This window comes from Panthera leo, chromosome C2 (assembly GCF_018350215.1).
Source record: "Panthera leo isolate Ple1 chromosome C2, P.leo_Ple1_pat1.1, whole genome shotgun sequence".
Taxonomy (NCBI): Eukaryota; Metazoa; Chordata; class Mammalia; order Carnivora; family Felidae; genus Panthera; species Panthera leo.
In genome coordinates, this window is record NC_056687.1 from 147,854,186 (window position 1) to 147,957,117 (window position 102,932).

A 102,932-nucleotide genomic window follows, 5' to 3' on the forward strand; every position below is an offset into this window, starting at 1 on the left:
TTTGTCCCCCACCTCTCTGCACCTACTCCGCTTACACTCTCTCTCAAAAATAAACGTTAAAAAAAAGTAAGGTTCAAGGTATGTCTTAATCTAAATTTCATTCCATCATGGTTAGTTCCTGTGACAGGTGGTATTTTTTTGTTCACAATTCTTTGTTCCTTTTCCACCTTTGCCATGGTATACTATAGATAAAGTACAGTTCTCTATGTCACTCACTTTGGACTCGGTCTATAGAGTGTGTGTGGATGTAACATATGCCATACCTCACCAGAGGCTGTATGTGAATTTATGAAATTTGGCTTAACCTAGTGCATTTCTGCCAGGTAGCCATTGTGCCATCAGCCGGGCTCCTGGAAGGGAATCAAGTGGAGCAGACCAGAATCTAAGACCAACGCAAGCCTGGCCAACCCACGTGCAGCACACAGACCAGTGAGAGAAAAAAAAGTATCTGTCATTGTAAATCACTGATGGTTGGGGCTTGTTTGTTATAGAACATTTTTGCAGCAAAACCTGACCAATAGAATCATTGAGAAACTAACTGTTCCTATTCATGCCTACCATGAGCAATCATACAGACTTGACAATTTGCACTCTAGGTGCCAGGTAGGTGGGCCCCATCTTTCCAGTCACCAATCAGATGGAGCAAAGTCTGTTTAAGAGAACAACTAGTTAAGGGTCACCTGGGTGGTTCAGTTAGTTAAGTGTCCGACTCTTTACCTCTGCTCAGGTCTTGATCTCAAGGTCATGAGTTCAAGCCCTGTGTCATTGGGCTCGTTGCTGGGTGTGAAGCCTACTTAAAGAGAGAGAGAGAGAGAGAGAGACCAATTAGCTTATCTTGAGGTTGCTAAGGATGTTCTGGAAGGTGAGATATGTATTTTTAAAAATCTGTATTTATAAACTAGGGACAGATATTCTAGGAATACTATTAGTGGAAAAAACAGTTTACAGAACAACTTGGATGTTCTCCTTTAGGAAAATTTCAAACAAATTTTGAACTGTGGCAGCTCCAGAATTTTCATATAGAATTTCTACCTACGTGAGTGAGCTGAATAACAGTCTGATTGGAAGGGAGTTGGGGTGAACAAACAGGCTTAACGCTGCATTTGCATGGCACTTTAATATGATTGAAGAAACTCCCAATTGGCCGCATCATAGAATCGGTTGGAGGGAAACTGATGAAGGATTAAAGCCCCACTGATGAATGCGAAAGCCCCACACTCCCAGGCCTTCCTTGGCCCATCCAGTGCCTATGTTAAGTAGATCTATAAATACACAGGGAGAGGGCTGAAAGGATACCTACCAAAATGTAAATGGAAGTTATAAATGAAAGTGGAATTTGGGGGAATCTTTTTCCTCTTCTGTGTATTTGTCTGTATTGTTTGAATCTTTTGCACTGAACATATATTTTTCCCCCCAGATACAATGAGGTCATCTTTCACAAAGAAAAGAAAAAGAATCCAATGACCTCTACTTGTTCCCACACCTCATTTTAATCATCTCAGCAGTGCCCCCAAGTCTCCAAATTTCAGTTCTCCCAGTATGGCTTACATGTTTTTAGCTCCAGTCCTTCTCCAAACACAACCAAATGTAAAAGAAACAACACAAGGTATAAAAAAAAAAAGCGTCCTGGCCTGAGAGTAGGGATTCCAGTACCAAGCCTCGACTTCTCCCTAGGACTTCAGCCTCCACATCTGAAAAGGGAAGGATTGGACTAGTCAGAGGCTACAAACTCAGATGCCTGGAGGAACTAAGGGGAGACAGAGGAGAGAAGCAGGTGGGCTGGGAGGGTGCGGGGGTGGGGTCTGCGCCCGACTGGCAGATAACCGCCCAGCCCGAAGGAGACACCACCACAGGCCTGGACTTCCCAGATCTTCCAATTTACTGAGAGGCCGGGAATCAGTTTTTTATAGGAAATCTGATTTTTGAATATTGGCAAACACATTTTGAAACATTCTGTGAATTCCTGAGAGGACACATTAACCTTCCGTGGGAAGCCATGTGACAGCTGCTCTGGAAGCGTCCTTGGTCCGCTGTCCTGGAGCCACTCAGGTGCCACCTAGTGACGGGGACTGTCATAGTCCCCAAGAAGGCCTTTGTGGAAAAGCAGTTTTTATTTTTTTTTTAATTTTATTATTTATTTATTTTTTAACGTTTTATTTATTTTTGAGACAGGGAGAGACAGAGCATGAACAGGGGAGGGAGACACAGAATCTGAAACAGGCTCCAGGCTCCGAGCTGTCAGCACAGAGCCCGACGCGGGGCTCGATCTCACGGACCGCGAGATCGTGACCTGAGCCAAAGTCGACCGCTTAACCGACTGAGCCACCCAGGCGCCCCGGAAAAGCACAGTTTTTAAACATTAAGCCGATCGACTAAGAGGTCATTTATTTGTATGCCAAAATTTTATCTTACTAAATGTCCTCTCCAGTGTAACTAAAATACACCAAAACATGATTTACTCACCGCTCATTGGGAATACAGGATTACGAGGAGTGAAGAAATTTTATTATTGACCACATCCAGGCACTGTTCTGTTTTAAAGTATTATTTTCTTTAATCCTCATTATAATCCTATGGATGAAGTATGATTACTAACTTTTTTATCAATGGGGAAACTGAAGCCCAGAGAGATTGTGTAACTGACACAAAATGACACAGCTAATTCATGGGGGAGCTGGGACTCCAGCCCTGCCAACCTTAATCAACAAGGTATGCTTTCACATTTTTTTAAATGTTTATTTATTTTTGAGAGACAGAGAGTGAGCGGGGAAGGGGCAGAAAGAGAGGGAGACATAGAATCTGAAGAAGCAGGCTTCAGGTTCTGAACTGTCAGCACAGAGCCCGACGTGGGGCTGGAACTCACGGACAAAGAGATTATGGCCTGAGCCAAAGTCGGATGCTTAACACCAGGTGTCCCAAGAAGGTATGCTTTTAAAATAATTACTTTAAACTGAAATTAGTCTTTCCCCATGAATCCTCAGAAAAATGCAGAACTGGTCTTAATTTTGAAGCAAGGACTCATGGTTAGAGTTTTATAGGATTTGGCTTTTTGCCAAAAAAAAAAAAAAAAAAAAAAAAAAAATCCCCCCAAACCCAATCTGGCTATCTGTACAAACTTGAAATTTGAAATACATAAGATTTCCTGGATTCTGACTTAGAATATCAAGGATATCTAAAATTTGTGGAGTTTCCCTAAGTATTTCATCTTTACTGTAATATAAGTTCATACAATGCCTTCAGGGCAGGGAGGGATAGAGCCCAGGTGCCCAATGGATGTGCTGTTATTTCTCCCATCTTGAAAATCCCTCTCAGGGACTCTTCCCCTTCACTGTTGTCCCAACTCACTGCTCCACTTTACAGAAGGGCATGGTATCAGTTCCTTTCCCCTCATTCTCTCTTAAACCCTCTTTAGATAGATTCTTGTTCCAATCACTGTCCAGAAATTGCCTTTGTCAAGGTCAACAATGATCTCCACATTGTCAGGTCAATGGCTATTGGACTCTATCTTTCTTGAACTATTGGCAAAATAGGACTTGCTCCTACCTCCTGGAAACACTTGTTTCACTTGGCTTCTGTGACTCCACAGTGCCCGGATTTGCCTCCTGTGTCCAGGGGTTCTCTCCCCGGTCCTTTTAGCTTGTAAATAATAGAGGCCTCCAGGGCCTGGACCTTGACCTGCTCCTCTTTTCTACACTCACTCTCTCATGGCAATCTCATCCACTCTCATAGCTTTCAATACCACTGCATGCTACTAACTCTCCAAGTATCTCTAGCTGAGACCTCTTCCCTGAGCTCCAGAACTTTGTGCCCAACCACCCACAGGACATCTGTATTTAAAACTGATATACATTTCAGTCTTGTCAAATTCAAACTTAGCTCCTTACCTTCTATTCCAAACCTACCCAGCCTTCCATCTTTCACCTCTTAGTCTTTGGTTTGGCATCTTCCTTGACCCTTGTCTTTCTCTCATACAGCCTCCACCCCTATCCATTCTGTCACCAAATCCTGCTGGCTCTGCATTCAGAGTATGTTCAAGTACAACCATTTCTTACCACTTATGCTATCATCCTGACCTAAACCCCCATAAACTCTCACATGGATTATTTAATTAGGCTCTTTTCCGGTCTCACTACTTTCATTCTTGCCTCTTAAGGTCAGTTCTCATCATGGCAGCCAGAGGGATCATGTTAAAGTCATGTTAAAGTCCAATCCCTCCAATGACTTCCGATTTCTCTGAATGAAAGCTAATGGTGCCCAAGAGGCTTTGTATCATTTGGGCCCCCCTGTACTTCTTTACTTCATCTCCTAATACTCTCCCTTGCACACATGTCTCTCTAGACATTTGTCTTTGCTATTCCTAAAACATGCCAGTGTGGTTACATGTTAGGGCCTTTGCAACATCTGTGCCCTCCACCTGAAGTGATTTCCCCCCAGATATCCGTATGGCTCAGTCCTTTTCTTCTTCAAGATTTCACCCAACTGTCACCTTCCCAAGGAGGCCTAACCTGCCCACCCCATTAAAATTATAGTTCCACCCCACCCTTCCCCAAATATTTTTATCTCACTCTACGTTTTTGCTCATGGAAACTTTTCACCTCTACCATACTGTAGAATTAGCTGTTTATTATATTTATTGTTTATTGTCTATCTCCTCCCACCTAGAAGCAAGCTCTATGAGGGCAGAGATTTTTGTCTGTTCTGTTCTCTAATGTGTCTCTAATGTGCCCAGAATAGTACCTTCATCATTGGAAAAACCTACGTTAGGACTTGTTACATTATCTATAGTGAATTGCACCATTACATTGTTTGGGATTATTTTGTGTTAGAATTATTAAATTGGTTAAGTGCAAAAACATAAAATACATTATAAAACATATCGTACAATATTTGTTACCCTGTTTGAGCATTTAAAAAAATATATATGTGTATATCTCCTCAAAAAAATGGTAGCCTGGGCCTTTCTTAATCTCTAAAGGACTCTTAAGAATTCTTGTGAGAAAGCGTTATTTTCTTGTGAGCCAAGTTTATGCCCATTGTAGTACTTGTAGTTTCCTAGACTTCACCTCAACCAGAATGGTTGTTATTGCTAGAGAACCCAGGATACTTTTAAAGTTATTTAACGCCCTTTTGACCATTTGAATTGGGTACCATGTGTCTGAATTATCTGATCAAAAAATAAATAGTAATTGTAAAAGTTTTACTTACCCCTTTAAATTCTTAGTAATCTTCAAAGTCAACAAAGTAAGCATAGTTAATGCCAATAAATATTTGTCACTTGATTCCTGGTAGACTTATTAACAATCCTGATGGCTTCTTTGGAAAAAAAAAAAAAACACAACAGTCTTAGTGTAGAAATTAAATCTAGATATATTAGAGAAACCTCATGTCATAACCATGACTTAAAAAAATCTTTTAATCCAAAGTATAACAGACATAGGAGGGCATGTATTATAAGTGTAGAGTCTAGTGAATTTTCACAAACTAAACTCACCCACATAACCAACAACCAGATCAAGAACCAAGATTTCCAGCACCCCAGAAAACCTTCCTCACATTCCCTTCCAGTCACTAACTCCCCCATGTGTACCCATTCTCCTAACTTCTCACTGAATAGTTTTGCCTGGTGTTGTGTTTTATACAAATAGAATCATACAGTATATACTGTTTGTCTTTCATTTATTTTCCTCAGCATCATGCTTGTGAAATTCACCCATTTTGTTGTCTGTAGTCGTAGGCTGTGGATTTTCATTACTTTATGGTATTCCATTGCATGGATATACCATGATTTATTTACCTGTTTGACTATTGATGAACAGTTGAATAGTTTTTAGTTCTACACTTTTACAAATAATACTTCTATGAATATTCTAGCTCACATATATTATGGATTGAATTGTGTCCTCCAAAAAGATATGTGAAATACTAACCCCATTCACGTTCCTGTGAATGTGACCCTATTTGGAAATAAAGTCTTTGTAGATGTAATCTGCAAAGTTAAGATGAGGCCATACTTGATTAGGGTGTAAGAAGAGTAGGAAAGATGCAGAGATGGAGAGCACAGGGAGAAGATGGCCATGTGAAGACAAAGGCAGAGATTGGAGTAATGCATCTGCAAGTCAAGGAAAGCTAAGGATTGCAGGCCATGCCCAGCAACTAGGAGAAAGACAGGGGACAGATTCTCCCTCACAGCCCTGAGAAGGAACCAACCTGCCTGTACCTTGATTTCAGACTTCTAGCTTCCAGAACTCTGAGAGAATGGGTTTCTGTTCTTTTTAAAAAAATTTTTTTAATGTTTATTTATTTTTGAGACAGAGAGACAGAACACAAGCAGGGGAGTGGCAGACAGAGGGGGAAACACAGAATCTGAAGCAGGCTCCAGGCTCCGAACTGTCAGCACAGAGCCTGACACAGGGCTCAAACTCACACGCGGTGAGATCATGACCTGAGCTGAAGTCCGACGCTTAACCGACTGAGCCACCCAGGCGCCCTGAGTGTTTTCTTATTATTAAGTTTTGAAAGTTCTTTATGTATTGGCTACAAGTCCTTTATCAAATAAGTGTTTTGCAAATATTTTCTTCTAGGCTATTGCTTGTGTTTTCTTTCTCTCAGTAGTGTCTTTCAAAGAGAGAAAAGTTTTAATTTTGAGATACTCTCACTTACCTATTTCTTGTTATGGATTAAGCTTTGCGGTTTGTATGTAAGAAATCTTTGCCTAGCCCAAAGATTTTTCCCCACTCTGTTTTCCCTGTGAACTTTTTCACTCTCAGTTTCTCAAAATCTTTTCCAATTATGTCAGAATGAAAACACATTTTTGACTGTATAATATTCTTCTACCCCAGGTTCAAAGAGAACAAAAGAATCCCAACTAAATGAACCACAGATTCAATTAATTGATACAAGTAAGAATAAATTATGTTGACTGGAATTATTATCATTTGAATCTTAGCAATATATGAAATTAACTTCCAGATAGCAACTATATTAGGGCATCATGGTTGTACTAGACATTTCAGTTGCAATTGACAAAAACCCAAGCAAAAACAAAAATAGGAGATTTCTGGCTTTAAAAATATCTGGAGCTCAAACTGTAGCATCTCTCCCTCTCTCCAATCTCAGTTGGGCTTTCTTCTGGCTTATCCGTAGTCTCAAGAAGGCTCAGCCAAGTCATGACAAATATGGCATCTTTAGGCACCACACAGCAGTGGAGAAAGAGTGGTCTTAGAAAAACTGGCTTGCATTTTGGAGAGAAATAAAACCGGATCCCTACAGGGGCACCTGGGTGGCTCAGTCAGTTAAGCGGACTACTCTTGATTTCAGCTCAGATCAGTGACCTCAGGGTTCGTGCGTTCCAGCCCCACATCAGGCTCTGTGCAGACAGTGCAGAGCCTGCTTGGGTTTCTCTCTCTCTCCCTCCCTCTGCTTGTGTTAGCGCGCTTTCTCTCTCAATCTAAAGATGAATAAATAAACTTGAGAAAAAAAAGACTGGATCCCTACATAATACTGAGAAAGGGAAAGTGAAGGAACTCCATGAAGAAAAAAAAAGCTGTTTTTTTCTTTGCTCCTTTTCCTGCCTCTATTCCTGCTAGGACCTGCCTTACATATGTCTTCATGTATGTCCTCCTTGTAAAGGTCAAGGAGTTAATGATTTCTTTGGAGCCTTCCAGAGCAATAGATACAGGACTGGGTGGAGTCCTCATGAACGTTGTCCGAGACCTCTGACTGCAAACACCTTGAACACCAAGACCCCCGGGCTCTAGGCATAAGTGACTTATGGAGGACACCTGAGCACTGGTCCTTGTTCGACCAGTTCCTGGATGCCAGAGAGGATACGTGCACCAGACCACCATCTTCAGGGAACACTCTAGACCCCCAAGCAAAGATGAGACTCTCCTGCATTTGCTTTCTGAGTCTCTCAGGTGCTCCATCTGTATCTGCCCTCTCTGTGTCATCAATAAACTCTCACTTCCTGCTGGCTCGCATTGGATTTCCATCCTCAGGGACCCTCTTGGCTGGTTCTGCAGGATCCCCTCTGGGTCCTCGGACCTGGCCTGCCACATCAATGCCACATACACATGTGAGCTCCAGATGGATTAAAGACCTAAACATGAAAATGATATATAAAGTTAAAATAAATGTAGGAAACAGTCTGTATCATGAAGGACTTCAATGAAACTCAGAAGTACAAGCCATAGGAAAAAAAATGGATGAAACTAGGGGCGCCTGGGTGGCTCAGTCAGTTGGGCATCTGACTCTTGATTTCAGCTCAGGTCATAATCTCACCATTTGTGAGTTCAAGCCCCAAGTCAGGCTCTGTGCTGACAGCTCAGAACCTACTTGGGATTCTTTGTCTCTCTCTCTCTCTGCTCCTCCCCTGCTCATGCAGGCTCTCTCTCTGTCTCTCTCCCTCTTAAAAATAAATAAATAGGGGCATCTGGGTGGCTCAGTCAGTTAAGTGTCCGACTCTTGATTTCAGCTCAGATCATGATCTCATAGTTTGTGAGTTTGAGCCCCACTCTGCATTGATGGAACAAAGCCTTCTGGGATTCTCTCTCTCCCTCTGTCTCTACCTACCACCCACCACTTGTGTACTCTCTCTCTCTCTCAAAAGTAAATAAACATTTTAAATAAATAAATAAACTTAAAAAACTGATTATGTTCAATGAAGAACAGTATGGAAAAAATTAACAGAAAAATAAAATGGGAGAATATAGTTGTAGTGTCTAAAACTGATAGTTGAATAATATCTAAAATGTACAATAGACTCTTTCAAATCAACAAGAAAAAGAGGAACCCCAGCAGGAAAATAAACAATTTCTAAGAGACAAAACCAAGCAGGCTAACAGACATATGCTGGGATGCTCAAATTCAGTAGGAATTAGAGAAATATAAAGTAAAACAGCACTGAGATTTCACTCTACACCTTTTAGGCAAAAATTAGAAAGATGCATAATGCCAAGTGTTGGTGGGAATTGGGGTATAGGATCTCACAGGCCCCGCTGGCAGGAGTGATACAGAAATTCTGGAGAGCGATCAGGCATTTCTTAGTAAAACTAAGAATATGCATACCCTGTACCACAACATTTATCCCTGGTTATGTGTCCCAAAGGAATCTTCCTACTGGCCCATATGGGAACGTGGATGACAGTGTTGATTATCATCTGATTTGTGTTGCCGGGTAACTAGAGACGGTCTGAGTGTGCACACTGTGGGAGTGTGCAGGTGAAATGGCAGAGGACCAGGCACCTGCCCTGGGGCAGAAAGCGAGAGGGACCCGGTGGTAGTGTCAGGTTACACTTAACTGACAGCAGGTTTCTGCAGCAACTGCCGGAAGAAAAGAGAGGACATGGGGCGGAAGAGCTGGACGGCCACTGCCTATGGTCGTCAGATTTAGCAAATTGTGGTGAATTTGTTTTCATCTGTGAGAATGTACTCAGAGCTGTGAACTTAAAAAAAAAAAAAAAAAAAAAAAAAAAAAAAAGCACCAGGAGCTTGTTCTCCCGCTGCTTGCACAAGCCTTCACAGAAAGAGCAGCGATGGGTGATGCCTGCACAGAGGCTACAGCTTCCTCAAGCTCCATAAGCAGCCAGTGAATTCCCAGGATGCCAAGACCCTGTAGGAAGTTTCTGCTTCCATAAACCAAGACAGAAGTGCCTGCTGACTGTTGCCAAACAATGAAATTTCGAGTAAATTAAAAAAAAAATTTTAATGTTTATTTTTGAGACAGAGAATGAGAGAGAGAGAGAGAAAGAGAGAGAGAGAGAGAGAGAGAGAGAGAGAGAGCTCGAGTGGGGGAGGGGCAGAGAGAGAGGGAGACACAGAGTCTGAAGCAGGCTCCAGGCTCTGAGCTGTCAGCACAGAGCCTGACAAGGGGCTCAAACCCACAAACTGTGAGATCATGACCTGAGCAGAAGTCAGATGCTTAACAGACTGAACTGCCCAGGCGCCCCTCCACTGAGTACATTTTAAAGATCTAATAGGCTTTATTCAGTGATTCATGCATCAGGCAGCATCCCATCTAGAGAACAGGAGCTCCAACGAGCTGAACGAAATGAAAAACTTTCATAGGCAGAAGGGGGTGAGACGAGGAAGTTACTAGTGAAGAGTGGATTGTTTGCTGCAAGGTCACCTTCCCTTGGGGGATCCTTGGGGGTGCATCAGGCTGATTGCCTCTCTAGTGCCGACCAGGTAATTCCAGATTGTCCGATTTAAGATTCTACTCCTGGAAGAGGCTGAAACTGTAACTAATTTGGGTAATAGGTCTCAGTTTGGTGACATGGGCTTAGCACAAGTGACGCCATATGGGGCCTGTTGTCTCTCTCTCTTTTTTTTAAACACCATCTATGATGCTCTAACTAGTGATGTTGGGGTCTACCCTCCTTGTATTTCTGGATATTAAAAGCCAACCTGTTGATGAAAAGGGCGAACTTGCCTGAGTTTGAATCCACTCCACCTCTTACCAGCTGTGGCCTCTCTGTGCCTGAGACATCTCATCTGTAAAACAAAGATTAGAACACAACCTGCGTCAGAAGGCTTTTAATGGAGAGTCACGAGTTAATTGTGTAAAGTATTTAACCCGTGTCTGGCACTTAATAAGGGAGAGAAAAAATACCGGCCATTATTATCAAGGCCACTTGGGATTTCTCCCTCTTGGTCCAGGTGAACCCAGATCTATTTTATATCTACTAACACCACCTACCTTTGGTAAGAGTCCCGTTTCATGCGTGCATGTGGAGTCAAGTCCGGCTGCCATCCTTGGATGGGAGGAAAAATGAGTCCACTTCTAGCTCTTGAGGATTTAACAAAGCTAGAAGCTGTTGTCTTTCAAAAATTCCCCCAGGGCAACATATAAAAATGCTGTAATTAATATTGCTTTCAACAGCAACAACAATAACAACAACAAATGGAGAAGCTGAAGCACCAGAGTAATAAAAATAATGAAACTGACACCACTGGCTCCTGGGAGGTGAGATTTATTTCATTTTTTCTTTTATTATTATTATTATTATTTATAAATGCTTATTCATTTTTGAGAGAGAGAGAGAAAGACAGAGAGAGAGAGAGAGGACAGGGGATCCCAAGAGGACTCTGTACTGACAGTAGAAAGCCCGATGTGGGGCTCCTGACTCACCAACCAAGAGAGAATGACCTGAGCTGAAATCTCAAGACCTGACGTTCAACCGACTGAGCCACCCAGGCACCCCAAGGGAGGTGAGACTTCAACCCAGGCATTTTGGTGCCACTGTTTCTAGAACTGACGTTCTGCTGCCTCTGCCTCTGTCCTTCCCAGGGCCCTGCTGTCTAAGGCAGGGCAGGAGGGTGAACGTATCCTCAGGCTTTTGCCTTTTAATTGGCAACATGTGGAGCTATGAAGGCCCCCAAAGCCCAAAGGAATGAAGCTATATGGATATAAATCGTGGGCAGTGGTATTAAGATTTTAGGCTTAAGCGCTCAGCCTGGCAACATCTTCCTCCTAAAAACATTGTCCCAGCAAGCATCCCCCTCCCTCCCAGTTAAGACTGCTCAATAATAATAAGACCAAACATGACAGAGTGCTTACGAGATGCCAATCCTGTACTAAGTGCTTCACATGTGTTATCTCATTTAATCGGCTAAACAATCAGCAGGGTCCTGTTATTACCCACACTCCCATTTTTCAGATGAGGAAACTGAGGCTTGGAGAACAGACGTTAAGGTGGCTAGGAAGCTGCTGAGAGATCAGAGGAGCCCCATCACTAGCTCCTGTAACATTTTATTTTCCAGAATGCCTCCTGAGGCACTAGCTTCACCATAAATCTGCACCCAACTATCACCAAGACTGTAATAGTAGGAAGTCAAATGACGGCCTTAATAAAGACATCGAACACATAATTTTATGTTTCCAAAGCTGTATTTGCTCTAATCTGCACCAGAGTGGGAAGGAAGAAATAGTGTTAACCTTCATTAGTCAGTCCTCCCCCACCAGCCTGATTCAGCCCCACAAACAATAGATATAATTACACTGAACAATCGTGTGTTTATTTCCACGTCTAGACACAGAGCTCACATTTGAAAACAAAAGAGAACCGAAAAGAGAAAGCATCCTGCTGCTTTTTAATTCTCTGTGTCAAACTTTTTCTCAGCCTGGATGCTTCTCTTGTGATCAGGAGATATATATAGTTAGAGAATCAGGACTTTCTGAGAAAGTCTTTTTGGAGAGGAATTGGTGTTAGGAGTCAGACTATAATATATTTAAACAGCCTCTAGTCTGAGTAGAAACAAATCATTTTAAAGACCGTGAATGGATGCTAAAACTAGTGAGTGAAAGTTTGATGAAGAATAGGTTATTTACATAGTATCAGAGTTCTCCTCACAAATTATATAGTGATTATAAATGGAGAAGAGCAAAGTGACCATGGCAAAGCGTGGCAGACACCAACTCTATCAAGTGACCCAAGTTAATGTCACCAGTGTCGGGACAAACCGACATCGGGAAAACACATCAGGTGCCTCCCTGAGACAGAGACACCATTTCCTCCCAAATGCATAATCTAAATCTAATCCTGAAGAAACTTCAGATAAACTCAGATTGAGGGACATTTTACAAAATAACTGGCCCGTATTCTTGAAAAGTGTCACTGTCATGAAAGACAAAGACTGAAGAACTGTTTTCAGACTAAAGATGTATGAACTACAACCGTGGTTTTTACTATATTCACAGAGGGTGCAACCATCACCACTCTCTGATTTCAGAACATCATTACCACCCTAGAAAGAAACTCCCAAACCCCTTGGCAATCACTCCGCATCTCCCCTCCCTCCCTCCCTGCCAGTGCCTGGCAACCACTGATCTACTTTCTGTATCTGTGGATTTGCTATTCTGGACATTTATGAACAGAATTCTACAACATGTGGTCTTTTATGCCTGGCTTCTTTCACTTCGCCTGTGCCCAAGGCTCATCCATGGTGTCACAATTATCAGGACTTTCTTCCTTTTTATGATCAAATGACGTTATGTTGTGTGGAGAAGCCATATTTGGTTCATCCGCTCATCACTTGACAGACGTTTATGTTTCCATTTTTTGGCCGTTATGAATAATGCTGCTATGAACATTTATGTATAAGTATTTGCCGGAACATAGGTTTTCAGTTCTGTTGAGTATATATCTAGGAATGCAACTGTTAGGTCTTATGGTAACTCAGGTTTTGAGGAACTGCCAGGCTGCTTTTGAAAGTGGCTACACCATTTTACATTTCCTCCCCAAATGTACATTCCAGTTTCCCCACATTCTCACCAACATTTGCCTTGTCTGTCTTTTTATCACAGCCATCCTAGTGGGTGAGAAGCGGTATCTCTTTATGGTTTTGATTCGCCTCTCTCTAATGACTCATGTGCTTATTGGAGATTTGGATATCTTTGGAGAAGTTTCTGTTCATATCCTCTGTCCATTTAAAAATTTTTTAATGTTTATTCATTTTTGAGAGACAGAGCCCGAGCACAGGAGGGGCAGAGAGAGAGGGAGACACAGAATCCGAAGCAGTCTCCAGGTTCTGAGCTGTCAGCACAGAGCCTGACGCAGGGCCCGAACCCACAAACTGCGAGATTGTGACCTGAAGTCAGACGCTCAACTCGACTGAGCCATTCAGGCTCCCCTCCTCTGTCCATTTTTAAATTGTCTTTTTATTGTTCTTTTATTGTTGAATTGTAATAGTTCTTTTTATATTCTGAATACTAGACCTTTCCCAGATAAATGATTGCAAATATTTTCTCCCATTCTGTGCGTGGTCTTTTCGTTTTCTTGATAGTGTCTTTCCATGTACAACAGTTTTTAGTTTTGATGAAGTCACATTTATCATCCCCCCCCCCCTTTTGCTGCTGTGCTTTAAGCGTCATATCTAAGAAATCATTGCCTAATCCAAGGCCCAGAAGATGTGTGTCTACGGTTTCTCTTAAGAGTTTTATAGTTTTAGCTTCTTTGGATTTTGAAGGCAAAACTATACCATATCTGAGTGTGCTACTCCAACCCACTGGCTGTAAAGAAGTCAGTTTTGAGTGGGCTCTCCCAGCAATAAAACACTATGCAGCAAACCCAGGCTGTGGCATAAGGCATCCTGCCACTTGGTCCTTTTGTCATAACACTTGAATATTCTTTGCTAAGTAAAAGTACCAGACGGAGCCTCCAGGGTGGCCACAGTAGGAACATCATAGCATGGATGGTTACGGTTTTGGAGCAAAGCCATGCCCTCTTATGCTCTTAATTGTTCTTCTTTCCAGGAAAGGTTTCTCGTTTGCTACTAAGTCCTGATAGAAGCTGAATGTTTGACTATGGGAAATCAAGTAAGCCTACGAACTGGATGCTCTGATCAGCCAAGGCATGAGGTCAGTCACATGCAGCATCAGTCCATGGTCAGAGGGTGGTGGTCTACGTGAGGTCAGACTGAAGCGGGTCTAGAAGGCATAAACAAGATGTGTAAGCAGGTGGCTCACACCTGGTCGACACCTGCTCCTCCTTCGACACCTGCTCCTGCTGCATTGCTGCCCCTGCGTCAGTCCACACCCATTGCCTCATGGAGAGTTTCCTAGGAGCAGCTTTGGAGCAAGAAAAAGCTCATTCCTGGTTTACAGATTGGTCTGCACAAAATGTTGACTAACAGCTGCTGTACTGGACATTGCAAATATATCTGTCATTGCAGAAAGTGTATTAGTGCTGGCTAGATCTGGCTGATTGCATTCTTCATGGTGTATTTAACATTTTCCTTTGCCAACTCCTATAGTTGGGTCTAGAGGTTCAATTTGCTTTGTGTTTGGTTTAGTTTGTTTGTTTGGCCAGACTACTTCATGAATCGTATTGTCTTCTTCAACTAGCAGGCTCGTAATGACTGGTTGCCCCTCTTGTCATCAGCTGCTGTTAATCAATAATAGATCCATTATTCCATTAGGCTCTGAAAATCAGTGATATTCTAAATTTGTCATTTCTTCTTGATGTATCGGCTGGAATACCTCTATACAGAACACTTCCTCTCATATACCTCACTTCCCCAAGTAGAGGTACTGGAAAGACAACATACATAGCTGATTCTTTACTTTTATTTTCAAGGTTTCCAAATGAATTTGTTTCCTAATGCTTTGCAACAGTCACCAAATAATATTTTGAGTGCCACTGTGGACTTGGGCATTTAATTTATTTTATGTGTTTTGATCCGTTGAATTTTTAGAGGCTCAGATTGTCTTCTGTTTGACCCGTGCCTCCTCTTTACTTTGGCTCCTGAACACTTTTGACATCAATCTCTTTGATAACTTCCTTACTAGCTCATCTGACAAGATGTTCCAGGCTTATTTTATACCTTGTATTTTTTATCCCAGAGTTGGAAGCAGCCATTTCCTTCAAAGAGCCTTTATTTCCCAGTGGGAAATGGTCTTTGAAAGCCACGCTCTGGGTCTGGGGGGTGCTCATTTGTTTCTAGACCCTTTGAATGGGCAGACCTAGAAAATACAGAATAGAAATACCAACAACCTCAGAAAAATGCACTAGAACTTTGGGAAGATGGTTGACGAGAAAAGGAAATCCAGGTGTCTTGTAATCATATGAAAAGAGGCTCAATCTCATTTGTAATAATAGATTATTAAACTGATCCTGACATACAATTTCTCATCTCCCATATTAACAAAATTCAAAGGTTTGACAACACACTCTTGGCAAGGCTGTGCTGAAACAGGCACTCAGATCTTGCTCATGGAAATGCAAACTGGTAAAGTCCATATGGAGGGAAATTTGTTCAGTAAAATTACATAGGAGTTTACTTTGTGCCCCAGTAATCCAACTTGTGCGACTCTTTCTCAGAATACTCTGGAAAAAATATGAGCAGACATAGGCATGAAGCCACTCACTGCACACAAAAGATGAGAAACCACCCAATGTCTATAAGAGAAGGCAGGATACATCTATATGATGGAGTGCTATGTGGCTATAAAAAGGAATGAGAAAGATTTCTGTAGGCGCTATGAAATGATATCTAAAACATATGATTCCACACAAAAAAGAGAAGGAAAGAAATGTGTAGAGTATGCAACATCATATCTATGTGGAGGGAGAGCCTCAAATATACATGTACAAAAATATACATATGTGTGACACACACAAAAATATTTGGTCTCTGCCTTCGGGTCCTGACACAGAGCTCTCTTAAAACTCCTGTAATTTTCTGAGTGATGGGGGTGACTGGAGTGTCTTTTACAGAGCTCCTAAATATCCTGGCATTTCCTGGTAGGAGAGCCTTTTGTTTTAATGAGGCAACTCTTGGTGGGCTCCTAGTCAGCTTTAGGATGGGGGCTGGTCAGACCAAGCCATGCCAGATCAAGACCAAGCCATGATCGGAAGCTTGGAACTTTCAGCCCCACCCCCTCCTATCCCCTCTGGAGGGTAGAGGGGCTGGAGACTGAGTTAATCAGGCCTCAGTGATAAGGCCTCCATAAAAATCCCTGAACTATGGGGTTTGAGAGCTTCTGGATTGCCGAATACATTCACCTGGGAGGAGGGTGGTATATCCCAAACTCCATGAGGACAGAAGTTCCTGCACTCAGGACCCTTCCAGATCTCATCCTTTGTATGTCTTCTTCTGGCTGTTCACCTATATACTTTGTAATATCTCTTACAATGAGCTGGTAAACATACAAAATGTTTCCTTGTGTTTTGTGACCCATTGCAGCAAATTACCTAACCGGAGGGGTTGGGATCTGCAAACCCCTGACTTTGTAACCAAGTCAGACAGAAGGTGAATAGCCTGGGAACCCATTACTTGTGACCAATATTTGAAGAGAGTCTAACACTCTGGGTAGTAAGTGATAGGATAGAATGAAATTCTAAAACACCATGTTGGAGTCTGGAGACTTGGAAAATTTGTTGGCGTGGGGGGAAAACACTCACACGTTTAGTGTCAGAAATGTAGCCGGTAGAGACACATTTTTTAAAATTTAAATTATTTTTTTAAATGTTTATTTTTGAGAGAGAGTGTGCGTGGGGGAGGGGCAAAGAGAGAAGGGGACAGAGGATCTGAAGTGATCTGCATCCACAGCATCAAGTCCCATGCATAGAGCTGAAGTCGAACTCTTAACGTGAGCTGAAGTCGGAGTCTTAACGACTGAGCCTCCCAGGGGCCCCCAGTGTTTGTTTGTTTATTAATATGTCAGTACATACTCAAATATGTATGTCAGTATATAGTCAAATCTAGAAAAAACACACGGCTCCCTCATTTCTGACTGCTGAAATTACTGAGAAATAGCGCCTCTCTGCTGGGGATACCTTGCTGATAGCAAAGAAACGTGAAGTAGATGTGGTCCATTTGGAGACAGTGGAGGAACAGACCGTATAGGAATGAAGCCATTTGGGAAGAAAAAGCGATCAAACGGAGAGATCATAACCCACATCTTCTGGAAAACTAAATCTGGTCAGTTCAACCTCTACACCTTTCTCGATCAAGTGAACCAATATCCCACAGCAAAATAAAGGTAAGTGCGACACAACAAACCACGCACGAATTCCCCTATGCAGGTAAAGGTGGAGGAGTGTGGACTGGGTTTGGCAGGACCTGCGTGGGGGGGCGGCTGGGGTGGCCTCCAGTAAGAGACACCTGGGAGCCTGGCTGACCAGTCAGCCTGGGAACCTATTCTGCAGTCAGTCCAAATGAGGACTGCCAGTCTCCAAGTTCAAGCTGCCGTCTCAGGAAAAGTTTCCCGACGTGGGCTTCGTCTTCCATGGCCGGGACATGCTGGGGGTTCTGGACCCACCGGAGCTCCGACGGCCGGAGGGGACTGGCTGTCCTCGGCAGGCTGAAGGGATGCCTACTGATTATGTGCCAGCCCCAGGGTTCAGGGGGGCCGGGGACCTGGAACAAGGCAAGGGTCTGGAAAGACCGGGTCACAGGGAGTCGTTGGGTGTACAGGGCACCCGTGTGATGCAGAGTGCCACTCGACACCAATGGGCATGCCCCGCCCAGGGCAGAGGTGGAGAAATCGGAACTCTGGACTTCCCTGGCAGGGTGGGGCCGCACACAATGATATTGGGGTTCCCTGGGATGCGAGACGCCCCGGAGGGCCTTGAGGGCTGGAGGAAACCTGGAGGCAATCGAACAGCTAGTCCAAATGGGGACTGAAAGTCCCCAAAGGTCTGGAATATAAGCCCTGAGGTGTGTGGGCTCTGGATGCCCCGAGGCCATTTAGGCGTTTGGGGTCCTGCAAGTTCCACAGGGTGTCTGGGTTGGCCTTCCCTGAGACACGGGGAGCCTTGATGGCTGGGGGGAGCCCGGGACCCCATGAGGCAGACACTTGCTGGCTTGAGCTCCCTGCACCCTGAGACCACACGAAACAGGCGGTGGGTCAGTCCAGGAGTTTCCTGGGCCTGGGGCTCCCCCACCTCCCCCGGGGTAGCCCAAGGCCGGTCCCAAGGGCAGGTGAGTGGACTGCGCACGCGCCGCTGGCCGCCTGGGTCGCGTGAGCCCCGGGACCTGCAACAGGGCTGGTGGAGGCAGAGGCAGGGGCACAGGAGACGGCTATCTGGATACCCGGTGTCTGCCTGGTGCCATGCCTCCTTTGACAGCAAAGCCCACATTCGCCCCTGAAGGCAAGGCCGGAGGAAAGTGGGTCGCCTTGCCGGGGAGGGGGCCTGGACCACTGGCCAGGACTTCCAGCAATGGGAGACACCTGGAGCCTTGGTTGCTGAGAAGCCAGGCCCTATCACGTAGCTAGCCCGAGTGGAGCCTGAGTGTGGCCGGTTGAAGGCTGCCCGTGGCAGAAGGAACTTTAGAGTTGAGGTTTCTTCGCTGGGAGGCCATGTAGGTGTTTTGGGGCTCGCCCCAGCTCCGTGGGCCTGCAGGACCCAGGTTGCCCTGGTGGGGTCCTGGGGCCTTTACTGCGCAGGCGCAAGCGGCCTGCTTAAAGGGCATTGCGAGCGAGACCCGGGTCAGGACAAGGGTGTGGAGAGGCCTTGGCCCATTTGGGGGGCTGTCCGGGCCTCAGCGCATTTGCCTACTTCCGCGTCCTCCATTACGCATGCGCCTCCCCCCTACACAGAGAGCTGGAGGAGGGTGCGTGCGTGGGTTGCCTTTGGCAGGACCTGCCTGAAGGGCCGCTTGGCTGGCCTCCATCCAGAGACTACACCTGGGCCCTGGGCGACTGGTCAGCGTGGGACGCGGTCAGACAGCCTAGGAGGATGGGGTGTGCCCGCGGCCCATGTGAAGCTGCCACCCCCGCAAGACTTGGGGGCAGGGAGGCTGCCACGTCTCTGAAGGCGATGAGGCCGGTTGTGGACCCAGCCGAGCTCCGATGGCCCGGACGTTCCCCGCTGGCCCGAGCAGGCTGATGGGGTGAGTGCTGCCTACCGACGGGCCCGCGGGCACGGTTCAGGGGAGCCAGAGACCTGGAGCCAGAGGGCAGGAATGCGGGCAGACCCGGTCACGGGAGCGGGCTGTTGCTGGAACCAGTCACGTGCCTGAGTCCAAGCGCGACAGTTCAGCGGGGCCCACGTCGTCCCCGTCCCCAACGCCCCCCGCCCCCAACTCGCGCCCAGGGCGGAGCCGAGAGAGCCCGGGCTCCCTTCCCGCTGGGGGCTGGGGGCTGGGGGCTGGGGGCTGGGGGCTGGGGGCTGGGGGCGGGGCGGAAGGGGCCCTGGAATAGCACACACCTGGGACCCCAGCGGTCGGCCAAGCCAAATGGAAACTGCCTGTTGTCCATGTCATCGTGCCGCCTCGGCCGCGCAAAGCGTTGGCCGCCGTGGGCTCCCTGCACCCCGAGTCCAAGCGAGCTGGTTGGAGCCCTGCGCCCCCTGCCGCGCCACACGCGTCCTGTCTGGCCCCTTGTTCGGAGGCCTGGCGCGCCCCCTGCCGCCCGAGGCCGGCGCGCCAGGTGTGGCCGAGGCACTGCCCTGGCGCTGGGAGGCAGGTCAGGGGGGCCAGGCAGCCCTGGACCCGGAACAGGGCCGCCGTAGGGCGAGGCCAGGGTGCCAGGAGCCAGGCCTCCGCGGGGAAGAGGGATTCTGCCCGGTTCCAAACCGTGTTTGACCCCAGGGCGCCTGTACTGCCCCTGAAGGCCAGGCTGGAGGAAAGACGACTACCTTGGGAGAGCAGGGGGCCTGGGTGAGTGGCCTGGGCTTCCCGCAGCAGAGGAGCCCCCGGGGGCCTCGGTTGCTCTGGGCGCCGGGGCCCCTATGGGGGAGGGAGCCAGTTCCCATGGAGGCCGACCGGGGCCCGCTGAGAGCTGTGGCCATGGCGGTGGCAAGAACTTGAGGGGCAGCTTTTGTCTGGCAAGAGGCTATGCAGGTGCTCTGGGAGCTGCCCCGGGGGTCCAGGTGCCCGAAGGGGGCTGCCGCGGTGCGGTGCGTGCAGCACTTGCTCAGGCCAGGCAGGTTCAGGGGAGTCGGGGACCTGGACCCTGGCGGGTGTGTGGAGAAGCCCTGGGGTGGCATCTGCCGTGGGTGGGTGGCAAAAGACACCTGCTGGCTTCCAAGGGCTGAGGGGCACAGCCGCCCTTCCCCCTCTAGGTAGAGCTGGAGTTAGTGTGGACTGCCCACGGCCCTACCTTCTCGGAGGGCTGCCAGGGTAGCCTCCAGAAAGAGCCTGGCTGACCAGTCAGCCTGGGAACCTATTCTGCAGTCAGTCCAAATGAGGACTGCCGGTCGCCAAGTTCAAGCTGCCGTCTCAGGAAAAGTTTCCCGACGTGGGCTTCGTCTTCCATGGCCGGGACATGCTGGGGGTTCTGGACCCACCGGAGCTCCGACGGCCGGAGGGGACTGGCTGTCCTCAGCAGGCTGAAGGGATGCCTACTGATTATGTGCCAGCCCCAGGGTTCAGGGGGGCCGGGGACCCGGAACAAGGCAAGGGTCTGGAAAGACCGGGTCACAGGGGGTCGTTGGGTGTACAGGGCACCCGTGTGATTCAGAGTGCCACTCGACACCAATGGGCACGGCCCCACCCAGGGCAGAAGTGGAGAAATCTGAGCTCTGGACTGCCCCTGGCAGGATGGGGCCGCACACGATGATGTTGGGTTCTCTGGGATAAGAGACACCCTGGAAGGCCTTGAGGGCTGGAGGAAACCCGGACACCATCAGGCCAAATGGGGACTGAAAGTCTGTGTCCTTGTTATCTGATTCGCAGTTAATGTTAGGGATTAATGTGTTTGAGGAGCAATATTGGTATACCTTGTGAACGGCCCTAAACCAGATTTATCGGCTTCCTTTGTTATGTTCTTAACGGGATTGAAGGTGCAATTTGGACACCTGTTAGTGGGTTTGGGACTCTGGATTTCATTGATGAACTTCACTCCTGAAGGACTCATCCAGAGGAGCAGGTGTTCCTATGAGGGAAGTATAAGCCCTAAGCCTCATCTCAGACTGCTCTGGGAAATCCCAATAATTAGTAAAATTCCATAGTTTTTGTATGTCTTCAGTAATACCACAAAAAAAGTTAGGCTGCAATGGTGTTGTTAGTGGGGGCAGAGGAAAGAAGACTAGAAAACTATCTCTATCAGCTGTTTTCCTACGTAGGAACAATGAGCTGGAGTGTTTATGGTGAATAACAGCAGAGGAAATGATTTCATCCACTCGAGGGGCTTTTGAAAGGACAATAGGATTGAAGAAATAGAACAGCAGAGCTAGTGCAGAGTAAAATGGTTCCAGGACAGACGTGAGGACCCCTATTCGTCCCATGGGTGCCGCTGGGACAGAAGTGCCAGGTCAGCAAATGGCGCCTGGGTGTGTTTGTATTTGTCATCTGGTGCTGGTGGCATCTCCTCCCGAGCCGCTGGTGCGGGTGCCATTTTTGCTCTGGAGTGGTGCATCCAAGGCACGACCTCTTCTAGTTTTAGAGAAGAAAGTGTGGTTGTTAGTACCAAGCGGAGCCCTGTCCATACTGGGTGTCGTTGGTCCTGTGGTGACCCACTCTTCCAAGTGTTGAGGTACACCCAATCCCCAGGTTGCTAGGAGAGAGGTTAATTTTAGTAGGTAGAGGAAGGCAAAAGTTTCCCTACGCGTTGAGCACCTCCACCATGCGTTGGGGATTAGTTACATGTTTCATGGCCAGAGAAACCTGGGGGTCTGATGGTGAGGAAGAGACGGAGCTCTCAGGAAAGGGCCTCCCGTAAGTCATCTCGAACAGGCTATGTTTTACTTTACCCTTTCGGGTGGCTCTTATCCTGGTGAGAGCTATCGGTAATGATTTTAACCATTTTTCCTGTTTCTTGGCATAACTTTGCCAGGGTCTTTTTTTGAGGGTTCTGTTAGCCCGTTCTGTGTTTCTAGAGGACTGAAGTCTCTAGGTGGAGTGTAAACTTCATTGAATGTGCATATCTTTTGCTGCCTTAGAAGTGAGTTTAGAACCCCAACCTGGGTAACGCAAGTCAGGAAATTCTCTTTTCTAAAGGCCGTGGTGATTTATTTGTCCTCTCTGTCTTGCAGGGAAAAGTTTCAACCCATCCAGTGAAGGTATCTACAAATACCAAGATGTATTTGAAACCCCAGGGACTGGGGACATGACAGCAAAAGGTATTTGCCAGTCTTCCCCAGGTAGTGTCCCACAAATCTGAGCTGCCCTGACTAGAGGGGCCTGGTTTGTCCTGCAGTAGATGCACTGGTTGCTATTTTCTCAGTAGTCTCTTTTATCCCTGGAGTGTTTATAACCTTTGCCAACCATGAGCGTAAAGCTTCTTTGCCATAACAAATTGAGTCACTTGCACTCTGAAGAAACCCGTAAGCAGTTTGCTTAGGTATCCAGATTTGTCATTTACCATCCGTCCTCTGATTATTAGGGACTGCTGATAGCTCTTTATCTCCCTGCAAGAACGTATGGGAGTGAATTTATATAAAGGCACAGAGTGGGTAGTGCCTGCATCAACTGATTTATTTCCCTTTATTCCCTCTGAATTCCCTTTCCTGTGGCCCCTAAAGTGAACTCCTGCCACCTTTTTTTGGCTTGTGCACTGCTTCTAGTGGGGTGTGGATTTCTTTGCTGTGTTTGATTTCTTTCTTTCCACTGTGCATAATCCTTCCTTTCCATATGGCTCCATGGGCCCAGATTGTGGAGAAGGCATAGGTAGAATCAGTGTAGATAGTTAGCGTTTGGTCTTCACCCAACTCCAAGGCTCTGGTTAGTGCAATCCTGCCTTTTGGGCCGAGGTGCCTGGGAGCAGGCTCTTTGCCTCTACGAAGGTGTTCAGGGACACCATTGCATAACCTGTCTTTCTTTGCCTGTTCTCTATAAAAGTATTGCCATCTATAAACCAGACTTCTGCACTGGACAGGTGTTCACTTTGGAGATCTATGCAACTAGAGTAAACTTGATCAGTTACTTCTGGGCAACTATGGGTGGCTGGTTGATCAAGGTCAGGAAGTAGGGTGGGCTGGTGTCAAAGTATGACCCGGCTTCGGCTGCATCTGAGGGGTATCTATCAGCATGGCTTGATATTGCAATATTCTGTGTTGGGACAGCCACCGATGCCCCTTGGTTACCAGTAAACCAGAGATCTGATATGGGGTCCAAACTGTCATAGGCTGAGCCATGGTTAGCTTTTTCACCTTTCATCAGGAGGCATGTGGCTGTTATGGCTCTCAGGCAGGGAGGCCAACCCCTTGCCACTGTGTCCATCTGTTAAGAGAAATAAACTATCATTCTTTTTGAGGGCCCAACTTTGGGTTAACACCCCTGTAGCTATTCCTTGTCTTTCATGCACATTCAAATCAAACAGCTTGTCATAGTCTGGTAATGCTACGGCCGGGGCTTTCGTAAGTATGGCTTTCACTGTATCAAAGGCTTGATCACATGATTTATCCCACTCAGGTCTGTCTCAGCTTCCTGGAGTTTATCATCAAGGGATTTTGCAGTTAGCCCCAAATTAGGAATCCAGATACAGCAAAACCCAGCCATTCCCCAAAACCCATGCAGTTGTTGGAGGGTTTTTGGTGGGGCTAGCTGGCATATTGCCACTTTTCTTTCTTGGGGAAGGCCTCCTTGTCCCTTGGAAATAATAAACCCCAAGTCGTTTACAGCTTAGAAATGTGGGCCTTTTCTTTTGATACCTTCTATCCCTTTCTGGCTGGGAACTTTAACATAAACACAGTATTTTTGTCAGGAATGTGAGTGGGGCTGGCTGTTAAGATGTCATCCACATACACTAGCATGCTCTTTTCCAGAGTTAACTCTTTTGGATCTTGTCCTAAAGAGAGTGGGGAGATTTTGAATTCCTGGGGTAAAACAGTCCAGCAGTGTTGTCGTTTATGATGGGAGCCAAGGTCTTCCCACTCAAAGGCAAATAATTCCTGAGATGCAGATTTCATGGTATACGGAAAAAGACATCTTTTAAGTCCAGCATAGTGTAATATTTATTATTAATTGGCAAATTGGCCAATAGGATATACAGATTGGGTACTATAGGATGTATGTCTTGAACACCCTCATTAATAGCTCAGAGGGCTTGAACAAATCTGTATTCCTCACTCCCTGGCTTTTTAACAGGCAAAATTGGGGTGTTGCATGGAGACCTACATGGCCTGACCAGCCCTTGCCCTAAGGTCCTATTTAATACCAGGAGGATGCCTTTTATCGTTCTGGTTTTAGGGGGTATTGCTTTCCCTGGGGCCAACGATCTATCTGCTTTAATTCTACCTTCACAAGCAAAGTGCTGATGGCCCCTCCCACTCGTCCTGGCACCCAGTCCTCTAGATTAACTTGGCTTAAAATATTGTGTGGAATCTCATTTCCGTTAGATGTTGACAGATCTTGTCGTGGAGCCATGAGGTCAGTTCCCCGATACCTGGGGACTTGGGTTTCTATAGTGTCCTGTTCCCAACTGATTGAGGTCCCTAATTTGGATAAAATGTCTCATCCTAAAAGAGGAACAGGGTACTCTAGTACCTAAAGAAAAGAGAGCTTTAGTAACTTTGACCCTCTTCCACAGGTCAAGGGCTCCAGAAATCTTTTGGTCTCTCCTTTTCCTGAGACTCCTTTTATGTTACATTATCCGTAGAAAGACTACCCTTTTGAGTGTTCAACACAGAGAAAGTGCCTCCAGGATCAAGCAAAAATTCAAGCTGATTTCCTCCCACTGCTAAGGTTACCCAAGGCTCCACGTCGGAAATGAGGATCTGATTGTCCAAGACAAGTGAGGAGCCCCATGGCCCCGTCACATCTCATCTTAAGTGAGGGGCAACTGGAATGACTTGCTTGTGTTAGCCCCTTCCCCTTTGGGGGACAATTTGGACAACCCTATTTCCAATGCCCCACTAGCTTACAGTATGCACATTGATTAGACCCTAACCTCGTTGACGGTCTCTTGGTACCATGGGGGGGGGGGGGGGCAGGGGCACTCATGGTGCCTTCTTTCCCTCCCCTGGGCTACCTCATGTGGATTGGAAAGCTATCACATCCCTGTTACTGAACACGCTGAAGGCCACCTCTGTAAGCTGAGTGGAGTTATTGTCAGGACCTACGGCCAATTTTTGAAGTTTCAGATGGATAGCTGGAGTACTTTGAGATAGGAGTTAGGTGTTGAGGACCACTTGCCTACCTTGGGCCTTGGGATCCCAACTTGTGTTCCATTTCAGGCAATCCTACAGCCTTTCTGAGAAAGCTGATAGGTTTTTATCTATCCTCTGCTAAATCTCCCTTAGTTTGGACCAGTTTATAGGACGTCTACTTACTTCTTGCATAGCTTTCAAAAGAAGGCTCTGGAAATGCCCTTAGTTCTCCTTCCCTTCTACACAGTTAGGATCCCATTCAGGGTCAGCCCCTGGTACTGTCTCCTCACTTGGTTTTCTGGAACCCGGCCTGGGCTGATACTCCTAATCAGCCTCTTCTCTGGCTTTTGTTAATATGGCAGACTTTTCTTCTATCATTAGGAGGGTGGTTAGCAAAGCCTGGATGTCTGTCCAAGTTGGATCATGCGTAGAAAAGGTGTTCTGCTTTAGAGTCACAACCTCAACTGGGTCAGAACACAGCCCTTCGGTGTGTGTCTTCCAAGTGTATGAGTCTGAGGTTGTAAACTGGACATGCACATTAATGAAATGTCCATCACCATCAGTACTTGCCTTAATGGAAACATTCGAGTCCTAGGCTTAAAACTGGTCCCTAATCTAGTGGTGCTATCTAGAGGATATACCAGATGCTATCTGGAGGTGCTATAAGGAGGATAATAGGATATAGGAAAAATCAGAGGCTGTTAAGGGTGGTGTTAATAAAGGATTAGGAGCTAGTGCAGATGGGGCCAGAGGAGTTGGGTCTGGATATCAGGGGAGTAAGGCAGGGGCCCCTGAGGACTTGTGGCTGATTTAGAGGTGGGGAAAGGGGTTTAGGCTTTTTTCTAGCTTAAAGAAGTTTTCTTCATCAGATGGATCCTTTAATAGGGGAAGCATTTTGGGGGTTTTGGGTTCAACCTTCATTTTATATATGTTACACTTCTGCAGTTGACCCTTATTCTGATATAGTGTCATAAAGCACTGAACATAAGAGATCACTTCCCATTTCCTTGCTCTTTTACAAAACAAGTCCAATTGCAATATGGTATTAAAATTTAAAGTTTCGTTCTCCAGCCATTTCTCTTTATCTTCTAAGGTATACCATGGCCAGGCTACATTGCAAAAGATTCTCTGCTTTCAAGTTAAGGGGAAAAGCCTTCCGGTTATGGAGGATACAGCCCAAAAGGGTCTCCTTTGGTATGGAACTTGTCCTTACCCCCATATTCTGGATTCTTCCTTAATATCTCCTTCCAACTGCCCCTCAACCCACCCCAAAATGGTTTGCAGAAGTTCATTCCGTTCACTTCCAAAGCCAGGTTTGATTCCCAGTCAGGGAACAAGGCAGCTAGGATGGGGATTCAGACGGAGCAAAAATTCACACAGTCTAATGAACAAAAACATAGCACACAGTTAGATCAACTGGGTCGATGTCTTGCAATCTCCTAGGCCATAACTACCAGATGCCAGAACTCGTGTCTGGCCTCTCTGACAAATAGAACAATTCATCCTCTGATCAGTCTCAGATGGATGGCTCCCGTTTTGCTGGGCTGGAACATCCAAGCCCCTGAATGGCCAGGCATGCAATCTTTTGCTGCCTCCTTCACCCCGGGATTTCTTTGTTGGCTTGCCCACTTTGTGAGACAACTCTAATTAACCTCTACAGGCTGTGCCTCAGACCTGGTGCTACTCACCTCAGCGGAGATCCTCACTTCCAAGAAAAACTCAGAGTGTAGCCACTGGATTCTGAGGTGAGGTCGGGACGCCAGGCAGGAGGTCTCAAGCACCAAGAAGGGAGAGTTCCCAGAGGAATCCGTCCCAACCCTAGTAGCCTGAACAGGTAGCCTGGGATGGCTTACTACTGCCCACTGCTCTGTTCTTTGGAAACCAGGTAACCAGAGGATGGAACCTCAGAAGGACTGGTGTCCCATCCTGTGACTGAATTAATGATGTACATTTGCTTCTTGGTAAGTTGCAGATATGGACTACACCAGATGGAGTTGTCACACAAAGGAAACTTTATTTGCAGCAACTAAGGAGATCAAGGGGAATAACTTCCAAAGCCATGACTCTCCAAGAAGGGTTGAACCAATTCTTTTAACTTGGGGGTTTGAGATGAATATTCAGAGGGGGAGTTTCATCACTGCATATAAAAGGCGAACATAGGTTTGTGCATGTGCACTTAGAAAACATACCTGTATACGCACCACAGGTTATGTTAACGAAGCTTATGTTCCTGCCCCAGGGCAGAGATCCTAACGTTACAATGAAGTTGAGGTAACTGTCCAGCACTTTATGGCTCAGCTGTGCAGGCGTCCCCCTGGTGGTTGAGCTCGAATTTGTCTAGGCCAGTTGGAGTTTTATTTCTTTTCCTGTTCCAGAAATTTGTTAGTTTCAAAAAGATGAAATCGATAGTTCGGCCTAAGTGCAGGGGATCTTACCAGTGACATTATCTGCCTCAATTTAAGCCCTAAATTATAAAAATGTGCTTATTCTCTTCAAAGACAGGGCTGGTGGAGGCTGACCTGCTTTGCCTGGGCAGGGCTGGGTGGGTTGGCTGGTGTATAATCCAGTAAGAGAAACCTGGGAGTCCTGGTAACTGGTGAAGCCCAGGACCCCTTGAGCCAGCAAGTCTAAATGGGGATGAGATTGGCCAATTTTCAGCTGCCGCCTCAAGGTGGTTTTTAGGGGTGGACCCCCTCCACACCGTAGCCTATGCAGGAATTGGTGCCCGGCTCCGGTGCCAGCCCACTGGACCGCCTGGCCCGCCTCCGGTCAGGTGAAGGGCATGAAGTGTATATGCACGTGTAGAGAAGCTCAGGGATCCAGGGACCTAGAGCAGGGCTGTCGTCCTGGGAGGCTGGGTCTGAGAGGCTCTCAGGGATGTCAACCTTAAGAATAAAATGGCCAGTTATTTTACCAGCAGAATAAGTTTATTTGAGAATTGCAGAGAAATTGCAATATGGGAAAAACTATGGCAAACCACTGGCAAGTCTGAAAAGACAAAGGGGAGGTCAGCTTTTATTAGGTTTCAGGAAGAAATTAAGGAGGGTAATTTTGATTAGAAGTTCACTGCAGAAGAACAAGGGCTCCAGGTTTCGATGGTCTCTCATTGGCTGCAAGTGGTGATTAGCATGTTGCTGCTGGGGCCGGGAGAGATCTTCTTTTTCTTTTTCTTTTTTCTTTTTCCTTTTTTAATGTTTATTTATTTTGAGACAGAGAGACAGAGTGTGGGCAGGAGAGGGGCAGAGAGAGAGGGAGACACAGAATCTGAAGCAGGCTCCAGGCTCTGAGCTGTCAGCACAGAGCCTGACACGGGGCTCAAACTCAGGAACCGTGAGATCATGACCTGAGCCAAAGTCAGACGCTTAACTGACTGAACCACCAGGCGCCCCTCTGTCTTTGTCTTAAAGGCAGGAGGTGGGGGAACCTTGGTATCAGGTCAGGCCATGACCTCAGGGTTTCAGGAGTTCAAGCTTAGATAGGTGGGCTCTGTGCTGACAGTGTAGAGACTGCTTGGGATTCTCTCTCCCTTTCTCCCTGCCCCTCACCCACTGCGCTGTCTCTGTCTCTCTCTAAATAAATATATAAACTTAAAGAAGTTTTTTTCAAGGCAGGAGGTAAAATTCCTATGGGAAAAGGGTCCTTCCTTGTTCTTCCTGTAGGACACGCAGGCTGTAGTGAGGGCTACGTGCACCAGAGCTCCCCCCCACCTTCAGGGCTTCCCGACTCCATTTCTATGAGTGTTCCTTTACCCATTTTCACACTTCCCCCACTTGATCAAGAGCTTTCCTCAGAAGCATCTCTGATTAACAGTAAGGTTTTCTGCCTTTAGTGGTGTTGTCCCCCGGTGCCAGGAAGGACCCTTCCTGATTGTCATGTCCCGCAGTGGAAGGGAAGTGCTCTGACTGGAAACCACCGAGGCCACATTGAGTAATGAGGAAGGGAAGGAAGGAGAACTCTCTCCGGCACCTTCCACCTAAAGCCTGTGTCTTACGGAGGTCATAAGTGGTGGAGATCATCTCGGAGCACTGAGCGAGCATCACCCTATTTGGTGCATCAGCTACACAGAGATTTGACAGGCAGCAGGTACAAAGGTTAAACTTGATTGAACAAAATAAGACAAAAAGCAGAATGATGACCCAGTTTGCGTAATAGTCCTAAACCGAGAGCTCACACCTGAAGGTAGCCAGCTAGATAGATCTAAGGCTCATAGGTCATTAGGCAGAATTCTTTGCAGCCAAAGTGCTTATTCTCTGATTTTATGCAGGTAGGTATTTACTTCCCCAGAGGAATTTATCCACGTGTAGCAGGCGGTATTCACTCTTGTCCAGACTCCTCCTTGTGCAGCCAGTAGATAATCAAGGGCTGTGCCATTATCCAAAATTACTGTAGCCAAAGAGTCCAGTGATCATTGTTGGGCTGTTAGTGCTTTGGTTGTGGGGCCAGCTAGCTCTCCTAATGTTTGGGAAAGATTCCCGATCTTGCATTGGTTGGCATTTCCTCCAATGTATGGGAGAAAGTCTCTGCCCAGGGAGGAAAACCAGAGTCATATATGTGTCCTGGAAGTTCCCATGTAGCAGCCATGGAGGCTCAATGGAATGGACAGGACGGGAGGCTTCTCATTTGGTATGCATATTAACAGGGACAGTGAAATGTTCCAGTGAGCATTGACCTCCAAGTGGCCAGCTGCCAACATTCATATGCCCTTGAGAAGTGCTGTCCAGAACAAACACAAATGGAACCAGGTGGAGCCTCGGGGACGCCAGCTCAGGTCTGGTTATTGATAGATTCACTAGCCGAATGTCCTGACTGACCCTTTCAAGTTATAGCTCAGAAAGTTTGAGGTGACATTCTGTGAGAGATTATTCCCTCCTAAAGGGATTTTTTTTCTAAAAACCTCACAGAGGAGTCTAGACCTGGTTTTTTCCCCCTGGGTGCAGGGAAACAGATTGTATTTAGGTAAGGAAAAGATGCGGGGAGTGAGGGAAGGGGGGCTGACAGAGGCTGAGGTGTTTAGCTGAGCTGGCACGGTTACAACTGGGGAAAGGCTGAAACAAGCATGGGAACACCTGGCCGTAACAACCTAACCCGACAGGTAACCTCCATGGGCTTATAGGTAAGTTAGCAGTGGGTCTGGGGACTGAAGAGAAAATAATTACGGGTAAGGCCAAGGGGCCTCTGACATCATAAACAGATTGGAATTTCTGGCAACCGATCCAACATTCAGAGGTTTCTGCCTTTTGCACTAGACAGAGAAATGTGGAGAAGAGCATTGTGTTTTCAAGAGTAAGGGGGGTGGGGGAGGGAAATAACAAAGTAAGAAGCAGTGGGGAGAAAAAGGTATACTGGCTTGGCCTGGCCATCTTGGGAAAGCTGTCTCCTTCAGCTGTCATTGGCTTTAATTCCTAGAAATCTTTACGTTCAGGTCACCAGTTGGGGTACAGGTCCAGCCAGGGTTTGGTGCTGTCTTTAGATGTGAAACATGAATCCAAGAGTCTGAAGTTTGGTGGCACAGCATTGGTTGACAGTAGCTGCTATGGGTCTTCCCAGTAGAGTTGAAGAGTGTCTTTGCGGAGATGTCTTTTCCAGTAGATGAAGTCCCCAGGTTGCAAGGTGCAATGTTTAAGGTCCCCATCTCCTGGGAGCAGCAGTGTGATGACGACCAAAGTGCTGTCCTTTTAGTAGAAGCAATTAGGCCTTTCCAGTGTCGAAGTGTATCTCCTTTTATCGACTGCAGGTCAAAGAGCAGGGGCCTGGTGGGGGTGGGAGCTCTGTTACAAGGAGAAAAGATTCTTACTAAGTCTCTGCAAATACACGCATGGTCGTGAAACATGAGAACACTGGAGAAGAGTTTCAGAATCCGGAGGGATTGGGTAGGAAGAAAAAGATCCATGTTTCAACCTTTGTTGTAAAGGTACACTTTACCAAATTACCCTACGTTATAGAGAGCTTTAAAGGAGAGGAGAAAAGGGGACCTTTAGATCTGGAAAGCAGAATATGAGAGCAGTCAGTTTCCCATGACAGTTTTAGAAATTCTTATCAGTGCAGTGCTGTGATCTTCAGTTGATCAAAACCTGTGTTCCAGAGCATTTGTCAAAGTCTTCGTCATGAGTCGCTTTCAGGAGGAAGCTCTTGAAACAATCATCTGTAGCTGACAAAACACGTACAAATAGCAACGGTTAGAGATCTGAGGAGAGTTCGTTAGATCACTGACAAAGCAATTTGGTTATTTCCGTGACAAACATCTCAAGAGAACCAGAATTATGATTGATAACATTGTAGCAGGACATTAGAAATTTCAGGATTTTATAGAATTTCTAGAACACTTACAACGTATGCATATACAAATACCACAAAAAGGAGGCTTAGTATTCTTATTTCACATTGCTGCCCATGTAATATAACATATCAAATAATGCTGATTAGCGTAACATCTCCCTTTTCATATTCTCCAAGTCACTTTTAGGTCAAAAGAACTTAATTTTAGAATTTGATTTGGGGAAGTTTGTCAAAAAGTATCAAAAGGTTTTGGACACTTGACCGGGTAGGATCACAGACCATTTTGAAACAATATTTACTTGCCTATTGGATCAAAGTGACAAATAAAGATTTCAGAGGCAAATACAATGGGTTGTTACATCATTGTTGCTAAAACTTAGCTCTCTTAATATCCAGAAGACTTAGTTTACTTGAGTAATCAAACACCTGATGGTAAAGATTAACATGAAGTACAAGAAATTATTTTGATAAAACACAAAATCTTTGCTTTCTAATTAGATTTCTTTAAAAGGTAAAACCTTTCACAATATTTTATCAAAAGCAGACCAATAGTCCAAGAAAACTTTGTCCTTTTAACAGATAAGAGATCATTTTTGTTTTACATAAGTATGTTATTGGTAGTAAGGCTTAATTTTAAAACCCTTATAATAACAATTTAACTTTTAGCCAACTTGACCAGATATAAAAGTCCTTTCTCAAGATTCTTTTTCCACAAACCTTCTACACCTTTTTTCTTTTTCATTTTCTTTTTTTTTTTTTTTTTTTTGAGACCGAGAAAGAGAGCATGAGTGCACATGAGCAGAGGAGAAGGGCAGAGGGGAGACAGAGACCTGAGCTGAAATCAAGAGTCAGACGCTCAACTGACTGGGGCACCCAGGTGCCCCTACAACTTTCTATATCTATTTAGATCTGTCCTATCTTTTTTCTCATTCTGGAACAATGTATTTACTTGAGGAAAAAATTACTTTTTTTTCTACCCCCACTCCCACCCCAAAATGCACACACACAAGGATGTCCTTCATACCATTCCTTATCTAAAAAAAAAAAAAAAATCCTGTTTTCCTTTTCATATATGCCCATTTTCTTTCATGCTTATTATTTCTAGTGGTTTTGTTTAAAAACTTTTTTTTTTTTGCTGACAATTTCAACTTTATTAGTTCCAAATTTCAAAAACTTATATAGCTTATCTAGATATGATGTGCGATGGTTGTTACAGATTTACTCTCAGAGGATAGCTTAATTGCTTATGCATTACCCGAGGTTAATAGAAATTTCTATATAGTTTAAAAAACACACACCAAAACACACACAGGCTTTTCTTTGGAAATGGTAGTATGAGATTCATTGGCATCTGTGGGCTCATGCTGACAGTGCTCCGTTAGAGTGGGAGTGATAGGACAGGCCAGGGCAACAGGATCCCCACGTTACTGTGGAAGAGGCTTCTCTTAAGTCACGTGGGCAGAGTAAAGATTTGAAAAATGGAACCACTTCTAAACTGGTGACGGAGCTATAAGTAGCCGGGAAGCTATCAACAGAATTCCCGGCTCTGCAAACTGCTGTAAGAAAGGGGGGAAGTAAGGTCCTTTAAACAAAGATTGCTGCCTGGCTGCCAATCTGAAAAGACCAGGCAATAAAGTCTGAGCCTATCCCAGAGCGATGACAGCCTGGCCGTGAGGAGTTCCCACCGTGGGCAGACAGGACAGGTGGGTGGTGGTGTTCACTCTGGCCTCTTCAGCTGGCGCTCAGACACTTTTGTTCCTCAGCCAACTGTGATATAAGAGTGGGGGCTTTCAAACATGTTGGATCATTCCAAAGTAAGAAATTAGTCTACTTTATGGTCCAGCATGTACCTGTATATAGAAAACCATCTAAATAACTGAAATAGAAGTTTAATAAACTGATGTGTATTTCCTATATTCAGTATATGCCATGAATATACTGTTCTGCATTTTATGAAATTATTTTTAATTTATAGATACATTAAAACCTTGGGTTGCGAGTAACTTGTTCTGTGAGTGTTCTGTAAGACAAGCAAACATTTCTAATAAATTTTAATTTGATAAACAAGCGATGTCTTTCCATACGAGTAGTAAGTGATGCTGAATGTCACATGATCACAACTGAGCCAATGGATCTTCTCTCTCCCTCTCACTCTCTCTTTCTCTCTGCAGGATTGTGGGTGATCATCTCCCATGCTTGGATCCTCGGTCTCAGGCCACAGTGTTTGGCAGAAATCAGTAATTTTTCAGAACATTGGAAGGTGCCCACCACTGGCACTAGTGTATTTTTGTCACTTCAAAGCACCTGTGGGCAGTCCTTTGCTTTCCTTAGGGTCTGCTTTTCCACAGACGCTTTCCTCTGCTGCTTTATTGCCACTTACATTAAATACAGTATATGACAATAGTTTATTAATGCTGTACTGTAGTCAACATCCGTGTGAGCGTATACAATGGCCCCCATGCAGAAAAAGGTTGAAAAGAAAGGCAGTAAGAAGGAGATGATTACGGTGCAAGTTAAGAAGGAAATCATGGAGAAGTACGAACGAGGTATGCGCGTGGCCGAAATTGCGGGATTTTATAAGTCCACGTCTGCATTTCGTCTGCAGAGGGAGAGGAGAAAAAGATGGAGGAACCCCTCACTTCAGAGGAGATTAGGGAGATGTGTAAAATGTGGGGAACAGTGCAAAATTTTGTAGAAAGGCACCACCACATAAGGCTGTCGCAGTGCGAGCGATGAATCTGTTTAACGCCAATGTCACATTTCCGCGAACTCCTCCAAAGGCAAAAGCAGGCATCGTTGGATAGGTTCCTTGTTAAAGCTGCATCAAGAAAAGAGCTGAAATCAAGAAAAGAAAAGGATTCCACTGAGCCAACAGAGAGCAGCGATTCTCTTAGTGACAGTGAAAGTCCTGCATAACAACCCTCCTCTCTCTTGTCTCCCTCACACCAGCCACAAAGGTTTTCAAAGGCACGTTCAGGTTAATTTATTTTTCTTTATATTTTTTATTTTCTTTATTATTTTGTATTATATTACGGTATAGTAACCATTTTTATATGAGTATTTTTGGGTTGTGGAAGGAGTCATCTGAGTTTTGATTATTTTTTATGGGGAAATTTGCTTTGATATACAAGTACTTTGGATTACAAGCATGTTTCTGGAATGAATTATGCTTGCAAATCAAGGTTTTACTGTAATCTACAATATTATAAAGTGTAGGTAAAACCGAAAGTATATTATCCATTATTTATGTGGATATACATAATACAGGTATTTTCTACATAGCTGTTAATCATAATTCATCAATGCTCTGTTTGAAAAACAGGAAGTTGTAGTCGACCCTTCCAGAGGAGGAGAAAGGTCTCATGGGAGCACGTGGTTTCTCATCTTCCAAGGGACGCCTGCTGCATTGCCTGAATTCAGCAGTAAATGTGCAGTTTGTGCAGAGTTTATAATTTATGCTAATTATTCTGTGTTCTTTTTGTCGTTGTTCATTATGTGTTCTCAGCTCTTCTTCCAGTATTTTACAGTATTTGTAATCTTGGGGGTTTTTCCGTGAAAACTAGGAAGCAGGCAATCATATGCCATCATAAGTTAGCACCCTGCAGTAGGATTAGCAAACTTGTAAATGTATTTCAGTCTTTTCAAGGTTAAACATGTTTATTGATAGATCCAAATATTTTCTGTGTCTCTGTGAAAATTAAAAAGCCAAGAGTATAGGCACTTATGTTTAGCATTTAATGTTTATGTTATTTGGAAATGGTTTGGGTATGCAATAAATATCCATCATTTAGTTTAACTTAGTATAAAATTTGGTCTTATTAACATTTATTAACATTATTTGCTTTCAGCAAATATACTCGGGATTAGGCACTAAACAGCTAACCATCATCTTACTTCTCTTGTTGACAAATTTTGTATTACAAAGATAGTATGGATTTATTTGATTAGTAACCCAGGTAGAAAAAGCTGTTTCTCTGCATTATATTTAATGTTGAACTCTAAAGACAGGCCTATTTTTCTTAAACCAACAAGTTTAAATTAGTGTTTATCAGAGATTCAGATCCTATGAACTGAAAAAACCATTTAGGTTCACTGCTATTTTTTTTGGGACTATATTTGACTTATATAAACACTTAATTTTCTTTAAGACCATTAAATAGAGGTCCTGACAACTTAATTTTGGCAATACCAATTCCAAGGTCGACTAGAAAGTAGTGAGCTAGCCCAGTGGGCTCTGTGGGTACCCACTCCTGTTTGCTCACAGGCCTTTGAGTTGCTGGGGATCTTCTCTGGATCCACTTCTCCGACATCATTTAATATCAACCTTGAAGATACAACAGCCAATTATTTTACTAGCAAAATGAATTTACTTGGGAATAACAGAGGAACTGTAATTTGGGACAGGCAAATTATGGCAAGCCACAGGCAAGTCTGAAGAGACAAAGGGAAGGTCAGATTTCATTAGGTTTTTATATTATTATTATTTTTTAATTTTTTTCTTTTTAAACGTTTATTTATTTTTGAGACAGGGAGAGACACAGCATGAACAGGGGAGGGTCAGAGAGCGGGAGACACAGAATCCGAAGCAGGCTCCAGGCTCTGAGCGGTCAGCACAGAGCCTGACGCAGGGCTCGAACTCACAGACCGCGAGATCATGACCTGAGCTGAGGTCGGCCACTTAACCGACTGAGCCACCCAGGCACCCCGTTTTTATATTATTTTTAATGTTTATTTTATTTTTGAGAGAGAGAGACAGAGTGTGAGGGGGCAGGGGCAGAGAGAGGAGACAGAATCGTAGGCAGGCTCCAGGCTCTGAGCTGTCAGCACAAAGCCTCATGTGCGGCTCTGCCTCACGAACCATGAGATCATGACCTGAGCTGAAATCAAGAGTTAGACGATTAACCGACTGAGCCACCCAGGCGCCCCAGGCTTGATTAGGTTTTAGGAGGAAACTGGGGAGGATTGCTTGAACACAAGTTCACTGAAGAAGCTTAGATCGCGACAGTTTTTCATTGGCTGCAAATGGTGGATAGTGCATTATTGCTGGGGCTCTGAGAGATTTTCCTTTTTCTTAAAATCCTATGATAAAAGTGCCCTCCCTTTTCAAGAATTGGCTGCCTGCGTGGCTAGGTCAGTTGAGCATCTGACTCTTGATTTCGCCTCAGGTCATGATCTCACGGTTGGTGAGCTCCAGTTCAGGGTTGTCCCCTCCACACTAAACCTGTGGTCGTCCCCGGTTACCTCAGGCTGGCTCAAGTGTTTTGAACTGGACGTGCCTCGGCAGCACAGTTTAGGGTAGCCAGGAAATGAAATAAGCAAGAGTCGGGAAAGGCTAGGTCTCAGAAGCAGAATGATGGGGGTCCATAGCATTTGCCTAATTCCAACACTTAACCTACACAAATGTGTTTATTCCCTCTGAAGGCAAAGCTGGAGGAATCTGCATTTTGTTGCCTGGGACTGGGCTGGGTAGGCCGACTGACCAGGGTATATTCCAACAAAAGATACCCGGGAGCTTTAATTACTGGTTAAGTCTGGGACCCCAGCAGGCAGCCAGTCTAAATGGAGACTGACTGTGGCCAGTTGAAAGCTGACCCCTCAGAAAGATATTCAGGGTGGGCTTTCTACCCCCTGGAGATATTAATGGTGGTTGGGAATGGCCTGAGTTTCACAGACCTGCAGGGTCCTCGTAGCCAAGGGCTGGCTGAAAAATTGCAGTCTGTACATGGGTGAATCCACAGGTTAGGATAGCCAGAGACCTGGAACAGGGCAAGTGTCAGGACAGGCTGGGTCATGGGTGGGACTACTGTAGGTCCAAAGGTATCTGCCTACTCCCAAGCCCAAATCTCCGCAAATGAACATGGAGGGGCCAAGGGTAGGTGACTGTAAATGGACCACATTGGCAAGTTGATTGTTTTGAATTAAAAGTACTTAAGAAACAGCCCAGGCAAGACAACTCCCTGACCTGCCTTCTTTGTCTCCAGAAAGCAGGAAATAAATCTCCCATGTGAAATGCACCCTCCCTGTACCAAGAAGTAAGGAGTCATCCTTGTCACCAGAGATAACAGAATTCAGAGCCAAGAAAGCTATAGAAACCCATCTTGTTACTTTTACTAATTTACTTCCCCAGCCCAAATTCTGTTAGATTTCCTTACTAACTGAAGCTCCCAAACATTCATTTTCTTTGTTATGTCTATGTTATGTTAATTCCTCACAGATTGTTCCTTTGTCTAAAAAGTGGAAAAGCTGGGGCACCTGGGTGGTTTAGTCAACTGGGCGATTGGGCGTCTGACTTTGGCTCAGGTCATGAGCTCCCAGTCGGTGAGTTCGAGCCCCACGTTGGGCTCTGTGCTGACAGCTCAGAGCCTGGAGCCTGCTTCAGATTCTGGGTCTCCCTCTGTCTCTGCCCCTCCACCCACCCCTCTTTCTCTTTCTTTCTCAAAAATAAACATAAAAACATTTTTTAATAAAAAATAATAATGATAAGTGAAAAAGCTGCTTGCCTTTTGTTCTCAAACTTAGCATTCGGCCTCCATTCACACATAGTTAAATTTTGTGGTTTTGTCTTCTATTAATCTGTTTCATATCACTTAAATTCTCAAACCAGCTAAGGGAACCTTGTTAAGTAGAGGTAAATTTTTCCTCCCCAGCAGTTGGAATAGACAATAGGACAAACTTTACTGGCTGGATGCTGCTACACCTGAGAAATCTTACAATCTCAGACAAAAGCTGGCAGAAGGTAATAATCCCCACCCTGTTAGCACCCCGTCTACTCCCAGCTCTCTACCTGTAGGTCTAATGGAAGCAAGAATGGTGAGAGGTGTTTTCACACTAAATTTATACTAGTAAAAGAAAATAACTGTGGAGCCAGTTCCTTGGGCTTAGCGACACTGGTAAATTCCACAGAGTACTCTTGGCTTGACTGTTCTACCTAGAGATGGTCACATTTTCTTTGCCATTGTCTTCAGTGTCATTTCTCATGAAAAGGAATTAACCACACGGGAAGAACGCAGGCATGGGCCCTACTGACCTGAATATGGAGCTCGCCTCACAAACTGGTAAGTTCACAGTTCACATCAGGCTGGACTCCATATAGCATTTTACCACATGTCCTTTATGTGAGGTTTTTCCTTTTATCTATTTACATGTCCTGTGAGCTTGGCTTTGCAAACAATAAAATATTCTCTCTGGGGTCTACCATCTGGAGAATACACTGGCTCGAGTGCACCCTGGTGGCCAGGAAAGTACACGGACTATGGGTCAAGTACATGTAGTTGCAAGCAACACACTCTATCCAGCAGTGCCAGCTCTTAGGGATTTGTCATAAAAGATCCTAGACCAAAAGATAAGTAATCTCTTAACTGTGATTATTAGTGCTGGAAAAGTCTTATCTCATGAGCTGGTGTTGGTGTTGCAGGAGTCACAGATTAAAACTGGATGCACCTCACACTTTCTTGGGAGAACACAGACACTGTTCTCTAGAAGCCAACCTGACCACATGTTCACTGAAGACTGAAAAGGCTAAACTTTTCATACTACTTTGGTAAGAAATTTTGGAAAATGAGGGCTACAAAGCATACCTCCAAGATGCCATCTTCTGATCATTGTCTAGGCCAAAAAATGGCCGGGGTGGAAGCATGAAGTCTACCATGGGGACGCCCCATCTGCCTAGTCGGTCACTATGACAGAATCACACCCTGAGGAGTGGCCAAGGGTCCCAGATGTTGTCCCCTATTGGAGGCTAGTCCCACCAGGCATCCAGGCTATCCTGTCAAGGCAATCCACACTAGTGCCCCTCTGCCTAGCTGCTGAGGGAAGGGTGGCTGCGCCCCTCAGCCCTTGGAAGCCGGCAGGTGTCTTTCGCCACCCACCCACGGCAGATGCCACCCCAGGGCTTCTCCACACACCCGCCAGGGTCCGGGTCCCGGGCTCCCCTGAACCTGCCTGGCCTGAGCAAGTGCTCCACGCACCGCACCGCGGCAGCCCCCTTCGGGCACCTGGACCCCCGGGGCAGCTCCCAGAGCACCTGCATAGCCTCTTGCCAGACAAAAGCTGCCCCTCAAGTTCTTGCCACCGCCATGGCCACAGCTCTCAGCGGGCCCCGGTCGGCCTCCATGGGAACTGGCTCCCTCCCCCATAGGGGTCCTGGCGCCCAGAGCAACCGAGGCCCCCGGGGGCTCCTCTGCTGCGGGAAGCCCGGGCCACTCACCCAGGCCCCCCCCACCCCCCCAACCCCGGCTCTCCCAAGGTAGTCGTCTTTCCTCCAGCCTGGCCTTCAGAGGCAGTACAGGCGCCCTGGGGTCAAACACGGTTTGGAACCGGGCAGAATCCCTCTTCCCCGCGGAGGCCTGGCTCCTGGCACCCTGGCCTCGCCCTACGGCGGCCCTGTTCCGGGTCCAGGGCTGCCTGGCCCCCCTGACCTGCCTCCCAGCGCCAGGGCAGTGCCTCGGCCACACCTGGCGCGCCGGCCTCGGGCGGCAGGGGGCGCGCCAGGCCTCCGAACAAGGGGCCAGACAGGACGCGTGTGGCGCGGCAGGGGGCGCAGGGCTCCAACCAGCTCGCTTGGACTCGGGGTGCAGGGAGCCCACGGCGGCCAACGCTTTGCGCGGCCGAGGCGGCACGATGACATGGACAACAGGCAGTTTCCATTTGGCTTGGCCGACCGCTGGGGTCCCAGGTGTGTGCTATTCCAGGGCCCCTTCCGCCCCGCCCCCAGCCCCCAGCCCCCAGCGGGAAGGGAGCCCGGGCTCTCTCGGCTCCGCCCTGGGCGCGAGTTGGGGGCGGGGGGGCGTTGGGGACGGGGACGACGTGGGCCCCGCTGAACTGTCGCGCTTGGACTCAGGCACGTGACTGGTTCCAGCAACAGCCCGCTCCCGTGACCGGGTCTGCCCGCATTCCTGCCCTCTGGCTCCAGGTCTCTGGCTCCCCTGAACCGTGCCCGCGGGCCCGTCGGTAGGCAGCACTCACCCCATCAGCCTGCTCGGGCCAGCGGGGAACGTCCGGGCCATCGGAGCTCGGCTGGGTCCACAACCGGCCTCTTCGCCTTCAGAGACGTGGCAGCCTCCCTGCCCCCAAGTCTTGCGGGGGTGGCAGCTTCACATGGGCCGCGGGCACACCCCATCCTCCTAGGCTGTCTGACCGCGTCCCACGCTGACCAGTCGCCCAGGGCCCAGGTGTCGTCTCTGGACGGAGGCTTGTCCTGCCATCCACCCAAGCCTCCTGCCATCCACCCATTTTTATCTTGGCAAGGCATTCCATACTCCTCCATCTGTCGACTGCAGGGTGAAAGGGTGTTTGTGTGGTTAGTATTTGTAATTAGTAAGTTGTTTAATTTCCTGGTTGTTTTCTGGTTATCCTCTCCAAACTTTGGTAGGTTGTCTCATGGCTTTGGTGTCCTCATATTTCAAGCTCATCCTTGGCAATAAATGCATTCCTTTTCTTTAGGGTTCTTCGATTCTGGGTTAACTTGTGACGTTAATGCAAAAGGCATATGTGAGGTCGAGTGAAGTTCATACCTGGCAATATACCTCCTTCCTGATATTTTGAATTGCTTTAATTAATTAATTAATTAATTAATTTATTAATGTTTACTTTTGAGAGAGAAGAGAGACAAGTAGGGGAGGGGTAGAGAGTGAGGGAGACAGAATCTGAAGCAGGCTCCAGGCTCTGAGCTGTCAGCACAGAGTCCAACGAGGGACTTGAACTCACGAACCATGAGACACGACCTGAGCTGAAGTCCCACACTTAACTGAGCCACCCAGGCGCCCCTTGAGTTGCTTTATATTGATCACAGCCAGTATGGTGTGAGGAAGCCCATGCCCATGTACATGTCATTTCTGTAAGCCCTGGTTCAGTGCCCGTTTAATAGCCGACATCAATCATCAGACTCGAAGTACCCAGTTCAACTGTTTTCTAAACCCGGACTTCTTGTTACCCTCAGTTTTCAAGACTTCCCATCTCAGGTGCTAGATATCATGAAGAGAGAAGCTGTTTTTGGTTTGTTGTTTCTGGTTTTCTGACACACTGATCCATGGTCATAGGAAAATGAACATTTTTTATGTCACTATGTTTGAGGTGGGTCATAAAGCAATGTAGCAGTTGGAGGCAATATTGACTGGCTGATTTGCTCATTTGATGCCTATTTGACCCTGGCCTTGCTCAGATTGTTTTTGTGGCCTGGTCCCTCTTTAGACAGCTATTTTGACACCTGTATGAACAGGAATTTTCCTCAGGGGAGGAAATTCCTCTCTTATTCCCCCTGCTCCTAGACTTTGATAAAGCATATTTAATTTTAGTTTTTGAGTCTAATAAGCTTCTACTTATACTGTAGATTAATAATCCATTCCTCTGGTTGAGAAATGACCAAAGCACACAGGAAACCAGGAATGGCAATGGAAGAAAAGGTAGCAACGTCGTATTTATATTAAGTCTTGCAAACAAACTGCCACCTGGACATCTTCCCTGACATTTGTACATATCTCGGGACTGAAACCTAGAGAGTGGTTATGCTTCTACTTCACTGAGTCACAATTTGTCAGAGAATCTGTGTCATGTTGGATTCTCCCAAACAGACTCCGAGACTAGGATTTGGGTATAAATAGTTTATTTGGAAAGCGATTCTAAAAAAAGCATTGCAAGAGAGTCCAAGAAAGGAGGAAAGCCTACAGAGAATATGAAGATGATCAGATTTGCAGGGGGTACTGGTGCTGTGCACAACGGAGGTCTGTCTTGCTGGGGACCCACCTCAGAAGTGTCCCATCAAGAGTCTGGGAAGCTCAGATATTTATGCACTAACTCCTTCTCCTTAGTAGTTGAAGTTTGCCTGGGGTCACGGGCTCCCTGGAACTTCTGGCCTGCCCCCAACACAGGCCCACACACAGTCTAGCAATCAGAGAATGCCCGGGCAGCAAGTCCCAGGTGCTGTGGTGGGACCCTCTCAGTTTATCTTTGACTTTCAATTCTGTCAAGTCCAGTTGCAGCCCATTGCATTACTATTTTATATCTAACTGTTCCATTTTTAGCCAGCGGGAGACCCTCAAGTTGACCTCTGGGTGTGTTTGATGAGATTCCATTAACATTTGATATCTTCCTCCTTTTTTAGCAAATCTACCAGTCTCGGGGTCATCTGGTACCCTTTCTGCCTCGGGTGTGGAATCAGCCATTTGTCAAGAAGCCCTGATACCTTTGAGTGGGAAATGGCATTTAGAGACTAAAATTCAGACATGAAGGCCACTGCTACTAGACCTTTTCAGCAAATAGAGCTTGAAAAAACTGCTTTTTAGAAAGAAACAAAAGAAATAATGAGTTACTGACATTTCCTATTTAAATGTAAGATTACGGGGCTGCCTGGGTGGCTCAGTTGCTTGCGCGTAGGACTCTTGATTTTGGCTTAACTCATGATCCCAGGGTCATGGCTTGGAACCCTGCATCAAGCCCCACGTCACTGGGCTCCCCGATGAGAAGTGACCCTGCTTAAGATCCTCTCTCTCCTGTTCTCTCTCTGCCCCTCCCCCACTCACACAAGTGCACATGCATGTGCTCCCTCTAAAAAAAATTTGTTTAAATGTAAGATTATAGGGTTTTTCCATTATTTCTTTGATTTTATCTCCTTCTCATGCCCTCCTAGTTTTGTCTGCCCCCACCCTAATTTTGGTTGTATACACCCAAGACCTAAACCCCTTGTAGGTTCCGATCTCTTCTTTACCTCCCTCATCTTACTTTCCCATCCAAGCACCTTCCAGCTCTGAAATGAGGAGTCTGATATTTCCCCCATTTGAACTAACAGTGGAAATGAGATGGACTTGTGGGGACATGGTGAAAATCTTCCACCTAAGAACAGCTCAAGGTCATGTGAGCCATTAGATTCCTTAACACCAACTGTTTCCAGGCAAACACTCCCCCGTCTTCTTAGGAAGTTACTCCTGACAGAAATACCTCCCCAAGGAAATCACAAAGTAATTAAATGAATATGGTAGTTAAGAGCATATCACCAGAGATTCCATCTCCAGATAGTCTCCTGAGACAAAGCTGAGTGTTTTTCCATTCTTTCTTTTTTTAAAAACAAATCGGATCCAGATTAAATTATGTTCCGTGGCAACTTGCGTCAATAGAGTTGCCATGGTTACAGGTGAACTTGAAAGTGGGCTGTGACAGCCTGGGCTCTGAGTTCCCTGAGACGCATGTCTTAAAGGTGCATCCATTTGTCTTCTTGTCTTGGCGAGAAACACAAGGAGAATTGATGAAATTTCCTAGCAAGGTGTAGCCTATGGACAGATGCAGGTCAAGGAAAGGTGGAGCCATGGGCCTCTTCAAATGAATGTTTCCCTCCATCAGCCAGAGTAGTGTCCCAGGACACATCACACCATTTCCCCATGATGCCTTCATCTGCCTATGAATGAGGGATGAGGAATCGGGGAGAATCACCATGTGCTTACAACTCTCCAAATGGAGAAACCAAGAGCTACTCCCAGGAATTCTCCTTAGAAGAAAGGTAAGAAATAATATCTCCCTTCATTGGCAGTGCTGCCCAACAGAAATAGAACGCAAGCCACCAATGGGAGCCATACATGTAATTTTACATTTTCTAGAAGCTGCATTTTAAAGGGGTGAAAGGAAAAAAAACGAAAAATAAAAGGTTAAAAGAAACAGGTGAACTTAATTTTAGTAATTTATATCTAAACACAATATATCCAACATACCATTTCAACATGTAACTAATGTAAGTATTAATGAGACATGGGGCACCTGGGTGGCTCTGTCGGTTAAGCGTCCGACTTCGGCTCAGGTCACGATCTCACGGTCCGTGAGTTCGAGCCCCGCGTCGGGCTCTGTGCTGACAGCTCAGAGCCTGGAGCCTGTTTCAGATTCTATGTCTCCCTCTCTCTGCCCCTCCCCCGTTCATGCTCTGTCTCTCTCTGTCTCAAAAATAAATAAATGTTAAAAAAAAATTTAATGAGACATTTTACATTCTTTTTCATGCTAAATCTTTGAATTCTGGTGTGTACTTTGTACTTCAAGCCCTTCAAATTCAGATGCTACATGCTTATCAGACATACTTGATCTGTATTGAGATGTCATAAAATTTACAGTTGAGATTGTTGAGTCACATGCTCAAGTGAATCCAAACACGCTTAAAAGTTTTTCAATAACAAATTGGGTATGTTTAGATCTTAAATTTAAGTGAAGTAAAATTAAATAACATAAAAAATCTGGCTCCTCAGACTCACTAGACACGTTTCACATGCTCAGTAGCCACATGAGGCTGGTGACTGCAGGGACCTAAGACTGCAACTCAAAGTGTGCCCCTCAGACCACAGCATCATATCATGTGGGAGTTTGTTAGAAACGTAGGTTCTTGGGCTCTGCTCACAGAGCCGCTGATTCAAAATCTGCATACTAAGAAGATCCCAGGTGATTCCTGCTAGAGGAATGAAGCCTGAAACTCTTTGTTTAAATGTTTATTTATTATTTTTAGAGGGAGAAAGAGAGAGAGCAGGAAAGGGGCAGAGAGAGAGGGAGACAGAGGCTCTGAAGCAGGCTCTGTGCTGTCAGTGCAGAACCTGACGTGGGGCTCGAACTCACGAACTGTGAGATCATGGCCTGAGCTGAAGTCGGATGCTTAACTGACTGAACCACCCAGGCGCCCCTTGTTTATTTTTTTTGAATGTTTATTTATTTTGGGGGGGGAGGGGCAGAAAGAGATGGAAAGAGAGAATCCCAAGCAGGCTCCATGCTGTCAGCATAGAGACGGACACGGGGCTCGATTTCATAAGTCATGAGATCATGACCTGAGCCGAAATCAAGAGTTGGGCACTTTACTGACTGAGCCACCAGGTGCTCCTCTTTGTTTGGTTTTTAAGGCTCTTTAAGAACTGACCCCTGCTGCCCCAGACCTCAGGGATCCCATTCTGTCATCAGCTCCCATGACCAGAGTTTCCACTGGGGTTGTATGGCTTCCTGCAAAGGGAAGGTGACAGCTGGGGTGTCCTTTAATTGGCTGTTCACATCAGGGGTGCTTATCTTTTCACAATGTCACAACGCCCTCAGATCTTTGTGGTTATACCATTCCCACAAGACGAAAGCATTTGAAAAATGTGCTAACCATGTCTGGGGTCTTAAGATGTGTCATTTTCCAGGCCTTATTAGCCAAATCCAATTCCATCTAGCTTGAACCTCAGTTTTCTGACCCATAAAATAAGGGGGTTAGACTACATCACTGCTAAAGTTTCTTTAACCTCTATAAAATAAACAATTTCTCTATGACCTGGGAATGACCAATGAGCTCCCTTTACTGGCATAATTAGAGTCACCCCAGTGGAATCCAATACATTAAGTAAAAACATGTACCCATGGAAACAAAGAAAATCACGGGCTTATTAAAAATAGAACATTTCAATTTAAAACTGTCTGCATTCATCTTTAAGGCACTTAAAGGAAAATGGTTTGGGCCAAGGCTCATGAGCCAGCAACCTCAGTGATTCCTGTGAGAATTGCTGTCATTTCCCGAAGACTCTTCTTACCAAGACACTCGTGACACTGTTGGCGAGGGAAAAGGCGGTTACAAAACAGTGTGTACAGCGTGACTTCACTTTGCACGCTGGTGTACCCACACCGGGAAAGCAGTTTGGAAAGTGATACAGCAAAAGGCCAACGCTGGTGCCCTCTGGCTGGTGAAATTAAGGGTAATTTAAGTTGCGTTGTTGTAGCTTATAGTGGTTTTCAGTCTGCCCGCAGTGAACATGTTATTGCTTCAGTAAATATGAAAAGTTTCTCAAAGAAACTTTTATTTCCAGACTTGCACATCCCAAGGAGTATAAGCCGTGTGGACAGATGGTGTCACAGGCACCACTTGTCACAGTAGAGCTCCAGCGTAAGCAGACTGGGTTTCCCGGGGACCCGTGTCCAAGGTATTGTTGACCGCCCACCCCTCCACCAACTGCATCCGAAGTCATCAGTTTGAAGCCTTTCTTTTTTTTTTAAATCTAGGCCTTTAGTGCTATAAATTTCCCTCTGAGTATTATGGTAGTGGCATCTACGAAATTTGGTATATTGAGATTTTGTTTTCATTCAGTTCATATTTTCTGTTTTCCTTTGTGATCCTTGGAGTTATTTGGAAGTATGTTAGTTTCCAAAAATTTGGGGACTTTCTAAGTATGTTTCCATCACTGATTTCTGGTTTAATTCCAGTGTGGTCAGAGAACCCACTTTTAATTCGAATCCTCTTAAGTTTACTGAGTCTTGTGTTATGGACCAGAACATTGTCTGGGTAAATGTTCCATGTGCACTTGGGAAAGTGAATATGCTGCTATAGTTGGGTAGTATATTCGATAAATATCAATTAGGTCAGGTTGGTAGGGTTATTCAAGTCTTCTGTATCTTTACTGATTTTCTGTCCGCTTGTCTTATTAATTATTCAGACAGAGGTTTTAGATCTCTCAGCCCTGTGTGAGCTCTGGGCACTCTCCCCTCAATCCTCTCAGGTGGTTCTTCCTTTGGTCTTTGAGAGATTCCTCATACACGGATCAATACTCAACTGAAAACTCCAGGGGGCCCCTAGGCAGAGCTCTAGAACCCTCTCTCTGTGTGTTTGAGATCCTTCCTTTCTAGTACTCTGTCCTTGGAACTCTAGATGCTCTGGCTTCCCAAGACTCCTGGCCCTGTCTTCTTGACTCTGCTCTCTGCCCGATTTCCCTCTCCTTGCACCATGGGCTAGAAACTCTTCTCTCTGCAGTAAGCTGGGATCATTGTAAACTCTGTGGCGTTTGTTGACTCTCTCTCAGGGATCACTATGCTTTACTGACTTATGTTCAATGTCTTAAAAACCCTTATTCCGTATGCTCTGGCTGATTGTATTTCAGGCTGGAGAATAAACCAGGTTCCTGTTACTCTATTTTGGCTGGAGCAGAAGTGCCACCATCAACCCTTCTTCTACTCTTTCCCACTCTGACCCGTTCTCTGCCTAACAGCTATCTTTTCTTCTTAAAAAAAAAAAAATCTATCTTTTAAAACTTTTAATTATATCACTTCCTAGCATAACAATCTTCAATGGCTTCCATTGCTCTTAGAAACCAAAACCTTGAGCACAGCTTACACAGAACTGCACACCGCTTCATGCTTACCTCTTTAATCCTATTTAGCCCCAAATCACCCTCTTGCTCTCTGATCTCCAACTGCACGACTAAGGTCCCTGGTGTCCCAGGGCATTTGCACACGCTGTTTCTTCTGCCTGAAATCCTCTTCCCATATCTTCCCCACCCCTACTTAGGTAACTTTCACATCTACCTCAAAGAAAGCCCTCCATGATTCCTCAAACTAGAGTATGTTTTCCTGCCATCATCTCCCAGAGCTCTCAGTTCTTTTTCTTCACCTCACCTGTTCAATGATTTTTATTATATACTGGCATGCTTCTTTAATTAACATTGGACTTCTCTGCTAGATCTTAAGCTCCAGAAGCTCACAAATAGTATCTGTTATTCTCTATTGAAGTTACAGTATCTGGCACAGGGCTCCACACAGAGTGATGAACTGATGGTGGATAAAGGAGGGAAAATACAGCAGATGCTGTGATGCCTAACCACGTCCCCCTAGCCTTCCCTAATTCCTTTGTACAATGAAGGCTTCCTAGGGAAAGTACCTGAGATTCTCCATCTGAGAGCCTGCCCACATGTGTGGGGCAGAAGATGAGACTCTTAGAAACAGCTCCTGCCAAAATGGATAAGAGCTGGAGGGTGAAATCCTCCCTTCCTCCCCAACTTGTGGAAGATAACTCTGCTGAGTGTTCTATATAGTCCCCAGAGTTCTCCAGTGGGACTGAGCCACTGTTTCCCAGTTCACCCTATATTAGCTTCCTTCCCTTCCCTGTTTTACTTTTCCACTCCTTGGTGGGAGCTTCCTGGGACCACCTCTGAAATAATCTGTTTGCTCTCACATTCTTGTTTTGGGGAAACCCAACTTAAGAGAATGATACAATAAATGGAAGTCACAGATGGGTGAGAGGTCCCTGTAGGTGTGGATAATCTGAACAGTGTTTATGCGCCATCTAGTGTGTTAATCAGGCTTTGGAGGCCTGGAATCGGGGAAGGAATGTGGAAGAAGCTCTACGTGCAAACCTTCACAGGGCAGATGTGGAAAATGAGCAGCCTGTATTGGACTTCCTTCCCTGCCCTGGGGAAGGAATGACTTTTCTGCTCTAACAAGCTATTTTTGGTTTAAGAATCTCCTCCCTCAGAAAGAGAGAGAGAAAGAGAGAGAGAGAGAGAGAGAGAGAGAGAGAGAGAGAGAGAGAGAGAATAAGAGTTTTAATGATAAAGAACAAACTGAGGGTTGATGGAGGGAGGTGGGTGGGGGATGGGCTCGATGGGGGATGGGTATTAGGAGGGCACTTGTGATGAATCACTGCATTCTACTCCAGAAACCAATATTGCACTGTATGTTAACTAACTAGAAATTAAATAAAAATAATTGGAAAAAGAAACTTCTCCCTCGTCTTCAGGAATAATCTTCCTCTTCTGAACTGGTGAATCTTAATGTGCCAGTGACATCATCTGCTCTTTAGGTCACATCGCCCAAATCAGCCTTATTACTATTTCTGCTTTTACAAAATATCTCTTTCACAAGTCAGGATCAAAGAACCAAATATAGGCCACAGCAAGTTCCAGAGCATAGCTTCCTCCCACACCCCTCAAAGTCAGGCCAAGGGCTGGCAATTTTTCCTGTGAATTAGGGAAGGGGTGATGACAATATGATGAGAGCAGGACAAACAGGGGATGTCTCTTTCCTCTAGAATCATCTAGAATGTCTGTCAGATGATGGCCTCCATCCAGCTTGGCTATGAACCAGGTAGATTCAATCAGACAGGAAGAGCTTTTCCAAAATAAAGGAAGCAAAGCCAGCAGGCTTTCAGTCTTGTCTTTGATGATGTAATTTGGCCCAAATGCCTTCTCTGAGGTTATGTAGTCTGAAAATATACGTTGAAGATCTCCCAAGATACTGATAAATACCTGCAATGATATACTGCACAGTGTCTGCTGATGCAAGGAAGCTATTGAAAAGCAGCGTCTCCCGTGTGAAGTGGAAGCCCAGAGCTTCCCCTTGACTTGAGTGGGGAGATTTCTAGCAGTGGGCACTGCTCTTCTACACAGCATCTGGGGGAAAGTCAACGGGCCCACAGCCGGGCCTCTGCAAACTAATGCCCCAACCATCAGCTTTTTCTCTTGCTAGACTTCCCATGTGGTACATAGCAGATTGTTCAGGCTATTAGAAAAAAACAGAGTCTCATTGGGCAACTAGACCACTAGGCATTCACTAGTATCTTCCAAGCTCATCCAGGCATCGTGCAAGGCAGGGGCATCACCCATCTCGCTGACTCTCAGAGGGCCACCTGGATGTGGGGCATTCTCCAGCCGTGCCACCTCTGGCCAAGAGACTAAACATTGGTGAAGGCTCATGGAGATACGCAGCAGAAACCAAGTCAGGGGTGACAGACAACCCTGGCGTCCTGTGAAGGGCTGGCTTGTTCAGAGGTTTCAACAGGTATAGCTGTACTAAGTGAAGACACTCTGGGAGGAGTGGGATGGACCACAGGGGGAAAATAAATGTAAAGGTCAACACTTTCATTAATGGATTCTACCCCCGTCCCGCCTTTTCACCTGCTCTCCTTAATTGCCTTGAGTTGCAACTTCTCCCTAATCTTGAGGGGTCAACTGGAAGGTGGCGCCTTACTGGTTAGTAGTTAACATGTATTAAACACTTACTCCATGACACATATTGTGCTGATAGCTTCACAGCCTTATTCTGCTTCATTTTCATACTGCCATGTAATAGGATAGGAAAAACGGTCTTAAAAATCTGGCAGTAGAATTCTTCTCATGAAAGGGACTGTCTTTTGAAAAACAACTACGAGAGGTGCTTGGGGGAGGGGGTGGCAGATACCAAGGACCGCACTCGCCAACATCTCATTCAGTATCACTCTAACCCCTTCCTCCTATGTTGTCCGCAGGAGATGGAGAACTACAAATTCCATATCCCACACTCTTTGCAGCTAGGGATCCACGTGGGACCTGGGCTCCACCAAGTAGGTACACCCTATAGACCTTGCAAGAAGGAAGAGAACTCCGTCAGGTAGCACCCCTGCATGGGGCAATGGTGGCAGAGGAGTGGTTCTCTATGGCTGGCAGGGGCAGTGGTAGCTTCTGTGTCACGGCAGGGCAGCATGGTCCTGGAGGCGGGGAGGCAGCAGTCCCCCTGGCAGTTCAGTGCTCAGACACCGCGGTGTGGGCATTGTTCCTAGGATCCCAGTTCAGAGTCTGCTCCTTCATCATCCCGGTGAATCTGTGAGTCACCTAATATCCCTTAATAAATCCCATTCTGCCTAAGCCAACCGGAGGGATTTCATAGTCTGCAACTAAGAATCTTTCTTTCTTAAGGTTTTTGTTTTTTTTTTTTAAATTTTTTTTAACGTTTTATTTATTTTTGAGACAGAGAGAGACAGAGCATGAACGGGGGAGGGGCAGAGAGAGAGGGAGACACAGAATCGGAAGCAGGCTCCAGGCTCTGAGCCACCAGCCCAGAGCCCGATGCGGGGCTCGAACCCACAGACCGTGAGATCATGACCTGAGCTGAAGTCGGACGCTTAACCGACTGAGCCACCCAGGCGCCCCCCTTTCTTAAGGTTTTTATTTTAATTTCAGTTAACATACAGTGTTGTATTAGCTTCAGGTGTACACACAGTGATTCGACAATTCCATACATCACCTGGTGCTCATCACAAGTGCCTTCCTTAATCCCTGACCTATTTCGCCCATATTCTGTTCAAGGCATTGTTCCTGCATTCTGTTGGAGTCTTTCTAAATGTTCCCAGCCTTTCTCGGCAGAACTTTCCAGGTCGTGACTCTGCTAGGGACAAGCCGGGACTCGCTGGCCATACCTACTCAGTCCTGCCTCATTTTTTTTTTTTAAATTTTTTTTTTCAACGTTTTTTATTTATTTTTGGGACAGAGAGAGACAGAGCATGAACGGGGGAGGGGCAGAGAGAGAGGGAGACACAGAATCGGAAACAGGCTCCAGGCTCCGAGCCATCAGCCCAGAGCCTGACGCGGGGCTCGAACTCACGGACCGCGAGATCGTGACCTGGCTGAAGTCGGACGCTTAACCAACTGCGCCACCCAGGCACCCCAGTGCTGCCTCATTTTTATCCCCTGTGCTCAGCACAGTGCCTGGCACAGATACAGCATTTGGACAGTGTCTGTGGTACGAACGTGCTAGGGAAGTGGAGAGGGCAGCAAGTTCTTTTGCGTAGATGGAGTGGACCCAGAACAACCTCAAAGTGTTGTCCCGAGACCGCCAGGGGAAAGGCCCCCAGATTCCAGTCTGACAGAACCATCTGTGTTGGAATTTCACTCGGCTCTGCTTCTTTCAAGTTGTTGAAATTCCTCACCATAACACATGCCAAAAGATTTCCAAAGCATCCCTGCTTCTACCCTCAGCTGAAAAAGACCCCAGAGCCAGGATCTAGGAAAGGTGGGGAGAGAAGTCAGAGTGGGTTCTGTTTGAGAGTCAGATAGAAAGGAAAGGTGGAAAGATGTCCCAGGTGATGGTTCCCTCCCCCTACCTGCTGAGGCCTTCCGTGTTTTCACGGGGGAGAGGAGGGCGAGGGAGGCGCCAATCATTTTCAGTATATATGTTCCCTGCCACTAATGCATAGCACAGTATAAACGTAATCTTCACCAGGATGACTCTCAAATGAAAGTCTCCATCCTAAAGTGGCTATTTGAACAGGCGGGGCTATAAAAATGACCATTCCTGTCCTTCTGTCCTTCCTTCCCACTCTATCTATAATATCACACTTTGAACCCCTCTTATCCAAATGCCTTATTAATTTAGAGAAGATACAAAGCTGTAGTTAGATGATAACTCAGGCCGTCTTCCTCCTTATAGATGGAGCCGTTCCCATACAGATCTCCAACAATCCTTTCCAGGGGTCTCTTCAGGTTTTCACTTAGAAGGAGTCTTTGGTAAATGGAGCCACCAGGGAAGCCCTTTGCTTTGAGCTATTAGTTCTGTGACTTTATAGTAGGGCAGGGGCCCTTCAAGACTCAGCCCAAGTTTCTGGAGGGCTGGGCAGCCCCCATTCATGAAATGCCAATTTACTGCCACTGGCTGCCCTTCTGAATCAGGAGCATGACACTAAGGGACCTCAAAGTGTCTGAGAATCTATCATAAAGCAGACAATTCCCAATTCCCAACAGGCAGACCCAGAAAACTTCCATCACTGCTGCCCCTACACCTCTCTGGGTCTCAGCTTTTTCCTCTGAAGATGAAGAGTGGATTCGGCTGTCTTTCAAAGTCTTGGGTGTTAACAGCCATATGCTGAGCCTTGCCTCCCCTGCAACCTCTACCTGGGAAAGTACAAAAGGAACATAGTTATTTAGAGACTGAAGCAACCCTCTTTGGTCTCAGAGATGATCTGTCTACCTCTCACTCTACTGAGTGGTTATTTTGGGGCACTGCAGGGAAACACCTTTTCTCCCTATGCTTTTCTCCCTACTTTTGTTCTCTGGCTTTAAAGATCCCACCCACACCCACCTACTCCTTGGGAATCTGATGGGTCACAGTCTGACATTGACTGAGACACTGCACTCAGACACTGCATTTCCATGAATTCTCTCCTGCTACAAGTAACAGCTTGTAGTGTGTAAGCATATGCACGGATGTGAGAACACATCTCCAGGGTTAATTCCTAGCAGGGGGATTTCTGAGTCAAGAGGTAAATTGCATTTAAATTGTTAAACTTTGAGGGGCACCTGAGTGGCTCAGTGGGTTAAGCATCTGACTCTTCATCTTGATCTCATGGTTGTAAGATCTTGTGCTCAGGTCTTGATCTCATGGTTGTGAGTTCGAGCCCTGGTTTGGGCTGCATGCTGGGTGTGAAGCCTACTTAAAAAAAAAAAAAACAGTTTAAATTTTGATAGCTATATCTGAATTGTCCTTCAAAAAGGCTGCACTTCATGGCAGAGGGTGACAGTAATGTACCCAATATTCAGGATTCCCTTCCTCCCTTAATAATAAAAAAGCTTCATTTCTGCAACTGCCTTGCAGATAGGGATGGCCAATAAGATGCAAGCAGAAGTTTTGAAATTTCCTTTTCCTCCACTTCCTACATGGGTCTCTGTTGTGTGGCAAGAGCTGTGGCAGCCTTCTTGTGATCTTGAGGATGAAAGCCATGCACTAAAGATAGGGGGAAGCAAGAAGGCCAGCTAAGTCTGGGTCCTTGAAAGCCCTCTTAGAGGGCTCTGGGCTATTTCTCAGACACAAGCACACAAAGTCCTAACTGATCTAAGCTGCCTCAGGCAGCCCTCTGACGCCAACAGCTCCACACAGTTCTTTTTTTTTTTTTTTTTTTTTAATTTTTTTTAACGTTTATTTATTTTTGAGACAGAGAGAGACAGAGCATGAATGGGGGAGGGTCAGAGAGAGGGAGACACAGAATCTGAAACAGGCTCCAGGCTCTGAGCTGTCAGCACAGAGCCCGACGTGGGGCTCGAACTCACGGACCGCGAGATCATGACCTGAGCCGAAGTCGGACGCTTAACCGACTGAGCCATCCAGGCGCCCCTCCACACAGTTCTTGATTCACACTGGTTCACATTCTCACCTAAGGTGTATGACGCACCTTTTCCCTCATATCCTCACAAGCATTAGGTGTTATGATGTACCCTATGTTTTTTAGCAATTATTTTTCACTGAGGTATAATTGACATACAGCATTTCATGGGTACAACATGATTTGTATGTGTTTCATGTACCAGTGATACAAACATGATTTGATGTTTGTATATATTGTGAAATAATCACCACAATAATTCTAGTTAATGCCCATCACTATGCATAGCTACAGAATTTTTTTCCTGTGATGAGAACTTTTAAGATCTGCTCTCTTAGCAACTTCCAATATGTGATACAGTATTATTAACTGTAGCTGTCATGCTGTACATTACATCCCCGTGACTTATTTATTTTATAACTGGAAGTTTGCACCTTTTGACTCCCTTCACCCATTTTGCCCACTCCCTACTTCCAGCCTCTGGCAACCACCAATCCATTCTCTTTATTTATGATTTTTTTTTTTTAAGAGTCCACATATATGTAAGCTCATACAGTATTTGTCTTTCTCTGGCTTATTTTACTTAGCCAATGTATTCTATTTTTGACCATCAAAGTTTCCAGTGAAATTATCCTCCAAGAAATTCAAGATGTGAGGCTGGAGAGAGTAACTTACTGAGTTGAGATTTTTAGAAGCGGCTGTATTCAAGGGGTGGCTGCCTCTGTTTGAGCAAGTGAACCACCAGAGAGAGACAGGAAACTGACTCAGGACAGCCCTGTAGGGTGTGGGGAGGCCAGTTAATGGCATCCTCAGTCATGTATTTCCCATTTATGTAGACTAAATAGGCTATTTTTTCAATATAACTTGAGCATTTGCCACTAAGGCAAAAAGGATGTGTCTTGCTTTCTTCTCACATTTAGAATAAAATCTTCTTCCACAAACCTGCGCAGGCAGGACAAGTCAAATAACAGTCACTGGCAGGAGCAAATGGAATAGAAGAGTGTTGGGGAAGAGGGAAAAGAGTATGGAGGTTCCTCAAAAAACGAAAAATAGAAGTATCCTATGACCCAGCAATTGCACTACTAGGTATTTATCCAAGGGATACGTGTGTGCTGTTTTGAAGGGGCACATGCACCCCCATGTTTATAGCAGCACTATCCACAATAGCCAAAGTATGGAAAGAGCCCAAGTGTCCATCGATGGATGAATGGATAAAGAAGGTGTGGTATATACACACAACATATTACTCCATTACGGCAATCAAAAAGAATGAAATCTTGCTATTTGCAACTACGTGGATGGAACTGGAGGGTATTATGCTAAGTGAAATTAGTCAGAGAAAGACAAAAATCCTATGACTTCACTCATATGAGGACTTTCAGAGACAAAACAGATGAACACAAGGGAAGGGAAGCAAAAATAATGCAAAAACAGGGAGGTGACAAAACATAAGAGACTCGTAAATATGGAGGACAAACTGAGGGCTACTGGAGGGGTTGTGGGAGGGGGGATGGGCTAAATGGGTCAGGGGCACTAAGAAACCTACTCCTGGAATCACTGTTGCACTATATGCTAACTAATTTGGATGTAATTTTTAAAAAATAAAAAATAAAATTAAAAAAATGTAAAATAGTAAATGATAAAAATGTAAAATAGTAAAAAAAATATTTTTTAATAAAAAAGAAAGAACAGTGTTGGGGAAGAGGAGATCAGGAACGGGGTGATTTTGAATGATGCACATTTTACACCCTTCCTCCACAACTTAAAGTTTGTTAAAGGCAATGCGATTATTTCAGCTTTAGTTTCAGGAAATGAATGTGTCTTTTATAATTATGCTCTTCCCTAGGTAGCACTTAATTATCTACACAAGCCAATGTACAGCAGGGAGCCTTCGGAAAGCCCTATTTACACCTCCTGCTCCAGCTGGCTGGGAGTGCTCACCATGGGAGGCGAGCGGACTTGGTAAGCTCGAATGCTAGCATAATTGCCCATCATGCCAACAGTGAGATGGGCATATATAACCTAGAATTAAAAACATATAATAAATCTTACAGAAATTAAGTTTTTTTTAAGTAATTATTAAACTTTAGAAAGCATACTTTAAAGCCCTTCAAAACCTCTTTCTATTGGCCTATCCAGAGAAAGCAGCCCTGGATTAATGGCTGGCTGGAAGGACTTTTGTTCTCTGCCTCTTCTCTCAATTCAGCTCTCCCGGGTCCTGCCTCATTTTCTGGTCTGGCCACAGATTCCATTGAGATGATCTGGCTTCCTTTTTCTCCATTTGCTTTGAGTGTAAAGACTCCTTTTAAAGATGCTAACAGACGCATAGCTTTCAAACAGAGTAGAATTATAACACGTTTCTGGAGGACCACCCGGAATGAGGACAGCAGAAGCAAGGTTAGAAGAGGGTAGGGGGAGAGGGGATAAACATTGCAGGAATTTGTACAACTTGATGGTGAGGAAGGAGAGGGAGCAGAAGGGGTGAAAGTGGCCTGGGAGAGAATGGAGAGGCTGGGATGGAGTCACCTCAAGCTAGGTCTCATCTCCCTCCTCCATTTGCTACCTACATGGCCTTGGGCAAGATATTTAAGGACCCTCAGCCTCAATTTTCTCATCTATAAACTAGGGACAAACATAACCTACCGTATAAGGCTGTAGTGAGGATGAAGTGAGATCATTCCCATCTAAAGCCAAGCACATAATAGGTACTGAATAGACGACACATCATTATTGCGGTGGGTAGCCGGCCTCCAAGAAGATCTTCCAAGAGCCTTGTCTGTTCGTATTCACACCCTTGCACGGTCCCCTCCCGCACGGATTCAGTTCTGACCTATGTGAACAACAGACTACTTCAGAAGACACAGTGTGTGAGGCTTCTGCAGCCAGGTCACAAAAGGCATTCTTCTGCATTGGTCGCTCAGATCACTTGCTCTGGGGAAGTAACCACTTCACCATGAGGCTGCTGAAGAGGTTGCATAGAGAAGCCCACAGGTAGAGAAACTAACTTCCCAGCCATGTGAGCTAGCCCCCTGGGAGGCAGATCCTCCTGTCTCAGTCAGCTTTCAGCAACTTTAGAGACCCCGAGGCAGAACCAAACAGCTAAGTCACTTCCAAATTCTGGACCCAAAGAAACTGTGAGATACAATACACAATTGCTGTTGTTTTAAACCACTAAATTTGGGGGCAGTTTGTTAGGCAGCAGTAGATAACTATTATAAAAAGTTATTAATTGGGGCGCCTGGGTGGCTCAGTTGGTTGAGCGTCCAACTTCGGCTCAGGTCATGATCTCACGGTTCGTGGGTTCAAGCCCCGCATCAGGCTCTGTGCTGACAGCTCAGAGCCTGGAGCCTGCTTCAGATTCTGTGTCTCCCTCTCTCTCTGCCCCTGCCCCACTCACGCTCTGTCTCCCTCTGTCTCAAAAATAAATAAACATTAAAAAAATTTAAAAAAAGTTATTAATTATCTGATGCTACTATATAACCACATTCTAGAACTTAGTGGCTTAAAAATAACAAAAAATCATTTATTACTTATTGTGGTTTCCGTAGGTCAAAAATTTAAATGAGGGTATTATGCTAAGTGATAAATCAGGACGAGAAAGACAGACAGATACCATGTGTTTTCACTCACATGTGGATCCTGAGGGGAAGGGGAAAAAGAAGTTATGATATGTGAAAGCGGGAGATGACTAACGGACCCATTACGGTGGAGTGAATAAATTGTGATACAGTCATACAACTGAATACCCTACAGAAATGAAAATAGACCCTTAGCAACATGAGGGAATCTCACAAAATATTGTTGAGTGACAGAAGCAAGTAAAAACAAAATACACAAGACTATGGTTCCATACAGTATGTCATTAGAGATGCATATATAGGTTGTAAAACTATAAAACAAAGCAAGAGAACATTGATAAAAGTAAATATGGAGGTTACGTCTGGGGAGAGGGAAAAGGATATTTTCAGGCAAAAAGCACTAGGAGCCTCCAAGTATTGACAAAAGTGTTTTTTTTTTTGTAACCTGAATAGTAGATACTCAATGTTTACTTTATTGTTTTTCTTTGAATTTTGTGTATACATTTTATACACTCTTATGTATACGTATTTAGCAATTAGTAGAAAAACATACTTTAAAATTTTTTTAAATAAAAAAACATACTTTAAAAAAATTTATTTATTTATTTTTTTTAATTTTTTTTCAACGTTTTTTATTTATTTTTGGGACAGAGAGAGACAGAGCATGAACGGGGGAGGGGCAGAGAGAGAGAGAGGGAGACACAGAATCGGAAACAGGCTCCAGGCTCCGAGCCATCAGCCCAGAGCCTGACGCGGGGCTCGAACTCACGGAGCGCGAGATCGTGACCTGGCTGAAGTCGGACGCTTAACCGACTGCGCCACCCAGGCGCCCCAATTTTCAGATATATTTAAAATCATTACCATCATCATGATGTTCATCACACAGATTTTAAGATAAGCTCCAGCCAGGTAGAGCTATGCCTGGAATGTGGGTCTGGAACTCAGGGCTACAGATACGGATCTGGGAGTCATCTAGAGCAAAAGAAAGGGACTGTGACCCCCATAAAACGGGAGAGGTTTCAGCCTTGGGGGCAAACCCAGCTTAGTGCTGCATAAATGCTTGATTTATTGGAAGTATTGGGCCGGACCTCAAAAAGCCAGCTACCCGGTTCACCTTGAGAGTTTACTGCAAAGGAAAGTACTTTTTTTCCAGTCTATTAAAGCTTCGTATCAGCAAATAAAACACTACCTAACGCTCCACAGCCAGAATAGTTTTTAAAACCAGGATGGGCTCATAAAATGAGACATCACTGTCTGAACACCGGGTCCTAGGGGACCCATAGGCCATGTCCTTTGGGATCCTAACCGTAAGACTCTGCTTTGACCAGAACCCCCCCCCGCCCCCTTCCCCTGTCTAGTAAACGGGTTGCTCTCAGGCTACTTGGTGCTTCTCTCCATCAGCTGACCATCGCTAGCTCTCTTGTAGAAAACACATTATAACAACTTAAATTAAAAATCGCAAAACAAGACATGTTCATTGCAGGGAAGAAGTATATCCCCAGGGGATAGGAGGTGGCAGAGAGGCCGGGCCCCCAGGGTGCACCGGGGCAGGCCGGTGGGGTCGTGGCCGCAGGGTACTCACGTGACGCCGACAGGTGCCTCCAACCTGGGGGATGTCACGCCCGTGCCGGTGGCTGCATAGGCCCTGGAGGCGGCGGGCGGAAATTCACCGCAGGTGCCGCAGGCCGTTGGAGGCCCCACCGCAGGCGGAAGGCGGAAGGCGGAAGGCGGGCGGTATGCACCCTCCTCAGCGGGGGCAGAGCCCCCCTCAGACCCGAGAAGGAGCGCTTCCGAGACCCAGCAGAGGTTCCAGGCACGGGGCAAGGCGGGTTCTGTCAGTATGGGCCTTCCTTGTTTAAGGAGTTGGCCCTTATACCTCAAATCTGACAGCCCTCGGACACGAACGAGGTGACGGAGGCCAGCGGGGCACAGGGCGCGCATGCGCCCTCCACCAGCGGCCCACTTGAGCGGAAGTTCGTGGTAGTTGACTTTCTGGGAGCTCCCGGGGCTTCCCCCTGCTGGGTCGGCCTCGGTGTGTTCTCACCACGCCGTAGGTTCCTGCTGCTCCCCATGCGGCCCATCGTGGACGTGCCGCAGTACAGGCAGAATGATCTGGACGCGGCCGTGGAAGCCACACCAAGGGAGAACCTGTTGCTGGGGAGCAGGTTTGAGGCGCTCCACTTGAAACACCTGGAGACGGGGAAGATCATGGTCAGGTTTGAGGGGATCGTATAGCAGGCGATGGAGGAGGCTCAGAAACAGAAGGAACTTGGCCACGCCGAGATCCAGAAGGTTCTGAAAGAAAAAGACCAACTGACTGCAAACCAGAACACCACCTCGTCAAGCAGTTTTGATGTGGGAAACAAAGGCAAATGAAAAATTAAATTTCCGTACTGTCTGCAGCCCATTGAGAAGTCCTTGAGACAGGCAGAGTGACATTCCTTTAGGAGCTCAGCTGCCCGGATGATGACACTTTGCTAAGGGCAAAAGGCAACCTTAGCCCGATCCCCCAGGATACGGTAAGTCTACTTTAATTTTTCTGTTTCAACATTACTTTGGCTATTAGGGGTCTTTTGTGGTTCCATATAAATTTTAGGATTGTTTCACAATAGACTCTTAAATACAGAGAACAAACTGGTGTGGCCAGAGAGGAGGGGGGGCAGGCAAAATAAAGGGGATTAAGAGGTTCAAACTTCCAGTTATAAAGTAAGTCATGGGGATGAAACGTGTAGCATAGGGAATATAGTAACAACATTGTATGGTGACGGATACTGACTATACTTATGGTGAAAATAAAAATCACCTGTAATCTTACCATTCTCTGTGCTGATATCTTTTCTATGCACAAATACACTCTTTTAAAAAAGAGATTATAGGGGCGCCTGGGTGGCTCAGTCGGTTAAGCGTCCGACTTCGGCTCAGGTCATGATCTCGCGGTCCGTGAGTTCGAGCCCCGCATCGGGCTCTGGGCTGACAGCTCAGAGCCTGGAGCCTGTTTCAGATTCTGTGTCTCCCTCTCTCTCTGATCCTCCCCCGTTCATGCTCTGTCTCTCTCTCTCTCTCTCAAAAATAAATAAACGTTAAAAAAAATTTTTTTTAAAAAGAGATTATATTGAATGCTTTGGTACTTTTTTCATTAAATATGATACAGTGTGAAATATCTTTCACAGCATTAAGTAAATATTTTACAACATCCTTCTAACGACTTTTTAGATGGTTCATGGCTTTATTTAAGCCATCCTGTATGGCTGAGGAATTAAGCAATTTCCATGCTTTTGTTTCTTCTTTTGAACATTTTTATTTTGAAATAATTATAGATTCACAAGAAGTTGCGAAGATAGTACAGAGAGTTTCTTTCCATGGAACGTCTCCATCCAGTTTCCCCTTGTGGTACATCTTGTATGATTATAGCACAATAGCAAAACCCAGTATTTGACATTGGTGTAAAGTTGTTCGTAGTTCTATGTCATTTTAACACATGTAGGTTCACGTAACCACCACCACCAAGAGATACAGAACTATTCCATCCTCTCAAAGACCTTCCTCTTGCTGTCCCTGTACCGTCATAGGCCACTTTCCCCTCTACCCCATCCCTAACTCCTGATAGTCGCTAATCTGTTCTCCATCTCCATAGTTTTGTCATTTCAAGAATGTTATATAACTGGAATTATACATAGAATCTTTTGTGACTTTTTTCATTTCTCAGAATGCCTTTGATATCGACACAAGTTGTTGAATGTATCATTCCTTTTTATTGCTGAATAGTATTCTATGGTATGGATACACTATTCATTCATTTATCTCGTTTAACCATTTATCTATTGAGTTTAACCATTTATCTATCTTTCAAGTTTTGGGGTATTACAAACACAACATCTGCGAACCATTGATACAAGGGTTTGTGTGGACGCGAGTTTTCATTTCTCTGGAATAAATGCCCAGGAGTGCAATTGAGTCATATGGCAAGCGCATGTTTAGTTTTTGAGAAACTACCGAACTATTTCCACCAGCGGTGTGGAACTGAGACCCAGTTCTTTGAATGCTCACCATGGTATTGCCACTATGTTTTAATTTAGCTGTTCTTCTCATAGGAGTGTAGTGATATCTCATTAAGTTGCACTTCCCTAATGGCTAGTGATGTTGAACGTCTCTTCATATGGTTATTTGCTATATGTATATGTTTTCAGTAAAATCTTTGTTTATGTGTTTTGCTAATTTTTAAATTTATGGCCTGGGATACCGTTTATTTTAACATATGTGCTGTGGGTGCTTAAAAAGAATGTGTGTTTTGTTGTTGTTTAGTGGAGTGTTATGTAAACGTCCATTAGTTTCCTTCTGGTTTTGGTGGGGTTGAGCTTTTTTCTATATCCTTGCTGACTTTCTGTCTTATTGTTCTGTCAGTTGTTGAGAGAGGGATGCTGAGGTCTCCGCCTATCATTGCAGACTTGTCTGTTTCTACTTTTCGTTCCATCAGTACTTGATTCATTTTCTCTAAGGATCTGTTGCTAGGTGCATTCACATTTAGGGTTATCATGTCTTGTTGGTGAGTTGATTCTTTTGTCATTACATAGTATCCCTTTTTATTCCTAGTAATTTTCCTTGTTCTTGATGCTACTTTATCTGAAATTAATATAGCCAGCCCGGCTGTTTATTACTATTACAAACAACACTGTTTTTAGCTTTTGTACTCATCCACAATCATGAGAATTTCTTGGTTGAAAGTCCGCATGTTTTTAAAGGATTTTGACTCTAGTGTCAAATTGCCCTGCATAAATCTATTAACTTTTACTGCCTCAGCACTTAAGCATTATCACTTAAAATAATTATAAATGACAGGGTTTAACCAGTTTGGTGGAAATGCTGTCTCATAAACTATAAATCACTGATGAAAGAAATTGATGATGATGCAAAGAAATGGAAAAGCATTCCACGCTCATGGAATAGAAGAACAAATATTGTTAAAATGTCGATACTACCCAAAGCAATCTACACAGTTAATGCAATCCCTAGCAAAATACTACCTGCATTTTTCATAGAGCCAGAACCCTAAAATTTGTATGGAACCACAAAAGACCCCAAATAGGCAAAGCAATCTTGAAAATGAAAAGCGGGGCTGGAAGTATCACAATTGCAGACTTCAAGCTGTATTGCAAAGCTGTAGTGATCAAGACAGTATGATACTGACACAAAAACAGACACATAGATCAATGGAACAGAATAGAAAACCCAGAAATGAACCCACAATTCTATGGTCAGTTCATCTTTGGGGTGCCTGGGTGGCTCAGTTAAGTGTCTGACTCTTGGTTTTGGCTCAGGTCATGATCTCACGGTTCGTGAGTTCAAGCCCTGCATCGGGCTCTGCACTGGCAGTGCAGGGCCTGCTTGGGATTCTTTCTCTCTCCCTCTCTCTCTGCCTCTCCCATTCACGTTCTCTCTCTCTCTCTCTTAAAATAAAGAAATAAACGTAAAAAGAATTAATCTTTGACAAAGCAGGAAAGGATAGCCAATGGTAAAAAGACAGTCTTTTCAACAAATGGTGTTGGGAAAACTGGACAGCAACATGTAAAAGAATGAAACTGGACCACTTTCATTAAAAAAAATTTTTTTTAGGGGCGCCTGGGTGGCTCAGTCGGCTAGGCGGCCGACTTCGGCTCAGGTCATGATCTCACGGTCCGTGAGTTTGAGCCCCGCGTCAGGCTCTGTGCTGACAGCTCAGAGCCTGGAGCCTGTTTCAGATTCTGTGTCTCCCTCTCTCTCTTTGACCCTCCCCCATTCATCCTCTGTCTCTCTCTGTCTCAAAAATAAATAAACGTTAAAAAAAAATTAAAAAAATTTTTTTTTAATGTTTATTCTTTTTTTTTTTGAGAAAGAGAGACACAGAGCGTGAGTGGGGGAGGGGCAGAGAGAAAGGGAGAGACAGAATCTGAAGCAGGCTCCAGGCTCTGAGCTGTCCACACAGAGCCCAGGGAGGGTCTCAAACTCAGGAACTGCAAGATCATGACCTGAGCCCAAGTCCGACGTTCAACTGACTGAGCCACCCAGGTGCCGCAAACTGGACCGCTTTCTTACAACATACACAAAAATAAATTCAAAATGGATGAAAGACCTAACTGTGAGATAGGAGACCATCAAAATCCTAGAGGAGAACACAGATGGTAAGCTCTTTGACATTGGGTGTAGCAACTTCTTACTAGACATGTCTTCTTAGACAAGGGAAACAAAAGCAAAAATAAACTGTTGGGATTTCATCGAGATAAAAAAAGCTTCTGCACAGTGAAGGAAACAATCAACAAACCTAAAAGGCAACCTATGGAAAGGGAAAAGATATTTTCAAATGACTTATCTGATAAAGGGCTAGTATCCGAAATATATAAAGAACTTATAAAAAGCAATATCCAAAAAACAAATAATCCAGTTAAAAAATGGACAGGAGACATGAGTAGACATTTTTCCAAAGAAGGCATCCAGATGGCTAACAGACACATGAAAAGATGCTCAACATCACACATCCTCAGCAAAATACAAGTCAAAACCACACTGAGATATCACCTCATACCTATCAGAATGGCTAACATTAACAACACAGGAAACAACAGATGTTGGCGAGGATGCAGAGAAAGGGGAACCCTCTTACGTTATTGGTGGGAATGGAAACTGGTGCAGCTATTCTGGAAGACAGTGTGGAGGTTCCTCAAAAAGTTCAAAAATAAAACTACCAGGATCCAGCAAATGCACTATTAGGTATTTACCCAAAGTATACAAAAATACTGATTCGAAGGCATACATGCACCCTGATGTTTATTTATAGCAGCATTTTGAACAATAGGAAAATTATGGAAAGAGCCCAAATGTCCATCAACTGATGAATGGATAAAGAAGATGTGATATATATACGCAATGGAATATTACTCAGCCATAGCAAAAAATGAAATCTTGCCATTTGCAGTGATGTGAATGGAACTAGAAAGTATTCTAAGTGAAATAGGTCAGTTGGAGAAAGACAAATATATGATGTCATTCATATGCAGAATTTAAGAAACAAAACAATTGAACATGGGGGAAAAAGAGAGGCAAACCAAGAAACAGACTTAACTATAAAGAGCAAACTGATAGTTACCAGGGGGGAGGTGGATGGAGGAATGGGTTAAATAGGTGATGGGTATCAAAAAGTACATTTGTGATGAGCACGGGGTGTTGTATGTAGGTGATGAATCACTGAATTCTACTCTTGAGACTAATATTGCACTGTATGTTAACTAACTGGAATTTAAATAAAAATGTGGAGAAAGAAAAAAATGTCTCATAACTCAGTGAAGGTAGTCATCGTTGGTGCACATATTTAAATGAATGAAATTCTCATCTATCCTAGTAAAAAGCCAAGAGATCTAAAATTAATAAATCAAGAAATAGGGCATATGTATATTTCGAGAGTGGGCAGTAAATGCCGGATGCAGCAGCCATGAGTTGGGAATGTTTGCCCTTGAGGAAGGTCCAATGGAATGGGCGTGGGGAATTGGAGTGGCGCCCCAGAGGAATAGTGCTTTTGTATTTATTTGTACTTGTAGTAATAGATATATTTTAAAATATGCGGAAGTTTTGATTACTTTGATTTTATATGTGACATCTAATTGTTGATTTAACTTGCATTTACATTTATTACCAGGACTTCCATAATCGTACAAATCTAACACGAAGTAAAACTGCGCCTCTCCGGGGAGAAACTACAACTTCCAGGGTTCCGCGGATTGAAGGCTTGGGCTGTTCTCGGAGGCAAACTACAATTCCCAGAATTCCGTTAACCAAGGGGTGGTTCTGGCCTAGGGTCCGAGCAGCTGAGCTCGCCAAGCAGGCGCAAGGCGGGCACCCACGAGCCTCGGCGGCGGCGGCGGCGGCGGTAGGGTGGGTGCCGCGGGACCTGCCCTCCATGCCTGGTCGTCCCGGGCTCGGGGCGGGGTCAGGAGGCGGCAGCGGCGGCTGATTCAGCCAAAGCCGACTACGCGGAGGGCCCACCGGGACGCTTCAACGCCACGGAGCCCCGCCTGCGGGCTGCAGGTGAGACGCGCGCTCTGGGGGCTGGCGAGGGCTTCGCGATCCGGCTGGGCTTGGAGTTGAGGGATCGGCCCCGGACTTCCCTCGGGAGGGATCGACGAGAGCGTCGGGCCCTGGGGTGAAGGGAAGCCCGGAGAAGTTTGCAGAACCGAGTAGTGAGCGTGATGCGCACTGAAGGAGGCGCGCGATGGGGGCGGAGGTGAGGGGCGATGGACCCTTGGGGTCCAGACGCCGCCCGGGCCGGGGCGGCGCCCCCAGGCACACCGGTTGAAGCCCTTAGCTCGCAGCTGGCGCTGGCAGCGGGCCCTCACGCCCCTTTGCTTGCGCGACGGTGAGGCGCGTTTGGCGGGGAGCCAGCGAGGTGCGCGGAGGGGACCTGGGCCTCCTGGGCTCCTTTGGAAGGCAGTACCTGGGCAGGCCTGCAGCTGATCCCCGGGCTCTTTGGGGCTTGGTAGGGTATCTTTTGTGTGCCTGGTGATAAGAGCCCACCACGGCCTGCTTCACAGTACCCGGGTAGCTTCTGGAGGGACCCGGTGAATTTCTGACCCATTCCATGTGTGTAGAACCCTGTCTCCTGGGCACTGACGAAAACCTGCTGAGATCTAGGGGTCCTTAGGCCAGAGCCCTGCACTTGGTATTGGGAGGCTAGGGTCTGCTTACTTTATGCCAACCAACTCTCAGAGCCTACTCTTGGAGGAAGCAAGGCCTGGAATGGGAAAGGTTATGGAGTGAGTTTGATAGGACTTAGAGGCTTGGAGCACCAAATGTTCACTCACCAAATGTTTACTGTTACACGCGCTGGGCATTCAAATCCTGGCTCTCATTTACTAACTGTGTGCCCTTGAGCAAGTCATTTATCCTCTCTGAGCCTCTGTTTCTCTGCAAAGTGGAGATAAAAGTACCTTCATCACAGTGTTGCTGGGGAAGGTTAAATGAGAAGATGCCGTGCAAGTCTTCAGTCAGGATTGGTACACAGTGAATGTGCAGCAAATCTTAGCACTTGTGGTTGCTAAGATAAAACATGGTAGAGGTGAGATTGGAACCCAGTTCGTCCTTTCCCATTACAGATGAGGAATCGGGAGTCCCAGTTAGTGGCAGAGCCAGAAAAGAATACAGGTCCCATTTTCCCCAGGGATGGCCAGCACATCAATTCCTGAGCCTTGGGCCTCAGGAGGGTGGGGAGAAGCAGAGAGTGGAGATCCTCAGCCAAGGGGCGGATGGGGTGCTGGTTACTGAGTTCCCTCACATGACACCGTGGCCATGTGAGCGTCCTGGTGGCCTTGGTGTGTCAGAGTGCTAGAGCAGCTACACCAGGTTTTGAACTTTCCTTCTGATTGGTAGGTTCTCGCTCTGGGCCTGGCTTTAGAAAATATTTAGCAATGAAGAGAGGCTTCTAGTGAATATTGAGCTAACTGGAAAATTAAATTACCAAATGCGCCATTCCCCAAGGGTCCGCGTCACTCTCGGGTTGGTTGTCAGTGGATACTCTCCCCCAGGACCTGCCTAACACCTGACGGGTTTTTTAAATTGGATAAAATAATGAACATGAAAGGCGTAAGCAACAAATGTCATCATAGACTTTGGAGTTAGACTTGGGTTTGAATCCCAGCCCCACCACTTAATAGCTGTGTGCCACTGGGCAGTTCACTTAACAACTCTGCGCATACTTCTTCAAACGTGGGATGAAATCGATAGCACCTATTTTATATTTGTAGGAGGGAATAAATGAGATCGTTCCTCTAAAGCACTTAGCACTGTTTCGGGCATATGTCAGAGCCACTGAATGGGAGGTAAAGCATTATTGCGATAATAATAATACTATAAAAATAATTGTCAGGCATTGTGTTTTGCCCCTGTTGTCTCTTTGAATTTGCAAAACCACTTTGTGAAGTAGGTGTAATTGTGTCTGTTTTTCAGACCAGGACATGAAGGCTTAAGAATTGGCCCAGGCAGATGCAGAAGGACAAATACTACATGATACCACATGTAGGTTGAATCTAAAATAGACTCACAGAAGCAGAGAGTGGAATGATGTCCAGGGGTTGGGATGAGGGGTTACGGGGAGGCATTAGTCAAAGAGTATCAAGTTTCAGGTATACAAGATGACCAAGTCCTAGAGCTCTACTGTACAGCTTAATGCCTATAGTTAACAATATACTTTAAAATTTGCCAGGGAGGTAGATCTTATATTAAGTGTGTCTGTCACAAGAGGGTGGGAGGAAACTTTTGGAGGTGATGTATGGGTTTATGGCATAGATTATGGTGATGGTTTCACAAGTACGTACCTATCTCTAAATATCAACTGATATATGTTAATTATGCACAACTTTTTGTCTGTTAAAAAAAAAAACCAGAAGAATTGGTCTAGCATCATGCAGCTGCTAAATGACAGGACAGGAGCTCACTGTGGCATCTCAGCTCCAGAACCCGTGCCATTTACTTCTACTCTGCTGCCCGTGGTTCTTGCGGTTCTTGAAGCCCCGTTGTGACCCAGGGCACAGCAGGGGTCTTCTCCGACCACGTGGAGAGGTGGTGGGACCCCGCAGCCTGGCTGCTTGTGCTTTCTCTCCATGTGTGATGTTGGATGAGGCTGGAGGAGGCATCCGCTGGGTGAGCCTGGGGGATGAGGAAGAGGCAGCCCCGTGGCCCCTAGTGGCTCTCATCCCCGGACCACACGGCTGGGGAAGGGTGCAATCAGGGTGAGGCCTCGAGAGCTTGATGAGGAGAAGAAGTGATCCTGTTTAGGGGCTGGGAAGAGTTCCAGAGCTCAACCTCTTCTCTGGGCCTGATCTCTGCTTTTGGGAGGAGGGCCACCCGAGAGCCCTGGGTTGCGAGGAGAGGAGCTCTGGACTGAGAACAACCACCGTTTTAATCTTGGCTGCCTGTGAGAGCTCACGCCGCCTCTCTTGACCTCTTTTATAAAGAGTTAGAGCAAATCATTTCTAAGGGCTCTTTTAGCTCTAAAATGCGGTGGTTTTGTAATTTTAAATTGGTGGATTAACCTTCTCAGCACAGCACCAGGGCAGGTGGGATAATTGTCACCGCCATGTGCAACACAGACTTTCATTGGGGCAAGAGAATGACCACAGCTCCCTTGAGCCACCTGCCGCTGCTGGGTGTCTCTGTTGGTGGGCACGGGGTGGGGGGTTGGAGGGGGGGGAGGAGAGTAATCTTACAAGGAGAGCCTTGGGTTGCTAAGCTACAGTTGAGGGCCTGTGGGTCTGCATTTCTGCAGCCATTCACACCTGCTCTGCCCTTGAGTGATAAAAACTCCTTGCTCTGACGTCTCCCCTGCTTCTGTGTCACTGATTGTACCTCCGAGTCTGAAGCACTGTAAGATCTGGAGTCAGTCATTGGTTTGTATCCTGGTGCCCCCGTTTGAGCTGTTAAGACCTACAGCAAGCTTCTTAATGTCACTAAAGTTGGATTTTTTTCGTATTAAAAGAAAGTGGAGATAATAGTATCTGCATTAGAGGGCTTTGTGCAGCTTAAGGGAAAAGGTGTAGGAAAGGGGCTTAGGGACAGTGCCTGGCACACGGTAGGTACTCAGTAAAGCAAGGTGGTGGTAGAATTAACCTCCACCCTCTGCCCAGAAGCCAGCGTCCTCTTTTCCTGAGGTAGCCAGGACAGCGAGTGATCCTTCCATTTTTTTTGGCTTCCCATGTCCTCATTGCTGCATACCCAGGCCCTGGCATCTGTCAGAGAATCAGACTTTTCACTCCGTCATTGGTAGACTATCATCGGTACAGTCTTAAGAGTTATCTCTTTTCTCCATTTTGAAAGCATAACAGAGGGGCCCTTCCTGGCTGGATACCGGGTACTCAACCATGAACCAAGCTGGAGACTCTGATCTGCTAAATTGCCCCTCTTTCTACTATTACCAGTACAGGCCGTGTCAGGCAAAAAAAAAAAAAAAAAAAAAGGGGGGGGGGGCGAGAAATAAACGAGATTAAAAAAATGCCTAAGAAAGCACTTCAGAAACTGAGGCAGATAGAAGGATGCTTCAATTTGCCCCCCACAACTGCTTCACTCAGCTCCTAGAGCACAGACTTAGTGCACCCTCCTTTCCAGGATCCCCTCTGTTCCAAGAAGCACTGGAGGAAGGTGTCAAAGATGCCACCACGCCTGCAGACACAGAGCTGGGCAGCTGGGTGAGAGGCTGCCTGCCGTGGGGGCTCATCTTCTGGGCTGGTCACCCAGCATGGGTGCAGGCTTCACTTCTGGGGGGGCCCTGGCCAGCTTCGGACATAGGCACAGAAAAGCCACTCACAGGGGCCTTGTGGTCTAGTAAGGAGTAAGAGTTCCGGTTATTCTAGGCCTGGGGCAAGAGGTGCAAACTCACATGCTCACTAGAGCCAGGGGCCAATGGGGAGGGTGAAGCCGGGGGGTGGGCCATGTGACCTGGAGACCTAATGCCCAGTTTAAAGGTCAAGCTGATGAAGTCGTGTCGGGAAAGTGGCCTGGTGGTACCTATGTGTGTCAGCTTGGGCCCCCCATAACGAAGTGCCACCGACTGGGTGATGAACAACAGAAATTTATTTCTCACGCTTCTGGAGGCTAGAAATCCAAGATCGAGGTGTTGGCGGCTTTGGTTTCTCCTGAGGCCCCTGTCCTTGGCTCGCAGACGCTTGCTTCCTCACTGTGCTCTGTCGCACTTTTCCTGGCTGAATCACTAAGTGCTTTGTGCCCCATACCAGTTGGGTCCCCAAATCTGGTGCCCGAGGTAGAAAAGGCAGAGAAGAGTTAAGTGTGATGACAGTTGCATCCCCTGGAAATCCATGCCCTGGAAGGCCGAGAAGATGAGGGCCAGATGGTACCTGGGCTGTTACTAACATACGTCATGTTGACAGGCTCCACGTTCAAATCCTCCTTGTATGGACTTCACTCCGTACAAGCTGAGGCGCTTGGGACACATTTACTTAGCTTTTCCTAGCCTCTGTGTCCTGATCTGCAGATGGGGAACATGTTAATAGTGCTATGCTAGCCCCTTATTGTTGGCTTGAGGATGAAATGAGGAAATGTACAACAGTTTCTAGTACGCTGCCGACATACGAGGTTGGAGGTGGTGATGGTTGAAATTGTAATTTCATGCTGAGACCTGGCTGCTCGGGGGCCCTCTTCACAGGAGAAGGGAAACAAGTCATTAGGAAGACGGGGGGGGGGGGGACCTGGGAGGGACTGTGAATGTGCCACCAAAGCCACTGGGGGTTCAGTCCCTTTAGGAGTGGTGTGGGGTTGTATGGCTGGTTTAGTACCTGTGTTTCATTCATTGTTAATTTGAGGAACCCTAATGAATTACAGTTCTGACAGCTAATGTGTTTTGAGGCCTATGTAGGTACTTTATGTGCATTAGCTCGTTTAGTTCTCCCAGCACCCTAAGGAGGTTATTATTCCCATTTTACAGTTGAGGAAATTGAGGCTTGAGGCGTTAGTCTGCCAAGATCATAAAACCAGCTCACACCTAGGATCTAAAGGAAGGTAAGTATGAGCTGTGTGGCCCGTGAAGAATTCGTGGCCACCACCGCTAGGGAGGGGAATTTAAATCTCCACTGCAGTCTTGTGTGTCCCGATGCCTGCACTTAGCCCAGATTGGATGCACTTACGTGATGTGGGAGATCTGCCAGGGTTTTGCACCTTCCTAAGCAGATTCTTTTGTTACCCACCTGACGGTGCTCTTCCTCTCGGGAGCCCTTTGGGCAAGACTGGTGAACGGCAGGGATTTTTAAGCAAGGCTAGTTGACCACTATCAGGATGACCCAGGGGGTGATCACATGAGGAGTTGGGTCGGTCCCACTGAACCGGGAAAGCCTGTGGTGTGTACAGAACGCTTCCCTGACATTCCTGGGACAGGAGGACAGCATCCTGTGGTGATGGTCCCTCCTCTCCCCGGGTGGTGAAGGTGCCCCCTCCAGTAGTGTTCCAAAGCACACATTCCCTTCCTCTGTGACAGCTGCATCACGTCAGGTTTTAACAGCCTCTTGTCCCCTCTGCCACAGAGAGAACCTTGAGGATAGAGGTGTTTTTGTTTTTGTTTTTTCCATTTTTGTATCTCTTGCACATTCTTTACTCTCTTTTGGGTTGATGCAAAGCCTCACTCTCCCATGCTCTTCATGTCGTCTTAAGTCTTTGGACTCAGGCTCATGAATAGATATTCATAAGGACTGAATAGATAAACATAGGTCATCTCCCACCCACCTTCCTGATACTTAGGTAGAGTCAGCCAGAAGCTAAGAAGGGCTTGCTGTGGCACCTGTACCAGGGAGGTGCCATGGTGGGCGTCCATTTTGCTTGGTCGGTGACTGTGCCATATTGGTCATTAAATAAGTTCCACGTCATGCCTGTCTATATCTAACCAAAGCCTTTTTTTTTTTTTTTTTGAGAGAGAGAGAGAGCGAGAGCACAGGCATGAGAGCCGGGGAGGGACAGAGGAAGAGGGAGAGAGAGAATCCTAAATAGGCTCCAATCCTGACTTGGGGCTCAGTCATAACAACCGTGAGATCATGACCTGAGCCAAAATCAAGAGTCAGACACTCAACCAACGGAGCCATCCAGGTGCCCCCAAAGCCTATTAAAAAAAATCTTTTTTTTAATGTTTATTTATTTTTGAGAGAGACAGTGAGGGAGGGAAGAAGGGGCAGAGAGACAGGAAGACACAGAATCCGAAGCAGGCTCCAGGCTCTGAGCTGTCAGCACAGAGCTCGATGCAGGGCTCAAACCCACGAACTGTGAGATCATGACCTACCAGCCAGGTGCCCCCCAAGCCTATTTTTCAGAGAGTGAAGGGTCATTCTAAGACCCTTTGTCAGGAATGACTCCAGGGCACAGCTCTCCACCATGGGCCAGAGATCCAGGCCTCGGCAGATGTTTTCAGCAGGCGTTCCCTTCGGGGGTGTGTCCCCAGCTTGCCTCCTTGCTGGAAGATGGAAGCTGTGGGCGAGGGCTCTTTCCGTGTGCTGCAAGCCCCAGAGCCTTGTGCTGTGTGAGCATCTGTATCCTTCCCTGCTTTCTGCTCCTGCCCCTCACCTCTGGGGTCCACGGCACCAGAACAGGCTTTGTCTGGGACAAAGTGATTGACAGGTAACTTGAGACTAGTGTGGTCTGGTCCATTCAAGTTAACAGACCCCTCCCCTCCTTGAGGCCTTCATGCCCGGAGCAGGCAGGCTGAAAACCTGATCCAAGCTGTTGGTGCAACACCTTAAGAGTCCAATCAGGACTGCGTTTTCCATGGAATGAGTTTATTTCCAAAGAACACAGGTTTGTAATCAGCCTTCCAGCCCCACAAGCAGAGAAGGTGCCACCGTGGTCATTCTTTTGAGGAGTAGAATCAAGGTTCGGGTCAGTCCTTTTGTTTGGCTTTCCCCCAGCCAGGACGGCTCTTAATCTGCCTCTGACAGGACTTCACTGGGGAAAGCAGCAGGGACTCGGCCCTCCTTTTCCGGCAACTCTGTGCCTCCTGTGGAAGAGTTGTATCCCCTCAGTCGGCAGACAGGCCTTGGAGAATCTGGGGCAGAAATATTATAGATCTCCTCTTGTAGGAAGAAGGGTTTAAAGAGAAATTTGCTAAAGTTGAGTTACTTTTTAAATTCCACAAAGTAAAAAGATGAGATGTGGTGCCCGTTTTGCACGGGCAGCGGATTTTTGTTTTGCGTGGACTTGATCATACGTTTCGAGGTCAGAGTGGGTTTATGTTTGATGGTTGGCAGTAATCTGGGGATCGGTTTTAAGTGCAGGTTATATCCTCGGTAGTTAGTGTGTTGGGACAGGAAGTGCACCGTAGGGCATCTGGCGTGTGGTCCCGAAGTGATGGAGAAGCCGCGTTATCTTCACTTAGGGTGTGGGTGAGATGAGTAGTGGGGAGAGGTGGTTTTTCCAAGTTGTATTTTCTCCTCTTTCTAAAGGAAGAACAAGCAAACGAGGCCCAAGGTCGTTGGGTGCCCTGTGAAGCCCGTCTCCTTTAAGAGTTGCAACACATCTCGTCACCCACCAGCGTTCGTTCCCCTGGCCTCCTCCCTGCTGCGGCACCGAGGGCTCTCAGCTCCTCAGCCGTCATTGGTCCAGGAGGTGGCTGGGTGGGAGTTAACCATATCAGCTGGCTGAGTGGACAAGTTATTCCTTGGGGAGGGAGAACTTTCTGCCTGTAGCTGGATATAAACCAGGGAAGCGTGTTGCTTCATTTGAGGGTGGTGGCCATGTCATGACCGTGAGAGGAAGCTGCCCAAGGGGAGAAGCGGCATCCCGGGGAGGCAGAGCAGAGAGGGCGAGTACTCTCTGACAGAGTCCTTTAGCCACCAACCCCACCCAGCCAGCCCAGGCTGGAGTGTGGCCTTTGAGCAGGGTGGGATGTGTGGGCCTTTAATTGGGCTCGCTCCTCCCTGATTTGAGTCCTTTGAATGGCGTGTTTCTTTTTCTTCTTCATCCCCTGCCCTACTTCAGTTAAAACCAGGTCTTCTGTGTCTCGATGGTTTTGAGCACAGTCTTTAGAGTCAGAGGACGCTAGGTTAATATCTAGACTTCACACTTGCGTGGCCTTGGGCAAGTCGTTGAACCTCATTGACCTCAGGTTCCTCACCAGAGAATTGGGAATAAGGATGCTTCATAGGGTTGGGGGGAGCACCAAATGGGATGCTGTACGTAGAGGCTCTGGGAACCCCTGAAGGCAAGGCAGGCCTGGAGCAAGGGCCAGGCTGGAGGCCTCTGTTAGGGCGTCTGTCATAGCCTTGCCCAAGCAGGAAAAGGGTGTATTTTTCTTTTCTTATTCTCCGTGTGGAATGGCCCATGTCAGAGACCCTCCGGCCTCCCCAGATCCCATCCCATTGGAGGCTCTGCTCAGACGGGGGTGGTTTCCTTGGCCCTTCACAGATCACCGGACCTTCGTACCCACCCACAGATCCTAGATGGACAGGACATTTTTCAGGGGGCACTAGGAGGAGACAAAATATATTATCCTGGGTGACCTGTGCCTCTGAGGGCTACTGTCTTTCCTCTTCCTTGTCCAAGGAGCCTCATGACAAGACCCCTCCGGGGCAGCCCTCATCTCTGAGAGGTAGTCCAGGTGGAAATGTGTGGAGTCAAGTCCTGACCTGTGGACAGGTCCTGACCAGTGGCCCTGCACCGAGACTGTTTCTGGAAAGAAAAAACGGGGACAGAGTGAACCATCATGCCGCATGGTGGTAAGGAAAGAATCAGTGGGGTCGTGCATGCGTGTAAGGGACGCCGTACGGCACTGGGACAGCGGGAACCAGTAGGTGTGTGGTGCTTTCCACATCTGACTGCAGACGAGGTGGAGGCTGCCCCCTGCTCAGAAGCGGGTTCACTCGGAGAGAGAGGATTAGAGACAGCAGGTGAAGGAGGGGTGAATTCCAGCTCTGTCTTTGAGCTTTGAGGTCTCAGGAGAGTAAGTACAAAGGAGGATGGACTGCTTCGGCGTGTGAGGGAGCGTCCTGTCACTGCAAGTACCTTGTGATGCTGGGATTCTGGCCCCTCCACCCATTTCAGCAGAGCCAGGTGACAGAGTCGGGCATGGAGGCCTTCAGTCTGAAGGAGTTCTCATCCCTGATCACCATCATTCTGAGTAGGCTCTTGGGGCACAGAGTGGCACTAAACAGTGGGTCAGACATCGGGACCGGACACAGTACGCCCTGTCCGCCCGTCTGGCGAGCCGCAGTCCTGCAGAAGGCAGCAGCTTGGCTGAGTGTCTTTCTTAGTCCCCAGTGCCAAGGAGGGTGACCTGAGTTCTCCCTCACCGTCCCGGTCTCCCTACCACTGCTTTATTGTCACTGAGACGAGTGCCCTCTCCAGGAGCACTGAAAATTGGCCTGGAGAAAGGGGACACCACCGGCTCCGTTTTCTGGTAAGCAAACTTGGCCCAGTTATTCTCCACCATTTTGAGTTTCCTCCTGGAGTTTTTTTCATCCAGAAACATTTTGAAATGGTGATGGAGAAAGGCCTCTTTTATGTTGTTTCGTGCTAGGGGTCTGATTGACGTGCTCTGAGCCTCCACTGTTATCTTTTGAAAACCCTTCTGAGCATTTTGCCCGATCCTTGAGTTCTCCTGGCTTATGCGGGCTGCTGCAGTGCATTTGGGGGGTCTGGGGAAAGGGGACACAGAGGGAGTGTGGGAAACAGTCTGAAAGATACTTTACAATAACCGTTGACTGGCCAAGTGCTTGTTGGTTTTTTCCTACTGCACTTTGGCTATTTCACAGCAGGTGAAAACGCAAGGGTGGCTTGTCATCTGTCTTCACAGTGGCAACATACAGTAATAACTGGGTTAGTTAATGTTCCCCCAGAAGCAGATCCTGAGACAAAGATTCAAGGAGAGGTAGATTATTTGAACTGCATCCCAATAAACATGAATAAGGGCGTGAAGAACTGAGACCGGGAAGGGAAAAGGGCATGCCTCAGGCCGATTATGGTGTGGGCAACGCATAATCTGTCCGGGAACTCTGGTGCCGGTGTAGAACGTGCCTCCGAACTCTCCTACCTGGGGAGGATGGGGTTTTCTTTCTTTCTCTTTCTTTCTCTTTCTTTCTCTTTCTTTCTCTTTCTTTCTTTCTTTCTTTCTTTCTTTCTTTCTTTCTTTCTTTCTTTTCTTTCTTTTCTTTCTTTTCTTTCTTTCTTTTTCTTTCTTTTCCTTTCTTTCTTTCTTTCTTTTTCTTTCTTTTTCTTTCTTTCTTTCTTTCTTTCTCTTTCCTTCCTTCCTTTCTTTCTTTCTTTCTTTCTTTCTTTTTCTTTTCTTTCTTTTCTTTCTTTCTCTTTCTTTCTTTCTTTCTTTCTTTCTCTTTCCTTCCTTCCTTTCTTTCTTTCTTTATTTTTCTCCTTCCTTCCTTCCTTCCTTCCTTCATTCGTATTTTAATTCCAGTATAGTTCACATACCATGTTGTATTAGTTTCAGGTATACAATATAGTGATTCAGCAGTTCCACAGGAGTGGGGTATTTATGCAACTCTTCTCATCAGATGTTGGTGCAGGCTGCCTGGCCTGAACATGGTCAAGTTAGAAACCCACGCAGTCTGGCCTCTGGGCCCCGTGCTTTAACCACCGCACGATTTCTAGCGAAATGCTCTGCCCATCCCCAGCAAACCTTCCTTCCCATTTTCCTCCTTGGAAGGCCACTTGCGAGCCTGAAGGGCCCCGTGGTCCAGTCTGTATTTGTCCTGTCTTCTGTCAGCATCCTTCTGGCCCAGCAGGGAAGGGGGTGGTCACTTAGCATCTACCTGGACGTAGTCCTCTCTCCTCCCCAGGCTCAAAAGCTGGCCTCTGCCTGGTTGCCTCACCACGTCCTGAACCCCATGTTTCCAGTTCCCATAAGCTTGATCCCAATTCTGAGCTTAGGGCCTCCCTGGGATTGGCTACTGCTCGCACAGGTCTAGAGGAGAGCCCCGGCCACCTTCCTCTTGTGACCCCACCTCACTCCCCACCTGCCTGCTGCCAAGCTCTCGATTCGCCACAGGGAGGCCTAGCAGAGGGGCAGGTGGCACACACCCACCTAGAGAGGTGCCCGTGCAGGTTAGAGGTTGGTCTTTCCTCGTGTCCCTGCAGCTCTTGCTCCCTGACGTTCCCTGGGTGTGTCCGCTGCAGCCTTAGCTGCTGTTGGACAAGTTCCCGTCTGTGATCAGAACAAAACCCGCATCAGCGCCTGCCCTGTGCATCTGCCTCCCATCTCTCCAGGGAGGGCTCTGTTTATCTTATATTTTCTAAATATTCACTTACTACTTATCCACTCCTTAGAATTCTGTCATTTGCAGCAGGGATTTATTTGATTCTTTATTGTTAACTTTTTGACTTTTTATTACGGAAAACGTCAGACACAAAAGAGGACCACAGAAAGGCCGTCATCACCATCTTTCACAGTTATCAATTTGCTACCGCCTTGATCCATCTGCCTTTTTTAGCTGGAGTATTTCAGAACAAACCACATACATGTCATTTTACCTATAAACACTAATGTTCTCTTGTTTCTTAAGTTTTCTAACTTTTTATGACTTTTTAAGTAATTTTAGACTTACAGAAAAGTTACAGAAAATGCTTCACTCAGCTTCCTCTGATGTTAAATCTTACATAACCACAGTGCAATGATCAAAACCAGGAAATTAACATAGCACCATTACCTAAACTACAGACCTTATTCAAATTCTGCCAGTTTTCCCACTAATGTCCTTTTTCTGGTGCAAGATCCTACCTTGTGTTTAATTGTCGTGTCGATGAGCACTGGGTGTTATATGTAAGTGATGAGTCACTAAATTCTATTCCTGAAATCATCATTATACTATATGTTAACTAACTTGGATTTAAATTTAAAAATAATAATTTTAAAACAATTTAAAAAAATGGCGTGTCTCCTTAGTCTCCTTCAATCTGGGACAGCTTCTCAGTCATTCCTGGTCTTTTGTGACCTTCACTCTTGACAAGTCCTGGTCAGGTATTTTGTAGAATGTCCTTCAATTTGGGTTTAATGTTTTCTCTATTAACTTCTCTATACGCTATATTCAGAGCTAACAGTGGAGCTAGACCAAATTTCCCTATTTAGAACTATAGATCGAGGTCGTGTGTTTGGGTAAGAAGATGACAGAAGTGAGGTGCCCTTCTCAGTGCATCATTGTCAAGGGGTACATGAGGTCAGTAAGTTATTACTGGTGATGGTAACGTCGATTATTTGTTTCAGGGGCTGTCTGCCAGGCTCCTGTGCCGTAAAAGTTCTATTTTTGCCTTCATAATAGATATGCATCTCACAGGGAGACAGTTTGAGACTATGCAAATATCCAGTTCTCGTCATATTTCCACGCACTAATTTTAGCAGTCCGGCAGTGGATCTTGCCTGGAACCATTATTACTGTGATGTTGGCCAAATGGTGATTTTCTGTTTCCGTCACTGCTTCTACGTTGACTAATTGGAATTCTACTGTAAGAAAGATCTGTTCCTTTGTCCTTATTTATTTACTCAATTGTGTATTCGTATCAGTATTGACTCTTGCACACTTACTGTGTTCTCTGGGCTCTAATCCATTCCTATTGCTTTAAAAAAAATTTTTTTAATGTTTATTTTTGATATATGTAGAGAGACAGAGCATGAGTGGGAGAGGGGCAGAGAGAGAGGGCGACACAGAATCCAAAGCAGGCTCCAGGCTCTGAGCCGTCAGCACAGAGCCCGATGCAGGGCTGGGACTCACAGACCGCAAGATCGTGACCTGAGCCATAGTTGGATGCTTAACCGACTGAGCCACCCAGGTGCCACCCAGGCAATACCTATTGCATTTTGTTACATGGTCCCAGATCTAGCCGCTGGGGCCTCCTTGTGCCTTTTTGATATGTCCTCATCATTTTTTGAGAGCTTCCTTACATTCTGGCACTACGAGATATCCCAAGCTCATCTCGTACTTTCCCTGCCCCAGCCCTGGACGCAGTTATTTTTCACACAGCCCTGGTTCCTTAGTAGAGGATGATACTAGGAATCAATACCTGAGTGCCACCTGAGTGCCAGCTGTGCCGTCACTGTTCCCAGGCTCTCCCGCTGGTCAGAACTAGGAGCTGCCTGTGTGTGAGTGCACTCCTGCCGCCCCACCCCCACCCCCAGCTGTTCTCCGGCTCACATCCCTCCTGTTGTGCCAGCCTGAGTCCCTCTCCAGTTCCCTGACCCAGATCTGAGCTGAGGCCCTCAGGGCCGCCTCTCCAGCTCCCCAGTGAGACACCCTGCTCATCGGCCTCTGCATTCCCTTCTTAAGCCCTTTTTTGTCCCTTCCTTTACTTTCTCAGTTCTTTCCCTCTTCTGACATTATGGATGAATTATCTCTCCCTCCTCCTGGCTCTTTCTGTGTCCTTTTTTTCTCTTCTTACCCCCTAGAGAGATGTCAGAACTCCTGCTATGGGCACGTGAGGACACAGGTTTTCTCTTCTGAGCAGCCTCGGAACTGTCCGTCCAGTGGTATGGACACTGTCCATGTGGTTAGGATACTTAGTTCCCACAGAAGAACCAGGGGACACTGGTCAGAATTGGTCAAGTACCAGCAACTTAATGTGATTCAGCCTAATAGCAAAGTAGTTCTTAGCTGGTGGGGCTGGGTAGGGAATTTCCAGGAGGGGGCACATGTTTTTGAAAAAGTATATGCAGCAGTATGATTTTTAAAAAAAAAAAATTTTTTTTTTAACGTTTTATTTATTTTTGAGACAGAGAGAGACAGAGCATGAACGGGGGAGGGGCAGAGAGAGAGGGAGACACAGAATCGGAAGCAGGCTCCAGGCTCTGAGCCGTCAGCCCAGAGCCCGATGCGGGGCTCGAACTCGCGGACCGCGAGATCGTGACCTGAGCTGAAGTCGGATGCCCAACCGACTGAGCCACCCAGGCGCCCCTGCAGCAGTATGATTTTACATATGCAGATGCAGATATAAAATACCAACTTCAGGAGGTAAAGGTTGATGAAACCCTTCAATCTTGGGGGTAGACACTGTAAAGAGAATCATTACGAATAGGGGATTCTTGGAAGAAGGGGATACTGGACTTTACAGTTGAGTACGGAGCATTAAAGAGTTTCTCTTCTTTATTGGCGAGTACTTAAGTGTGAAAAGACAGGGAAACATTGACGTTTAAGCAGATTTCTTGGCCGCAGGGTTCTGGGCTTGCAGAGATCCTCTCCTGGAGATTAGCAGGGCTGACCGGAGCACAGGCAAAACCCGGCTAAGAAGGCAGCGGCTTGTGTCCTCTCCGTCACTCTGGGGCTGGACCAGAAGTTCTCTGCCTTTGTTCCACAAAAGCCTTGAAGACCTGCATGAAGGACATGAGGTCTGTGGGCTCTCAGGATAGCTGTGACTTTGCCTTCTTCCTTACAGACCAAGAAGGCCCGATGGGATTGAATGAGTGGGAGCTTTGTTAAGGGAGTAGCTTTAAATCCACAGGAATTTGCTTAAAGGTAGTCATCTGCAGACTTCGGGACTTGAACTGCCATAAGGAACACGCTCTTTGTACTCCGTTCATGCCAAGCTCCCCCTCCGGGCACCCCATTCTAACTCCTAGGCTTGCCTCTCCCACACTGAGTGGCGGGACACTGAGGCTGGGAACTTGTCATTGGCTTTTGCACCTCTGTTCTCCCCCATCTCTGGGCTACTCTGCTCAAAGACTTACAGTAGCTCCCCATTGCCTGTAGGGTAGAGTTCAGATTTCTTGACCTAGCACCAAGGCCATTGACATTCTGGCCTCCGCTGATTTTTCTTTTTTAGAAAAAAGTTTTTAATGTTTACTCATTTTTGAGAGAGAGAGAGAGGCAGAGACAGGCAGAGAGAGAGGGAGACACAGAATCCAAGGCACGTTCCAGGCTCTGAGCTGGCAGCACAGAGACTAACGTGGGGCTCAGACTCACAAACTGCAGGACCGTGACCTGAGCCAAAGTCAGATGTTTAACCGACTGAGCCACCCAGGTGCCCCATAGTTTCTAATTTCTAATACAAGAGTTTCTTGGAGGGCTTTGTTTTCCCAAGTTAGAAGGGTCATGGGGAAACTGATACCAAATAGCCCCACTAGGTTAGAGCACAGCTCAGAAACAGAAGGCACAGGTCAGACCCCCATGTGTTTGCTCCACACAACGTGCACAACAACAAAGTGGAATTATTCTTAGTTTAGAGGAACCAAAACCCCAACCCAAACCAGCTTCCATAGTGAGGAAAGTTCACAGCAGGAAGTCCAAGTTATAGGGCTCTGAGATGTCACTAGGGTCCTTCCTGTCTCTCCTCCATCATGCCATCCTTGTTCTCAGGCTGGTCAGCGGATGGCAGGCAGCGGCCTTGGGACAGCACCTTCTTTTGTGTCCAGTGGGTGGGAACATGGGATGTGACTCCTGCCCTCCGTTCTACTTGGTTCTACTCAGGTAGCATGCTATGCCGGGCCAGTAACTGGCCCCAGAGGCTTGTTCTCTGCTGACCCGCCCTCTGGAGGTGGGAGGTAGGTCTTGGCTTGCTCTGCACCTCCTGGGTATCAGGGGGAGGGGTGGCTTTCTGAACAAACCTGGGGTTTTAGTAGGAAGAGGAAAGGAGCATGGATCCTGGGTGGAAATAGTGCCCCCTCTGTCCTTTATTAATGCACTAGACTTGGAAGCCCAAGTAGAGAGTTGGTGACGGACTCTGGCCCAAGATGCCAACAGAGGACAGCATGTCCTATCTCAGTCCCCATCTGTGGGAGGAATCCTCTTAGATTTAAAATCCTTTGTTTCAAATGACTGTAATGAAAAGTGACAGTTCCCGCCTCAGCACCAATCATCTTTTGCTTCGAGTCAGATGAAGGCAGCCAAGTGTGTCCAAAATGTTTTAAAATGCCAAACTTCATTGTGCATCCCTGTGGCCCTTTATTAACCATCTGGTGCCTCAATTTTTTCCCTTTTCCCCTCTGCTAGACACTTATTAGGTTGGCCCTAATTGCGTGAAATTGCTGTTTTTGTACGTGACAAGCAGTCAGCTATCAGTATTCATGAGGTTCAACGAATACACCATTTCTGACCTTCTCCACAACCCTGTGAGGTGGGTGCTGGGCTCTCGCTCTTGCTGACGGGGAACGTGACTTCAGAAAGGCGGTGCCATAAAGTCACGGAGCTGGGGTTTGACCCCGAGTCTGTCTGGCTTTTTAGCCTTAAACTTGCCTGGACAGCACACATCCTCCTCTGGGAGCCACCGACCACCGGTAATGCGGCAGGAACTCAGAGCCAGGTTGGTGTAGGGTGTGATGTGATAGTTCCTGAGATCAGGGGTCTCCAACAGAGCAGACCAATTGGTCAGACTTCTTGGTGCGGTCGGTGCCCTGAGACCGAGGTGTGCTACCTGTCCCCCGCACCCCCCCCTGCACCTTCCCTGCCGCCCTGTCGCCCTGTCGGGGAGGGTTAGCAGAAGGTGTGGCTGCTCTGGCAAGGTGAGAACTCCAGAGGACTTTCCTCAGGCAGGGGGAGGGAGGCTGCAAGGGGTGGAACGGGCCTGTCCTCCCTAGCAGAGCCGTGCCCAAGGGGGTGAAGAGCGGCTCACCCACATCAGACCTGGCCTGGCCCTAGCGGGTGGCAGCTGGGTGGAGCAGTGGACGGACTGGGCTGTGCGGGGAGCCACCTGCCTTCGCTGGACCCTGAACTCAGAAGCTGCGTGGCCAGGCCTGCACGTGGCCTGCCGCTCTCCCCAGCCTTCAGGAGGCAGCACTCGCCAGGAGTTTAGGACGCCTCCGTTTTTAATCCTGCCTGTCGCAGAGTTGCTGGATGATCCGGGGCACCTCTCTAAGGTGAGGAGGACTCGCTCAGTAGTTCACCTGAACGACGGTGGAATTCCTGGGGCGCCTGGGTGGCTCAGTCGGTTCAGCGTCCACCTCTTGGTTTCAGCTCAGGGCATGATCTCACGGCTTTGTGGGTTCAAGCCCCTCATCAGGCTCTGTGCTGGCAGTGTGGAGCCTGCCTGGGAGTCTGTCTCTGTCCCGTCTGCCCTCTCCGACTCATGCCTCTCTGTCTCTTCCAAAGTAAACTTAAAAAAATTAATAATAACAGTGGAATGCCTCCCTAAGAACAAAGAGCCCTGGTTTTATTATTTTTTTTAAGTGTATTTATTTATTTTGAGATAGAGAGCACGTGCATGAGTTGGAGAGGGGCAGAGAGAGAGAGAGGGAGACAGAGAATCCCAAGCAGGCTCCGTGTTGCCAGTGCAGAGCCCAACGCAGGGCTCGATCTCCTGGAACAGGAGGTCATGACCTGAGCGGAGATCAAGAGTCGGACATTAACGAACTGAGCCACCCAGGCCCCCCAGAACTCCGTTTTTTAAATAAATTTTTGTGGTACTCGTATGAGTTTCCAAGTGCTGCTGTAATAAATTTACCAGAAACTTGGCTTACAATGACAGAAATTTATTCTCCCACAGTTCTGGCGGCCAACAGTCTAAAATGAAGGTATTGACAGGACCGTGTTCCCTCTGAAAGCTCGAGGAGGTAGGGGCACTTGGGTGACTCAGTCGATTGTCTAGCTATGGCTCAGGTCATGGTCTCCCAGTTTGTGGGTTCGAGCCCTGTGTGGGGCTCCGTGCTAAGCTCTCAGAGCCTGGGCCCTGCTTCAGATTCTGTGTCTCCTTCTCTCTGCTCCTCCCCTGCTCGCACTCTGTCTCTCTCTTTCTCAAAAATAAATAAACATTTAAAAAAAAAAAAAAAAAAAAGCTCAAGGAGAGAACCCTTCCCCTTTTTGGCTTCTGGTGGCTCCTGGTAGTCCTGGGTGGTCTTTGGTTTATAGCTACATGATTCCAATCGCTTGTCTTTGTTTTTACGTGGCTGCCTGCTCCGTTCCTCTGTGTTTTCTGTCACTTTCTGTCACTAGGGACACTTTCATTAGATTTAGGGCCCACCCTAATCTGTTATGATCTCATCTCAAGATCCTTAAATAATTGTGTGTGTAAAGACCCATTTTCCAAATAACATCACATTCTGAGGTTCTGGGTAGACCTGAATTTAGACATTATTCAACCCACTAGAGTACCTCTAAATATATGAAATTAAAGGTGCTTGGTTTTGTGTGGAGGTAAGTGGGGGCCCACGACCCTGGCCTCGTGTCCTTGTTGCCTACCACCACCCTCGGCCCCCAAGGATGAGGGTCTGCAAACCACTAGGTACTCAAGGCTCCAGGAAGCCCTAGTTCACCGTATCCCATGGTGATGAGACTTTGGACTTACAGTTTTGAACTGATGCTGGAATACGTTAAGACTTTGGGGGCTCTTGGGATTCATGGCCTAGTTCTTTGGTTAAGAGCCACTTGATGTTTCTCAAATGTGGTTGTACCCCCCAGAATCACCTGGGAGCTTAGTAAAAAAGCAGATACCAATGAGACTTTGGGTGCTGGTCAAAACAGAGTAGACACATTTATCCCTACCCATCCACTAATACAGCTAAAAATACAGGACATTGTGTATAAAACATCAGAAGACTGAAAGGTGGAGAGAAGAACACAGTACTGAGTTCCTTGGATTTTCTATTTGCCTCCTATGTATCCCAGACTGGGTGCCAAAGAAGCCCACAACCCAGAAATGCCAGTGAGCATCGACCAGAAAAAGCCCCAAGGAAAGCTCGCTCGCTCTCTCTCGTCAAAGGACTGGAAAAGGAACAGCCTAACAAAACAAACCTTTTTGAGAGTAACACCCTATTCCTGCAAAACACCAAGGAAAATTGCTTCTCCCCTCCCTCCTGGTTCTAGTAAAGGCTGAATGGACAGCTTAGACATCCATCCTTGCTTTGTGGTAACCAACCAGGTACCCACCCCCACCTTCAGCACCCCAACCTACCCTCCCCCGATGGGTCTGGATGAGAACCTGGACCTTTACCACCACCCAGAGGTGACAAGATGTGCCCCCCACCACGACAGTCCCCTTGAGGTGTCACTGGAGCCTAGACTTCGACCCCCACCCAGTGATGATGAGGTACCCCCTGGGTGTCAGTAGAGGCCAGCTGAGGAGCTGCGATTTCCTACTCCATGCTGCTGTGTCTCTCACTCTCCCTGCCAGGGTGCTGTTGGTGGAGGCCACACGGGGAGCGTGGATTTCCTCTCATCCAACGGTAGAGACTCCGTGCTTTTCCTTCCCCCACTAGCATGGTTCTTGCAAAAACCTGCTAAAATAGAAGGTTTAATATAAGCTCCAGAGTATCATAACATTATACCCCAAATGCCCAGGCTAAGTCTCAGCAAAGAAAGGAAACATACAAAGAACAAAATGGAGATTTGAGAACCGAAGAGAGTAGTAACCAAAATGTAAAAAATCACTGGAATGGCTCAATAGAAGAATGGATGTGACAGAAGAAAAAAAAATCAGTGAACATGAAATTATCCAATTTAAACAACAGAGACAAAATAGACTGGAAAAAAATTGAAGAGAGCCTTAGAGACCTAAAAAGACACACACACACACACACACACACACACACACACATATAATATTTATAATTATATATATAATAAATATTTACAATTGTATATATATAATATTTAACATTCATGTACCTGGAGGCTGAAAAAGTATCAGAGAAACAATGGCTGAAAATTTCCCAAATTTGGTGAGAGATACAAACCTACAAATTCAAGAGTGAATGAAACCCTAACAGGGTAAACCCAAAGAAACCCACACCAGGACACCTGATAATCATCAGGCTTCTGAAAACCAGACTCTTCAGAGCCACATGAGAGGAAGGATGCATTATGTCCAGGGGAATGGCAGTTTAGGTGCAGTGGATTTCTCATCAGAAATGTGGAGGCCAGAGTGCAGAGAGAACTGTCACCCCAGAGTTCTGTCCCAGTGAAAATATTCTTTAGGAATGAAGGTGAAATCAAGGCTTTGTCACTTGAGGGAAAACTAAGAATTTGTTCCCAGCAAACTTCCCTACAATGGTAATGAAGGGAGGTTCTCCAAAGAAAAGAAATGATAACCAAAGAACACCTGGGACAAAGAAAGAATGGAAAGAATAAAAATATGTGTAAATGTAATAGGCTTTCCTTTCCCTCTCGAGAAAATGACATTTGACAGTTGAAACCAAATTTGTAATACTGTCTGATGTGGATTTTAATGTCTGTAGAGGAAATGTTGAAGATGATTGCAAGGAAGAAGGGTAAAAGAGCCCAACAGAGATAAGGTCTCTTTACTTAGTCGAGATGTAAAATGTCAATACTAGTAGACTGTGCAAAGTTGCATGTCAATAGTATGATGCCTAAAACAACCACTAGAGAATCTGTACCAAGAAATACACTCAAAAACAGTATAGATAGATAAAAATGTAATTCAAATAATCTGCAAGAAGACAGGAAAAAGAAAAGATGCCTGAGCCATACTCCAGACCTGTTACTGAATCAGAACCTCCAGGATCTGTGCCTGGGAATATATAGTTTTAGTGAGTGCCTCTGGGGATGTCGACAACCAGCCAGCTTTGAGAATTTGTGGTCTAGACCAGTATTTTTTAAACAGCAAATTGCCGACCCTGTTAGGTTGTAAAATCAATTAAGGTGAACACCCACACCCCCCCCCCCTTCCCACCTTTTGAAACAGAATAGAATATCGGGCTGGAAAAGGAAACACTGGAGTACATTATAGCTAGTCGGAGTAATTCTTTGTGAAATGTTTTGGTGGGGAATATAATGTGCATACGTACGAATGTGTGCGTGCTCAACCCTTAGGTGAGGGTAGGCTGAAGAGACAGTGTCCCCAGGAATGACCGTCAACTGATGCTGGGTAGGAGTTGGTAGACGAGTAGCCCCGGCTTTCGCAGAGTAGCGACGGGCTCATTGATGTGCCCTCTGTTGGCTTCACTCCTTGTCCCTCTTAATTCCCTACTCTCCTACACAGGTTTCTTGGGATAATTTCTCAAACTATTTTGACTCCAACCCTTATCTCTGATTGCAGTTCTGAGGGAACCCAGCCTAAGCCACTGTCTCTTTCTGAGCAGGACTGCACGTTGATCTTTGTGATCGCAGGGAGAGGGAAGTTGCAGGACACTCAAGAGTCCAAAGCTAGCCCCAAGGGAATCAAGGGGCAGCTCCGTCCCTCCCCAGCGCAGTGCCGTGTAGGCATCAGGTGTTACGCGTGCTCCTCCTGTGAGGCCTGAGCGTGAGATCCGTCAGTCTGAGCCGTCCTGGGCTTCACAGCAAGTGTCACCCTTCCCTGGAGCGCAGAAAAACGGGGCAGGTGGTGTAGCCCAGCCAGGCCTCTCTGTCGGGGTGTCAGTGGTGACGTGCAGACACAGTTCTATTACTGGACCACGGAGGGGGCACAAACCTACCCGTCCTTTCATGGGACTCTGAAAGGCATGATTTCCAAACGGGAGCTTTAAACAAGAGCAGAGGGTCCCCGGTATCCCGCAGGCGCGCCTGCTGTGTGTCCTAAGAAGGGGCATACTGGGGTCCTGGGGTACAGCCTGGCAGCAACACTCACAGGCCTTCAGTCCCACATAAGGAAAAGTCCAGCAATGCCAGGCCCCTACCCGGGATTTTCCCTGTGGCCTCTCATCACAGGTCCTCTGGTTAGCTGTGGCCACAGTGGTGCTTCATAATAAACAGCCGCAGGATTCCGTGATGGACAACAGTAAGCACTTACCCAGCTCAGACGTCCCTGCGTTGACCGGTGGTTCTGATGGTCTTGGCTGGGTTCACTCACAAACCTGGGGGTCAGGTGAGCTACACTGGGCTTGGCCGGAGCAGCGCTGCTCCACACGCGTGTCACTCCCGGGACCGGAGGTTAGGCTGAACACGTTCTCCTCACGGCAATGTCATAGGTATAAAGAGGGCGAGGCCAGCCACACACGCTCTTTTCAAGGCTCCGATTATGCTTTCTCTGCTAACACTTCATTGGCCAAAGCAAGTTATGTGGTCAAGCCCAAAGTCAAGATGCGGGGATGTATACTCCCCCTGTGGAGGGCAGAGGGGAAGGGAGGCAGTGAATATTTGGAACAACCGTCTAGTCTACCACACCTTCGAACGCGCAAGATGGTTCAAGAATCCAGTGCCGGGGCGCCCGGGTGGCTCGTTCGGTGAAGCGCCCGCCTCTTGTCTTTGGCTCGGGTCATGACCTCAGGGTCGTGAGATCCAGCCCCGGGTGGGGCTCCACGCTGAACTTGGAGTCTGCTTAAGACTCTCTCTCCCCCTCTGCCCCTCCCCTGATCGGCGCCCGCATACACGCTCGCTCTCAAAACAAAAAGAGAATCCAGCGTTGTGGCAGGCACAGTGCCCGACACGCCGCAGGAGCCTAAGGTGACCGCAGACAGACCGTGCCGACACCTTTCCCTTTTCCTTGTCTCCCGCAGGCTTTTGCCGATCGTCCGCGTGCCCGCAGAGATGGGTCGAGCCCGCCAGGCCCGTGGCACTGCCCGGGGGCTGTCCTGTCACTAGGGCCCCGTGGTGGCATTAGGATGCACCTGTCGGCGGTGTTCAACGCCCTCCTGGTGTCCGTGCTGGCAGCGGTCCTGTGGAAGCACGTGCGGCTGCGTGAGCATGCGGCCGCTCTGGAGGAGGAGCTGGCCCTCGGCCGCCAGGCCCCAGAGCCGGGCCCCGCGCTGAGGATCGACTACCCCAGGGCGCTGCAGACCCTGATGGAGGGCGGCACACACATGGTGTGCACGGGCCGCACGCACACTGACCGCCTCTGCCGCTTCGAGTGGCTGTGTTACTCCAGCGAGGCCGAGGAGTTCGTCTTCTTCCACGGCAACGCGTCCGTCATGCTGCCCAACCTGGGCTCCCGGCGCTTCCAGCCGGCCCTGCTCGACCTGTCCACCGTGGAGGACCACAACACCCAGTACTTCAACTTCGTGGAGCTGCCGGCCGCCGCCCTGCGCTTCATGCCGAAGCCCGTGTTCGTGCCCGACGTGGCGCTCCTCGCCAACCGGTTCAACCCCGACAACCTCATGCACGTCTTCCACGACGACCTGCTGCCTCTCTTCTACACCCTGAGGCAGTTCCCCGGCCTGGCCCACGAGGCCCGGCTCTTCTTCATGGAGGGCTGGAGCGAGGGCGCACACTTTGAGCTCTACAAGCTCCTCAGCCCGAAGCAGCCACTCCTGCGGGCACAGCTCAAGACGCTGGGCCGGCTGCTGTGCTTCTCCCATGCCTTCGTGGGTCTCTCCAAGGTCACCACGTGGTACCAGTATGGCTTCGTCCAGCCCCAGGGCCCGAAGGCTAACGTCCTGGTCTCGGGCAACGAGATCCGGCAGTTCGCACGGTTCATGATGGAAAAGCTGAACGTGAGCCGGGCAGGGGCTCCCCTAGGCGAAGACTACATTCTGGTCTTCAGCCGTACCCAGAACAGACTCATCCTGAACGAGGCAGAGCTGCTGCTGGCACTGGCCCAGGAGTTCCAGATGAAGACGGTGACGGTGTCCCTGGAGGACCACGCCTTTGCAGATGTCGTGCGGCTGGTCGGCAACGCCTCCATGCTGGTCAGCATGCACGGGGCCCAGCTGGTCACTGCCCTCTTCCTGCCCCGTGGGGCCACTGTGGTCGAGCTTTTCCCGTATGCTGTCAATCCCGACCACTATACGCCCTATAAGACGCTGGCCACGCTGCCTGGCATGGACCTCCAGTACGTAGCCTGGCGGAACATGATGCCAGAGAACACAGTCACGCACCCTGAACGGCCCTGGGACCAGGGGGGCATCGCTCACCTAGACCGGGCGGAGCAGGCCCGTATCCTGCAGAGCCGCGAGGTCCCGCGGCATCTCTGTTGCCGGAACCCTGAGTGGCTCTTCCGCATCTACCAGGACACCAAGGTGGACGTCCCATCCCTCATCCAGACCATACGGCGCGTGGTAAAGGGCCGGCCGGGGCCGCGGAAGCAGAAGTGGACTGTCGGCCTCTACCCAGGCAAGGTCCGGGATGCGCGGTGCCAGGCGTCAGTGCAGGGCGCCTCCGAGGCGCGCCTCACCGTGTCCTGGCAGATCCCGTGGAACCTCAAGTACCTGAAGGTGAGGGAGGTGAAGTACGAGGTGTGGCTCCAGGAGCAGGGCGAGAACACCTATGTGCCTTACATCCTGGCCCTGCAGAACCACACCTTCACCGAGAACATCAAGCCTTTCACTACCTACTTGGTGTGGGTCCGCTGCATCTTCAACAAGATCCTCCTGGGACCCTTTGCAGATGTGCTGGTGTGCAACACGTAGCGAGCGTGCCGTGGCCGGGCCTGGGTGGGGGTGTGGCTCCTCCAGCTCAGTGGCCCTGGGCCCACTAGCCCCGTGTGGCGGCTTCTGGGAATTGTTTATTTATTGAGCAGGCCTGCCCCAGGCTTGTGCCCCCATGTCATCTTACTGCATCTGGAGTGTGGGGTCCACAGTCCTCTTTGCCCTGGTACGATGGGACCCTCCCAGCCCCCTTCTCCCATCCTGAGCATCCAGACCGTGGAGAAGGTCCTTAGCGGGAGGAGGAGGAGGAGGAGGAGGAGGAGGCAGAAGGAAAGTAAGAACCCGAAGGAGCCTCTGGCCGAGTAGTCGTGCCGTCCCCTACTGAATCTTTCTGGTTGATCTCCAGGTGTTTGGAAACTGTGAGTAGTAGATCACGTGGTTGCTTGGGTGGGTGATTCATCAGCTTCCGTCATCATGAAACGCCTGTAGCACAGTGAAGGTGTGTGTGGAACATTCATTAAATGATTATAAACATCTTGGTCCAGTCTTTTTTTTTTGGACAGCGGGAAGCGGGCTGTTAGTCGGTACCCACATGCTCTTTAACCCCAGCTGTCACCCAAGGCGACGTGGTGATGGGAAAGCGCCGAGGACTGTGACGTGAGACAGGCTGGTTGGATTTCCTCTTGATCGCTGGACGGATATCGCATTTCCGGCTAAGTGGGGCAACGAGGCTGGAAGCGGGAGGGACAGGGCCGTGGTGAGCAAGAGCCGTGTCCACCAGGGGGTTTTCTTAGGCTGAAGAGGACTCACAAGACCACAACAGACCACACTTGGCATCGGGTCCCCTTAGAAGGACATAGGACAGGACGTTCAGCAGGAGAGCGTAGAGCACTTTTCTTCTGCAGGAGGAGCCCTCACACCAGCCCCGGGGCCATCCTCGCCCTGTTCCGCAAGTCCCTGCTCGAGGGTGACGGGGCAAGACCCATGTCAGTAGTTGGGGCCACTGGCTTAGAAGCCCCATAGGAGCCATTCTCTTTCAAACAACGGTCTTAGTTCCCAGGGCCCTCAAGGAACATCCCGGATTCTAAAGCCACTGCACTCAGGGGAGGCCCCAGCTCTGGCGTCCCACCAGATATTTTAGTTCATTCACAGCCCTTCCAGTGCAGATGTAGCTGATCTGTCAGACGTCAGTTTTACTGTGAGCAGTTTTGCCAAATAGCACACCTGACATTCCACCTTCCGTGGAAACAGCTAAGATCAACTGTGTCCTGAGAGAAGAGAACCTGTTGCAAGCCTGACTCCTGGGAGGGACAGAAAGGGGGTCCAGGAGGTAGAGTCCCAGGCTGTACCTCAGTTCTCAGATTGTCGCACCAAGCCGATCAGCAGTTCTGGAGCCAAAGTTGTGAATTAGATGAGTAGCCTGGTCACTGGCTGAGGGCTGCTGTGGGAAGCATGGCCTCGGTGCCGGTTGGTGGTGGGTTCAGAGTAAGAGATCGAAAGTGGCACATTCTCAGGGCCACCTGTGCCTCCCTGACATTCCTCTTACCCAGAGTATCTTTGTCCCTAACTGTAGCCTCCATCTGCCACCTTCTCCAACTGCCACGTTCATCCACACAGAAAGATTCAGTTCATTTGGAAGTTTCAGACACCGCCGGTGTGGAGGTAAAATGACGCAATTAGCGGGTTTTCACTAAAGCTGAACACATCATTACCCTGTATCTTGGCAACTCCACTGCTAAGTATACCCAAGAGAAATGAGTACTTACGTCATCAAAAAGACATGTATAAAATCTTCATGGCTCTACACGGCCAAAAATTAAACCCAAAGTTTTATCAACAGGTAGATTCATGCCAAGGACACAGTAATTAAAAAAAAAAGAAAGAAAGAAAGAAAGAAAGAAATCTGGGTATACGCAGCAGTGTAAATCTTACAGATACAATGTTGAGTGAAAGAATAAATGTACAATTCCATTTCCATGAAGCGCCAGAAGAGGAAAACAAATCTATGGCAGTAGAAGTCAGAATCGCTACTGGGAAGGGTAAAGACAGATGGACACAAGGGAACTGGGGAGGTTGGGAATGTCGAGCTGGGTGGTGGTCACACAGCGATTATCCGTGTAAGCAGTCATCAGCTTATACTTGAGATTCGTGCACTTTATATACTTTACGTACATTATACCTTAATTAAAAAGAAACAAAACCTTGGCTCAAGGGGCAACTCTTCTGGAAAATTCAGTGTGTGTCTCCTCCAGCTCCTTGGTAATTAGGGCCTGCCGCATCCCCCAAACCCCAGCCGTACCCCCGTCGCGGCCTGAAACTCTGCTCCTGCACGGGGTTGCCCACAGGCTAGCGGCTCTGTGTGGGTGTTTATGTGCGTGGATCATGATGTAGAAGAGGCGCCATGAATGGTTCATTGTTTCAGTGAAATGATGGATTTCTGCCTGTGTCCAAATGGCTTTTCACAAATTTATGACTCTGGTTTCTTTTCTCTTAACATTATAACATGAACACTTCGCCATGTCACTGACAGTTATTGTCTGAAAACAAGATTCTGGTTGGCTGTAGACCATTCCATCGGATGGACTCACAAAAAAATGGATATCCTTTCCCCAGATCACAGCATCTGTTACCTGGCACGAACCTGGACCTATGTGCCCAACAGCCCAGCCCAGGCCCTTCGACAGCACTCACTGTTTTTTCTTTTGCTTCTTCTTTTTAACATATTTCTTTCATTGATGTTTAGTTGATTTACAGTGAAGTGCATAGATTTTTTTTTAATATATGAAATTTATTGTCAAATTGGTTTCCATACAACACCCAGTGCTCATCCCAAAAGATGCCCTCTTCAATGCCCATTACCCACCCTCCCCTCCCTCCCACCCCCCATCAACCCTCAGTTTGTTCTCAGTTTTTAAGAGTCTCTTATGCTTTGGCTCTCTCCCACCCTAACCTCTTTTTTTTTTTTTTCCTTCCCCTCCCCCATGGGTTTCTGTTAAGTTTCTCAGGATCCACATAAGAGTGAAAACATATGGTATCTGTCCTTCTCTGTATGGCTTATTTCACTTAGCATCGCACTCTCCGGTTCCATCCACGTTGCTACGAAGGGCCATATTTCATTCTTTCCCATTGCCACGTAGTTGAAGTGCAAAAATCTTCAGTGTAGAGTTCCGTGAGTTTCACTCATACATATTTCTTTGTACCCCCACGCCCTTGCAAGATGTAGATTATTTCCATCATCCCCATATTTGCAGTTAAAAAAATTTTTTCAAGGTTTATTTTTGAGAGAGAGATTGAGAGAACCTGTGCAAGCGGCAGAGGGGCAGAGAGGAGGACACAGAATCTGAAGCAGCCTCCATCCAGGCTCCAAACTGTCAGCACAGAGCCCGACGTGGGGCCCAAACTCACAAACCGCAAGATCATGACCTGAGCCGAAGTCGGATGCTTAACCGACTGAGCCACCCAGGTGCCCCATATTTGTGGTTTTTTTAAACATTGGAGATTTAGTAGGCAAGAATTGCTTGTTAGTATATGGGAGTCATAAGAGCGCATTTAACATTAAGGGTATTAACATTTTGTCATTACTGTTTGTTTTAAATTTGTGTCTTAACACGGCCCATCAAAGGATCAGGGGAAGGGAAGGGCAGCGTGAGACCTGGGATCTGGGGTGCTCAGGAAGCCCCTCCGACAAGCCCTTCGCAATAACCAGCGGCTCCCTCCGCACCCCGTGAGCCAGCTCTGAGGTCACCTTGCTGGCTGTGGGGGAGGGGGGGTGGCAGCAGGCCAGTGCGAGGCTGGGAGGGGAGCACACCTGGACACCTGATGCAAAGCAGACACCGGAGGGGTGCTCCTCAGCCCCTGACTGTCTAGTCTCTGGCCGCCCCTCTCGGCCACCCCTGTGTGGTCAGGCAGTCTAGGTTCACCTGCCTCTGCCCCAGGCATCGCCCAACAGCGCCTATGGCCCCATGGAGGGTGTCTTCGTGAGGGCCTCCCCCTCCCAGGACAGGGGGGTAGCATCAGGCCCGCATAGTCCTCTTCAGATGTGGGAGAGGGTGGAAGGGAGGCAATGACACGCTGCTGTTCCTCCCGCGGGGGGTGCGGCCCTGCTCTCCCTGTCCCCGGGTTGAAGATGGTGACAGTCTGACCAGGCCCTCCTGGTCAGCACCACGGGCAGAGGCCAAGGCCTCACCCACATGCGGAAAGGCACTGTGACGTCTCCCTTCAGGAGCCATACTGGCTGTGGGACGCCAGGGCCTTTAAAAAAAGTTTTCCTGTCTCACGTTCAGGTCCTTCACCCATTTTGAGTTTACTTTTGTATATGGTGTAAGAATGAAATCCGGCCATTTGTAGCAACATGGATGGAACTGGAGGTTATTATGTTAAGTGAAATAAGTCAGGCAGAGAAAGACAGATACCGTATGTTTTCACACATATGTGGATCCTGAGAAACTCAATAGAAGACCAGGGGGGGAGGAGAAGCGGGGTGGGGGGGGGGGGTACAGAGAGGGAAGGAGGCAAACCACAAGAGACTCTTAAATTCTGAGAACAAACTGAGGGTGGATGGGGGGTGGGGGGAGGGAAAGTGGGTGATGGGCACTGAGGAGGGCACCTGTTGGGATGAGCACTGGGTGTTGTATGGAAGCCAATTTGACAATAAATTATATTAAAAAAAAAAAAGAAATAAATAAAGGAGTTTTCATTTCTCCTCCCAAAGGAAACCTCATGAAGGCACACAGCTAATTTAGAATTTGAGATAATTCTGTCTGACTTGGGGAATAAAAAGCACGAAAAGGTGCAGTTGCCTTCTGGGAGCTTACGTCCTATGGAAATAAAGAACCTGTGCCGGGCTGTTGTGCTATCAGACTTCATAGGTTCAGTTAGGTCAGCCTTTTTCTTTTTTTTTTTTAAATTTTTTTTCCAACGTTTTTTATTTATTTTTGGGACAGAGAGAGACAGAGCATGAACAGGGGAGGGGCAGAGAGAGAGGGAGACACAGAATCGGAAACAGGCTCCAGGCTCCGAGCCATCAGCCCAGAGCCTGACGCGGGGCTCGAACTCACGGACCGCGAGATCGTGACCTGGCTGAAGTCGGACGCTTAACCGACTGCGCCACCCAGGCGCCCCAAGTCAGCCTTTTTCTAGGATGGCTAAGGTGTAGCAAACAAAATACAAAATACTCCAACTTGAATTTCGTGGAACAAATATTTGGCAACACTACCTTCTTCCAACTGATGGAAAGTGTGAGGGAAGGTTAATAATCCCTGTGCCCCTTGCTCCTGTTGTCCGAGTGGAAACCAGAGGCACTGGTGGGAGGGAAGCCTCACACATGCCTCGGCTCCAGTAAGAAGTAGGGACGAAGCCAAATGCCTGAAAAGATGCAGGGAAACTGGTTGTCTCGTGTGCATTGCTGATAGGAATGTAAAATGTAGTCTGGGAGCAGCTTGGCAGTTTCTTAGGAAATTAAACATATCACCATGAAACTGCACCCGTGGGCATTTACCCCAGGGAAAAAATTCTGTATGAGAATGTTAGAGTAGCTTTAATTGTATCAGCCCCAAACTAGAAATGACCCAGCTGTCCTTCAGTGGGTGAGCTGTAAACAAACCGTGGTCCCTCTGCACCACGGGATACTACATAATAAAAAGGAACAGTAATAAAAAAAGGGAACAGACTATTGATAAGAGCAACAATCTGCATGGATCTCAGGGGCGTTGGGCTGAGTGAAAAAAGCCAGTCTCAACAGTTTGCATACTGTGTGATTCCATTTCGATACCATTCTCAAAATGACGAAAATGGTAGAGATGGGGAACAGGTTTGTGGTTGCGGGGGGTTAGGGTGGGTGAGAATAAAAGGGGTGCGTGTGACTACCTAGGGGTAGCAGGAGGGAGACGTTTGTAGTGCTGGAACAGTTTCGTATGTCGATTGCCGTGGGACTTAAGGGACCTACACGTGACAAAGTGACATGGAACCACGCACGTACAGTATGGCAGTGTTCAGTTCGTGGTTTTGGTATTGTACAATACTTACGGAAGATGTAACCACTCGGGGAAACTGGATGAAGGATACACAGGACCTCCCCGTACTATCTTTGCAACCACTATGAATTTGTAATTATGTCAAAAGTTAAAACCCAAATCCTTGGGAGGAGACGAGGAGCAGGATCCAGGCTGGGCCTGGAGGAAGAGTTCAGGGAACTGCACAGCCTTGGAGGCTGCTACTGGAGCTGTGAGTTCAGGAGCCAGAAGCTGAGCTCCGGTCCGAGGCTCAGGATGCCACGGTCACTGTCGCAGCTGCTGCCACTGTCACAGCCACCTCAGTCACCACAGAGCCGGTGACCGAAAATAGCCGAGAGGAGCAAGAAGACGTCCTCCACCTCACTCTCCAACCGTCCCATGAGTGCGTCCAAATAGTGGCATCTAATCTGCATCCCGAGACCTGCTGGGCTGCAAGGGAGTCTGGGTAATAGCATATGCAGCCTGGGCAGCACAGGAAGCCTTCCTAGGAGGGCGGGTTGGACGACCTGATCCAAATTACACATCCACCACTGTCACCCCCCAGGGCTAGATGTGTCTTTGTGTGGGGACAGAGCTTCAATGTGTGCAGGGCAAAGAAAGAATGTATCTATTCCTTCCCACCACAAAAGTCAGCAAGATGCCTGGTGTGAGTGTGTGTGTTTTAAATGTTCACTAGAATAAGGCGATCCAATGTGCAAGAAGCATCACCATTGGATTTGCCTTTATGCACTAGCCTCCCTGGTTACGCCCTGTGTCGGTCTCGTGGACATGTGGAGGTGAGGCCTTTGTTCCTTGGTGTTACGCGGGGTCTGTGGTATAAATGATCCTCTAGAAAATGATGCTGGGGAGACACACACAAGAAACTTTAAAAATCATATTCTTGGGGAGGAGCCAAGATGGCGGAACAGCATGGAAGTTTTTTGTGTGTCTCACGTCCATGAAATACATCCAGACCAACACCAAACCATCCTACACACCTAGAAAACCGATTGGGGGATTAACGCAACAATCTGCACAACCTGAACCACAGAATTCAGGTACGCGGCACGGAGAAGTGAACTTGGGGAGCGAGAAGGTGCAGGAAGGGAGGTGCTTTTGTGAGCCAAGAGAGGACGGAGACTGGGGCGGGGGGGTGGGGGAGAGAATACGGGAAAAGCACCCCTCCCCAAAAGCAGCTGGAGAGAAAGTGGAAAATTGGAAACAGCCGCAGGGACTAAACTAAAAAGGGAGAAAGGAGAAAGCAGAGGGTTTAATTCTATTAAGACTGTAAACAAGGGGAGCGCAAAGGCTGCAACTCCGCGGCTCCCTACCTGGCGGTGCTCTGGTGGGAAGGGCGAATCCCCAGGAGCAGAGTGGGGTCCGGGAGGTTCTTGGGCCACACAGGGAAAAGCGGCTCCACTGATGGACATTTGGTAGAGACTCTTGACGCCACCTGGTCCCGGCAGACCCCGGAAGGCGGCCACATTCGCTGGTGCTGGAACAAGGTCCTTAAGGGTGAAGCCTGGTGCCGGATGTGTGTTGTGATTTTCCATAATCCCTGAAACGCTGCTGCTACACCGTCTCGTGAACTTTTTCTGGGGTGGGCGGCACCTGGCCGCAGTCTCGGGGCACCGGCAGCAGCAGGGCCCAGCAAGCGTTCCTGGCTGCGGCCGACATTCGGCCCTTGCTCGTTCGGCCACTGCTCGGTGAGACCCTCCCGCAGAGGGGCGGAACGGGTCAAAGCCGCAGTCCTTCAGAAGTAAGGGGCCGGGGAAAAGAGATGCATCTGAGACAAAACGGGAGAGAGGTGCTGCCTGGGACCTGGTCACGGAGAGTGAAAGAGCAGGGAGTGGACGAAAGCTGAAGACAGAGGACGGGTGCGCAAGTGCTGACCCAGGAGAACAGCCTGGGTGTCTGGGTGACGCCATTTTAACCGCTCCAGCGGATGCGCATGCGCACCTACGAGCACCGCGCTCTGCCCCAGTAGGCCAGCAGCGCCATCTAGTGGAGAGCGGAGCCGTAACACTGAGCCCCGCCCAACTGCGCCAACCCCGCTCTTCAAGAACACAAGTCTCACCACCTGCTTAATTTATGGCCTCTAAAGCGCTACATAGACTGACTTCTAGGGGAAAACGAAGCAACTTCAGTCCTACTTCAATCTGTTAGCAGGTCCATCTATTCAATTTTCTTTCTTTCTTTCTTTTTCTTTTACATTTCTTTATCTTGAATACAGAAAGAGAAAAACTCATTTTTATTTTCAATTTTCATTAAAAATATTTTTCTTTAATTTTTATTACTATATTTTTTACTTTTTTGTAAATTTTTTCAAATTCTATTTTACTTCCATCACTTTATTTTAGTCTACTTAAGTGTATTCACCTTTTCAAATTTTCAAATGATTTCCTTTCTTTTTCTTTCTTTTTCTTTTTTTCCCTTTTTCATTTCTTTTCTTTTTCTTGAATGAGAGAGAAAAAATTCATTTTTACTTTCAATTTCTATTAAAAGTATTTTGCTTTAATTTTTTTACTATATTTTTTGCTTTTATGTAACTTTTTTCAAATTCTATTTACTTCCATCATTTTATTTTAGTCTACAGTGTATTCACTTTTTCAGATTTTCAAACGATTTCCTTTTCTTTTTCTTTCTTTTTTTAATCTTTTTTTCTCTTTCTTGTTTCTTTTTCTTGAATACAGAAAAAGAAAACATTCATATTTATTTTTAATTTTTATTACTTTTCTTTAATTTTTTTCTACTTCATTCTTTACTTTTGTGTATATTTTTTCAAATTCTATTTTACTCCCATCATCTCATTGTAGTCTACTTCAGTGTATTCATTTTTTCAAATTCTCAAATGATTTCTTTTTTTTTTCTCCCCCCCTTTTTTTCCCTCTAATCTGTCAAACCACTTTCAACACCCAGACAAAACACACCTAGAATCTAGCATCATTTATTTGGTTTTTGTGTGTGTGTGTTTTTAATTTTTTAATTTTAACATTTTTAAAATTTTAATATTTTTTAATTTTAATTTTTCTACCTCATTAATTCCTTTTCTCCCTTCAAAATGACAAAATGAAGGAATTCACCCCAAAAGAAAGAGCATGAAGAAACGACAGACAGGGATTTAACCAACACAGATACAAGCAAGATGTCTGAACCAGAATTTAGAATCACAATAATAACAATACTAGCTGGAGTCAAAATAGATTAGAATCCCTTTCTGCAGAGATAAAAGAAGTAAAAATTAGTCAGAATGAAATTAAAAATGCTATAACTGAGCTGCAATCACAGAAGGATGCCGCGGTGGCCAGGATGGATGAGGCAGAACAGAGAATCAGTGATGTGGAGGACAAACTTATAGAGAATAATGAACCAGAAAAAAAGAGAGAGATTAAGGCAAAAGAGCACGATTTAAGAATTAGAGAAATCAGTGACTCATTAAAAAGGAACAACATCAGAATCATAGGGGTCCCAAAAGAGGAAGAGAGAGAAATAGGGGTAGAAGGGATATGTGAGCAAATCATAGCAGAAAACTTTCCTGACCTGGGAAAGACACAGACATCAAAATCCAGGAAGCACAGAGCACACCCATTAGATTCAACAAAAACCGACCATCAACAAGGCATATCATAGTCAAATTCACAAACTACTCAGGCAAGGAGAGAATCATGAAAGCAGCAAGGAAAAATAAGTCCCTAACCTACAAGGGAAAACATATCAGGTTTGCAGCAGACCTATCCACAGAAATCGACAGGCCAGAAAGGAGTGGCAGGATATATTCAATGTGCTGAATCAGAAAAATATGCAGCCAAGAATTCTTATCCAGAAAGGCTGTCATTCAAAATAGAAGGAGAGATAAAAAGTTTCCCAGACAAACAAAAATTAAAGGAGTTTGTGACCACTAAACCAGCCCTGCAAGAAATTTTAAGGGGGACTTTCTGAGGGAAGAAAAGATGAAAAAGTATGTATATATAGAGAGAAATAAATAAATAAATAAATAAATACCAAAAGCAACAAAGATTAGAAAGGACCAGAGAACATCACCAGAAACTCCAACTCTGCAAACATCATAATGGCAATAAATTCATATCTTTCAGTAGTCACTCTAAACGTCAATGAACTCAATGCTCCAATCAAAGGACATAGGGTAACAGAATGGATAAGAAAACAAGATCCATCTATATGCTGTTTACAAGAGACCCACTTTAGACCTAAAGACACCTTCAGATTGAAAATAAGGGGATGGAGAACCATCTATCATGCTAATAATGGTCAAAAAAGAACGCCGGAGTAGCCATACTTATATCAGACAATCTAGACTTTAAAATAAAGACTGTATCAAGAGATGCAGAAGGGCATTATTTCATAATCAAGGGGTCTATCCACCAGAAGACCCAACAATTGTACACATTTATGTGCCAAATGTGGAAGCACCCCTATATATAAATCAGTTAATCACAAACATAAAGAAACTCATCGATAGTAATACCATAATAGTAGGAGACTTCAACACCCCACTCACAGCAATGAACAGCTCGTCTAATCAAAAAATCAACAAGGAAACAACGGCTTTGAATGACACACTGGACCAGATGGACTTAACAGATATATTCAGATCATTTCATCCTAAAGCAGCAGAATAAGTCTCCAGTGCGCATGGAACGTTCTCCAAAATAGACCATATACTGGGACACAAATCAGCCCTAAGTAAGTACAAAAACGAGATCATACCGTACATATTTTCAGACCACAATGCTATGAAACTCAAAATCAACCGCAAGAAAAAATTTGGAAAAGTAACAAATACTTGGAGACTGAAGAACATCCTACTAAAGAATGAATGGGCTAACCAAGAAGTTAAAGAGGAAATTAAAAAGTATATGGAAGTCAATGAAAATGATAACACCACAACCCAAAACCTCTGGGACACAGCAAAGGCAGTCATAAGAGGAAACTATATAGCAATCCAGGCCTTCCTAAAGAAGGAAGAAAGATCTCAGATACACAACCTAACCTTATGCCTTAAGGAGCTGGAAAAAGAACAGCAAACAAAACCGAAAGCCAGCAGAAGACAGGAAATAACAAAGATTAGAGCAGAAATTAATGCTATTGAAACGAAAAAAACAGTAGAACAGATCAATGAAACCAGAAGCTTGTTCTTTGAAAGAATTAACAAAATTGATAAACCACTAGCCAGTTTGATCAAAAAGAAAAAGGAAAGGACCCAAATAAATAAAATCAAGAATGAAAGAGGAGAGATCACAACCAACACAGCAGAAATAAAAACAATAATAAGAGAATATTATGAGCAATTATATGCCAATAAAATGGGCAATCTGGAAGCAATGGCCAAATTCCTAGAAACATATACACTACCAAAACTGAAACAGGAAGAAATAGAAAATTTGAACAGACCCATAATCAGTAAGGAAATCAAATTAGTAATCAAAAATCTGCCCAAAAACAAGAGTCCAGGTGGCCATCCCCAGATGGCTTTCCAGGGGAATTCTACCAAGCATTTAAGGAAGCGTTAACACCTATTCTCTTAAAGGTGTTCCAAAAAATAGAAATGGAAGGAACACTTCCAAACTCTTTCTATGAAGCCAGCATTACCTTGATTCCAAAACCAGAGACCCCCACTAAAAAGGAGAACTATAGACCAATTTCCCTGATGAACATGGATGCAAAAATCCTCAATAAGTTATTAGCCAACCAGATCCAACAATACATTAAAAAAATTATTCATCACGACCAAGTGGGATTTATACCTGGGATGCAGGGCTGGTTCAATATCTGCAAAACAATTAACGTGATTCATCACATCAATAAAAGAAAGGACAAGAACCATATGATCCTCTCAATAGATGCAGAAAAAGCATTTGACAAAATACAGCATCCTTTCTTGATAAAAACCCCCAAGAAAGTAGGGATAGAAGAAGCATACCTCGAGATCATAAAAGCCATATATGAATGACCCAACGCTAATATCATTCCTCAATTGGGAAAAACTGAGAGCTTTCCCCCTGAGGTCAGGAACAAGACAGGGATGTCCACTCTCGCCACTGTTATTCAACATAGTATTGAAGTCTTAGCCTCTGCAATTAGACAACACAAAGAAATAAAAGGCCAGGAGGAGGTCAAACTTTTACTCTTCGCAGATGACATGATACTCTATATGGAAAACCCAAAAGATTCCACCAAAAAACTGCTAGAATTGACTCATGAATTCAGCAAAGTTGCAGGATATAAAATCAACATACAGAAATCGGTTGCATTCCTATACACCAACAATGAAGCGACAGAAAGAGAAATCGAGGAATAGATCCTATTTACAGTTGCACAAAAAGCCATAAAATACCTAGGAATAAATCTAACCAAAGAGGTAAAAAATCTATACAC

The 102,932-nt window shown here is 46.6% G+C and overlaps 1 protein-coding gene and 1 long non-coding RNA gene across 12 annotated transcripts; one reads left to right on the forward strand and one right to left on the reverse strand.

The window, feature by feature from the left end:
- Positions 1–40,624: 40,624 nt before the first annotated feature.
- Positions 40,625–91,085, forward strand: POMGNT2 (protein O-linked mannose N-acetylglucosaminyltransferase 2 (beta 1,4-)). Of its 11 annotated transcripts, none has more exons than XR_006207190.1 (5): positions 40,632–41,046; positions 44,079–44,235; positions 46,538–46,651; positions 50,743–50,821; positions 56,192–56,396. XR_006207190.1 is itself a non-coding variant. In XM_042955517.1 (2 exons), the coding sequence occupies exon 2, from the start codon at positions 88,846–88,848 to the stop codon at positions 90,586–90,588; it is 1,743 nt and encodes a 580-aa protein (XP_042811451.1). In that variant the 5' UTR covers positions 56,206–56,307; positions 88,741–88,845; the 3' UTR covers positions 90,589–91,085. The 11 variants fall into 11 exon arrangements, 3 of the variants coding, with proteins under 3 accessions (XP_042811451.1, XP_042811450.1, XP_042811449.1); XR_006207191.1 differs by having other exon boundaries at positions 46,538–46,614; XR_006207192.1 differs by lacking the exon at positions 46,538–46,651 and having other exon boundaries at positions 40,625–40,697.
- On the reverse strand, positions 51,924–59,865 carry LOC122229931. Its single transcript, XR_006207196.1, has 3 exons — positions 59,506–59,865; positions 56,989–57,175; positions 51,924–53,140 (listed from the first exon to the last, which is right to left on the reverse strand). It is a non-coding gene; the product is annotated as an uncharacterized LOC122229931 (long non-coding RNA).
- Positions 91,086–102,932: the final 11,847 nt, after the last annotated feature.

Coding starts and splice junctions, on each gene's coding strand:
- POMGNT2 (XM_042955517.1), top strand. CDS start 88,846: ATGCACCTGTCGGCGGTGTTCAACGCCCTCCTGGTGTCCGTGCTGGCA.